At 42.7% G+C, this 111762-nt stretch overlaps 3 protein-coding genes across 8 annotated transcripts; all 3 read left to right on the forward strand.

Annotated features, from left to right (window-relative positions):
* Positions 1 to 826: 826 nt before the first annotated feature.
* On the forward strand, positions 827 to 33199 carry SH3BGR (SH3 domain binding glutamate rich protein). Of its 3 annotated transcripts, XM_062602473.1 has the most exons (7): positions 827 to 981; positions 11508 to 11693; positions 18099 to 18179; positions 24651 to 24764; positions 29264 to 29293; positions 31687 to 31807; positions 32694 to 33199. In XM_062602473.1, the coding sequence occupies exons 1-6, from the start codon at positions 937 to 939 to the stop codon at positions 31768 to 31770; spliced, it is 540 nt and encodes a 179-aa protein (XP_062458457.1). In that variant the 5' UTR covers positions 827 to 936; the 3' UTR covers positions 31771 to 31807; positions 32694 to 33199. The 3 variants fall into 3 exon arrangements, with proteins under 3 accessions (XP_062458457.1, XP_062458458.1, XP_062458460.1); XM_062602474.1 differs by lacking the exon at positions 29264 to 29293; XM_062602476.1 differs by lacking the exon at positions 18099 to 18179.
* Positions 33200 to 56388: 23189 nt separating this feature from the next.
* On the forward strand, positions 56389 to 60929 carry B3GALT5 (beta-1,3-galactosyltransferase 5). Its single transcript, XM_062602472.1, has 3 exons — positions 56389 to 59009; positions 59124 to 59313; positions 59777 to 60929. Exons 2-3 carry the CDS (start codon positions 59212 to 59214, stop codon positions 60719 to 60721), a joined length of 1047 nt encoding a protein of 348 aa, XP_062458456.1. The 5' UTR covers positions 56389 to 59009; positions 59124 to 59211; the 3' UTR covers positions 60722 to 60929.
* A 409-nt stretch (positions 60930 to 61338) lies between these two features.
* On the forward strand, positions 61339 to 107919 carry IGSF5 (immunoglobulin superfamily member 5). Of its 4 annotated transcripts, none has more exons than XM_062602579.1 (9): positions 61339 to 61747; positions 78383 to 78561; positions 86251 to 86571; positions 87805 to 88113; positions 92594 to 92725; positions 93584 to 93608; positions 96476 to 96588; positions 98586 to 98662; positions 107148 to 107919. In XM_062602579.1, the coding sequence occupies exons 2-9, from the start codon at positions 78504 to 78506 to the stop codon at positions 107214 to 107216; spliced, it is 1104 nt and encodes a 367-aa protein (XP_062458563.1). In that variant the 5' UTR covers positions 61339 to 61747; positions 78383 to 78503; the 3' UTR covers positions 107217 to 107919. The 4 variants fall into 4 exon arrangements, with proteins under 4 accessions (XP_062458563.1, XP_062458564.1, XP_062458562.1 ...); XM_062602580.1 differs by lacking the exons at positions 61339 to 61747; positions 107148 to 107919 and adding exons at positions 75062 to 75588; positions 99225 to 99439; XM_062602578.1 differs by lacking the exon at positions 61339 to 61747 and adding an exon at positions 75065 to 75603.
* Positions 107920 to 111762: the final 3843 nt, after the last annotated feature.

Raw genomic sequence — 111762 nt, forward strand, 5'->3', positions numbered from 1 at the left:
TAGAAGGCAATGTGCAGACCAAGTGCACTTGTGACCAAGTGCAAAAAGAGCATCCTGGATCACACAGTAGAATGGTATATTTTTCACCCAGGACCTCGTCTTAGCACCTTATGCCCTGGCAATTTTCACTGGTGATGCAAAAAAAGAGAAAATGCAGCAACAGGTTCTGGATACACAGAGGCAGCCAAATCACCCTCCTCAGTATTATGAAGTGTCCTCACATGTATTTATTTCAGAGAAGTCCCTGAGCCCTGCAGTGTGGATGATGATCTGAATTCTTTAAAGCTGAGAGCATTTGTAACTGAGGCTTATTTCAATATGATCTCTGCTATAATTACTTCTGCATCTATGCTCCCCTTGCTCCCCCCTTTCTCCTTCTCCTTTTAATATGTAAAATTTGCAGCTACAACTGTGAAGCCTCCTTGCTGTGGTGAGGGAGAGGGCACAAGCCATATTTCATGCAGGAGGTAGCTGTGACCATGCAACATTAAATGTTAAACCAGTTTTGTGATCGCCCCCAGCACTAAGTTGCCTGCTCCCTGTCCCTTCTCCCTTCTCACTTGTCCCTTCCCCCTCTCCCAAATATTTCTCCAGCCCTGTCTCATTGGTGCTCTACTTTGCTTTGCCTTTTTTGGACTGCCACCCTGTCAATCTAATGCAATAAGGCCAGGGGCAGGTGCAAACCTCTTGCTATGGCTCCTCTTACTAACCAATCCTCTATCGGTCCCTCATCCCAAAATACCTAAGAGCCAATAGGGTGGGAAAACCCAGGACCTGGGGGAGAGGCCAAAGCTGCTGGATTGCTGGGGGGGGGGCATCCATTTAGGGCTCAGGTTAGTTCAGGAGCTGCTGAACAAACACTTGGATTCCTCTTGGGGCTGTGGTGACTTGTGGATAGCGGACGTGCTCTGCTGATCCACTTCCCTCACTGTCAACATGGTGATCAAAGTCTTTGTAGCCACGTCTTCGGGGTCTACAGCGGTAGGTGTCTCATTTTTAACATACTCTTCTTTCTGCTGGGATCAGGTTGGTAAATTAGCCCAGAATATCCCAGGACAGCCTGGATTTGCCTGTGAGAAAATAACACTGAATTTCTTCTAGTCCACACTAGCCACCTTATTCTTGAAAGCTACTCAAGATGTAGAGAATTCCTGTTAATGCAGGATTGCTTGCATGCAAGGTTTTACTACAGTTATAACATTTCATATAAATTATCAAATAGATTTACTTCTGTTTGAAAAAGTATATGCAATATATATTCACTGAAGAAGGGAAAAGCGGGTATTTTATTTGCACAAAAGCTAAGGTAGATTGTTTGCAGTAGAAATTATTGTGTTTCTTTTTAAAAGAGACTTTAGGACACTGCTCCTCCAAAATGGGAACTCTGTCTAAGACAGAACCCGGAGGCAAAGTAAGCTGAATGAAGATATGCAGAAAAAAATTGTTCCTCCCTTTCCCTAGGTTGGTTGGTTGTTGGGGATTTCTGGTGTGTATGTATTTTGTTTTTTTTTTCCCTTGTGGGTTGTCTGTGTGTGTCTTGAAATGCTATACTGATGATTTTTAGTATTGAGATATACTGCTGTAGCTGTCAGCATAGTGTATCAACTGAAGGGAAGGGCATGTGAATAGTAGGGAGGTTGGAAGTCCGTGGGAGGTGGGAACCAGGAAAGGACTGTTTCCTTTTATATCCAGTTCCCAGATGAGCTCAGATTGCAGCTTTCCTTTGGCAGTCACTCACTCCCAGTGACATGGCTAAACAAACAGGCTGGTGCTTGCTCATAGCTGTAACTACATCTCCGTCTGACACCAGCTCCGTGTCTTTAAGAAGCTTCCAGAGTAGAACAGCTCCAAAACCCACACCCTGTTCATGGGGCCGTCACCTCTAGGAAATGAACTGGGGGTCATTCACTACAATTCAAATTGGAATTGCTGGGGAATTTTGCAGTTCTCTCATCAGCTTATCTCATCAGCCTATCGCTAAGCCTGAGGCTCTAAATTTATTACTGACATTTTAGCATTCCTCTTTTAATAAGAAACCTCAGTTGCAAGGGCAACAAATAAGAGGGGCTTGGACACTGCAGGTTTGGTAATTTGTAATGTAGCAGTTAATGCTCAAGTAGCTTTATAGACTGCCCTACACTGTGCTTTGCTCCTCTTTGGTCTTCTGTTTTTTGGTCTCCTTTGGTTGACCAAAGAAGAGTTGGTAAGGATACTCCTTTACCACTTTTCTGGGGAAAGTTGTGACCATGACTGAAATCACGCTACTGACATTCTATATGTGTGTGTTGAGGCCATCGTTGTCTTGTGTGCCTCAGGCATGAACTGTTGCCACTCTGGCCATAGGACTGGGGCTGTAGTCAACAAGGCAATTGTACAAATGCTTTGATTCAACAATGATATTGAGAGATCACTTATGCAATTAAAACTAAGCATATCATATATTTAGCACTAGCTGAACCAAGATCTTTCCCCTGCTATACACATTTCTTGTAAATTCTCCCAGCTAGTAGCTTTAACTAAGTCTTTTCCTCTTGGACTGCAGTGAAGCAGTAGCAATCTCAGAAGACAGAATGTTCAGACTACTGATACATAATTTCAATGCCAAGTAAAAACAATGTTCATCTGGAGTAGTTTTACAGATTTGCTGATTAAAATTGAAGGTATCCTTTCAATGAACCTTTAATGAGTTTGGTATATATGAAATAAAACTCATTCATGCAAGGAGCCAGCATGAACCTTAATATATCACTAAAATCCTATTAAAAACAAATTTTGTATCAGCCTTGTACAGCTTTTCCTAAGAAGAATGAATTTAATCCCTAAAGCACTTAAACTGGAAGACTAAATTGTCCTAGTAGCACTTCAATGTGGCTGATCAAATGCGTGGTGTTCATTTTGAATTTCAAACTAAGATGGGCTCAGCCTCTGCTGATTTACACTAGAGGATATTTGGTAAAGAATGAAAACCATCTCTATTCTATGTACCACACAATCACACTACTAATTGCAACTGGTTATCATGCTAATAAGTACTTTTAAAGTGAATGCAGGGAAATACACAGTAATGTCCTGGTGCTCTGGATCAGATGCTTGAATGATATAATTCACTGTGGCTCTAGAGCAGATCTGAAGTCTTTATTTTTCCCCTCACACATTCATAAATTAATTTTAAATAACTTCATCTTTATTATCTTTCTGCTTCAAACTTAGCTGGTATTGAACTATTCATTAAGGCAATAGTGCTAAAAAGTACTAAATTCTTGGCTTGAAGCAAACAGTAACAAATAAAATCTAGCTACAGAGGTGTTTAGAAATGGGTAATATCCTGCAAAGTTCTAAGGTACCATGAATCACAGGAGAAAGGGGGATTTGTGTCTTACAAAGAGGAAGTCTTCTGAAGTCTTGCTTACTGCTGCTTATGGTTAGGGCACCTCTAAAATCCTTTTATTCCCAGTGGTTTTGGTGACATTATATGAACTTCAAATCTGTAGGTCTCAGGACTGAGAACAATGCAGACTATTTAAATTATGTCCTCTACAACACAGCACAGGTTTGTCATCTGTGACTGTGAATCTAGCCATAGAGAAAGAGCTCGAATTGCAAACAGATTTCAAGTCAAATCAGAGGTAAGAGTGTGATCAATAATTAACAGGAGTAGGTTGTCCACGCAGTAGTAGAACCAGAAGTTGCAGCAATTCTGCCTACCAACATTAATGTTTGTCTTGCTCTAAGTTGTTGACTATGTACCACTTGCTTCTGCCACAAGCAGCTGGTCAATGTGAATGCTCAGGGTCGTAAGGATATAGATGATAATATTTAATTACTCGTCAGATGGAACTAATACTATCTGTAGCTCTTACACTCTACATAGGTGATATTTATTCAGAACTATTTTAAGGGACTAAGCAGCTAGGGATGGTGGAAGTCAGGCTTTGCTGAAAGGGAAAATTACATTATAGAAGAATATCTTGCTCATACCACTTTACAGGGAATCTGTGCCCAAGTAGTGTGAATTCTTGCATACCATCAGACACAAGTGAGGGCACAAACAAGCTCCTCTAATCTCATGTCTTTCGGAACAACCTTTGCCTGTCCCCTGTGTTGTTACGCCCTGGAAGACTTCTCTCTCTCAGTACTGTATGCTGGAGAGATTCTTTTGGTTGCCCAGCTACTTGGTGCCAGCCACAGCACAGTCTTGCTTTATGGTTTCATACTTAGAATGTGTCCCAAGTCTTTTGCTCTGCCTAACCCTTAATAATTGTAAATGTTAAAGCATAGTACATTTTCATCATAGTTTGTTGTTGTTCTCATAAACATCTTGCCTTTTCCTTATGCAGGCATAATTGCATGTAACTTTTTTGTTTTCCTCAGCATTCATTTTTCACACAACCTAACTTTTGCTTTCAGTCCTGGTGCCTCCATAATACCAGTCTGAGCCTCCTTTGTATTATGAGCCTCAAGCTGAAGAAATATTGTTTATCCAGGTTTAATCCTAAAAGCTATAGCTACAGTCATAAGCAAGGGAGCACAGAATCTATAGCTCAGTTTCCATTATCTCCTCAGAGGCACTATCTGTCCTGGGCACTAGCTATTCCAGGAGCCATTATCTACTACGTCCAAAGAGACAAGCTGACGCTGAAATTGCAGCTGACAGCATTTGAGTACACTGGCTTTCAGAGCATGTGATGAAACTCTTAGCACTGGCTCATGCAGATTTTATTAACTATTTATGCAAATATTATCCTGCCACTTCCTGCAATGAAGTGTCTCTCAAGCAGTCCTTTCTGCCCCCTGAACATGTTCTGTAAATAATTGTGCAGCTCAATAGCCATTAAGAAAATTACCTGTTTACAAAGTGAAAATAAGAACATAAGTAAGCACCTTTGAGATCTGTCAACTGCATGGCTTTTGAACACTTTGGATGAGTGCTTCCATTCAAAGTGATGCACTTTTGCAAGCTCACCATAAACCTCTGCTGCTGCCATAAAAATGTACAGCATTTTATGTTATTTTTTTATAATCAAGCATAGATGTATAGATACTTCCTTATTTAAGCAAATAAAAAGAGTTTAATCCTTCATAATGAAAATTCATACTTCCAGTGTAATATGCTATCATTCTACTTCAGCTTTCAGGTTTATTAGATTATAAAAATACACAGTCCAGGAATTATTTTCATTGTCTGTCTCAGACTGATTTACACTAGCTCGGTGTCACTTTAAATTCAGTTGTTCATATGTCTGACTTGTGAAGGTGCAGTTTCAAATCAAATGATGGCTCGTATGTAAAACCTTAATACATCATTCTAGCTACTGTTTATATAGGACACTATCTTGCTGCATGGAGTAGCATAACTGGGAGGAGAAGAGAGTCATGTCTGTAGTGTGATTGTGCTAGACAGTAATTTAGTTGTCTGTGACTGAAGAGCACCTTCAGAGAATTTGGACAGATCAGTGCAAACAGTGCTTGCTTCAAATGCTGCAGTACTTGTAGGGCTAAAGTTCGGCCTTGCAGCTCCTAGATGAGATAGATAAAGAATCATAGAATAGTTAAGGTTTGAAAGGACCTTAAGAACATGTAGTTCCAACCCCCCTGCCATAGGCAGGGACACCTCACACTAAACCATGTTACCCAAGACTCTGTCCAGCCCGGCCTTGAACACTGCCAGGGATGGAGCATTAACAGCTTCCTTGGGCAACCTGTTCCAGTGCCTCACCACCCTAACAGTAAAAAACTTCTTCCTTATATATAATCTAAGCTTTCCCTGTTTAACTTTGAACCCATTACCCCTTGTCTTATCCCTACAGCCCCTAATGAAGAGTCCCTCCCCAGCATCCTTGTAGGTCCCCTTCAGATACTGGAAGGCTGCTATGAGGTCTCCACGCAGCCTTCTCTTCTCCAGGCTGAACATTCCCAACCTTCTCAGCCTATCTTCATACGGGAGGTGCTCCAGTCCCCTGATCATCCTCGTGGCCCTCCTTCTGGACTTGTTCCAACAGTTCCATGGCCTTTTCTGTTGAGGACACCAGAACTGCACACAATACTCCAAATGAGGTCTCAGAAGAGCAGAGTAGAGGGGCAGGATCACCTCCATCGACCTGCTGGTCACGCTCCTTTTGATACAGCCTAGGATATGCTTGGCTTTCTGGGCTGCAAGTGCACACTGAAGCCGGCTCATGTTCATTTTCTCATTAACCAACACCCCCAAGTCCTTGTCCACAGGGCTGCTCTGAATTTCTTCCCTACGCAACCTGTAGCTGTGCCTGGGATTGCCCTGACCCAGGTGTAGGACCTTGCACTTGGCATGGTTAAACTTCATGAGGTTGGCATCAGCCCACCTCACAAGCGTGTCAAGGTCCCTCTGGATGGCATTCCTTCCCTCCAGGGTATCAACCGAACCACACAGCTTGGTGTTGTTGGCAAACCTGCTGAGGGCGCACTCAATCCCACTGTCCATGTCACTGACAAAGGTGTTGAACAGGATCAGTCCCAACACCGATCCCTGAGGGACACCACTAGTTACTGGTCTCCAGCTGGATGTTGAGTCATTGACCACAACTCTTTGTGTGCGGCCATCCAGCCAGTTCTTTATCCACCAAGTGATCCATCCATCAAATTGAAGTCTCTCCAACTTAGAGACAAGGATGTCGTGCAGAACAGTGTCGAACGCTTTGCACAAGTCCAGGTAGATGACATCAACTGCTTTGCCTCATCCATCAGTTCTGTGGCCCCATCACAGGCCACCAAATTGGTCAGGCAGGATTTCCCCTTAGTGAAGCTGGCGCTCACCAAGCACCTTGTTGTTTTTCATGTGCCTTAACATGCATTCCAGGAGAAAGAATCTGCTCCAAGATTTTGCCAGGCACAGAGGTTAAGACTGCTGTGTAATTCCCTGGGTCTTCTATATTCCCCTTCTTGAAAATGGGGGCTATGTTTCCCTTTTTCCTGTCGCCAGGAACTTCACCTCACTGCCATGACTTTTCAAATGATGGACAGTGGCTTAGCAACTTCATTTGCCAGCTCCTTCAGGACTCATGAATGGATTTCATCAGGTCTCATGGACTTGTGCATATTCAGGTTAAGATGATCTTGAACCTGATGGTCTCCTACACTGGGCCTAGGGTCTTCGTTCTCACAGTCCCTGCATCTGCTTCCCAAGACTTGGGCACTGTGGACAGAGCATTTGCCAGTGAACACTGAGGCAAAGGAGTCATTGAGAACCTCAGCCTCCTCCAAATCCAGGGTAGCCAGTTCTCCTGTTAACTCCTGGAGGGGGCTCACATTACCCCTCGTCTGTCTTTTGTTTGCTGCATACCTATAGAAGCCCTTGCTATCTTTCACATCCCTTACCAGCTTTAATTCTAAATGGGCCTTAGAATCTTTTAGCTTACTGACAGTGTCCCACAGCTCAGGCACCTGCTGCAGGAGGACCTCCACCAGGGCACACCGCGTGCAGTTTTTCCCATTGTGCACCCTTGCCTCAAGACACAAAGGAAGGCACTTTCTACACTCCAAGGTCTGCGCTGCAGCCTCCCCTCTCATTGGTTCTGTCTGGGTGTCTGGTGTGATTAAGCTCACTTACTACCAGAACTGGGCAGAGGCAGTAGCATTTTCTGCTACTGTATGTGAAAAACATGGGTGTATTGCCTAAAAGAACAGTTTGCTCTGGCAGACACAGAAGTTTCCTCACTTCAGATAGGATCCCAGCTGGGGCTGTCTTCTGCAGCCTACACCAACATCTCCAATAAACTCTGTTTTTCCCTTCCCCCCCCAACAGACCACTCAAGAAATAAGCCTGTGGGAGAGAGACAGCAGTCATTCTGCATTTCAGGGATTCGAACAAATGTGGTGGGGGGATTTGTTGCCAATCTCTAAATCTCTGCCCTCTATACAGTACTCTTATGTGATACTTAGCTGAAGGTTTGAAAACTGTTCTACACAACTGGGTCAGTTACTTGTTTTTCCTGAGCGTTGAAGGGAAAAGCTGCTCAGTCCACATGGTTTAAACCAAACTGGGATCAAAACACTTTACTGAGCTATCAAGAACATAGAATTAGGCAGCGGTCAGTGAAACGTTGCATTCAAGTAGTAATACAAGAGGTAAACCCCCAAATTAGACACATGCATGTTAATAAACACAAGAAAATATCTAAGCACCCTCTAACAAACACAGAAGAGATTTCTTAAATTCTTCTTCTTTCTAAAAGACCTCACCATAAGCAGCGCAGTAGCAAATGCCATTTGGCATACTGATAAGGAATGGTGAGGAAACCCTGTATGCTCTCTACATTTCTGCCAAGTTCATGCAGAGGGAACCAAAATCCCTTTCCTTTCACCTTTGGGATCACCACTGTCAAACGACTACATGGTATAAAAGCCCTTATTGACACATCTGAACACAGAGATTAATTTACGGGGACACCAAGCAGCAGTTCCCAGTGTGTGGCCACCGTGGGCGGGACATCCTACACAGGCACTGCCTCAGGCCAGCACCCCAAAGACCTTTCTCCAAGGGATGCTGGGCAAAAGGGCAGCAGCAGCAGGGTTGCAGTGGGCAGGGCTGTGGGGGCCCCGTCACCGCAGTGTCATAGTGCCACTACCCACCAACACAGCATCACAATGCTCTGGGACAGTATAAGGCAGTGTCCTCCCATGTCCCACTGCCAGAGTGCCTGGCTTTGCCACCAGGACAGAGCTGGCAGCCTGAAGGCACCCAAGAGGAAGTCCTTGAGGCACTGGTGGAATTACTTGGAGGGGCAGAGGGGGGAAGACTGCCCGAAGCTGCGGGAGGTTCTCTGCTGCAGTTCCAGCTCCTGGAGGGGCCAGGCTCACAGCTCATCTGATGGATGGAAATCCCGCTTCAGTCTTTGGGGAGCTCGCTGCCCTCATCTTCTGGGGAGGTAGTGGCAGTAGCCATGAGAAATAGGATCCACAGATGGCCCAGTGCCCTCCCCCAGTGCTTTGGAGCTCCAACTACCAGGCACAGGAAGGATTCTTGCCCCCAGGGCTGATCAGGCCAGCGGCATTTTGCTGTTCTTGGGAGCCCCTCAGATGGCTCCAGGCGGAGGCAGAAAAGGCAGAGCCAGTGTCCCCTTAGAGGCATAACCAGCCCGTGGACCAGGAGCCGGTCTTGCTCACATGCTCAGGGAGTAGCCGATCGCCAGTGCTGGGGTCAGGAAGGAATTTTCCCCCGGGGCAGATTGGCACCGGTCCTCGGGGGTTTTTTGCCTTCCTCTGAGCACTGAGCATGACCACTTGTCAGGTCTCCTCTGGTCCTGGTGCTCTGGGTTATCGCCTGGTGCTCATGCACCACGAAGGTGGCCCCTCGTGTCCTGCAGCTGGGGGGGCAAGGCTTTTTTTGCCCCCAGGGTGGACTAGCAAGGGTCCCCGGGGTTTTTGCCTCCTCCGCAGCCGAGCACAGCCCCTTCATGGGGCTCCTTTGGGATATTGTGTCCCAAAGGCAGCTGCTCGTGCTCCACGCAGGTGACCCTCGTGCCCCCCATCCGGGGGGAGGCAGCGTTCAGCACTCCCAGGGTGGCCCCAGCAGGGCCCCGGGAGTTGCTGCTGTCCTCTGTAGCACTGAGCACCACCCCTGCTCAGGTCTTCCCTGGCCCTTTCTGGCCAGGTTCTTGCACTCTTCTCACACCAGGCACCGCTCCTGCCCTGGCTTTCCTTTGTCAGGCTGCAAGGGATGCATCAGCCTGCTGCTGGTTATGCCATGTGCATCGTGTTAATGCTTGTGAGCATCAGCTCTCAGGGATTTAGAAAAAGAAAATATAATCTAAACTAAACTAGACTAAAATTAACTAAAGTAAGATAAAATAACTTTATTTATAAATAAATAAAATACTCTTTCCATCTGTAACCTTTCTGATTTGTGTCTTTGAACGGCGTTTTGGTGCTGAAAATCCCTTGACTTCCTAATGTCTGCTCTAAACCTCCCTGGGCACAGCTCTGAACCATACCCGCATGTCCTATCAACGGATCCCAGGGAGAAGAGATCAGCACCTCCCTCTCCATTTCCCCTCCTTGGGAAGCGCTTGGAGAGCAGCCCACAGGTAGAGAGCTCCCCACAGGACACGCCTTCCAGCCCTGTCACCAGCTTTGTTGCCCTCCTGGATGCATTCAAGGACCTTCATGTTCTTATATGGTGGGGCCTAGAACTGCACCCAGTACTCAACGTGAGCCGGCACCAGCACTGATTACAGCAGATGATCACCTCTTCCTCCTTTTTTTGTTACTAGCTCCCAGGTCCCTTGATTACCGCCCTCCTCCTTTTCAGTATGCTCTGTGGTGGACACCTGTGGCCCCTGTACAGCTCAGGCCTGGAGCAAGCAGCCCAGCTCTCTCAGCTTCCCTGACACCTTTCAGCTACCGCCAGCGCCCCGCAGCTCAGCCCCTGCCGCAGGAGGGTCTCCACCAGGGCACCGAGTGCAGCCCTGCCCATGGCGCACCCCCTCCTCACGACTCCGGTGCAGGCGCTCTCTGCACCCCGAGCTCCGCGCTGCAGCCCCCCCCTCTCATCGGCTCTGTCTGGTGCCGACGCCGCCACCGCGGGGGCAGCCAGAGCAGAGCTCCCAGAGCGGGCCCGGGTCCGGGCCCTGGCCCTGAGGCGAGCGCTCCCCATCCCTCCCGCTGCCCGCTCGCGCTGCCGACGCCAACCGCCGTTCCCGCGCCCCCTGTGAGTCCCTGCTCGCCTCAGCGGAGCTGCGGCTCCCGGGCAAGGCCTGGCGAGGGCTCGAGGCTCCCTCGGTGGCTCCCGCCGCTCGGAACTGAGGCTCCGGGACGCGGGGTTTCCCCTGGCTCCGGTGCTGAAGGCTCCTCTCTGGAGCCGCTCACCTCGGGAAATGAGTGTATACGTATACAAGATGGGAAATTCTTTAAACGTTGCTTAGGAGTAGCATCCCTTTAGGAGAGAAGTATAGTGAGTATTATCTCTTCAGAGTAAAAGGGTAGGTTATAAACTTGATGCTTAGCACAGGAGTTAAGCAGTGCTGGGTTTTCATTGAGCTTTCACTCACACTTAATTATGCCTACTGTTAAAGAACAGGTACAGAGAGAAGTATGTGGCTCACAGAAAGCAAAATGTCATACATAATGAGTAGGAAAAAGAGTGTTACATATTGAGGAGAATATGTACATTCTCAGGCCTGTACTGACTTCAGGCAGGATTACCTTAGGTATCTGTACACCACACTCACAGATCTGGGAACAGAGTAGGAGTCTTCCTGCTGAGCCTCATTTCTTAAATGGAAATAATCACTGCTTCCAGGAAGGAAAGAGAGAAGCTGGTGTGGTGGCAGAGGAGGAAGTAATAGCAAAATAGCAATGCTCTGGGTGCTGAGCAGCAGTGTGGAATATCAGCTTCAAAAAGTTTGGGGGCTACTGGAGTAGTGGATCCAACTTGACATATTTGCATTAGATCTTCTTGTAACAGCAATTTCTTTTTTTTTTTAGAAAACCAACTTTTTAAAGAAGGAATTCTGTTTTTCCTCTTTCCTGACCAGATCAAAAAGAAACAACAAGAAGTAGTGGGCTTTTTAGAAGCCAACAAGATTGATTTTCAGCAAATGGACATAGCAGGTGATGAAGACAACAGGAAATGGATGAGAGAGAATGTCCCTGGTGAAAAAAAGCCTCAAAATGGAATTCCCCTCCCTCCACAGATCTTCAATGAGGAGCGGTACTGTGGGGTAAGAAGCTGTTTGAAAATTTAAATACCTTCAGAAAGTCTTCTTTCACAAGTCGCTCTTTTCGATTAGTAGGAAGTGTCAAACAAACTCCTTAAGACAATTTGAGATTCACTTTGAAAGAATATTCAAAAGCAATTTTTAGGAACAGAAAAGCAATGAAATAAAAGATTATTCCTTTTGAAGAGAAAAATATACATGGAGGGAAAACTGACTAGAGAAACTGCTTAACAGAATGTATGGATTATCCCCTGGAGACCCAGAGCCTATGCAGGGGACAGAGCTCACTGCAAGACATGGAGCTTGCTGTCTGTGAGGAGCTCTGTATTTTTCTCATTCTCCTGCCTCGTGCTATATAGCTTACTCACAGTTGTCCTGCTATTGGCTCTCTGCCTGAACTCTCACTCCTAAGACTAAAGGCACTACTGCCTAGGTGAGGCTATGGCTTCTTCATACAGTATGTCAGGATAACCAAATGTAGGCTATGAGGACAGCTCAGCTGCTCTTCCAGTAGTAAATGCTCCATAATCTGGTTTGAGAATACCGAGCTACTCAAGACTAGTGGGATTTATAGCAAGGCTGATCTGCTATCTCTGGCTTTAGGTTAATTTTTTGCTTTTTGAACTTTAATTTTACATGGGGAGTGTTGATATATTGTTTGTTTGGCACAGACTCATCTGGGCTGCTAGGAAGTCAAGTAGATGTGTGAGATACCAGGGGCTGTGAACAGGAATCTTTCTTTTCCATTATATAAATAAATAGGAATTATAGTTGACTGGAATAGTTCTAATATGTTTGAATTATTGAAATTATATTGAGTATTCAATATCCAACTCTTTGTAACAGACATTGTAATGCTCATCAGATGCTTTTATATTTTCATATATGCTTGTAAAAGGTTACTTCTCTTGAGAGAGTTTGTTCAAAGCAGATAGATGATACTGTACCAGCATGAATATTATGATTGTGAATCAAGAGAGGTATCTGAGACAGTTTTTTTTCTCATAGTCTGGATGGAAATACACAGCCTGGAGAGTACTCTGATATGATTGCTGAAATGAATTTGCAAAGTACTCTGAAATGCAGATCACATAGTGAGCCCAGTTTTAAGTTACTCCACAAATCCAGTGTGAACTACTGCAAAGGTTGTTTTGAGAGAGAAGGGATTTACATGCCACTGAGTTTTCAGAATTAACTTCAGTGCTCTCAGAGCAAAAGTTGGTAGTATGAATAATGGAGTGCAACTGTTTCCTCCTTTTCTCATAGGAATCTTAAAAGAGAACTTGGTAGGTTAGAGTTCATGTGCATTTTAATATCCAATCTACATCAATAAAAAATATAATTTGATACATCTTACTGTGGATTTTGCGGCAGCCAATGTTGCAATAAATATTTCTGGTATGCCCTGGAGATGTATATAGTGAATTAAAGAGTAATTGCCTTACAAAGTGTTGCAGCTGGTCAGTCTTGCCAGTAAATTATAAATATACAATTTTTATTCCATATATGAAGCTAGTTCAGGAAGCCAAATAATCTACATGTTGAAATCAATTTAAGCTTAAGAAAGAGTCCTTTGCAAAGTCACCTCCATGTGGAAAGGGGTCCAGAAAGCAGTTGCAGCTATTGTTTTAAAAACTAAATCAAATTTACAGTTAGTCTAGAAGTCTTCAGAATTCCCATGTACACAGCTTTCAAAGCTCATAGCTAATGATCCCAGTGAGTACATAACATAAAGATCAATTTATAACATAGTTATTTCCAAATAAATAAATAAGGTAAGGAGATACATATCAGTACATGAGCCTCATCCATCTCCTCAGGGAAAAGTGCCTTAAGGGAGCTGCACAGAGTGTGAAGTGGGATTATGTGGGCTGATTGAGAACATGGCGAAGGGCTGGCAGATTGGTGCAAAATTCCTCAAACTGACACGATGCCTTCTGCAACATGTCTACAGTATAAAGCTGGGATTTGCATTTTGCTTCTGTTTATAACCTGTGCATGTCCAGCAGAAATCTAGAATTGTTTTATGCTGTTTAATGTTTAAATGATATATCTTAACTCTTCCCCTGTGCCTCACATCCTTTGTCCTCAGCCACTTTATTAAAAATAGGGCTGAGAATTGCAAAGGCCTGTCTGAGTCAGGGATACCAGTCCAGTATACTGAATTCATGAAAGTCACTTTAAAATACATTTCTCTTGTTAGTTACAGTCTTCAAGGCCACACTAGATGCCACATTCTGTCTTGTGGCATCTAGAAACCTTTTAATTTGTAGCCTGGGCATATGCAGCCAGTTGATGCCAAAATCTTTAGCTTAAACAGCTCTAGGCCAATGTAGTCTGTAGTTCTCCTTCCTATTGATTTTTTTTTAATTTCTTCATTCCCAGGTAGTCCTCTGTTTTCAGGTCTTGTGGGATGAAAATTCACAATAAAAAAAAAATTCACAATAAAAGATTTCCTTCCTCACTTTGAGAAAGAGGAATTAGGAGAAAGTCATGACATTCTTCAAATATTTTAAGGGCTGAAGAAAAAAGGAATTAATTATTGGTCTGGATTGTATTGACCCCACTTTGAGCAGGAGGTTGAACTAGACGGTCTCCTGAAGTCTGTTCCCACCTGAGAGTTATCCTGTGGTTCTGGGATTTTGTAAACTATGTTCTGCTCCACCCTCACAGGTGTTGAGACAAGATGTAATGAACAAAAAGTTCAGCAAAGAAAGTTTAAGTCAGACATCAGAAAAATATAAAAGGTAGTTTTTAGGGGATTGACTCGTTATCTCATTAAAGGTGGTTATCAATGGATTGCAGAAACACCTATCAGGAATAGCAGTGGTTCTTGCTTTGGAGAAAAAGTCCTTTGAGATCTTCTCCAATACCCTTTTCTGCAGTTCAGTGGAATTTTGGGGGTGGGGATAAGGAAAGGGGATAGCGGGGACACACGAGGCTTCCTTTTTGTGCTGACATATGACATATGATATATGACCGACATAATGAGCAAGTAAACACAGTCCTGTGCTAACCTGCTTTTCTGCCAGTAACATGATAGTATCTGCATCTTTTGGCCAGCCCTGAAGAGCTGCTTCACTTCCTAATTTGTACTTAAAATGGAGGTTTCTTACAGATTCATGGAAATACACTGTGAGCAGCTTTTCCTTGAGGTCAGAGAAGCTTAAGACTGTCTGATAAAATAGCTTGAATCTTATTTTTCTTTCAAATTTTTGGTACTGCCACTTGAAGAAACAGATTAGAAATGGTTTCATTTTGTATGCCTTGCTTTAGCATAAATTTCAAGTATCCATTCTGAACCATCATTGTTGGCAATTATGTTCTGATTTGATTTTTTTTCTTAAGCTGCTTTTTTCTCATGTCTAGACAGGTGTCTGCATTTGTGTCCCTTTCTAAATATATTGAGCACTCTCTTGCTGTTGTCTTTGTTTTTGCTTATCAAAAAACCCTGAAAATTAGGAAAGAAATGGAATGGTTTTCTTTGTAAGCTGTAATTTCTGCTTTTCTCTGTAAACTGCAATCTGCAGAATATAAAATACCCATGTACATACTTTTTAAAAGACTCTCTGAATTATTAGGTAAGACTTTTGCTTCATATACCTGCTAAAGTAAAATATATGAAAATCACAGGGACCTATGGAGGTCTGTGGTCCAGCCTGCTGCTTAAAGCAGGCATAGCTTTAAGCTTAGCTTATGTTGCTGGGGACTTTTCCCATCTGAGTTTCAAAAGGCTCTAAGGATGGTGTTTCCATGCCCTCTCTGTGTTCTGTGACCTGGTGCCGTACCACTTATTGGGGAAGAACTTTCCACTGATGTCTAGTTTTGCTGTTCTGCTGTCTGTCATTTCCACAGTGGTTATAAAAAAGATGGTAGTGTAGAGTGTATATGTGCATATGCACTCATATTGTAAGGAAAAACTCATGGAGTATTATTTTTCTTTTAAATACATTTCACTATATTTTTTGAAGACTAGTTCCAAAGACAAATGTCCTCTGCCTAGACCATTCATGTCTTCTCATACAGATATAGTTTTATTGCTTACCTGAAATAAATTGTTACTGCTCATTTTTCTTACTGCCTGCTTGGTAATAGTTATCTTTTGTCATTCAGTGAAATAAAATATCAAGTTCACTTCATGGCCTTTCCTCATTACAGTCTTTGTTTCCCAGCTATTGACATACCGTGCTGTAGTTTGCTTAGGCTGTTTTGTGAGTATGTGGTATGCAGGAGAACACAAGCTTCCTGTGTTTTGTATGGCCTCTCAAAAGCCCATGTCAATTTTTCGCCCTTTGAATTGCATAAAATCCCCTTGGTTTTGTTTGCTATATTGCTCCTAAGTTCTTGGGGTAGATTTGAGACACTGTCTTTCTTAAATACTTATAGCAGACCTGGGTTAGGTAAGAAGGAGAAACCCAGGGCAACATGAAAACAGCAGAGAGGTGATTTGAGAAGTGGGTGGCCCGGAGCAGCAGCAGCCAGTCTGCCTGGGCTGGGCAAAATGTGCTCTGGGGCCTGTCCCAGACTGGACAGTTCCCACCGCCTATAGCCAGGTGTGTGTGAAAGCTAATCTATCCCTTAGATAAATCAGCAAAATGGCCTGTCATTTATCCTGTCTGTTAAGCTATGTTACCTCTTCCAAACTGGACTGAAATGTCATGGCTTCCAGTCTTGCTGACATCACACTGACTTCTAAACTATCACTCCAGCCTTTCCCTAGGATTACCCATGGTCAATAATTTATTCTCTGGAAATACTAAAACAATCCAGTAAGACAACTTGGGTCCTAACCCAGCTTTACAAACAAGTCTCAAGGACAAGACAGCACCTTATTATTGACAAGCTTCTATTTTTGGAGTTATTTTGGATGAGTGAAAGAATGAGCAAGGGGTAAGGTCAAGGCAGTTGTCTAGGACCCAGTGGACATGTCCCCTGCACTACACAGAGCTGCTGTGTGATTGTGGGCCAGTAATTTATGACCAGAGTTTCTGCTGAGATCTTAAGTATATGTTGATTTTTACCTATGTAAGATCACAGAATCATAGAATGGTTTGGGTTGGAAGGGACTTCAAAGATCATTTGGTTCCAACCCCCCTGCCATGGGCAAGGACACCTTCCACTAGACAAGGTTGCTGAAAGCCCTAGACAACCTGGTCTTGAACACTTCAGAGATGGCGCATGAACAAGTTCTCTGGGCAACCTGCTCCAATCCACCTATCCACCACCTTCAGAGTGCAGAATATTTTCTTAATATCTAATCTAAATCTACCCTCTTTCTGCTTGAAGCCATTCCCCCTTGTCCTGTCACTACACATCCTTGTAAAAAGTCCTCTCCAAACTTTTTTTTGGCCCTTCAGGCACTGGAAGGCTGCTATGAGATCTTCCCAGAGCCTTCTCTTCTTGAGGCTGAACAAGCCCAACTCTCTCAGCCTGTCTCCATACCAGAGGTGCTTCAGCCCTCTGATCACCTTCATGGTCTCTAGTCTTGCTCCAATGACCACCTCCCTCTTGTGTTGGGAGCACCAGAGCTGGATGCAGTACTGCAGGTGGGGTCTCATGAGAGCAGAGTATAGGGGGAGGCCCACCTCCCTTGACCTGCTGGTCACACATGTGATGTGAGTCATGAACTTGTCAGTAACAAACTAGTGATAGCAGAGATTCCTTAATTAATAGGAAAGTTGTACAGGTGAATACTGTTAACGACCATGCAAGTTCTAGGTGGTCGGGTAGAAGATTTTTCAGTTAATATATGCAATGTATTCAGTTACATATTTCAGTTATAATATTCAAGTATATATATCTCATATATATATATGAAGAGAAAATAGAGCATTTAACGTTATTTAACTTCAGTTCACATGTGGACAAGAGATTTTGGTTGGTACATATATGTCAGAAGGACCAACCCAATCCTTTGCTTTGTCTGAAAAGTAACTGCATTTTCTAACCAGAATGACTTTATTTAAAATAAAGTTTCCTCATTATCATTATCATTGTGCTATTATGTTGACAGTTGCCTTTTATATGGCATAAAGCTGTCCAGGCTCTTGAGGGCTTGTTTTGTGTTCTTTCTCACTGCAAGTTTTATTTTAACATTTAAATGGTAATAGCTTTGCTTTGGTGTGTACAGCTGAGGCACATTAAAATGAAATGCTTGATTTTATCTGATGTGATATAATTAAAGTGTAAACCTCTAGAGAGATTTGCCCATTGTTCATTTTGCCAGCCAGTATGAAACTCCCTTTATCTGAATTTTCTTCCTGGGGCTTAGATAATGCAGGTGCATGTACAAATGCATAGTCATTCTCATCAATATAAGAAAGATTTGCCTGGGCTATTCTCTTCCTCCTGTGCTTTTTGTTTGGTTTTTGTTACCAATTCTCTGTTGTTTGTTTGTTCCTTTTTTAGGATTTTGAATCCTTTTTCTCTGCTAAAGAAGAAAATATTATTTATTCATTCCTGGGTCTTGCTCCTCCTCCAGGCACAAAGGTATGAGCTGCTGTACTTCCCGGGGGACATTTATTTAATTTTAATAAAAGATGAAGGGAGGGGGTGACTCAGCATGTCAAATAAGGGGCAGTGACAAAGCATTACATTAGATGCTTGTCCAGCAAAATGTTCTTAAGGGGGAAAAAACAAGTGGTTGATTCAGTAAATACTAGAAAATACTTCTCTGTTCCCTTCTTTCACTTCAGACTTGTTACCATGCCTCCAGCTGATGACTTTTTTTTTGGTAGATGTTGTTTACACAAAGCAGTATTTTATCATGTTTAGGTTTTAAATTATGCAGAATTTCCTAGTGCATTTTACAGGTTGAATTAATTACAAGGCACCTTCACTTGCCCCAGATTGCATCAAGCCTTGAACAAACAAGGTTTGTGTAGGCCACCAGCAGAGGGGCTGGGGTGTGGACCCAGCCCATCCTCTATGTGTACACACAGACTGGCACTATGGGATGTGCTCCCTCTGCCTTGAGGAGATAAAGTCTGTTTCTAATTAGAGTTTTGATAACTGAGAGCGTTACAGCTGTCTTATCTTGAGGTCATGTTAGATCATAATAAAACGTTGCCATCTTTAACACGGGTGGTTCAACAAAAGAAATGAATCAAGAGAGTGATGAGCCAGGGTGACAGAACTCTGCTGCATTGCTGTGACCTGGCTGAAGAACTGCCTTGGAGCATGAGATCTGCTTTCTGGTCCAACTCTGCTGCCAGCTGTGTAGCAACTCTTGAGTGAGACCCTGTTGTATATGGCTCTGTTTTTCCTCTTCTGTAAAGGTAAAGATAAAAAGGAGGCTTTACTAAGTGCTTTAAGAGCTAGAGATGAAGAGATACCCAGGGGAGAGCCACAGTTGCTATGAATGTCTTTGACACTGAGTCTCTGTGTGATGGAGAGCAAGTGATTTAAACTTTCTGCTTTAGCTGTGCCATCTCCCACCAAGGGAAATAAAAATTACTTGCCTATCTCACAGGGATCTGTGAGAATTCATTTAATTAACATCCACAAAGCCATGAAAGGCTTAAAGAACTGCAGGTATTAAGTATTATAATCATTATAAAAGATACCTGGAAACCAATGAGATAAAGAAAATTGCATTTTTCTGTCCATTTCATATATTATCTGCTCTTTCATGCATGGTTCTGTTAGATAGCATGTCTGTGAAGTAACAGAACAGAATTCATTAATTTCCAGCTGTTAGCAGAGGCTATTGCAGTTTCTGCTTGTGACAACTTTGTAAACATTGAAAATAGTATGTTCTGTACATTCTGCTAGGCAGATTAATGTTAGTGCTATTAGTAGCAAGCAAGTACTGTCTATGCCTATTAGCTGCTGCATTGGTGGAGGTAGTGATCATTTCAGCCCAGAAGTGGAAATAGCTGAGAGTGTTTTTTAAAAATCCATGTAAAGACTGGAAGTATAATTACATTGTCTCCCTGTTAGAATCTGTTTCTGAATTTGAAAGTGACATATACAAGTGTTTTAGCATTTGTTGCAGGGGTTAATTTCTCAGCATCTTCACTGCATGGACAGTCTGGCTGTGCTTTGTCATACAAATAACCTTGCTGCACTGCTTCTGCTTTCCTTTCATTAGGCTGTCAATACAACTTTAGCATGAATTACAGTGGATGGCTTGTGACATTGATTTCCAGCAGTGTGAAACTGGAATAATAAGTCGTGTGTAAGAGATGGTGATGATGACACATATGACAGGGTTTCCTACTAATTTCTTCCTAAATAACTGGGGGGGGGGGTGGTGGTGGTGGTTTGTTTGTTTTTGTTTTTTGTTTGTTTGTTTATTTTCTGGAATATGGTGATTTACAAAGCATGGAAATGCCATGAAACAGACAGTAAGCATTTACTTTCTAGGGATTTTTACCTCACTGAGACATTGCAAAGATTAATATAAAGCTGATACACATTATACACTTGCCTCAGAAGATGTCTTTTCCATCCATCTTTTGTCTCACATTGTATTAGAAGTAGAGAATCTCTTTAATTGCCATGATTCTGTTTCATAGCACAAGTCTGCTAGGATCCTGATCTAGGACTGTTTGGAGACTATTTGCTAGAGCAAGCAGAGGAACTTTTTGTTACTCCCACAACAAATTGTATCTTCCCAAAAAATGCTGTAGTTAAATCCATTGCCTCCATTGCCACATCAGCCTGCTGAGTGCAAAATACATGTTTCAGTTCTGCAGATTCTCTTTTTTGTAGGCCTGACCTCTCTGGATTAGGTGGCTACAGTTTTTCACCAGACCTATTTGTTCATCATTTACATTGAACTGTTACCGGTAGGTATTGGAGCTCTGATGATGCCAGAGCCTAATGTGCAAGCTGATCTACATTTACAGGGTGAGTCTGGTATGTCCGAAAGTCCAGAGAGCCTGTGGCTTCTAGCAAGATCACCTAGGTTTGCAATTGCTTTGTGAACTTGGTGAAGCTTATTTGCTTGAGCTGAAGGTCTGTTTTCAAATCTTGTATATACTTAAATCCTTAATCTCAGTATTATTGCTCTTAATATCCATAATCTTGACAACCTGAAATCTGTAAATACTTGAGCTTTAGTCTTTTAGTTGAAGAAGATTTCTACTAAGACTGCTTTGAATTACAAATCTACAGTATGTGCCTTTTATTTAAAGAGAAAATTACCTGTCAGCCAATCTTCATAAATGGTACTTCATTTTAAATTAAAAATTAAGTTTTCTGTTTCTATGGAGAGCTAGCATAATGATGATATTCCAAGCATCACAGTTCTCCATATAATTAACAAGAACTCTATGTCTCTGTGTGTGTGTGTGTGTGTGTGTGTGTGTGTGTGTTCTGGCTGATAACATGCTGCTTCTACAGTTTAGTTCTTTCAGCTACAACTTTTATTTGCCTTATGTTCTGAGTAGGTGTATGATTCATCTGAGAGAGTTTTACACAATAGGTTTATTTTAATTAGAATGCCATCTTCAGTCTTTTATGTATTTTATATATCTCCCAAAAATATTGAGTACATAGATTTTAAGATGACATGTTAATATATGTGCTGAAAATAAATATATAACCAATGTAGTTTTCCTTAACACTATCCTTTTCATTTTAGAAACTGCTACAAAGACTGTATCTTTAAGGAAGTTATCACTTACTTGAGAAAACAATGTATTAACAGTGTTGCACAAGAGAATGTCAATATATGCTGTGTTACTACCTATTTTATTCTTCAACTATTTTCTTAGCTTGTGGGGGAAAAGTACAAGATAAATTAAGCCAAACAAATGTCTCTGTAGATTTGTTTTTAATAACAATGATACTAACAATCAATCACAATTTTTAATAACACTGCCACCAGAATGAGAGTGCAGTGAGTCCACAGTTTTATGTGTACTTGAAATCATATCATATAGAATCATAGAATGGTTAGGGTTGGAAAGGACCTTTTGACCATTTAGTTCCAACCCCCCTGCCATGGGCAGGGACACCTCACGCTAAATCATGTCACCCAAGGCCTCGTCCAGCCTGGTCTTGAACACTGCCAGGGATGGAGCATTCACAACCTCCCTGGGCAACCCATTCCAGTGCCTCACCACCCTAACAGGAAAGAATTTCCTCCTTATATCCAATCTAAACTTCCCCTGTTTAAGTTTTAACCCGTTACCCCTTGTCCTATCCCTACAGTCCCTAATGAAGAGTCCCTCCCCAGCATCCCTATAGGCCCCCTTCAGATACTGGAAGGCTGCTATGAGGTCTCCACGCAGCCTTCTCTTCTCCAGGCTGAACAGCCCCAACTTCCTCAGCCTGTCTTCATACAGGAGGTGCTCCAGCCCCCTGATCATCCTCATGGCCCTTCTCTGGACTTGTTCCAACAGTTCCATGTCCTTTTTATGTTGAGGTCACCAAAACTGCACTCAATACTCCAGGTGAGGTCTCACAAGGGCAGAGTAGAGGGGCAGGATCACCTCCTTCGACCTGCTGGTCACGTTCCTTTTGATGCAGGCCAGGGTACAGTTGGCTTTCTGGGCTGCAAGTGCACACTGAAGCCAGCTTGTGTTCATTTTATCAACCAACACCCCCAAGTCCTTCTCTGCAGGGCTGCTCTGAATCTCTTCTCTGCCCAACCTGCAGCTGTGCCTGGGATTGCTCCAACCCAGGTGTAGGACCTTGCACTTGGCATGGTCGAGACAATACTGCCAGAAGAAGAAATAGTCTTTTCTCCTTCTTCCTTCTTCTAGCTTCTTCTGCTTACTCCCAGCTGCTCATTCCTCTCCTCAAGCGTCCCCCACGTGCTGGCAAAGACATTCATGCAGCTGTGTAACAGAGCATACAAAGTGTGTGAGAGAGAAATGTTTTTAAAGCGTTACTCTTGATCAGCCTTCTGTTCCAGTTCACCATGCAGCCCTGGAAAGGCTTTTGCTTGCCAGGAGGGCAGGGACAGCGCAGCACTGGGAAGAACTGCAGGGAGGGCAAGGCTTGCTGCTGATAGTTTTTCTGCTGTTTTTCTCTGCAGAGAAGAAGGGGAATTTAGGAGCTTATGTGCCTACTCTCTTGTCATTGCAAGCTCCTTAGATGTAAAACATATTTTCCATGATTCAGGAGCAAATTGCCAGAAAGGCACCAAATCTTACACAGTGAAGTTTCAGGAAAAGGATAAAACTACAGAATTATTTTGTCTCTTTTGACTTTGTCTTGATAACCTGCTTCCAAATGTTCCTAACCACTCTTCTATAACTTTTGACCCCATCCAGCAGAGCATCTCAGCAGGAGGGCACATCATGGGGGAAAGATCCCTAAATCAGCACTCCCCCAAGTCTGCTCTGGGGTTAAAAGCCAGATAGCTGTGCTTATGTCATGCTTCTGCAGGCTAAGTACACTGGCTGAAGAAACCATATATGGATGAGGACACTGAAGGAGGACTTGTGAAGCTTAAAGGGCAGGAGGTCATGACAGGGGCTTTTGTTTAGCTGTAGCAACAAATGAAAATGTGAAAAAGCATAAGAACCCAAACCAACTGCTAGATGAGTTGTAAGGGCTGGGTGGCAGAGATGGGAAAAGAGCTGGTTGTCTACTGAGGTATGTTGCTCTGCCCAAAGCATGTAGAATTTAGGATGACACAGGACAGGACCTTTCCTGAGCCCAGTTCTCTCTTGCTGGAGGCAACCACAGTAGATAAGACCTCTAAGAAGTGGTCAAATTCCCTTTTAACGTATTAGGTCCTTTGCCTCTGCTTCTCTGCTAGGAAGCTCTTCCAAAATTCCATACTGCTTCTGATTAGAATTTTTATTTACAGCCAGTTTGTACTCATTTTGCATCTATCTCAGCGCTCTTCCTTATCCTACCACTCCCTGATGTTTACTCTGATCTATTTTTAGAGAGCCGTCATATCGCCTCACAGCATTACTTTCAATAGATTAAAGTAATGAATCTTTTTTTGTCACCCTTCCATAAGACAGGCTCTCCACTCCCTCAGATGTTCCCAAAGCCCTCCTCTGCACCTGTTCCAGTCTGAATTTCTCTTTCTTGAGCCTGAGTAACTGGAACAGTACAGAGCAATCCAGAGGAGGTTGCGCCTTGGCCTTGTACAATGACATTAATATTTGTTTTCAGGTCCACCAGCTGTACCTCACTTCATACATGTGAGGATGACATTTATTATCTCTTTCACTACTATATCATATTCATGGCTCAGTTATTATGTGATTATTTAAATACATCCATCTTTCTCTTCTTTGATGATTATCAGCTAGCAAGCTCCCGAAGTACAGTAGAAACATCTGTTTCTAAGCTCTGTCCCAGAACTGCCTGTCCCAAAGAGTGTGACTTTGCCCTTCATGTTATTAAATTTAATCCTATTTTTCTTACTCCAGTTGAGGTCATACAGTTCTTCTTTTATCTGACGCAGCGTGTGATTCAGTGTGACCTTTCACAGTTACCTAGCTGAAAGTACCACAGGACTTAAAATAAAGAGCCTTCTAGGAGGTGCTTGTTCATGGTGCTGGAATAAATAGATTTGATAGATCGGTGTGTGAACTGAGGAGCAGTTTCCCTGATGATTTTAAATGAGAAGGTTAAGACACTATATATGAAATCCTTCATTACTTCTGTTTTTCTGTAGCTTCTTGATGTAGTTTAATTGGAATGCGTGCTGGAGAAAAGGCTCTTTTTTATCTGAATCTAGGGAATGTGCAATCAGGGTGAGCACCAGTTTCTATTAGACTTTCCACAGAAAAGTGAGAGACTCTGCTATGCTCTGAAGAGGGAGAAGTGCTTGAATTCATGATTTCCCTACACAAACACCATGTTTTTACCAAAAGATTAACATGCCAACAAACGTTCCTTTCACAGGAAAATGTCCAGAAGGGTATATTTTCATTTGTGTGCTGAAGTAAAATTAGAAAAGCACCACCCAAAACTGTAAAGTCAAGTTATAGAATTGTTGATTATGTGCCGCAAAACTAACAATGTTGTCTTTGCTGCCAGGAGACTGAAAAATCTGATGCCATGGATGGAACTGAGGCACAAACAGAAGACAAGGCAGACGAAGGGGCTCATGAAGAGGCTCAGTCTGCTCAGTCAGAATCAGAAGATCAACAGGTAATTTTCCCTTTTTCCCTTTGTGATATGAGGGTTTTACCTGTGCCAAGCACATGAAGCATAAACCCACAGGCCTTCCTATTGTGCTTCAGGATGGAAAACTGATAGCGGAGTGGTCCTGTTTTTCTTTTGGATGCATTTTCTTTGACATCATGATGATATGAATCCTAGATAAAACTCTGGGGAACTTGCTCTGAATCTTGAGTAACAGTGCTTGTCTTTATTGAAGTTTCCTTTTATACATTCTTACTGTAAGTTCTTGGGTTTTAATGCTCATTTTGAACCAGACCCTGCTTATGGAGAATAATTTAGGACTAGACATCTGGGTCCTGTCTGTGTAGAAAAAATTGCTGTTATCAATGGCCAGTGTCTGCAGGGCTCATAAATCTAGTTGTTAATGTTTGTTGTCATGTACCAGTATTGACTGCTGTTGCAGCAAACCGTATCTGACAGTGTCTTCTCCAGGCCAGGCAGAAACCTCTGGGCAATGCAGAAATTGAGACTTTTGATATCCTTTTGCTGCATCATGGTCTGATGTTACAGTCATGTGGACAGATCTCAAGCTGCAGTGCTAAAGGTTCTTGGAAGAGGCCACCTGAGTTCCTTAAATTCCCTAGGATAATATCCTGCTGTTAGCTAACATCAGTAAAGTACTTGTGGTTGAAAGTAGATGGATCCTGCAAAAAGGGACCATTTTGCTGTGTGCTATCTTCCTCAAGGGGGTGTTCATATTAGTGGCCAGGTTCTAGACCCAGTGGAGACTAAGAAGAAATGGATCCTGTGTCTGGAGATAGGGATCAGGCTCCTTCATTTCTCCTGCTGCTCTGACAGTTTGGCATTTAAGGATGGGTTTATTTTGATGTTGCAGTGTCAAGTGACTCTCATCCCAAAGAGGCAGGCCTACTGCTGGATCAAGTACTCGATGGTTTTTTTGTGGTTTGGAGATCAGACGGTCCCAGTAGAATATCTGTCACAAATGCATCATGTCTTTCACTAAAGAGGAAAACAAATGCGTTTTCATTGTTTCGTTGTTTTCCATCTAGCTGCAATGTTTTTCAGAGGAAGCACCTCTCTGTAAGCTTTTCCCCACTACCCTTTTTAGCAATGACTGTAGTCATTGTTAGGCTGGAAAAGCACCCTTTTACATAGCCTCATGCAAGTCTCAGGTGCTGGGAAGTCCCATTTAAAATTTCAAAATGGCAATGAGGAGAGACAGTTCTCAGTGGGAACTGAAATTTCACATTAAATTCTGTCCAAACACTTTTCACGTCTCAGAATTTCAGCTGGCGCATGAGTGCCATCAAATACCATTTTCCTTGGCTCTTAAGACCAGCATAAAACTGCAGTGCATCCCCTGGCTGGCTTAGGTTACCTTGCCATTCGGGCTGGCAGAGTACTCTAGTATTTTTTAAATGCAGAATGCTGGAACATGTCTGCAAATGTGTCAAGCAGCTGTGTATGAGAGGTTTTGTAATGACATAATGCAATACCAGTCCTGTACAACAAGCACCTCCCTCCATTTCTCAGAGGATGGACTGGAGCTGTAAATGGAAAATATATTCTCCTTTAGTTTTTCTGGGAGGGAAGTGGCAGAGGAGCGAGCACAAGGCAAGACAGTGTATTTGAACAGATTGTTCTGTCGTTATAAGGGTATAAAATATGATTAGTTTTACAGACCTTCCCCTTTCACCTGCACAGGGTTGAAATGGTCTTACCTAAGGAGTAAGAGTCTTCCTGAAATCGTCCAACTCTGATACCACCTTCATCTTGCCAGGTGTATATTAGCTCATAGGGGAAGTAAAAAAAGCACTGTTTCTGTCTCACTTTTATACAGGGTACTTCCCACTGCAAGCAGCAAGGTCCAATGTCTCCTGATAGGGATGCACAAAACCTATTTTTCACCCTGTTCTACCACCCACTTCCCTTGTCACCTAGGACAAATCACTTTGGTGACATGGCATCTGTCTGCCTTGCCACAGTTTATCCCAGTTATCACTTCTGTTGGGATGGCATGAATAATTCTGTAGAAATTCTGTTGTTCACAACAAACAGCAGACAGAGGATGAATAACTTTGAGGCAGGTTCAGTGAGACGAATTCCACTTTATGTTTCTGTATCCCAATTCACCTTTAAAAAAGAAAGCTTGAATAACATTTCATTACCGGGCCAGGCGTTTATGAAGTTAAATACATTTGAAGACTGTCAGATTGCCGTTGTAGTATCTCCCCTGGATGTTAGGTCCTGAAGGGTACATGTAGTATCAACCCCGTATTTTCAGTATTCCCCTTTATTCCTCTCATTCTGCAGCCCAGCACATCTTGTGTGACTGCTTTCCACATTGAATAGATGTTTTCTGTGTGCTCTCCCCACCCATGTGTTTTTTTTCTGTCTAGCTTAGTAAGAGCTGTTCTCTGTATACTGAGTTCTGAAAGAGTGACCTTTGTGTCAGTGGCCCACCTTGTTTTGCAGCTGAACAGTTGCATCTTTTGAACAGTAGTCATGTCCCTTTTGGAGTGTCAACTTACTCTTTTGACAGACCATCAAACCAAAATACAGCACCACAGTTTTACGTTCTATTTCTGAATTAATATACCAGTGGGAATCCAGTATTGGCATTTTGGCCATGTTTAGCAGTCAGTTTCATACCAGCTTAAAAATTACTTTCTCATGCGGGGTGCAACCCAGCTGGCTTTTCTCCAGTGACTCTGCAGGAGAAACGCCAGTGCTATGGAAAAATTCCAGAAGAGTCTGGGCAAGATAAAGATATCTCAGTCTTTGCCAATGAGCATATGACAGGTAACAAAATAAACTGTGACTGTCTCAGTTGTGGAGCTGCATGAAGGCTCCCAGATTACAGAAGGCTCCTTAAAGCCTCAGTAGCAAGGATGGCATCTGATGGTCAATATGGGTACTTGTGGAGGCTGCAGCCCTCCTCTAGTCCTTCAGTTGATCTTGATGGAAGATGCAGGAGTCCAGAAGCTCCATCTTTTTGTCTCAGGCTGGTGTGAGCCTGAGGAAACCAGTGAAAGACCCCAACCCTCTGAAAAACAAAACTCTTAAGTCAGCAGCTGCCTCCTGAAAGTGGTGGGTATAAGTGGCAGTGCAAAAGGTTGTTCTTCATACACCTCACGTTAGACTGCCTAGGCTTCAGCAGCTGCAGCCCCTCATTCAAACAAGCACTCAGGAAACCTCAGAGCAGATACTGAAATAGTAAGTCTCTTACACAGATGCAGTAGTAAGTAACAGAACAGCTTTCAGCCTGGTCACCAAGGAGCAGCTGTGCTAAGATTGCTTTAGATTATGAATTTTTTTTCACCTTAAACCTGTTGCATACTTTCCTTCCCTAATCACTTCATCAGGCTTATCTAATCTTTTTTTCCCATTCCTAATCCCTATCCTCTGATGGACAAGGTTGAGGAACCATTTTGTTGGGGGATAGTGTCCCTTTTTCTTGCTTTGTCTGTCTCTTTGTTTTTAATCTTTTTGAGGATAAAACTGTGACCTTCTCTGCATATGGAAAAGCAAGGGCTCTGCTGGTCACTAGATATGATGGTAATATTTTTCTTTATTTTACTGCCTGATTTTAACTTCAGATTTTAGCTTGGGGGTTAGAATATTTTTAAGTGGTGTCCCAGTTAAATCAGTTTGCAGTACAGATTAGGCTCACTTCAGGGCAGAATTATTTTAGAAACGTGTTCAAAAATCATAATGCAAGTCTGTACCCTCTCTCAGCAGTTCCCCAGGCCACATATAAACCCTGGCACAGCAGTTCACTTCCATATCTCAATGCATTCTATGCAAACTCATATCAACCACTCATGCCTTCTGCATGGTACTATTCCATCTGCCTTTTCTCTTTGGGATTTTGCGTAAGATTAGCTCTTCTCTCCAATAACCAGCTTGGTATCTAACATTAAATTCTGTTCACTGTACATTTATATAATTTTTCTCTTTTATTTCTCTTCATCACTTTTGCTTGATCTGTAGTCTAAACCCATCTTGTATTATATCTTATTCCCCCGTATTGCTGAGCCAAGGCATCTGTTCCAGCCTACAACAGTTAACAGAATTGCAAGCCAGATTCTGAGCGATGATGTGTAACATAGATAAGACTCTTCATAATTCTGATCATTTTGCAGACCACCTAATTAAAAAGAAAAAGAAAAAAAGCCACAACAAACACCAAACCTCCAAACCCCACCTGGAAAAGCAAACAAACCCCTCCATTGCTTTGCTCATCAATGAAGCAGATTTAATTGGAAGGAACTGAGAAAAAGGGAGCTGTATTTAATGATTTTATAGCCCTTTTTCAAAGTAAAAGCTTAGGATAAATGTGCATTGTGAGTTAACCTGAAAGACATTATCTCAAAATAAATCCACTGAATTCCACATAATGTTCCTAAATCCAGTGTTTAATTTCTGCTGTTTCATCTACATGACCTCTGATATTCTTTCTTTGATCTGTCTTTTAAACATGTTCTTTTGTATCTCTTATGTAGGAAAGCAAGGAAGAACATGAAACAACAGGGGTATAGTATATTTTGCCTTCATCTTTTGTTTGCATGCATTTAATTCCTTTTCAGTCTCATTGCTTCACTCAAAAGTTAGTAAATTCTTATTCATGAAACTAAAAATACTAGTGTTATATTCAGCTAGAAATTATTATTGGTCATATCATAATCTTATTGTTTGGGAACAAAGATAGGCCTCTAATAATAAAAAAATGCAAATGGAAGAGAAATTGTCTTTCACAGATTCTTTAATAAAATGTGCCAAGGATTTCCAAGACAACTATATCTTTGACAATTGCTAACTGACACCATGCTGATTGCATTTTCAGTGTTGTGAGTATGAAAGAGCCATTCTGATATTTTAGGCAGTTCTGCCTGTAAAGGAAATATTTTACTTGCCAGAATTTTGAAAGAACCAGGTGCAAATTCTTATGCCGTTTTCTCCTTTTCCTGGCATTTCAAGTTTATGCCTTGAATATTGCTTCAGTATTGGAGCCTTCATAGCAGCCTTCCAGTATCTGACTGGGGGCTATAAGGATGCTGGGGAGGGACTCTTCATTAGGGACTGTAGTGATAGCACAAGGGGTAATGGCTTAAAACTTAAGCAGGGGAAGTCTAGATTGGATATAAGGAAGAAGTTCATTACTGTAAGGGTGATGAGGCACTGGAATGGGTTGCCCAGGGAAGTTGTGAATGCTCCATCCCTGGCGGTGTTCAAGGCTAGGTTGGGCAGAGCCTTGAGTGACATGGTTTAGTGTGAGATGTCCCTGCCCATGGCGGGCAGGTTGGAACTGGATGATCTTATGGTCCTTTCCAACCCTAACTGTTCTGTGATTCTATGATTCCCAGGAAAACTAATGATTACTTTAGGCTATTTTCCACTACAGGCCAGCAATTAGTAAGAGAACACATTCACATCTTCCCACTTCCAAACTGCAATATATATATATATGTGTGTGTGTGTGTGTGTGTGTGTGTGTGTGTGTGTGAACACATACACGTGCCCGCTGTCAGTTATGCAGTGTGGACCCAGCAGCTGGAATGGAGCTCCATAGGCAAAATGTGGGGGGCTCCTGGTGAGGCTGACAAGGGCTGTTAAGGCTGCTTAGTGCACCCTGGCACCACTAGCTAATGTTTCAAGCAAGCAAAATATCCATTTTTTTTCTGCAAGAGGTAATTGACTTGAATTTTGAACTGAGGTTGTTAATATCTGAAAGATGTCGCTTGGCTGTGGGTTTGCCTGGCTCTGTTTCAAAGGCTGCTAATGAAAGACCCCTTTCCTGAGGGTCAGTGCTGAAAGAGGCAATATTCCTTTGATACAAGAATTTCTAATCCAGCTGACCTGTGTGGACATTCATATTACCTTCCTGGTTTTGCAGGGATGATCCCTTAGTGCAATGATTTTTCTCTGAAAAATGATTCAAACCAAGAATCTGGTTACAACAGGTCCATTCCCCAGCACATATTTAAGCAGGATTTTACTTCAACGTCTCAGATGTGGCTCTTGTACAAACAGTCTGTGTCTGAGAGGAAAACCAAAGGGCTGTGCTACTCATACTACCTGCAGTCCTGACTAAATACTAATTATATATTCTTTGAGTGACTGTTTGATTATGCCAGGAAGAAGCTACCATAATTTTTGTAGTCTAGGTAATGTATGAAGCTATGACATTTTGAGATAAAGCTTGTTTATACACATGGAAAGAATGCTTTTGAACAAGAATTTGCTGGAAGAGAAGGAACAGAGAAGCTTACAATGCAATTTTGAGTTCTTTTTCAGAGTAGAACTACACTTCAAAGCTTCATTTACTGGCTCTTAAAAGACAATAAGCGCAGATTGTTGTATGTCTTACATAAATGCTAGCTTTCAGATAACTGTTCATTTGATTGACTGAAGAAAAGGGCTATTGTCTTTAAATTGTGCATTTCTTCTATATAAAAGAGAGAAATAAAACCTTCTGAAACAGAGACAAGGCTGTATTATCTGATTCTGAATGATTTTTTGATTATTCAGGAGCCTAGTTCACGTGCCATGAATCTTGACTTGTTTACTTCTCCAAGAAAGTGTATTATTAAAAATACTAAACTTCTTTCATATTTGCATTTATTTCATATCCTCATTCTGATCTTGAATATTTTTTTGCAACTTAACTATGTACCATATTCTAGCCTCTCTAAGAAGGTTCTTATATTCCAGCACTTGCCTATTAACTCCAGAAAGCTAGAGCCCTGGCATGATAAGATTAAAAGCTCTATACATTACTTCTTTTTTCTATTTTTTTTTTTAAAGCTCAAATAATACTGCATTTACTAGAAACAGAAAAGTTGCAAAAGCAGAGCCCTGCATTTCAAGACTGTTTATTTTTTCTTCAATTCCTACATGATAATTACAACTGTTTTCTATAAAAAAGGAGGAAGAAGAAAAGCAGGAAGAGGGAGAAGAAAAGGAAGATGGAGAAGAAAAGGACAAAGTGGAGGAGCAAGAAGAGTCTTAGGACACTGTGACACATTCTTTCTTGAACAGGTTTTCAGGTAACCATTAAGATGTCCAGCACAGTTTCTAAATGTTCTTAAAGTAACCCAAACTTGAAAATTTTGTACATGTTGTTGTTATATGCAATGACAAGAATGGAAGGTATGTACCAAAACCAAAAGAAGCCTTACATTTGAAGCATAACAGTTAGTAAGAACTATTCCCTTTATTGTATCCATTAGTTTTCCCATTTCTGTGGCATCAATGAATCTGACTTCCCTGCACAGCTGTCTCTGTCATCCCTAATATCCACCATATTTTGCAGGCTCTTCCATTCATTCCCTATCGCTCTTACAACATTCACTTCCCTGCCAGACTTCTGATAGCTGCTTTGGGCATATTCCTTAGCATTTTCTTGTGCTGTGTCCCCTAAATATGAGCAATGCAGAGAGTAGCATGCTCTCTGAATGGGCCAGGGCTCTCCTGGCATGGGCCAACGCAGTGGTCATCCCCCTGTACTCTGCACTGGTGAGGCAGCATCTCGAATACTGTGTTCAGTTCTGGGCTCCTCACTACAAGAAGGATGTGGAGGTGCTGGAGCGGGTCCAGAAAAGGGCAACAAAGCTGGTGAAGGGTCTGGAGCCCAAGTCTCATGAGGAATGGCTGAGGGAACTGGGGTTGTTTAGTCTGGAGAAGAGAAGGCTCAGGGGGAACCTTCTTGCTCTCTACAACTTCCTGAAAGGAGGTTGTAGTGAGGTGGGGATCTGTCTCTTCTCCCGAGTAACAAGGGATAGGACAAAAGGAAATGGCCTCAAGCTGCTCTAGGGGAGGTTTAGGTTGGGTATTAGGAAAAATTTCTTCACAGAGAGGGTGCTCAGTATTCAGACATGTAAAATCACAAAAGGAGTGCTAAATTCTAATCTAGTTTTCCTTATTTTTGTTCAGGAAGCACAAGCTGGAGTAGCCCTGACAAAGAAAATAAAATTGATCTCTCGAGCAAATCATCACTACCTTTCATGCCTGTAGGCTTATGAACATATAAATGCATAACAGAACAAGATACCACTCTGTACTATGTGTTGCCTTTATATATATATTTGGTATTCCATTTGTTTGTTAGAATGGGTCTTCTTATATCTAACTGATGATATTTCAGGCGATTGTTATATATTGGAATGGTATTGTCTATGTCACGTTCTAGACTGTAAGCTCCTCAGGGCAGGAGCCATGTCTTTCTCCTTGTTTATGTACTGCCAAACACATTGCTGCCACTTAGCAGATAACTGCGCTCACACAAGTGACCTATTTAGAGAAAAAGAAATTCAGTGTTGAAAACTGCAAAGAGGCTTCCTGTGTGCAAGCTGTGTGAGTCACTTCTCCTTCAGCTGGCTTTTGAAAATGATTGAGATTTCCATTGTACAGCAGTTTAAATAAATGCATTTTCTGTCATATCTCTTCTTTGTCTTCAAAAGCATTAATTCAACCCTAGATCTATAAAGTTTTCTCAATTTCCATCGTCTCCAACATTACAGAGGATGTGCAAAGTCCTTTTCCTTGCCTTATGTTCCTGCTGATGTTTCTGCATTAAAGATGATGATCTTCATTGAAGAAAAAAGATGTGCCAGTCCCTTCTGCTGAAGCCTTTTCAGCCTTCTTGGATATATATGTATTCACTGGTACAGGAAAGTGGAGAAAACTAATACACATTGACACTGTAACTGTTGGTTAGAAGTTCACTGCGGAGGGAGTTTGGATTTCAGTTGTTTATATAAACTCTTTGTAGAGGAAGGGAGGGGATAAAAAATGCTTATTGCGAAAGTAGCCCATAGCTTCATAAACTAGACAAACTCCAAAGCAACTACAAGTTTATGTTCAACTCTGATCGGGAAGAGGTTGGCTTTTCAAGCTGAAATCTCCCACACCACGAGTGCTTGAACAGTGGCTGAACAGATAAAGTGGACAAAAAAATTGTGGAGGCTTCTGAAATGTCCTGAGTGGGTATATCTGAAGTTCCAGTTGTTGGGAGGGCATGAACGAGGAAGCAGAGCTATCTGCACTGTTCTTACACTCGTAGGTCATGCTGAGTTCAGAGCTGGCAGGTCCAGCTAGGAGAAGAACCTTGGAGTCCTCACTCACAGCTCACATGCAGACCCAGGAAAATGCTGGGCATCGTCAGGACTTTGCTGCCATGTAAAGCCTTGCTGAGGTGACATCTTGAGCACTTTGTGCAGTCCGGTCTTTGCATCTTTGCAAGACTTTGTGGCGTAAGGATAGGTACAGAGAAAACAACAGTCAGAGAGGATGAAGCAGCTGCTCCATGAGACTGAAAAGACTGATTTGGAGAGGAAGCAAAGGCATTTACAAAGGTCATAAAGGCCATGAATAGGATGAATACAGAGCTGTTGGTCAAAAAATACTGCAATAGTATAATGAAAATTAGTGTACACAATGAAATTAGTAGAGCAGATTAACAGAGGTAAAAGAGAGTACTTGTTTTATATGGTACGTTGGGAACCTCTTGAATTTGTTGTCACAGGATGTTATGGAGACTGATGATGTTAACAAGACCAAGGAGGTATGAGGCAATGTCAGGAATGGAAGGCTTGTAAGTGGATACTACGGCCTGGAATGTATCTACCAATATCCCTAAACCAATGAATTGTGGGTGCAGAAAATTTGACTGGGAACAGAAAAATTGAATAGAGAAGACTTGCTGTCCCTGAAGATCATTGCCCACTTCCACTTTTCAGCCTGAGTGCCAGGTTAGGTGAGCAGGTGATTTCCAGGGGAAAATGTTCCCCATCTCACCAGCAGCTGAACTGGGGTGCCATCATTGCTGCAGTAGTTCTGAGCAAAAGGCTGGACTTGGGAGTATGGTAACCAAAATGAAAACAGAACTGTTAATTACTCTGGAAATGTGGTAAATCCAGGGCAGTGAGTATGTGTTGTGCAATAGCTGGCATGTTTATGGTAACCTTGACTTCTTCCTGGGCTGACAGAGCTTCAAATGGCTGATGACCCACAGACTCCACTTTTCCCCCTGCTGATGTACAGAGCAAAGAGCCTGAGTGTACTCAGTACATCAGGCAGGGCCACGGGCTTTGGATTTGAGACAAAACCACCACACCTTGTGTATTCAGGTATTATTCATTAAGGCAGAAATATGGCAGCCATCTTCTCAAGAGGGTATAATCTGGAAAGCCTGCCAGGGAATGAGAGGAATGCTAAACCTCCTGTACTGGAGTGACACACTCCCCTGGTCTTCAGCTGGTGACTGGGTTATGCTCAGTGTGTAGTGAAAAAGTAAATGGGATGGTGGATGGTTGTCCTCACAACACAGCTTTTCGGTGCGTTCCTTGGGATAATCTCTTTTAGCATGTGCCGATCATCATCTCTGCCAGACCAAAAGGAGGATGTGAGTATTCAAAGGATAAACTGAAAGCTGATGGCTGCTTGGTGGTTTTAACCATAATGCTAATTCTGCTTACATAAGCTTAATACTTTCTGCAGTAATTTAATGCAACTAGGCAAAGTCTTCAGATTACAGCTGAATGAAAATCAGTAACACAGATATGTGAGCTATTGACTTAAATTTGTTTGAAAACATTCTGCATTTTTATATCATTATATTTTAGTGGGACAGAGTATCTGCAAGTTGTTAAACATGGCGTGCCTGGTACACAGTGTTTCATAGCTTCAGGAAGCTGTGGATGCAAAATCATTCTGTTGCACCCCCATTAAATACAAACCAGCATGTTGCTTTCTGTGACCCTCTGGCATGTGAAGTATTTTCCTTGGGTGATTGATGCTAGAAACTTCTACTGTACTGACACAAGCTAAAATTAGAAAAGCTTCAAAGTATGCTTGCTACAGATCCATGTATGTCATAGGATGGTGGATGTTTGCACTTTTAAAGTGATTGATTGCCAAGCTGAACAGACTGCTGACGTGTAAAAGAAGCAACTAAGTAGATAAGGCTAGGCAATGCTTTGTTGTCTAGGAAAATAAATGCTAGAGATTCATTCAGTTGCTACTAATACAGGGGTTTGAATAACAGGTCCAAGAAGGCGACTTGGGCCAAGCTGTCTCATACATGAGAGCACTTCTGAGCTAAAAAATTGTGTATAAGAGTATTTCTCCTAAGAAAGCTCTAAGAGAAATTAACTGAGAGAAGTTAAACTGTTCTGTAGTTTTGGCAGTAAAACACTAGCCTCCAGTCTGTGTTCCTGGTTAACTTTCCAGCCGCCACATCTGTTCGCCTGTCTTTCAAATAATAAAACTTGCTAATAGTCTTCAGTTAACTGCAAGAATATCAGTGTTAAAGGAGACAAGGTTATTTATCTGTGTTCTCTGACAACTTCAGAAGGCTGGAAATATGCTTGATGAAAGATCTGGGAAGCTGAAAATTCAAGACAGTAATTTCATTAGGAGGCAGATTGGAAGTTTGAGGTTTGATGTCAGATACCCTGAAGGATGCTTTCTGCTCCTCCAGTTGCAAAGTCACTGCCATGCATAAAGTGAACAGAGGAAACAACAATTCTCAGCTGAGACTCATTGTCAGTGTTTTACTGTCTCCATGTTTTGTGTGGGATGTAAGGTGCAGAGGCTGGATGACATGCTTAATACCACAAACCAAGGGCACCTAGAGTCCAGATTAGATGTGGGCTACCTGCTGTGCATTTCCCTGCTTCAGAACATACCAACCATCGGTTTGCATATGGTAACGACTTTATATCAATGAATATTTTGAATTTCTCAGGTTGGAAAAGACCCTTAAGATCCTCAAGTCCAACCATAAACCTAACACTGCCAACTCCACCACTAAACCGTGTCCCTAAGCACCATGTCTACAGAAGCAGAAAATAATGCAAGAACCTAGAAGAACTGGTTTTATTGTTTTCTTGTAATTAACTTAGCACCTGAGTGGGCAGAGAGAAACCTTGCTTGGGAGGGTGGGCCCATTGTCAGCCCACTGCATAGAATCACAGAATGGTTTGGGTTGGAAAGGTCATTAAGATCATCCGCTTCTTCCCCCCGCCCCGCAATAGGCAGGGCCACCTTCCACCATGTTGCTCAAAGCCCCATCCAACCTGGCCTTGAACACTGTCAGAGATGGGGTCTGCAGGTGCTCAGTAACAGAGGGTTACATGGAGCTCTCTTGTTGCACAGCCAGAGCAGCATGCTGAGCAATGGTGAGCCCTGCTATTGCCAGCCGTAGCCTTCAAGATCGCATTAGCCTGATAAAGTTAGCAGCCTCAGGGCTTGCCAGGCAGCACAAAGCACATGAGCTGCCTTCTTTCTTGCTGCTCAGCCTATATTCCCTTCCCCTTCCCCTTCCCTTGCCCTGCCCAACAATCTCTGCAGTGGTAGCCCTGGGTGATGCCCTAGGCACAGCAAGTCACAGGCAGCAGGGCTGTGCATGGGGTGCAGCTGGAAAGGGCTGGGATGCTGATGGGTGCTTCTCCTGGGCTCCCCAACAAGGGGTGTGTTCCAGCCCTTCCAGCCGACTCAGCAGCAGCATATCAGGTGTGAAATCCTGGCACTAACTCGATGGTTCCTTACCCAGGCTGGAGTGAAGGGAAGGAAAAGCAAGAAATGTGAGAAAGAAAATGGGGGCAAAAATCCCCTTTGGGCCAGGAAGCATCTTCTGGTGATTGCACATGAGCATTTCTCAGCAGTCAGTGATGGAGTATAGTGTGTTAGAGAAGTTTTGGCTTTCAGTGTGCACCAGTACTTTTCCATAAGGACTATAGCATTGCTGGATTTTAATGATGTAATTTACTGCGTTAATATTGGCTACATCCAGCTTAAATGGATCTGATACTGGCATCCATGTGCTCCTAATCAGATTCTGATGAAAGCTAGAAGCAATAATAGAAAATTACACTGGGTTTCTGGCCAGCCTTGGGCTGGTTTCAGCGCAGCTGCTGGTGTAGCCCATTGCAGACAATGCAGGAGACAGAGGAATGGGCTCTGGTGACAGAAATCTGGACTGGGAGACACCAGCCATGCCGACAGTGGCAGTGGGTGAGGTATTGCCTGACTGTCTCTGGAGGTGGTGAGGACACCTCCGCCTGATGGCCAGCACTGGGAGAGGAGAAGGCAGTGAGGAAGGAGACATAGTGCTGACAGGGATGTGCCCAAGGTAGTGAAGACCTCCAAGGATGGGTCCTGGGGACCATGTTTAACCAGTGGCCCCAGCACAGGATGCATGTGCTGATGAAGTTCTGCACTGGCAAAGAGCTGGGGCACATTTCCAATATGAGGGAGAATGGGATGGTGTCCCAGAAAAAAAGTGAAAGACTCAAAATGCAGAAGTGAGGTAAAATTTGGTGTATGGAGTAACAGCATTGTGTGCTTTGGGGGCAAATGAGAATTTCTGCTGCAAGCTTGGAGCCCATCCTCCTAGAAATGGCACAGGGGGAGAAAGGCATGTGTGCACAGGTTCACCTCCAAGCCACAAGGAGCTGTAATGTGAGGCACTGGTAGCAAAGAGGCATGTGATGAGTAGATGTGCTAAGGAGCTATTTTCAGAAGTGAAGGGAATACCGAGTAACATTGCAAAGCACTGCAGTGGCACCTCCTCTGGGGCAGGTACTGTGTAATGTTTGAACCCCTGGTCAAAAGGACACATTCACACTGAGATGTCATGGAAATATTCCAGTTATCAAGGCCTTGCACTGTCCAATTTACAAAAGGAAGTGACAGGATCTTGGTTGGTATAGTCCAGCAAAATTGCCAAACTTGGAATTCCCAAAAATTCCCTCAAAATTGAAAGTTGATTTGTACTGAGGAATAGAGAAAACACAAAGCTGGAGAAGGAAGTTACTCCAGAGGAAGGGGAAATAATGTCTCTTCAGCAGATGCACACTGCACATTTTATGCTATGTGCCATGAGGAGCTGCATGAAAAATAAAGCAAGGAGAGACCATGGCTGTATGAGAGCACATACTGAATGTACAGGACAGGCTGCTGAGCACACTGAGAAACAGGATGACAGCAGGAATATTTCCAGGATCTGGGAATGTCTCTCACCTGAAGAGAGGAAGTAGACAGAATGGCAGGTCCCCTTTGCACTGCTGTGAGGCTTTTCCCTGTGGTGACACAGCTGAGACTTTGCAGAACTTCACAAGGAAGTTGGGAACTTCCCTTTGAGAAACTGGCTGCTGTTAGCAACCGGGGCTTCACTGGTGGAAACCTGCTATCTAGGGGTGCCTGTAGTATATTAGAGATAGCTGAAGACAGTGAATTCAGCCAGTGCTATATATCTTCAGCATTCCTGTTCTTCACAGTACATTTTAATCTGTAGTGATCTTTGCCTGACTGTTAACTATTCCTCAGGCCAGCATCAACATCCCTCAAGTGACTAATGCTACAAACACAGGTGTTTTGGTGCACGGTGTCTTAAGGGTGTGTGTTGAAGTCTTGTCCGCTACTATTCAAACATCATGAGAGCCTGGCAGACATCTGATTCCCATCTGCGTCAGCAGGCAGGACTCAGAAATATGCTGAGATAATCCCCTGGGAGGTGACAAAGCCTCTTTGGGTTATAGACAGGCCCACCCAACAGTTACCCCTGGGCTACATCCAAGTCCCAAAAGCTGGCAGCGAGGCTTATCGACACACTGCAGGTGAAGGTCAGAGACTTCTACAGGGTGTCCTGTCAGGATGTATTATTCACTTCCAAATTAGGTGTGATGCCAATGGCTTTCTCAGCCTCTTGTGCTGAAACAGCAGCAAGTACCTCTGTGAGCGTAAAGGCATCTTCTGCTCACTAGCAAGAAGTCAACAGTAAAATAAACCAAGGTTTTTATACTTGGGTTTGTATATTTTATTCACCAAGAGGTCATGGGGCATAGTGGGGAGGAAGCTCGTTTGTCACCTGTTGAAATTAGGCACTGTTGCAGATGTAAGCATTGCAGGAAGCAGCTTTGGAAATATTGGTGCAACACGGCATGAGGACGTGACTTACCAGACAGATGGCTTCACTTATCTTTGGGTAAGCCTTTGCCAAGCAAACAGCTTTTGGAGGGTGAGGCCAGGGCCTTGTGACTGCTTGCTTGCTTTCGCATGATACTTGAAGGTGGCAGGGCAGGGTTGCTCTCTCCAAGGCTTCATCCATCAGCTGCTGACAATGAGGGTGTGGGGTTGCTAATGCCCCAAACTGAGATAACAGAAAATCACTCTCAAACTGTGTGTCACCCAGTAAACTGTCCCTAACCTCACTGAGACTAGTAAAGAGAAACGTTCAATAAGACCCTGTACTCATTGACATGAAACACCACACCCCGCTGATGTGCTGGTTTGGTTGGGATGGAAGATTGCAGGGCACTGGAGAGCAAGAGCCTGGCAGAAGAAATTACCTGTAAATGGCATACCCAGAGGAGCAGGGGGAGGCTTTTGTCTCTTGGTGACATGGCTCGCTTGCAGGTTAGAAACCACCAGCTGCCTATTGAGCGAAAATAATGACTCAGCAATTCTGTTCCACGAGTTGGATGATTGTTTTTTTGTATGAGTCATTTACCTCTAAAGGAGTTTGATTAAAAAAACCAAAAGTTCCCCAAAAGCAAAGCTTCGTGATTTCCTCAAATTTTGCCTGAAATTTTGTTTAACGGGGCAGTTTCCTCTCTTTCCTTTGTGGGCAGGAACCCGGAGACACCCTCTGCTTGAAAAAGGAGTAATAGAACTAGCTAGGTTGGAAAAGACCTTTAAGATCATCAAGTCCAACTGTTACCCCAGGACTGCCAAGTCCACCACTCAACCATGTCACAGGGCCTCGTCTGCATGGTTTTTGAACACTTCCAGGGATGGTGATTCCACCACTGCCCTGAGCAGCCTGTTCCAATGCCTGAGTGTGCTCTTGGTGAAGAAATTGTTCCTAATGTCCGATCTAAACCTTCCCTGATGCAGCTTGAGGCCATTTCCTCTTGTCTTATCAGTTGTTACTTGGGAGAAATTACTTGGGAACTTCTAACCCTAAATGTATTGTGAGGTGGGTTTTGTCTTGTGGGGTATTTTGGGCCACCTGTGCAGCCAGGATAGCAGTGGGAGCAGGGCTGGGAGTGTGAGCTACCAAATGTGGCCCCATGGCACTTCTGCAGCTCAGCAATGGAAGAGGACTGTCTGACAGGGAATTTGGGTTTCCCTGAGCCCATTGGCTGCTCTGAACCATTCGAGCTGCCCTGCTCCAAACCATGAGAGCTGCCCTGCCCCAAACCATGAGAGCTGCCCTGCCTTGCTTGGTGCCTGCCTGCCTCCCCCTTGTATGTCTTTGTGCTCCTGAATGCAAAGTTTAACCCAGCGTTGGTGAATTACTGGGTTTGTTGTTGTTTCAGCCTGGATAATAATGCTGCTGGCCTATGTTTGTCATGGTACCATTATTAGAAATAGATTATCTCTGAAGCTGTTGGTCTGGAGCCTGTTGCTGTACCCTGATTCTGTAACTCACTGGGGCTGCCCTGGGACCTTGTTCTGTCTGTCTTGAACTTGCGGCTGACTGTAATGCTATGAAAGCTTGCTGCCTATGAATTTTTTGATGGAAACCAAGGGAAATAAGAAAGCAAGATGGATGGCTGTGTTTGAATAGGTTAAGCATGGACAGTGAAACAGCTGCCTTGCAGAGTAGGGTGGAAAGTGACAGATGGTCCTAAAAAGTCACTTCGTATTAATGTGCTGTGTATTAAGTATGTTGCAGAGGATATGGGTTAGCATTCAAAATATAGCAGAACAGTGCAGTACATACCTATGTACAGCTGCTGAGTGGCCTATTTTTTAAATGTTCGGTCATTGAAAATCTCCTTAGACATCTAAGAAAGTGCGTCAGGACGCAACACACAAGTCAGTCCTGGCTGCGGAGAGACCCAGCTGCCACCAGGCAGAGCCAAGCTGCTTCTGCTGAGAGGATGGAGGACAAAGATGAGGTCTTTTTCAGCTTGGATTTTGAGCAGGGTCTGCTCCCTGTCCCAACAGCTACTTATATTTTTAGTGACTCTTAAATACACTCAGGGAGGCCCTTATCAAAGGTGAGACTGCGAGTGCCAGCCTGGCATACACGAATAAGGGAGGTCCCACCTCAGCCAATCAGACTGGGGGCACCCACTGGCTTCGGGGGATTCAGGAGGATGCAAGGTGGTCCCAGGGAAGCTGCCTCCCCCCAGTGGGAGCAAGGACCCTCAAACCCTGCTGTAGAGGCGGGGTCCTCATCCATGAGTTCCCTGTCTCACATGCGGGACAAGCCCTCAAGCAACAAAGACGAAAGGTTGGAAGCTGTCCATATAGGAGATGTCACGTGTGAATTCGATAGCCAGGAAATCCTGGTTACTGATATTCACTGTCATTCACCTGGAAAAAACCCCAACAAACCCACCCCAAAACCCAACAGGGGAAAAAACCTGTACATTTTTAAAAGTATAAATATATAAAAGGCATTGACAAATATTGGTGGGGTCAGTGGTTTTGCTCAATTTACTAAATCACTGCAAATAATACTTTTAGGTAACAGAAAGTCATGTAGTAGAGCAGGGTTGTAGGCAGGGGGATGGAGAACTGTACTGGTGAACAAGGTTTCCCTGGGAAGAAAAAAAAATAAGTAAAGTTGTTGTTTCAGACGCTGACATGGCAATGTGTTATACAGAAGTTCAAGGTCTTTGATTGGCCTTTCTTTAGTGAAAAATGTTTCACTTCCTTGAATTCATCTTGAAACTGAGTGGAAACGTTTCAAAGAGGAAGGATGTAAAAATGGTTTCACCTCTGTATTTTTGTGGAGCTTTGAGGAGAACTTTTTTTAATTTTCAACCTATTTGTAGGTAATATCACATCAGATTTCCTCTGCATCCCATTTTATGCCCACGCTGTGCCTGACAGCAGATGCGCTTGTTGTGTTCAGCTGGATTTGGAGCACTTCTGCTCAAGAAGAAAACAGTGTAGGAGCTGTTTCTGCTGGTGTTGTAGTGCTGAAAATGCTTCTTAAAAACCGCCACAGCCTGTATCAGCCACAATACACTTGTAGCAATGCGGCTCTGCTTGGTTTTCATTTCCGTTGCACTGGTGCAGTTCTGCTCCAGATGTGGTCTCACGTAGGCTGGTGAAATCAAGCCATCCATCATAACTGCAGTGAGCAGCCCAAGACCTGAGCCAAAGCTGTCTGCTGAGGTGCACTTTACCCGTCAAGGTGAGTGTATAACAACACACCGGGTGTATCAGTGAACTTTAGATTTGTCTGACAATGTTACATGACTTTGCTGGCTCTACACAGGACTCTGCAGGATGTGTGCTGGGCAGCACAGGCAATTACCCACAAGGTAAGCCCTATCTTTCCCCTCAGGCTGCCACTGAGGGCTGTGTTTGCAAGATGGACCTCCCATTGCTCCTGAGGGTGCAGCTGCCAGCCTGGATCCCACCGAGGCAGGGTGAAGCTCTGCTGCAGGCACACGCTGCCACGCAGGACACTGCATCACCATCCCTTACCCTGGTCCTCACTCGCCCTGCGGAGGTGACCCTGGGCTGAGTGCTCTCTGGAGAATTTGGGTAGGTGGCTCCAGATCTCTCCTTTGCTGATGCTCTGGGGGAAAGCGTTCTGCAAGCTTTCTGTAAATGGGCTAGAAGTGTTTTGGGAACTGTTTTTTCTCTAAGAAATGTTGGTGTTTCCTCAAAAGAGTGGGTCCAGAACCAGTGGCTGAGCCATAAACCCTGGTGCAGGATGAAAGCAAACCCTCTGTGTCTACCCCATCCGTTCCCTTCTCCCAGGTCAGGCTGTTGAGCTGGGGAGCAGAAAACCCTTCTTGAGGCGAAATGAAGGCATATGAGCAGGGCACATGCTTTACAGCTTTGCAGCCATTGTGGCCCAGGGCCTTGCACACAATTGCAAATGTTTTTCCTTTTCCTTGTTTTTTTTTTAACTTTTTCTTTTTTCCTTTTTATTTTTCTTTTTTCGTCTTCTTTTTCTTTTTTCTTTTTCTTTCTTCAAAATGGGGGACAAGGGAAAGAGACACAAACAAATGGAAAGCTTTCACATCCAGTTAATTGTGCAGTGGGCAGGGGCCAAAACCTCTGTTTTCCTTATTTCTGCCGACTGAAGCCCTGAAGCATGTGATTCGATTATCATCATTATCAAAAGGCTGTGCTCAGTGCCTGCTGTGAGAAAGGACATTTCAGGGCAGCTCAGGGAGTTGCTGGTCCCTGCAGCAGACATGGTGACCCCCAGTTGTGTCCATCCACCACCCCCCCCCCCCCGCTTCCCCATGGAGATGTGCTATAAGCTCCTTGTAGGAGAGATGCAAAATGCCACAGGCAGTGAGACGGAGGCTGTGCTGTACCTTCCTGATGGCTCCTGTGTTCCATAACCTCACTATTTATTTAAATAAGCCACCATCTTAGTTAAAGCCTCAATGGCTCGAAGCCCAACCTCCGGATGGTGTACCAGGAGGGATGTGGGAAGGTCCAGTGGCAACTGGGAGCACCAGGGTTATGCTTTTCTCTGGGGTACTCTGTTGGATGCTGGTGTCATGCTTGAAGAGGGATGTGGAAGTGATGGGAAGAGTTGATGGGACCCAGACCCTGGAAAATAACATGGCAAATAGGGATGTAATCAGCTCAGGTCACTCAGCCTAGCAAGAGGGTGACTAAGGAGTGAGCAGACTGTGGTATGTAGGTCACCTTTGTAGGCCAAACCTTTGAGTCCCAGCCAGCCATGAGACCATTGAGGATGAGGATGACCAGTGGCCAAAACCTGCAGTGCTGCTCCTACATTCAGAGGACAGGGAGGGCTGAGAGCCAGGTGGAGTCAGGGGTCACCTCGCTCTTGCAGCAGTGAGTTGTCATTGTCCTCATGGGCGAGTTTGAAGGAGCCCAGGAGAGAAATGCAGCACGGTGTTAATGGATGTTTCAGCTAACAAGTCTTCGTGGCAGCAGCAAGGAAACTACATGTGCCCACCCCCCGTCCCCACTGTGGCCAGCATCAGCCTCATCTACTGTGCCAGTGTGGAAGGCATGAGGTCCTTGTCTTCACCTGCTCACAATTTAAGATGACTTTGGGGAAATCTGGGGCAGCTCATTCAAAATTCAAGACAGCTCAATGGCAGTCTGTGCTGATGGAGTGACAAGGCAACTCCACTGGGCAGGATGCAAGCCCCAGCCAACAAAAGCATAGCAAGAACTAAGGCAAAACACTCCTACAGTTTGGATGGTTAGCACTTTGGGCAGCTTATCAGTCAAAGCAAGAGGTCTGTGTTGCTCATGGGCCCTAAGTCAAGCTGGGGTTCCTTTCTGAAAGATAGTCTGTCATTCAGCCAAACCTCACCGAGTGCAGGTGAGAGCTGTGGGGTGATGCCTGCGGGCACGTGCTGGCCAGGAGATGGACGATGGCCAGAGCTGGTCTGCCCTGCTGGCTGTGGGACCGTGGGCCCCCAGTGAAACACAGGGTGTACCCCTAGCCCAGTCATGGCTGCATTGCTTCCCACAGATGCCAGCTACGACTAGGGCCGTGGGTTCATACCAGCTCTGTCTTCCACCACGCACAGCCAGCTTCCACCCAGCCCACAGCATCAACTTTCCAAGGAAGAAGCAAACCAGGAGCCTGTTGCTATGAGCACACTTCTGCTCCCATCCTTAGGAGACTGCATTGTAAGGTGAAGCGTTGGCTTTTCTCAGCAGATGGAATGCTCCAGGCTCCAATAGTAATTAGCATTAGAAATAATAATGACTGGGATGAGAAAAGGCTGAGGATAGCCTGAAGGTTTTATACAGGATGAAATGGAAAGTCATGGTGCATACGTCTCAGGTGATTTGTTAAGGAATATATTCACACCTTCAGCAGGAGGTGGAGACACTCCTGGGCTCACTGTAGTTCTTCACAGTTTGCAAGGCCTATTCATAGCCCCAAACAAAAATAGTAGGCATACATACTACATCCATACTATACTACAACTGTATGTATACAGAAACTGTAAGAGTTTGGCTTAGCTAGCAAAAAATCGTTAGCAATGTACCTTAAAGAAAATCAGAACATTTTGAAACCTCTGAATAAAATTTTCTTCATGTATTACTAACATGGTTTCTTACCAGTGAAGGGTAGAAGCTGGTATCAGGCATGCATAAACAAAACTAATATTAAGAACACCGTATCCTTTGTGAAGACCAATTAAGGAAGCTTTTAAAGCCAGACGCGTGTATTTAAGTGGTTCCATTAACTGACTTTTATGTCCTTTTACTGATTGGCTTTATTCAGGTATGCAAAGTTAGGGTGTGAACAGCTATGGGCAGCTTAAGATTTTGCCTCCACATGAAATTCTTATGGGAAACTGCTTGTCAAAGAGGCTTTTTTCATGACCGTTTGGTCTCCAGCATTTTCATAAATGGCTTCTTGCTGGGAGGTAGTGAGCTACGACTGAGGTTCACCAACCAGGTGCAATCTGCTGTGAAGAAGAATATGAAGCAACTGAGTGAGTATAACACTTAGAGTCACGTTACCAGCATGCATGTGTTTTTCCAGTGGGAGCATTGCTTTCCGTAAACTTTCTTTAAAATGCAGTTAATACGTTTTGGTTTCAGTGTAGCAGTAGACTGGTGATGCAGCCGCTAAACCCAACCCCGCCAAGGGAGGGAACAGTCTCCTCCTTTGCTAACCCCATCCCTGGCCTTGTCCCAACCCTCTGCATGTGGCCCCACGCATGACTGTACCCTTCAGCAAACAGTGTGAATGGAAGCAGGGTATAAAGACAGGAAAATTCATACTCCTTTGCTCTTTAGGCCGTGGTGAAAAAGGTTTATCTAGATTAAAAGAAGTGCTAATAAGTTTACCTACATATGGCTTAAAACCCCACCTGCTGATTCATGTAAGAACAACAGAGAAATGGGTAGGGTAGGGTAGGGTAGGGTAGGGTAGGGTAGGGAAGGGAAGGGTAGGGTAGGGTAGGGTAGGGTAGGGAAGGGTAGGGAAGGGTAGGGTAGGGTAGGGTAGGGAAGGGTAGGGTAGGGTAGGGTAGGGTAGGGTAGGGAAGGGTAGGGTAGGGTAGGGTAGGGAAGGAAGGGAAGGGTAGGGTAGGGTAGGGTAGGGTAGGGAAGGGTAGGGTAGGGTAGGGTAGGGAAGGGTAGGGAAGGGTAGGGTAGGGTAGGGTAGGGAAGGGTAGGGTAGGGTAGGGTAGGGTAGGGAAGGGTAGGGTAGGGTAGGGTAGGGTAGGGAAGGGTAGGGTAGGGTAGGGAAGGGTAGGGTAGGGTAGGGTAGGGTAGGGTAGGGTAGGGTAGGGTAGGGTAGGGTAGGGTAGGCTGAGGAGGAAACACAGGACACAGGGTGTGTGAAGGTCAGCAGGAGAAGCCCTTCTGTGCTCTGAGGAATTAAAATCGGGCAAGATGCTGCCCTGAGAGTTCTGACAAGTACAGGAGTCAGCTGTGGGGAATAGCACACAGCACTGGCTTTCTGTTAGCTACTGATGCTAAGAGGTTTTTAAGCCTTGTTTGCACAAGTTATTGTAGAACTTCACATAGAATCATAGAACCAGCTAGGTTGGAAAAGACCTTTAAGATCATCGAGTCCAACCTTTACCCAGGACTGCCAAGATCACCACTAAACCATGTCACCGAGGGCCTCATCTACACAGTTTGTGAACACTTCCAGGGATGGTGATTCCACCACTTCCCTGGACAGCCTGTTCCAATGCCTGAGCACCCTCTTTGTGAAGAAATTTTTCCTAATATCCAACCTCAACCTCCCCTGGTGCATCTTGAGGCTGTTACCTCTTGTCCTATCAGTTGTTACTTGAGAAAAGAGGCCAGCCACCTCCCCTCTCCATCCTCCTTTCAGGCTGTTGTAGAGAGCGTAAGGTCCCCCCTGAGCCTTCTCTTCTCCAGAATAAACAACTCCACTTCCCTCAGCCTTTCCTCATAAGACTTGGGCTCTAGGTCCTTAACCAGCTTTGTTGCCCTTCTCTGGGGCATATTTTGATATAATTCAGTGATCACTATTCCCACTTTCTCCCTAGCAGGGATGCTGTTATGTAGATAAAACTTCATGCATAGCGAGGTATCTGGTGTGCCTGCTTTACTTGCACTGTCTACCAAAGATATGTTTTTGCATCATCAGAATTATAATACTGTAAATGTGAGGGTAGAAACCATTTTGCTACTATACAAGTAGGTCTTATTGATGACAGTTTTCCTCAGATTAACCTGAGTGGCTATTACTGTCTTTATAGCATAAACTGTGTTTACTGCAGGGGTGATACTGTTATTTCAACAAAAGTCCTTCCCCTGACTGAAATAAATCAGTGTAGATTCACTGCAGAAAAATCTTGAAAACTTGTATATGTAAATTGGATTTAATTTGCATTAAAATGAATAGTCTTGAAACTTCCAATGAGGTCAGGTAAAGAACCTGTTTAAACATCCTATATGCACACTAAGCATACAGCTTGAGAATCACTTACCCTCTTCAGCTGCAAGTGCTTCTCTGCCTCCCCCCAACAGCTGTCTTATCAGCACAAGCATTCAGAAAAGCCCAAGGACAGAGCTCCTATTCACATTTTTCATATTGCTACAAAAACAAAACACAGCAAACCTAAACCCAAACCCAAACCAAACAATGGCATCTTTTGATGGGTGTTTGAAGTCTGATCTCATCTCTGCCTGCCTTGTGCTTGAACAAGCTCTCATATGGAAATATTAACTGTCAGTGAGGCCACGTCCAACCAATGTTACTTGTCAGGGGAAATGACAGTACAGAGCCACCAACTCAATCAGCGTTTTGAGCTGCCAGTTTCCTGCTTGAAGGAGAAAGGAGCTATGTGGATGGGTGATGCTGAGTTTGGGGGTGATTCTGGTCCAGAAAGCAGAAATACCCCTTGGTTCAAGCTGAATATCCTGCTTTGTGAGCCCCACCTCCTCCACAGCCAGCTGAGCAGCATCCATTAATTTATCTACCCTCTTTTGATGACTAAGGGAACAGGAAGATTATAGTTTAAGTATATAATTTTCATTTGATGTGACAGGTTAAAGCTATGTGCATTTAGAGAAGGCTTAGATTATTTTAGTTCAATTACAACACTGATTTAGGCCCTGACTCACTCTTTGAGGCCTGACTTCACGTAGAAATATGTTGACTTAAATTTACTGCTAGGGAAATATAGGCATATGTTTACATTACTCTGCTTAAATGTTTTGCTGGTGTAGGGGTGGGCTTACGCTGCAAGCACAATCCTGAATCAGAGGTACCAAGAAGTAGATTTTGCTTGGTGTTTTTTTTTTTGTTGGTTAGCTGGTTGGGGTGTTTTTCAGGACAAAGGCTAGATATTCCAGAGTCTAATTTTCTTCCTCCTGTGCCCCTCCCAGACATTAGCCTGTGTAATCTCTGAGCACAGCATGTGCATTTCAGTGTGCCAAATACTCCCAGGTCTCCCTGGCTTCAATAATAGCTGGGCAGGCTAAGAGCTTGGAAGAAGCGAACTGCTAAAACCCACAGAGCAAGCTGGGAGCAGTAACCTCTCGCTGCCGTGGCTGAAGGGAGTGGAAATAGATTTCATATGATTGCCTTAGCAATCCCATTTCAGTATGCTCCTTGGCTAGGAATGCCCAGAGGGCAGTGGGATGTGCAGCAGCTTTTTGGAGCAGTTCTCTGCAGCAAATCTAGAAGTGGATCTGAACCTCACTTCTTACTTGTATTTCTCCTGCAAAATCGAACAAGCAAACAGCATTTTGTATGTCTCCTTAACTACACCTATCCATCTCTAGCCTTTGCGTGGAGGGGGAGGAGAAAGTGAGCTGCCAGCAGCCCATAGTGATTGATTCAGCTCCTGTTTTTTATGCTGCACTAGAACAACCTGTTTCAAAAAATGACAATCACAAATCAAAGCAAATACTTCTTGATAGAAATTAAAACTCCATGAATATTTAATGGGTATTTTGCTATTAAATGAGTTGCTTTATCCATAACATTGATTCAGAAGTGTTCTTTTTTGCTTGAGCTTGAAGCCCTTAGGAGAGAAATGTATTTCCCTGAAGCCATTTCCTTCAGTAATTGTTGTCATGTGAAACTGTCATTGATTGCTATCCCCAGGGGACAGCTGGCATATATACAAAGTTAAAAATGCTGCACTTCTCCACTTGCACCAAGAAGTATTGGAAGTGGCCCTTGGAGGGGATCAAACGTCTTACCTGGGCTCAAACAGACCTAGAGCAAAGTCTTGAGTGCTGTCCTGAACGCAGGGTGGTGCCCAAACAGCAAAGTGTCTGTTGAAGCAAACGGGGATACAAGGAGAGGGACAATGAAGTGATGGAGCAGAAAGAGGAGACTCAGGACTGATGGGGGGACACAGAGGTTGGTGTTTGCTCCCCTTTGCCCTTTTCACCAGGTTGTCATTCCTCATCAAGGAAAATCCTGTGACTCCCAGGGTGCCTCCATGCAGCCTTTTTAACAGAGGGAGATTTCTCTCCCACTGTGCAAATCAAGGCAGCGTCACTCGTAACTGGGAGTGCAGAACTGAACTTTCCCGGCACTGAGAAGGGGTGGCTCTGCTCTGACACGATTTCCAGCTCCGTGAGCACCACTCCTGCGCCTGGGAGGCTGTTGCCTCCCCCCCTCCCATCCAAAATACCCAAAATAAATACATTTGCAGTCAGCTCCTAACCTTCCCTTCTCTGCCGATGGAGCTGCAGCAGTACGGTTGGTCCGTTACCTACGGGAGAGAGGGAGGGAGGCAAGCAGAAGGAGGAAGAGCGGGAGGGAGGAGGGAGATAAGGAAGAGACAGGCAGGGAGTTCTGGTTACCGCTGCTGCATCACTGCCTTCCCTCGCTTCTCGCTCCGGGGACACAGACGATCATGCACCGCCTCACTCGGGATGTCTGGGCTGTGGGGGGATCAGAGGAGACTTCACAAACAGTAGCCGGTGCCCGCCAGTAGGAAAACCAGCCCACCCGGTGCAGCTCCCTCGCAACACAGCCACAGCCGCTGAGGATGCATTGCAGCGCCTGAGGTGAGGAGGTGCCCGCTTCTTTCTCTAACTCCAGCAGCAGGTATGGCTGTGGGCAGGGAGTCCGTTCGCCGAGGGACGTGCCCCTGCACCCACAGCACTGACTTTCCGAAACTGGCTGACTGCCGCGGCTGGGTTAGAGGAGTCGGATATGAAGGGGACAGCAGGTGTGGACACTGGGTCAAAGACGAGGATTAAAGTCGGGACCTCCCTATCCAGCGAAGTGACTTCCCTGAGCTGAGCAGCATGCGGCCCCGTGGCACATGGGGGTCGGCTGAGGGATCCTGACTGCAGTGCCCATCCTCTGGTAAAATGGGTGATGGGGTGCACATCATGCTAATTGTCATGAGGAGTGGACTGATTTGATAGTAAGAAGGTAGTAATAAGTAATCTTGTTTGCCGGAGGATTTAGTTTGTGTTTTAATGTGGGGAAACATTTCGGCAGCCTGTAAGCTGGGACAGGTTCAGAGATAAAGAACAGGATCGATTAGGACAAATACAGGGTTTTCCTCACTGTCCCGTGCGTTCGCTGAGACTTCGGATAAAACTCTTAAATAGAAGATCCACGAGGTGCAAGTAAGTAATTAAAAAAGCAGCTGTTGGGACTGATCCTCCAACACTGTGTATAACCAGCACTTTTAAAGCCAAGCAGTTATTTACGAAGGATTTGCCAGCATGAGGTTCCCACGGTGGGATTTCTGTTCCCCTTCTTTCTTCCTTAGCCCTGCTAATCAAGAGAGAAGTTGGACACTGTCCCCCCAGTTAGCATTGCTGCAGGGCTGGGTGGTGAGGGGAGCCTGGCTGGCTGTCGTTGGGCTTTCTCTGCCCTGGGGAGAAACTACATGATGCCCAGGAACGTTATCCTCCAAAACTACCAGACTGCTTCTTGAATAAAGATGTACATGCAAAGACTTAGTTCAGCTGTTTATTAAAGATTTAAGAGTGACATTGGAATGTCTTTATTGGTGACTTTTCCCGTTTTCAACATTTTTTTGTGCAATCTGCATAGCCATCTCTTCTCTACACCGCTCTTTTACTTATTTCTTCATGTATCTTGAGATTGCTTCTGAGGGAGACGAGCAAGAGCCTCATCCTGTCTGAAACACTGTTTTCAGGTTTATTTTTCTTTTTTTCATTAATCCAATTGAAAAATCCAATGTGTAGCTCTGTTTGTAAATGAGAACCGTAGAATCATAGAATCACAGAATGGTTAGGGTTGGAAGGGAGCTTAAAGGTCAACCAGTTCCAACCCCCTGCCATGGGCAGGGGCAGATAATTTGTTTTGGTGAACACAGACACATACATACAATTTCTAAGAATGATTTTTCCCTAGCTCAGAGAACTGGGCTTTTGGAGTCCTAGCATTGACAGCAAGAGCTTAAAGAAGAATTTTTCTCATTGCTTTGTTTGTTTATGAAGATAAGAGGGTGGCTGTGAGTCGAATTTTGTTCCTATTCAGCACAACGAACCACATGGGTTTATACAAGGTAAGGTTGCTATGATTCATCCCATTGTGGACAATTGCTTATTGTTAATGAGATCTGGAGTTTTGAATATAGCAAGGAACGTAGTAATTGTAGTCAAATTGCTGATCCACAAGGCAATTTTTGAAAAGTTAAGTATGCCCATTAGCATCAGTGATAAATGGAAAATGGGGGTATTGTAGGAATAGACGGAGCATTAGAAGATGTGAGTCTATTGGCATTGACGAGAAACCTGGAAAGGGATGCTTCTGCACAGTGGGTGAAGGGAAGGCAAAGACAGATGGAGACGACTTTTAGGCTGAATAACTGGAAAATGTGACTACCAAGACAATAAAAGGTCCTTTTGGGGAGGAGAAGGAGGGAGGGCCCCAGAGGCAGGTGTCTCTTTGCTGGTTGTCTGCTAGCTGTGATTGGAAACCTGTGGAAATGGGTTAAGTCAAAACTGTCCGAATATGCTCCTAGAAAGGACAAAAAACGTGTGCACCAGGGCCTGTCCTCTGTCCTGTTATTTGTCTGTGATGATAGTTTGAGCTTCACAACAAAGTGCCTGACAGCCCATATTGCATCCTCACTGCAACAACTTTCTCCTTCCTGGAAAAGGGGTTTGGCCTAACTAAATATCCAAGCTGACATTGTGGTGGGCTTTTTAGGGCCAGGATTCATCCAGAGAATTTCACAGGCAGCTTGGAAAAGCAAACTGGTATTTTAAGGTAGAAGTAAGTTTTCTTGGCTTGGCTAAAGTCCCTGGAAGTACATTTCTTTTTGACTCTTCAGGTGCAGTACTTCTGTGACATTATGGGAGCAGCTCCACCTCTTGCTGAACTTTCTGCTGGTTTTGAGAGCAAAACTGTATTGTGGTCTAAGGTTACTGTTTGGCTTTTCCAAGTGAATGTCATTAGCAAGTGGTCATGGTTGGGTGGGTGAAAAAAAAAAAAACCAAAATAAAAAAGGGGGAAAAAAAAGAAGTAATTAAAAAAAGGGAGAAGGTTTTGCTGTAAATAAAGTGCCTAGCAACTCAGTGTTTAAATGATAGAAACTGGTATGTGTGAAGCAGAGGAACAATGTCTTGCTTTGACTCGCTGATGGACTGATAAGAAGAGACGATTCTGATAGCAGAGGCTGATGAGAGGTAGCAGAAGGATGAAGATTTTCTCTGGTCTGACAGTAAGGACAGCAGAAAAATATTTACCCTTGCCCCATATCCTTTTCCAGTTTCCATCTTTCTTGCCTGCTAGTCTTGATGTTTGGTTTGGGCAAGGCATTGTTAATACACATTGCCGTACAAAGTGAAAAGTGGCATTTTAAAGTGCCAGGAAGGGGCATTTAGCCTCATCACCCCAATGGCTGTTCATGTGCAGTTCTTTCAGCTGGAAGCAGCACCACGGGTTCAGGAGGTTCTGTGGGATTCTGCCACAGAGTATACAAGGCAGAGTGAGCCAGGCAGTGCTCCCGGGGACGAGGCAGGATAAGGCAGTCCCTGTGCAACTCTTCATTTTGCGTAGTTCACCATCACTGTTTCTGGTAGTCCTGCATGGGACTTAGTGGGCTCTGCTGTTCCTGACAAGGTCTGGTAGGTGCTGGGCATTGTCCTGCTTCAGGAGTGGGGGAACAGCAGAAAGCTTCTGGGTTCCAAGCTTGCCACTGCTTGTCTGAAATCCTTGCATTTAGGAAAAAATAATTGCTTCCTGCTGTACTTGACAATTTCTTGTTATCTATGCATCTTTAGTCTCTCTTCGTGTCCTGCTGAGCTTTTGAGAAAGCAATCTAGAGGCTTTATTCTGAGGAAATCAAAAGTTAGCAGGTATTACTAGTACTTATACTAGGGCGCATGTTACTTTCGATTATTGGGCAAGGAACATGGGAATATCGCTGCCAACTTTAACTGTGCAGTATTTGAGGTTATAACTCCTGTTTGCCCACTTAAATGGTGCCTCTGTTTTTGGGTCTGCCATGTGGCAGCTGCTTTGTCTCTGTTTACAGAGCAGGATGGTCAAAAGCACTTCGGTCACTTGTGGTTCAGGTTGTTCCCTGGCTGATGTGTGCAACCCCAATGCAAAGCCAAGGCCGATCGTCCACTGGACTCAGTAGCATGACTGTAGCTTTGCCCCAGAAAAATTAAGACGACTTTATTTCTTTAAATTGATATCTTGAATCTGTTTCTCAGAGGGACTCTAGACCTACTTACCTCTCTCTGCCTCAGGCCAGATTGCTTTTCCCAATCTATACGGCATATAGTCTTGATCTCTTGGTGCATTTTAGATAATTACACTCATTAACAGGCTTAAAGGAGGTGTCAGATTAATTTTGATGGAATAAATAGGCTTCATCACAGGAGGTACCATGGCCCTGTCACTGTGCAACAAGAAGGAGTTACACAAGGGTCAGTGGTGTGAGCAGAGACCCTGGAGCCAATCTGTTTACTGTGGCAGGATGTGGGGGGAAGTTCATGCCTGTAGTGGAAATAGGAACTTGCAAAGTAGAGGGCTGCAGTGTGACTGATTTGAATCACAGACCTCAACTCCCTTCTTGTTCTGTTCATGTGTTCATTTCAGGCATATGAAAGAGGAGCACTGGGCTGCTGGCACCTGTAGCCCACATTGCTTGGGTCGCAGGACTTCATGCAAACCCCATTTGGATCTGCAGAGCCATGAAACACCGCTCCAGCTAGTTTAAACAAACTGCTCTCTAGGACACAAAGAAGGTAACTTTTTGGCAATGCCCTACCCGAAATATTTCCCAGTTGGAATAACAGGAGATGGAAAACGTTTTGAGATAATTACGAACTGTAGTTTCTGACTCAGGTCAGAGAGAAAAATCAAGCATAACATCATGCAAAATGATTCTCTATAAACCCAGATGAAAAACCCCTGAATGCTGTTTTGATGCAAAACCTCTGAATGCTGTTCAAAATGACCTCTAGAAAAGAGATTGGTTGCTAGTTAAGTCTCCATTTCTTTCTGGACCACCTCCTGTATACTTATTGTTCCCTCAATATTGATGTCTCCAGGACTGTTCCATGGAGATATATGCACGCAGGCTGTAAATCTTGAATCACAGACTGTATTGTTTGTCAGATGGAGGCAAATGAGGAAAGATATAGTGACAAGTAATTTAGAAACCACAGGCCTTTTCACACCTAACCTATGCCTGTATCTCTGTTGTAAAGAAAGTTACTTTAGGCTGGATAGTGATGGTTTTGCTAAATGCAGTCCTATCCATGTTGCCCTGTTGAAACTTAAAAGATGCCATTGTTTTCCATACGTTCTTCATGTATAGCAGTTCTCCCAAGCAGTGGGGGAGACAGATTATTTGCTTCACCCAGGACTCTGAACCTGCTGTTTGCAAGTAGGATGAGAGATAGGAAAGGTGCTCAGCATCCCAAGGGTAAAGAGCCAATAATTTAATTCCCTGATACGGCAACTAAATTAGTTGCTGTATCCAACATGCCCATGTTAATGTAAAATATTTTTGATTTTCACAGTTTTCCCTATTCACCTGAAATCAAGAATTAAATTGATGATTTTAAAAGAAAAACGAACTAAGTGAGAGGAAGCTGGTTGTCTCTTTGTCACCTTTTTCTTTGTGTTCTTTCAGTAAATGCCAGCTCTGTAATATATTGCTCAGGTTGGGTCCTTAGGACACCAAGGCTGTACCTGTGCAACAGACCTGCACCAGTCACACCACAGGCTCCTGCTGGCCACAGGTACATCTGAGGCAACTCTTCACTTCTTGAGCTCCAAGGCGGAGACATTAAAGGCAGGCCCATTAGGAGAGACACCTGTGTTCACCCATGCATTTTCTGGGTTTGCCTGGAGAGGGGAGCTTGGGGAGCTGGTGCTCTTCATCAGAGACTGCAGTGACAGGACAGGGGGCAATGGATTTAAACTTAAACAGGGGAAGTTTAGATTGGATATAAGGAAGAAGTTCTTAATTGTGAGGGTAGTGAGGCACTGGAATGGGCTGCCCAAGAAAGTTGTGAATGCTCCATCTCTGGCAGTGTTCAAGGCCAGGTTGGACAGAGCCTTGGGTGACATGGTCTAGTGTGAGGTGTCCCTGCCCATGGCAGGGGGGTTGGAGCTAGATGATCTTTAAGGCCCTTTCCAACCCAAGCCATTTTATGGTTCTATGATTCTATATTGAGGAAAACTATTCCAAGAGTGAAATAGGGAAGAAATAGTATTGCAACAGCAGATGGGGCACAGTCTTTATGGACAGGGAGTAAGAGACTTCTCCGTTGCACGTGGTCCAGGGCTTGCATGGCTCTGCAGGACTGGGGGTCATGGTGAGAAGCTGCAGCTGGGAGAGTCCCCTGAGTGAGGTGCAGCAGTTGATGTTTTAATTCAGGCATGTTTTAATTACTGTTTTCTTATTCGGATGGCTCCCTCCTACATGTGGCTGCGGAGGCAGAGAGAGCTGAGACCAAACTGGGGAGGCCCAAGGTGCTATGGTGTGATCTGAGTCCTCACAAGCCCTCTCTCCCAATCCCCTTTGCAAATACCTCTGTGGGTAATTGCAAATGTTTCATCTGAGATTAAAAAGAACACCATTCCTACCAGTTCCAGGTAAACCCAAATTTGCCTCTGGTGATTAAACTGATGACAGAAACTAGTATTTTCCAGCTTTTGAACGGCCAGAACCACATGCGACTCCACTCTGGGAAGTGTGCATTTCTTCCCAAGGCCACTGCCTACCCATTGATGGTAGGCAGGGACCTGCTGTGAAATGATGCATGTACATATGTGTGATTTGCAAAATCTAGAAAATGTGTTTTACAATTTACATAAATTTACAAACATTTGCATTGTGTGTGCATGATTATATACCTATATAAGGTTTGATGCTGCATACATGGACTGAAAAAGGAAGACAGTCTGGCTCTGGATAGGCAGTATGGTAAATACATGCTTGAACATACACTGGGAGGCTGCTCTCCCAGCTGTCCAGAACAGGAATCTTTTAAATTTTTCTTAGCTCTGTTACCAGTGCCCAAACCTGGAAACAAGTAAGAAGTAAATATGGTCAAGTCTCATTAGTATGATTCTACTGAAATCCGGTAAAATTAGTATGTTATGGTTCTTGCTCTTAAGTATTTCTGAAAAAGTTTTCATGGGTTTTAACAGAAAATTGCTCTCATTTACTTTCTTAGTTCAATATTTGAAGGACTTTTGCTTGTACGTATGTCCTGGTTTAACCCCAGCTGGCAGCTAAGCCTCACACAGCCTCTCACTCGCCCCCCACTGAGAGAACAGAGAGAATCTGGAGGGTAGAAGTGAGAATGCTTGTGGGTTGAGATAAAGACAGTTTAATAGGTAAAGCAAAAGCTGCACATGCAGGCAAAGCAAAACAAGGAATTCATTCACCATGTTCCATGGCCAGGCAGGTGTTCAGCCATTTCCAGGAAAACAGGGCTCCATTACACATAACAGTTACTTGGGAAGGCAAACTCTTAACATCCCTCCATTCATTCTTCCCCCTGCTTCACAGGCTTAGCATGACCCCGTATGGCATGGGCTATCCCTCCTTGGGTTAGTTGGGGTAAGCTGTCGGAACTGTATCCCCTCCCAACTCCTTGTGCACCCTCAGCCCTTGCTGGTGGAGTGAAGAAGAAAAGGTCTTTGTGTAAGCAACTGCTCAGCAATAGCTAAAACATCCCTGAATTATCACTACTGTTCCCAGCACAAACCCAAAACGCATCCCGGCACCAGCTACTGTGAAAAGCATTAATTCTACCCCATGCAAAACCAGCACCCCATAATACTGGAATTCATGTGACAGAGAAAAGCCAGACCCTCAAACAGTCTTGTGAGAGCTGGCAACAGGAGTGAACCTCTTCTGCAGCTCTGTTGTTGACTCCAGAACATCATCCGTTCCTGAAAACACTATTTTCAGGGTATTCATGTGCTTCCTTCCAGGCCACTGAAGATGAACAGATGCACAGCAGATTTTGTATAATCTTTTTTTTTTGTGTGCGTGTGTATATATATATATGTATGCATATGTATATTATCACGCAACTTTACTTATGTATTTAATTAAAGCAATTTTAAAGTTAACCACAAGACTACTATGAGGTATACATTCAATAAAAAATAGATCTGCGGAATACTGTATTTAAAGAGAAGGTTAATTTAAATGTGAACTTTAGAAATATTTTCAAAATTCACTAATCACTGCAAAAATGCATTTAATTGGGAGGAATTTCAGTAAGTCAGGACTCCAATTCTGTTTGCTTCATGCCTTTGAGAACACCAGCTGAAGTTGGACTATTCTTATGGGTGAAATGACCTGAATTTGGTTCCAGGAACCTGCAATGCAGGTTAGGCCTGCAACTCAAAAGCTTTTCATTGCTTGGAAAGGGGAATTCGAGCAAAAAGAGGGCTCTAACATGGTTTTAGGGAGTCTAGGCAGAACATTACAGTCAGAAGGCATAGATTTTCCATCAAATCTACAGATCTGAGGATTGTAAAGTTGGTTTTCTCTATTTTTAGATAGGAAGCCACTTCCAGTTCTTCCTAAAGAAGGGGAGGAGCAGGGATGAATGCTTATTCCCCTGGTAAAATTCCCCCACCCTAGTGCTCTAAAATAGTAGTTGGTGGACCTGTGGGTTAATGGAATGGGTAGCTGAAGCATTATATTTTTCTCACCAGGTTAATTTATGGAGATGTGTATGATTTTTTGTCTCTTTTTGAATTTGCTTTGATAATTTTTCTCTCTCTCAAAATTTATTTGTAACCAGATACACAGCACTTTAATCTGTTACAAGGATGAATGAATGCACATCATTGTTAGTGTTTGAATCTCTTTCATGCAGAAAGGAGAGGTGAGTACGGACAACCCCTTTTCAACTCAGCACCACCACATGTGTCACCTAAACTCTGCAAAAGGTGAAATATCTAAATAATCTGACCCACTGCTGTGTTTTTTTCCTGAGCAGCTGACCTAACTTCAAATATGTGACTCACGGCCCCTCCAGCAAAAAGGTCAGGAGCAGTTTCTGGGTCAGTGCAAGAGCCCCACAGGACATGAAGAAGGTGAAGATGGGAGGAACCTGGCTGAGTCTGCCAGTTGGACAGCACTTGCTTGCTCTGGGACACAAGCACTTTTCAAACACATGGAGAAACATGGTATTTAAAAAAACCTCCAACTATTGCTGTTATTCTCTCCAGTCTGGCATGGGCATGTATCTGCTGCTTCTCCACCCTCTGGCTTGCGAGAGCCCTGGTGGATCTAAGTCATGGTTTGTAAGATACTGAAAACGGGAAGGAGGTCTGAAGTCTCAGCCAGGCTTATCTGGTGTCAGTGGCCATGTTTTTGTGGATTTCTGAGGATATGCTGGCTTGGGGGGCAGATTCAAGTAAGCAAGAGTGTGAATTTGATCTCTGGCAGAACATCTTGTGGGAATGATACCAAGAGAAATGCATGTGGGTGAATGCCCTGAAATAGGTAAGATTTAAATTAGATACGACCTGGCTTCGAATTCCTATGCAGACAGTTTGGTTCTTTGAAAAGAACTAGGTATTACTTTTTCTTTCTTTCTTTCTTTCTTTTTTTTTTTTTTTTTAATATGCTTTTCCTTGTTTCTTTCAGATGTATTTCAGAAAAGTCAGGCTGATTGTTTGCCTCATAGGGCTCAGCTGTGCTGGCCTCTGGGGGTTTTACGATTTTACTGAATTTTGTATATTCTGTGAAAACAGCCAAGATTACATATTCCCCATAGAGACTTTCAGGAGAATCGAAGGAAACTTCTCACAGCTCCCAGATGCAGATTGCCAGAAGAACCCACCTTTCCTCGTCCTGCTTGTGACATCCTCATACCAGCACATTGATGCCAGGATGGCCATCCGGCAAACCTGGGGGAAGGAGAGAACAGTCGCTGGCAAGCGCCTGGTGACATATTTCCTCCTGGGAAGCACTGTGAATCTAAGGCAGCAGGCTGATATCACTGCTGAAAGCCAAAAGTACAAAGACATTATTCAAAAGAATTTTACAGACACGTATTACAATTTGACTTTGAAGACCATGATGGGAATTGAATGGATTCACAGATTTTGTAACCAGTCCAGCTTTGTGATGAAAACCGACACAGATGTGTTTGTCAATGTTTTTTACCTCACTGAGCTGCTTCTAAGGAAAAAGAGAACCACTAGATTCTTCACAGGCTTTTTAAAACTGCATGAGCTCCCCATACGGAGAAGAAGGAGTAAGTGGTATGTGAGTAAAGAGGAGTATCCGAGAAAGACCTACCCGCCGTTTTGTTCCGGGACTGGCTATGTTTTATCCACTGATGTTGCTAGTCAGATCTATAATATTTCAGAGAGCATTTCATTCATTAAACTGGAGGATGTATTCATAGGACTGTGCCTTGCCAAACTAAAAATTCACCTGGAGGAGCTTCATTCAGAGCAGACTTTTTTCCCAGAGAGGATTACGTTCTCTGTTTCTCGCTTTAAGAAAATAGTGATGTGCCATGAAGTAGAACCATCTGAGCAGTTGAGCTACTGGAATCGCTTAGTGACAGAAACCCATGGATGAGTGCTCTAGCACCTTCCCTGCTCAAACTAAGAAACTGAAATGCTCCACTTTAACAGGGCTTCTCTGAAGTCCAGCAAAACTCACAATTAACTCTAGATCCATCATGTTACAGACTTTTTTAATGGTTATTTTAATCTCCATTTCTGCCCAACAACATTCAAAACTCTCATCTCCCATTCACACTCACCTCTTTGCATCCCTTCTCTACAGAAGTACTGTTATTTTATTACTACTGTTATTTTATTATTACTGTTATTTTCTGAAAGATGCAGGCCTGCAAACCTGCCCTCCAAATGTTGCTGTTACAGGGCTGGGGACAATTCTGCAGCACCAAACTGAAAGTCAAAGTACTTCTGTTCAGAGAAGAAAATCTGCATCTTCCTCCTGGCCCCCTTGATAGATTCCTGCATTTGCACTGTGCAGGCATTTAAGAAAAGGTGTTTGTAGCTGTCAGGACGTTCCCCTCCTGGCATAGGGAACTGCAGCCCTGCCTTTGCAGCCAGCTCCGAGTGGGCAGGACTGCGTAGTGGCACAGATCCATTCTTCACTCTACACTTTTTTTTTGCACAAATGGAACAATTTGCCCCACAGGACAGCCTTAGGTACACATACCAGTCAATGTGTACGGCATCTGCATCTGTTTCCCTAGACATACCTCCTGCTGAAAATTATATGTTGTAGAGCTGGATCCATGCTCAGTGGAGAGTGTCCTGGTCTTTCTATTAAAATAGACACTGGAGACATCTTTTACATTTGTGTCTCACTCTGATTGCTTGAAAGCTACTCTAAATGGTTTGCCAAGGCTAAACTGGAGTCGCAGTGAGCTAAGCAGTGCATCTGATTTAGACATTTTTCCCCAGGAGGAACTGAATGTGCAAGGGAGAAGATAGGAGAATTTTTCTCTTTTAAACAAGACCTCTAATGGAAAAATGTGCCTGAGTAGTCATTCAGGCTGGGAGCCTTATTGCTTATTGCATTACCAAGCAAAGACTTATGAAATCACCAGGATGTTTGGAGATTTCAGAGGTAAGGAATTGAGTCTTAACAGTAGATGCTGTGAAAAATACATTTGAGCTTTGGGGAGGGAAAAGGAGTTCATCAAATCATGCCTGATGCAATACTCCTGTTTGATTTACTTTTATGCAAAGAAAAAGTCAGTTTTACCAGCAAAGAGTTATCAAATGTCTACACTATGTGTGAAATGTCTTTTTCCAGGGAGCAGTAAACGTGGAGCTGCTCCCTAGGGAAAGGTGAGCTGGGAGCTGAGGTGATCTGACAGCTGTCAGGGCTCAGCCCCACAGGTCAGGGCAGACCCACAGATGGTGGCCAGGTCCAACCAAGTGTCCTGATCTTAAGGCAGTATCATGATGATGAGGTAGGTCTGAGGTCAAGCTTGTGATGACTGGGCCCTGGTCATGAGAGGTGGGGGTCCAGGTCAGTCCCAGTGTGGGGAATCAGGGCCAGATGCTGCCCTGGGATGGCAGAGCAGCAGGGCTTTGGGAATGCAGACATATACTGAATGTGGTAAAAAACATGGAGGAAAGACAGGGAAAGATATTTTATTACTTTGGGGTTCTTTATTTTTATTGTTTCTTTTCTTTTTATTAAGTTTGTGAGGACTGTTGAAGTGTCTCTTTTTACTTGCCTGTGTCTGAAGAGCAGGATAAGTATTTTCAGCAGGAATATGCCACATCCGGAAAAGTGTTTAATAATGGTAATAATATATTAATACTTTCTTCTGATGTGGAGTAAGCTCAGCTCATGCACTTATTTTTGACAACTGATGATGAAAGAAAGACTATTTATTTGCTTTGTTGAAGAATAATCTTCTTTAACTTTCCTGTTCAGAAAATAGCTGCATATATGGTGTTTGTAGGGATATGGCTATCCAGGTGCTCAGGCGGGTGTTTACCTTTCCCCAATGCACAGCTTTGCCAGAGGGTGAGCAGCCCAGCTTTTGGGTTTAACAGCATCTCTCCACCTCCCACCCCAACTTTGCAGATGTATCTGCCCTTGGCTCAGAGCCCTGCTGTAGCACGTCTACTTTTGCTGCTGCCTTTAGTGGGTGCAGTGGGTCAGACTGATACAGCCTAGCAACAGTACTTTAATCACAATTCTTTCCATGTAACCTGCAGAAATGTCTTTTTGCCATTCATTGCTATTGTACCCAAGGTGCAAGCTGGCTATTGGTTTGATTTATGGAAAAATGTTGAGCATAAATGTATGCTTCCTGGCTTCTCCTAGCTCCCTCTCTCATAGGGTAGAGGGTCTGTGAGATGGGACAGCGTAATGCAGCCTAATGTTCATCCTGGACTCTTCTTGTTCTCAGAGAAATAATCCTGCAATCCTTTGTGGGTCTCACTTCCACCTCTGTGCCTGCTGCCAGCCTTATCCCAGCTGGCAGGACCAGTCCAACCGTGCAGTCCCAGGAAACCTGTATCTCAGCAGGATAACTATTAAATTACATACAGATGTATTGGCTTGTTCATCTCCTCTGCGTGTTGAGATACAAGAAGTATGGTGGTACCTGGCTTCTGGATCAGTGCAGCTGCTGGTCTTCTGTCAGGATGACTTGATGGCCAAAGGGTGAAGTCTCCCATTAGGAGACAGTATATTGGGTTGTTTCCCTGAACGTTGGCTGCTAGTGAGTGGCATTAAAACATGTCTTGCCTGAGCAGTTTGTGGTTTTGAATTATCATAAAAAAAAAGTTACCCTTCATGGTCAGTTTTGCTATACTTCTTGATTGTGGCTTTTATTTTAGTTCAGGAGTGTTCCTAATTACTTGAATATAGCTACCAAGTAGGAAGATGGTGATATACTCTGTTAATCACATTTGCTACTGCTACTCTGGGGGCTAAATTTGTAGCCACCCTGCCATTGGGAATAAGGTCCTCAGGCATGTTTTCATAAAACATACCGTTCTGGATATTGTTTCCAGGGAGTCTGTTTGCAATTTCAAGTGACCCGTGCATGACGCCTCTCTTTATTACTGTGTTTGAAATATTTTGTCCCAGCTGAATGTAGGTTGTTAGGCACCTAATGGCCTGCCTACCTGAAGCATTTGGCTTGTTGCTGCTAAATCTCTGATGAGGAGCAAATGAGTACAGGTTGAAATGTTACCAATTCAGATAGCCCATTCCTCTCCTTTTTGCAAAGTAGCTTCCCAAGCTAATGCTTTAAGTTGCTGCACAGTATTTTCCTCAACATATGATTTTCTTTGTGTTTGCATAAATTAGAAGATGATTTCATAATTCTCTCAATTCAGTAGGCTGTTTTGAATAAGAATATAGTAAATGAATAATTCATTCTTTAAAATATAAGGATATCCTGCTGGAAAAGGTCATTTAAGAAAAGTGGATGATTGCATGTGAGGCAAATTCATTCATTTAAAGAAAACAACTGCGCTAAACATATGTATCAGCTGAATGAAATTAGGTTTTGCAGCTTAAGCCTCAGATCATGGCTTTTAACACAATCAAAACAGTATTAGTGGTCTTTTGCAAAAAAAAAAGAAAAAAGAAATTATATTTTCCTATGAAAAAACATTACAGAAAAGATTGTAAATACAACTAGAACTGTAAACACAATACTGCTGTATATGTATACTTATTGTTAAAATTTTGTATTAGCTAACTAAAGAATTTCAGCAATTTGGGGGCAATTCATGTGTAAAAGTGGTGCACGATCCTAACATTTTTATGCTTTCTGGGTCAGATGATCATTAAACCAGTTTTTGTGAATAGATTTGAACAGTTACTCTGAAAAGTTACTCCCTTGCTTCTCATTTAGTAGGAAAGAGTGTGAAAAGCAGAAGAGCTGCTAGTGTCTTAGAGTTGGTTAGAGTTGTGCATTTCAGCATACTCAGTTTTTTTCAACACGAGATCAGTTTTGAGTACAGAAAAATGAATACATTTTCCACAACTCTTAACTCCTCAATGTATTATTTTTTAGGTTAGGATTTAAAAAAATGTCCCTGAAGGATCTGGTCACACAGCTTATCTGATTTAATAGTACTGAGAAGGTGTAACTCTTCTCGCCACTTTTGGGAATACAGAGTACATTTTTGTAATGAAACATTTGCCTTACGTAAAAGCTGAATGGAACAAAAGGGCTAACTGTCTGTTACAGGGATGCTGCTCTTCTTGGATTTGTGAGGATTACTATATAATGTTAATATAAAATGTGTGACAGTATTTGCATTATTTGCATAGAACATGAGACTGTTGAGATAACTATTCAGTGCATGATGTTTTAGTAAAGTGTTTTGTTACCATAGTTTTGTATGTTCACTTCTTGTTGGTTGAGAAGGTATTAAAATCTTGGGATGTAGTCAAGTTAGGAGGCTTGCTATTTTTCCAGTTAAAATTAGTAGAATCATAGAATCATAAGATCATTGAGTCCAAGCATTAACCCAGTACTGCCAAGTCCACCGCTAGACCATGTCCCTAAGCACCACATCCTTTAAATACCTCCAGAGATGGTGACCCTTCCACTAAGCTGGGCAGCCTGTTCCAATGCTTGACAACCCTTTCAATGAATAATTTTTTCCTAATATCCAAACTAGACCTCCCCTTGCACAACTTGAGGCCATTTTCTCTCATCCTCTCACTTGTTACTTGGAAGAAGAGACTGACACCCACCTCACTAAAACTTCCTTTCAGGCAGTTGTAGAGAACGGTAAGGTCCCCCCGAGCCTCCTTTTCTCCAGACTAAACAAGCCCAGTTCCTTCAGTTACTCCTCAGAAGATGTGTGCTCTAGACCCTTCACCAGCTTTGTTGTACTTCTTTGGACACGCTCCACCACCTCCACATCTTTCTTAGAGTGAGGGTCCCAGAACTGAACACAGTATTCAAGGTGCGGTCTCACCAGTGCTGAGTACAGGAAGCAATCATTTCCTTGCCTCTTCTGGCCAGACTGTTTCTGATACAAGCCAGGATGCTATGGGCATTCTTGGCCACCTGGGCATGCTGCTGGCTCATATTCAACCAGCTGTCAACCAACACTCTCAGGTCCTTTTCCCTCAGCCAGCTTTCAAGCCACACTTCCCCAAGCCTGTAGTGTTACATGGGGCTATTGTGACCTAAGAGCAGGACCCAGAAATAAACCTTGTTGAATCTGAATCTGTTAGATTTTCTTCCCTTTTCTAAAATGCCTTAGTTTGTGCATCCAAAAATGACTAGTTGGTTTCTCTTCCTAAGGCAAACACATAATTCCCATAAATCAAGAATGAGATTGTTTTCCCAAGTATTAAGCATGCAATCCTGCCACATTTGACACTTGCCATTAACAATCTGCATGTGGTAGACCTTCAAGTCAAAGGCATCTTAAAACAAAACCTTATAAAAAGCTGTGTTTTGAATTCAGAACATTTTTTTTTTCCAAATGACAAGAGTGTCAAGGGAAAGATTGTTAAAACCATAGCAAGGGACTTGATAGATGACAACTTTAACCACAGCTGATACCTTTCAGAAGACCAAGCTGCAACCTGAAATGGTTTTGTCTGTGTCACCACAGGCAGCACCATTTGACTGTGGTTAAATGACCTTGGGATCTGGAAGCACAGCGCTGTTCCCCTGCCACTTAAAAGGGAAATGTCAAATAACTCAAGGCCGTCGGATTGTTTGCCAAATGCAAGCAGTTATGTATTAAAAACTGTAACTAGGAAAGGTCCTCCTTACTACATTTATCTTTGTTTTACTCTTTTCCCTCCCTTATCTTTCTGATGTATTGTTTGATTGCAGCTGGAGTTAAATTCATTAGCTTATTCCTGAAAAAACAGACTTGAATTTGCACATGTTCTGGCTGAGCAGATATAGAGATTTTTTTCAAAGCCTTGTAACACAGTGGTTTAAGGCTATCCTTCCAAAAAGTTTGCTCAAGTATGTTTTCACTAAAAAACGTAATCAGATAATTTCAGTTGAGAAATAACCTTGTCCTTGCCTTATATTTCACAAATTCAAAAATGCATAACTGGGGGGGGGGGGTATAAAAAAATCATGGAATCATAGAATGGTTTGGGTTGGAAGAGACCTTACGATCACCTAGTTCCAACCCCCCCTGACATGGGCAGGAACACCTCACACTAGAAGACTCAAAGCCCTGTCCAGCCTGGCCTTGAGCATTGCCAGGGATGCAGCATTCACAACTTCTCTGGGTAATCTGTTCCAGCACCTCACCACCCTCACAGTAAAGAATTTCTTCCTTATAACTAACCTAATCTCCCATGCTTAAGTTAGAAATCTAAGTTCCTTCTCAGAATCTCTCCAACTGAACCATGTACACAACATCCCTTGCATCCAGCTACTGACCTAACCTGACCTCATTTTATTTATGAATTTGGGTGCAGGGATAGAGGCCTGTGTAATCCTGTGTTTCCTGGTCTTCTATTTCCAAAAGCACTTAGAAATCACAGCTGCCCTTACACTTACAAACTGTCAGTATACAGCTGTGGGTGCAGAATGTCATAAATTAGTTATGTGGTGTGATTTACACCTCCATCTTGTAGATCTTCCAAGCAACTCTACTCCCTTCATGTTTAATTTAATTGTTATTGCTGGAACAGCAGTTGTAAGTAAATGTTTGACTCCAGTACATAAAGGGACCTGCAGCTTTTACATGCGCTTCTGCTAGTAAAGGTTCAGTGAGGTAATTAAAAAGACAAGTGAGTTGAGCTGTAAGGCAGGAGTGGGAGTGAGCCATGGTGCATATGAGTAATGCAGCTTGCTCCTGACAGGGGTGAGGAGGCAGCAGGGTAGTAGCACTTGTTGCTGGTGGGGAGATACCAGCACTGAGGGCGAGGGTGTGCAATGCACCTCAGTACTTTCCCACTGCTGCAGGCCATTTTAATGATCCCATCCCGTTATGCTGAGGCCAAACCCTGCATGCCTTGCAGGTGTAACTCAAGTGGCAGGAGGCTTGCTGCTATGACCAAGTGCTAATGTCTTCTCCAGTTTTGATGAGGAAAGTGCTGCATAGGGTAGGGGAGAAGAGCAGACTGGAAACTTTACCCTATAAACATATTGGTCTTTACTATATCTTGAGGTCTTTCAGTACTCACAAGCTGCCTAAGCTTTTAGGGAATCTCATTTTCAATACAAGTGTTGCAAAGGAGATAAATAGCCAAATATAAAGTTCACTGTTCCTCTATAAGAGGAAACCAAAATACAGCACTGATCAAGAGCACTTCCATTACTCTGCCACATAAACAGAAATTGAATATCTGAAACCATCTCTGCCAGGGACTTGTGTTCTCTTACTGTAAAAGTGCAGCTTTCAGTCCCAGACTCTGTATCACAGATACAGTGCATAGGAGACATTTATTTCTAAGAAAAAACCCTGCCATTTATATTTAGTGATCTTAACTGAATGCCCAAAGGGAGCAGCAAGGTGTCAGTCATAGGATGTATTTCATGAAAATGCAAAAAAGGTACAGGTCTTCCAACATAATTCCTCCTTTTACAGTGATAATGTGCTCCCTCATTGTTGCAGTGTCACTTTGGATCATGCCTGCAGGTCACCTAGGGAATATTCATTAATATTCTATTTTTAGAGGTGTGAGTATTAATGTTTCTCTTAACTGGCAACCTTGCAAAATCATCAGGAAAGAAAGAAAAGGGGTATAATTTCATAGTCTCATGGTAGTTTTCCTGGCTTTATCAGGGAAGTCCTGTGGGTAGTTGGAGCCCTGGGTATAATGCTTGTGTATGCCTGCCACTGACAAGGGTTGTGCGCTGTTCATCTGACATGTGACTTCCCATGCACTGGCTGATAGGTGTTGAGCACATGAGTTTTGAAGGAGCTATGATAGATTTGTACTTTGCCTGAACTCCTTGAAGAATCTGGCTCTGCATATAAAGCTCAGGAGGGGGTCTAAAATCATGACCTTAAGCAGTAATGAAAACTGTAATAGTGATTAAAATGAGTGTAGAGAGCGATGTTTATATTTTCTTGGCACACTATCATATATTGAAAAGTTCCTTAGGATAAACTGAATGATAACCAGAGCAATTAAGCTTTTTGGACTAGAGACAAAATCATTTCTAAAGCTAAAGTAATTGTTGCCAGGGGAACTGATGTATTAGAGAGCACTAAAAATTTCCTTCTCAGATTAACACTCCTCCTAACAGCATCAAAGCTTCATCTTCTTTCATTCAGTGATAAACTTCTTACTTAGCCTGGACTCCATGATGAACGTTTTCATCTCTGTTCCCTGAGTTACGGCATTTTCATTTTACGAGCTACAGCTCATCACCAGTTTCAGTGCTGGAGAGAACGAACACACCTGGCAAACAGAAAACATGGAATGCAGTTCAGAAAGAGTGCTGGCAGGAAAATACTTGAGAGCTACATTCCAGTTGTGCAGATTTATTAAGGCCAAATAAAAACTGCAGGGATATTCATGTAAATAAAGTATTTAATCCTGTGGCCTCCTGTGTATGAAAGTTTGAAAGAATATATCCAAAGCTTTCCTTATAGAAGTCCCACAGCAATTTTTCACAGTATTATTATGGCTTTATAACAATTAGCAGGAAAAAACCTAAATAAAATATCAGATTTATTATACTGGTTTTATGAGGTTTTTTTAGGATTTACCCAGACCTAGATCCATGGTAGCATCACTCTATGAATCTGTAGGTCAAGGCAAAGACCTGATTTCCTAAGAAAGAGGTAAACCAGGATTTCTCAGATCAAGGGGAAGCACCTTCTCTTGGTGGGATTGGTCTCATCTAACTTTTACTGCCTAAACTAGCATACCTGGTCTGACCCAGTCTTTCAGACTACTGAGTAGCCCAAATGAGGTAGACGTCACCAAAGGGTGATATATCTTGCTTGCCTTAGACTCCTGTATCAGAATAAATGAAGCATCATTTGGTAGGACTTTTATAACTTTAATGATTACAGAAAAAAAATCCTTGATGAATAGCTTAAGATAGATTCCTGAGCTTTAACTGGCTAGCAGTAGATGAAGAGGGCATCCTGTGCATAATTACTGGCATTCATAAGGATTGTAGCTCCTCTGGAAGGGCCCCCACAGTCCGACTTTTTATCACATCAACTATTCAATGGGGATGTCACAAGAAACAGTCAGTGTCTTTCAGATAGTCAATATATCTCTCCAGTAATTCTTGTTTGTACAACAATATTTTGTAAACTAAGGTTTCATTGAAAATGGAGACAAATGTTACAACTTTGTGCAATAGAGGGATGGGACGTTTGAAGTGTCCTAATTTTTCACATAAATATATATGCAGTAGACAGCAAGGATCCAGCTTGTACTGAGCTGCTGAGGCACTTGATGTTGAAAGCACAAAAGGGTTTCCAGAGCTCTCATACACCATAAGGCAGAAACAATGTGGGGGAAAAGTGTACCTTAACATTCGTATAGGTACTGCATAGAGGAAGTGGCATGGCCCCATTATTTCTGGAGCTTTTCCTCTAAGGTTCTAAGTAAGGAAAAAATGGCTATCAAAGCTTAAAACTGTGCTGAGTCTTCAATATATTAATAGATTAATTAAAAGACTTTTAAAAATTAAAACTTGTGAGAGGAGGAGCCTGTGTGTCTCAGACTTTTATAGCTAATGCTAATAACATCTGTTTTGAATGATAAGCATGCATTTCAGAGCACCAAATAATTTGGCAATGAGGAAAAGATTAAGGGAATAGAAAGAAGGAACAAAAAAGAGGCAGATTTGGAAAAGTTATACCTTAACATCTCTTTGGTGTCATTGATTACGACAAAGAAACATCCTGTAGTCATCAAGATAGAGATAATTCAATCACTAGGTCAGCTTGCCTCCTGCCTTAGACTTTTCTAGATATTTCAATTCTTCTCTTTTTTGCTAGAGAAAAGAACATTTATTTTTTAATTGGGAGACATTTTTCAAAATCTTTGTAGTGTTCAATCCCCTTTTCAAGCCAGTCTTCATGAAGAAATGAAAAATTTTATTCCTGTTTCTAGCACTGACCTTAAATTGGCTTCAACGTAAGTGCCTCTTCCCTGTTATTTTAACACTCATATTATCTTACCATATTGCCTTGACCCAGCTAAACAAGCTAACGTACAGAATGGAGGTGTATGGACTGGTGATTTCCCCCTGCTGTGTCCTTGCCAATTAGGAGTAATTTACAAATGAAAGTGTCTAAATGCTCTTCATTTTCCATCATGACAATTTGTCCAATTCTCCTGTGAGGGAAAAAAATATAGTCTTACAGCCACAATGACAATGACAGAAGGCTTCACTAAGCAACTCTCAGAAAGTCCATTTCATTTGGAGCTTCTTGCGTGGGTTTGCACAGCAAGCTGTATAGACATATGTTTCAGAGTAATACACCCTAGGACAAAAAATTATGAGGGCTGCTCCAGCAGTTTACACAATCTGCACACCATACATAGGACATTATATAGTGTGCAAAACAAGTTTGGACAGGTTAAGAAAAAAAAAGGGGGGGGGAAGCAAAAATCCTCCTACTCACAGGCAGAAGAAAAAGGAAGAACTGAAAAGAAATGTCTAGGAAAACTGGAGTGGGAGGTAGGAATCTGCCTGCATAGCAGGCAGATGGTTCACAAAACAATTTTCCATTTGCATTAGACTGGCAAACTTAGGACCTATCTTTTGAACAGTAATGAGCATGGGCAGCCTTGTACATGCACATTGTTCTGAGCGTTTGGGGCTTCAAATACTTTACCATGCTGCATAACATCTTATCCCACACACATCTTAAACGATGACAAAGGTTGTATTCATCACGATATCATGGTTCATTAAGAAAGTCAAAGTAAGGAAGGAACTAACAAGGGCAGTAATAAATAATTAATAAAATATTAAATATGTCAATTGCCTAAGCAGCTCCAGGGAGAACAAAGGACATTTGAATCCAGTCACTGTGCACCAGATTCACCCAGGTGGATTTCAGATGATGAAACCAAGCCAGTGAGTGTGTGGGTGCAGGTGACAGATGCTTTCCTGACGAATCACACTGGGGTCTAATCCAGAGCAGGACTTAAACATGGTGGATGAGCTAGGCCATGATGCATCCAGTTTCCACTTGGGCTTCAACCTGTCCTCTCTGTGCTGAGGGGATGGGAATGAAATGCCTGTGATGGGTGTGGCTGATCTATAGACCATGACAGGCTGCAATGTGATAAAGTGACAGCTGATCACAAGCTGTGGTTAGCTTGTTTTATACAACAGTAGCACAGATGTAGCAACATGACATCCATCATGTCCACCAAGAGGACCGGGCAAACAGAAATATCATGAAATCCAGCATGAGGCATCACAAAGTTCTGCACATCAGGTGCAAGAACCTCGAGGTACAAGCTGAAGTGGTACCACTGAAGTGACGGGCTAGAAATCTTGATAAGGAGACCTGTCTGAAATGAACACCAGGGTGAATACAAGCCAACAATGCCTTCTCATTGCAAATATGGCAAATCACGTACTAGGGAACATTCAGTGAAGCATTATTGGAAAGTTCAGAGATACTATTATTCTCTACTATACACATCTGGAAATCTGTGTGTGTTTTTGTGCCCCTCAGTTCAAGCAGGACATAGAGAAGCCAGAGAGGGTCTGCTGGCAGGACATCAAATGGACAATGGTCTAAAGCACAGTGCTGGTGAAGAGATGCTGAGGGATCGGGGCATTACTCTTGCAAAGAAAAGGTTAAAGGGTGATTTAATAGCACTTGAATCTATCTGAAGAGCAATTAAAAAAATGACAGAGCCAATGTCTTCTCAGTACAGCCAAATGGTGGTTTTGAAAAAGTTTTAAAAGCAGCTATTATCCTTTCCAAAGCATTTTCGTGAAGAGTTATCTTTATTAATTCAAGCTGAAAATCCAGTCAATCCATTTTAACCTTCTGCACTTTTCCTAATTGGGAACTCCAGAGGAAATCTGCTTATTAGATGTTATTCCTTTTCTCCTTTATTTGGACAAAGCTATACAGAGTATTTCAAGTATATGACATCCTTGTCTCTAAATTGGAGCGACATCAATTTGATGGATGGACCACCCAGTGGACAAAGAACTGGCTGGATGGCCGCACACAAAGAGTTGTGGTCAATGGCTCAATATCTGGCTGGAGCCCAGTAACGAGTGGCATCCCTCAGGGATCGGTGTTGAGACCGGTCTTGTTTAACATCTTCGTTGCTGACATGGACAGTGGGATTGAGTGAGCCCTCAGCAAGTTTGCCAATGACACCAAGCTGTGTGGTTCTGTTGATACCCTGGAGGGAAGGAATGCCATCCAGAGGGACCTTGACACGCTTGTGAGGTGGGCTGGTGCCAACCTTATGAAGTTTCACCATGCCAAGTGCAAGGTCCTACACCTGGGTTGGAGCAATCCCAGGCACAGCTACAGGTTGGGCAGAGAAGAGATTCAGAGCAGCCCTGCGGAGAAGGACTTGGGGGTGTTGGTTGATGAGAAAATTAACATGGGCCGGCAGTGTGCGCTCGCAGCCCAGAAAGCCAACTGTATCCTGGGCTGCATCAAAAGGAGCGTGACCAGCAGGTCGAAGGAGGTGATCCTGCCCCTCTACTCTGCCCTTGTGAGACCTCACTTGGAGTATTGTGTGCAGTTCTGGTGTCCTCAACATAAAAAGGACATGGAACTGTTGGAACAAGTCCAGAGAAGGGCCAGGAGGATGATCAGGGGACTGGAGCACCTCCTGTATGAAGACAGGCTGAGGAAGTTGGGGCTGTTCAGCCTGGAGAAGAGAAGGCTGTGTGGAGACCTCATAGCAGCCTTCCAGTATCTGAAGGGGGCCTACAAGGATGCTGGAGAGAGACTCCTCATTAGGGACTGTGGTGACAGGACAAGGGGTAACAGGTTAAAACTTAAACAGGGGAAGTTTAGATTGGATATAAGGAGGAAATTCTTTCCTGTGAGGGTGGTGAGGCACTGGAATGGGTTGCCCAGGGAGGCTGTGAATGCTCCATCCCGGGCAGTGTTCAAGACCAGGTTGGACAAGGCCTTGGGTGATATGATTTAGCGTAAGGTGTCCCTGCCCATGGCAGGGGGTTTGGAACTAGATGATCTTAAGGTCCTTTCCAACCCTAACTATTCTATGATTCTATACTGCTATGAAAGTAGGGGTGTTGGTGGAACAAAAGTATCAGATTTTACACTTAAAAAAAAAAAAAGTATTTATAAAATGAAGGAAGCAAAAAGAAATAATTATAACTGGCCAAAAAAACTTCTGCAAGTTTCATAGTTTTTTCTTTTTAACAAGTAGGGGCGATATTTTTTTCTACTAATGCAAAGATTTTGAAATTTAATTTTGGAAGTTGATTGAAATTTCCTGATGTTTTATTTTCCTTTGCTGAACTGAACCTTTCAAGTCACTGTGGCATTAATTTCTACTTGCTAGAACTGTCAGTATGCTTAGTATGAAATATAGTTCAGGAAAGTTGTATGTCCTTTCTTTACAATTTAAGCTTCCCAGCAGATGGACTAATCATAAAAATCTCCCAATGTGTCACATCAGTTCAATGCACTGACCAACAATAGCATAATGTGAAGGATGCAGTTCAGCTCTCAGAGGAAGGTGAAGGCTGCAGCCATTGAAGAAGTATCTCTCATAAGGCAGCATGGCAGATTTGGTGAACAAACATAGCTGTCAAAGTGGCAGGAAAAGGTGTGATTTAAATGAGCAAGCAAACAAAAAGTATTACAGAATTAAATGAAGTATTTTAACGAAAATTTTCTTGATGTAACAGAAAAAATTCCTCAAAATATAAACTGAAAGGAGGCAAGGAATATGAAAATACAAAACAAAAAAAAAAATCAGTTGGAGAGAGTGTTTTCCATTAAAAGAAAAGCAATTCATTTTTCTCACAGGCTGCAACTCTATAGAGTTGCATTTCACAACAGCAAGGGCACATTTTCTCAAAGCCTTGAGGGCACCAGGGGCCCTGGCTGCATCTTGGCATCTCCTTCGGGCTTCTCCATGTGCCCATGATGCAGGGCCTTATATGAGCTCCCTGAGGCTATCAGTTCCTGCCCCAGCAATGCCACAGCCTGCTTCACCCCTGCCCCACCCCTGTGCCTTGGCACCACTTCATGGCCTTGTCACCAGCCCTGTTCTCGACCCATCTCCTTCAGCTCCTGACTGCACCCCTGGGTGGTTCCTGACTCTGTCTCAGTCCCTCGCCCTGTTGGGGGCTGTCAGTGGACCCTGCCACCCCTGGCAATGGGTGACAGCCCCACTGGTGAGGCCATGGCTGTCACAGGGCCCACCAGGGGGCATCTCTGCTCTCTGCCACGTTGCCTGCAGCGCTGTGACAGTGGGTTGAGCTTGGCACCAGGCACCAACAAGCTCACCCGTGCAGTTATCAACTGGGATAAAATAACCCCACGCCTCCCATTGTGCCCAGTGTCACATCCTGGCAAGGTGGCGTGGCCATCTTCTGCCAAGACATGAAGCGGCAGCGCCCATCCAGCTTTTAGGGTTGGGACAACATGAAGTTTGCTCCTCTGTGCGTGTCACCGGCTGCGCCTGCCTTCCTCCTGCAGGACTGGTTAAATATTAACACCGTGCCAGGCGTATTTGGGCGGGAAGAAGGGAGAGGCAATCCTTCCTTCACGGCGCCATGGGGACAATGTCAGGGCAGGCGTGTGCCCTGTGGCCCCGTAGCTGAGAGGCGGCAGAGGCCGGTGCTCCCACCCTGTGGAGCCTTGGGCAGCTGCACGCCGCCTCAGGGAGGGCTTCCCTGGGGCCAGGAGGCGAGGGCTGGCCCCGGTCTGCTCCCTTGGAATAGCACCAGCCTCCTCCTGCGTCCCCAGGGAGGACGGTGAGAGCGGGCCGTCGTCAAAGGGAAAGCTGTGGGAGACACCCTCTCGGCGCTCAGGGAAGTGATCCAGGTAACCCTGATGCAGGTAAACCCTCTAGAGCTTTTATTTGCTTCCCAGCACAAGGAGCTGTCAGCTGAGAGATAATTTAAACCTCTCCTCTGCTTCTGCCTCAGCAGGGAAGCCTGCCCTGAGCTGGTAACAGTAGAGTGAGCTAAGGTATTTTGTGACCCTCATCTCTTGCTGTGCTCCCCAGCCTTCAGGGCAGGTGTCCCCCACATCGCTTTGTGTCACGCAAAGCATTCGAGCCCCAGTCTGTGCTGGGCTGGATCCAGCTGCTGCTCCTTTAGGGTGATATTATCAGTATTATCCCCTTGCCTCTGACATGGATGCAGGAGGGAGTAGGCTAAAAGCCGTGCCTGGCAGTGCTGGTAATGCGTCACCACAGGCACCTGCGGAGAAGGTGAAAAGCAGCTCAGGCCAAGGTATTTATTTCATCACTGTCCAAAATATCCTATTTCATTTGTGGAATGGGTAGTATTTCTGGGCCCTTTAAAAGTCCATTTTGAAACAAAGTAAAACAAGGTGTTGTAAATCCTTTCCCTCTCATTTTACTTCACCACAGGCTGTTTACTGATTTTGGCATGAATTTGGGTATAAGATCCTAGCAAGTTCCCTTCTCCATAAAGGGACACATGTGCCCTTCTCCATAAAACTTCACTCACTTCAGCTTGTGTTGGTGCAGCCAGATTAGTAAGCGGAGGTATGAAGGCTGCTGCCCTGCTTGATGGAGCTCTCTCCAGGCCTGTAGACACTGCCTGGGAACACAGATTCCTGGAAAAATACATGGGCTTGCCTTTTGGATTTGTTTTCTGGTGCTTTAGCTGTCTCATTTCATATGACAGATAATACTAACTCTTAAAGAATCTACTGACTGATTTGTGTATGTGCTGAGAGCTATCACAGTGATAGAGCAACGAGAAATCTCTCTGACCTGTGCATGGTGACCCTCCTGTCCTGGCTGCCTGCTGGGGACTCCTATGCACATGAAACATGGAAGTGAGAACAAATCAAAACCTTTCACAATGCACAGGGCAAACCCAAACCAGCCTACAAACTACCCCCCTCCCCACACTCAAGTGAAGAAATCAGCCCACGGGATCAGCTTAAAGTGTTAGTAAGTTGACAGGGCTGTCCCTTAAGCTCGCAAGGTAAACTGAAAGCTTGCAAAACAGGAAACCATAGAGGAAGCTGCCAGCCAAGCCAGTCAGGTGGCAACTGCTGCACTAAACACAGCAAGACCCCCTGCTTAAAGCACTGAGCAGTGAACAGAGCTCCTGTATAGCTTGATGCTGCCACTGAACATGTTTGGAAAACCATCAAAAATGGGTTTTGTTGGTTGCAGTGGGCAGCAGGCAGGGAAGGTCTGGCAGCGGGGAATTCCTTCCACATGGGCACCCTGTGAGAGGCCTGCCATACACTCGTGTGCCATCCCACCAGCACTGCCTTCACAGAAGCCCTGCTGGGAAATAATGCAGGGTTTTCACACAAAACTGTGCAATTAACTCCTTGCTTAAGGGCAGCAAAACCGCTGGGCCAGAGCTTTTGTGTTTTGTGCCTTACTGTGGTTTTGGTTTTAGCAAAAGGGCGTTTAAAAAAGTATGCTTGTTACAGGAAACTCAGGGTATCTCTATGGTGGCACTCATATTTATGCATTGTACAGCACTGCCACAGAGAAAACCTCTGAAATCAAAAAAACACTTTCCTGGCAAGAAATTTGGGCTGGCCACAAAATCACATCTTCTGGCCTGTGTCCCTTTCATAAAGACAATCTTCAACTTCCCAGCCGAGAAGTTTGTAAACCAAGCAGCGCGGTCAGACTCTCTCCCACATGTTTTGAGGGAGAGGAGAACAGTATCACACAAGTGAATTACAAACACTGAAAAAGCAGAAAATGCAGAAGCAAGGTGATGGTTCCCACCCAGGCTCTGTATCTTATCTCTGACCACAGTGAAGGTCTGGTAGTATTTTGGTTTGGGGGGTAAGAGGCACTCTCACATGTTCAGAGAAATAATTATGGAGATCTTTTTTGCACTACCAGCCTTTCTGAGTACTCAGTCTGGGGAGCTGGAAGGAGATTTGGTGTTTCTCATCTTTGCCCCAAGGCAGGAGGGATGGAGAGACCAGGATGGCAGGAGCTGTTTCTCTCAGCTGAATGGCCCCTTGCATGATGAAAGCATGAAGGGACTGCCACAGCAATGATGGTACCAGGATCTCCCTGGAAATGTATGAATAGCAATCCTAGTTTTGGAGTAAAGCACACAGAAAAACCCCAAAGAAAACTTTCTGGGTGTATCGGTGCATTGGGGTATATTCTCTTTTCCTTCCCTGAAGGCTACCTAGCACAGGTGGCATCAGTTTCCCGTGGAGTGGGAATAGCCCTTTTGAACAGAGTTCTGTGCCCTCTGACCCCAGGGGAGCGGCTGGCACCCTACACAGTTGCCCTGCATGACAGTAAGTGACGGAGCACAGGATTCATGAGTCTGCCAGAATGCCACCGGCGGCACAGATGGTGCACCCACAATGCACACAAAATTGCGGGCAGCTTAGACAATTATTTTTGCCAGCTGCTCGTGATTAACTTTAATGATGCAGATGGAGCTCCCATGGCACAGTCAATCCTGAAGCAATAGTATTGTAATAGTGAGGAGGGACTAAGGGCATGAGAGATGCAAGATCTGTAGGAGGAGGTTTCTCTGCTGAAGGAAGCTCCTCTACTTCTTTTTAAACGGTTGTTTTGAGAAAAAACACTGCTTTTCTTCCAAACCCTCTCTCATTTAATCTTCTCTACTTGTTGGTAATACAGGTCACATAAAGTCACATTTTATCACAGGACACAAAAGCAGCAGCTCATTACCAAGCTGCTTCTCAAGTACTCGGTGACTGCTGGTGGCTTTCTGCCTTAAGCACCAGAAGAGAATGCTCCAATGGAAAGGTTCCAGAAATTCATCTTACTTCCTCTCATCTTAACTGCCTCACTACCAGGTAGGACACATTCATAACCCAAGAAATGAGCCACCATGGACAAAATGTATGAACTAATTTTAAAAGGGTGTAAACAGGAGTTACTGATGATATCAGATTGAGTAGTTGGCCCCAGAGGGGGATTATTTTGACTGCTTGAAATGATTAATTTATGCTTCAAGCATGAATGATGTGATGTCTTAGAATGAGCTTCATTGTGCAGGAATGAGGAGCGTATGGGGTGGTGAGGAGATGGGGAAGCTGTCCTCTCTCACTTTCAGTGGGCTGGGATGTTCCACTTATTTCTCCTTCTCCTTGCATTCATCTTCCACCTGTCTGTTTAGGACTGCTTTTGAGGGGCATCTGTAGAGAAGTCCTGATTTTGCTTCCAGAAATATGTGCAAGTTATAATTTTGCTGGTTTGCCTCCAGTTTACATTTTATATGATTGAATTTCAAAATGAATTTAGATAAAAGGTATCTTTGTGGTAGAGCTCTAAAGAAACTGTGAATATAAAGTGACGGGTAACGGAGACAAGGCTGATTTTTCTTTTTAATTATTGTCTAGCTGGGGTTTTAACAGGCTCTGAAAGGAGTGATCTGCAATGGGATGAGAGGGAAGGTATTGTCATAGCTTAATAATTGATGAAAGGAAACACAGTGCAGGAATAAACGTTGACTCTTCTGAGCAGAGTGGTGTTCCCAGAGGAGTTGCACAGGGATGTGTGGTATTCAATAAGATCTTAAACAACCTAGTGAAGGGGAGTGAACTGTGAGGTAGCAGGCTTTGCAGGTGGTACAGAATTACTTAGGGGCAGCCAAATCCAAAAAGAGACTAGGAACATTTTCCAGAAAATGTCATGATGCCAAGTGAATAAGTAATAAGGAGCAGCAAACACTGAATGCAAAGCATCACTTAAGTGAAGATATCTAGTGGGGGGAAAAGGTAGATACCTTGGAAAGACAGTATATTTCTAAAAAAGCAAGAAAATTTCACCATGTAGTTTTGTCAGTAAGGGAAATACAATAAAACCTGGTGTTATATAAATTCACAGAAATCTTATCTTTTTCAAAGGCTAACAAAACTGGATGTCTTGTTAGCCTTTAAAAGATATAAGTTTTAGACAGATGTTTTGTTAGCCATTCCATTTCAGAAAGGGCATATTAGGTCTGGGAAATGTATGGAATGGGACAGAGGTAATCAAAGGTATGAGGAGGCCTTCATTAGGATGTCATATTATTCTGCTTATGAAAAAGAAGAAATAGTTAAAATTTAATAAGATAATTAATTACATGTAAGTGAAATGTGAAATGGTTATTCACAGTTTCTCATGACAAAAAGAAACAATGGCAACCAGTAAAATTACCAGAAAGAAGATTTAAGGCAAACCAAAAATGTAGTTTTCCTCACAGTGTGTAAATAGTAAAGCTTGTAGTCACTGGATACGGGGTCTACCAAACTTTAAATAGGCTGGAAAAATACAGAAACAAATATCATGGGGGGTATGTAGGTGCAGATGCAATCATTGGCTCAGGAAGTCCCTAGATCTTGCACACTGAGAAGTCATAACAAGGAAGCTGCAGTTTTTATTTGTTCTGTTTCTTGCACTGTCTTCCTAAGCATCCAGAGCAGAGTACTACAAGTTTTAGAGGACTTCTGTTAGCCTTCACTAATGCTTTTAGTCAGGCGCACATGCCATGGATGTTTTATTGCCCCACCTGAAAGACATATTGGGGTGGCAGGCATTGCCCACAGTACAGCCATGGGAGCCCACCCCGAAGCAGCGAGGAAAAACATATTGCGAAGAGACAAGTGCTGCTCTTCAGAGAAGTATTGCTGGTCTTAGGATGCCAGGATTCAGAAGGCTGGGCAGTGTGGCTAGGCTGCCGAGATGACAGCATGGCATAACTGGTTTGAGCATCCTCTTGGGTGGCATTGCATGCCATTTGGCAGCAAAAGCATTGCTGACCACGAGCCTGACATGCAGTGCAGGGTCCCAGCCTGCTGCCAGCATATTGGTGGTGGTGCTGTGGTGCTCTCAGTCTGGGGACTCTCACCACTGGAGACAAGAGACAGTTAGAAGGAGAAGAGTAGTCCAGCAGCAGAGCCAAGAGGCAGCTGTCAGTAAGAGAAGGGATGGGAAGACACACTTGGAGAGGTTTGTGTGCAGCGGGTGGAAATACATGTTGCTGAGTACCAGCAGACCAGTATTACTTGGCAGAAACATCCTATAAGCATTTAAAAAGTTTTGTTAAGCTAGTAAACAAGCTAGTCCTTCTCTGCAAGCTTTGACAAGCTCTGAACTATTTTGATTTTCAAAAAGCTCAGCTGCAGGGCTGTTGTTTTTTGAAATAAACTTGGGATGTGCTGAAGTTTAGGCTTCAGGTGTGCTGAAGAAAAATCTTGCCACATCCAAAACAATTTATTGCAGAGCTGTTGCTGCAGCAGTGGGCCAGCAATGAGGCAAGGAAGGAGGAAGTCAAGGTGGGTGAGCAAGAGACTAAAGAAAGAATGAAAAGGAAAAGGCATTTAAAACAGACTGGAAAGAAAAAACTGTAGAAATTCAAACAGAAATAGAGTAGGAAGGGAGGAAGAAAGAGTCTAGATGCAAAAACTGAAGGATAAAAGGCAGCATTTATGGAAGAGCAGTATAGCTGTAGAGGGAAAATTATTTTGAAATATCATAATGTGGCTGGGAAAAAAAAGGAGTCATTGTGGCAAAAGGATAAGCCCATCTTGTCCTTTACAGTGCTGCATCTAGATAGGTCACATAGAAAAGAGAAAAGACAGATTCAGCAGAGGAGAGGAAGGAAGGAAATGAAGGTAGCCACATCTCAGTGTCCATGTTGCTGAAACCTTCAGCATGAGGAAGTGGTCCTTTAGAGTTGTTTGAAGCATGGAATTAAAAATATTGGTGGTGAAGGGCAAGGGCAGTTTTTTGGCAAGTGAAGTTCCCTCAGTGCAGGCATCATCCAGTGAACGAGATGCATTTTTTTTTGTCAAAACCCACAGTGAATTTGTGTGACAGAGTTCATAAGGAGTTGGTGTATACTCTGCATGCTGTTGGGAAGGACTGGGCAACTGGGTTACCATAAAAACTTACCAGTTTAAGCAAACTTTCACCAATGGTGACTGCTTCATAAACATTTAGTGATGCGCCTCAAAGAAGGTGTCCTAACTCAGCTTTCTTCTTCAAAAAGCAGGGGGAATGCAGTGTCACAAAGACAGCCTAACATTTCCCTATTTTATAGATGATACTTGCTTGGGTGGGATTTCTGGGGAAGGAGAGCAGATGCTAAACCAGCTGCTAAGAGCTGAACATGTAATTCCTGAAAAGTACAATGACAGTCTAGCCTGAGGCCTTCATTTGTCTAAAAGCAACCATCTGCAAAATATTTTTTAAGCAATAGGTTAGATGAAACTAGCTGTAAAATTTTCTCTTTAGTGCAAATAGCAAGGTCCATCAAAAGGACTTACAGTGCTGGCTCAAGGCGCTGGTAACTGTGTTTAGATCCCATTTCTGTCATGAATGTTCTCTTTGACCTTACACAAGTTACTGTATCAGTGTTTGTACATGGGTTAGACAATGGAGCACACTGTTGGTTCAGGACTACACGTGCTATTGCAGGCTAAAAAAGCAAAAGCAAAAAGATAAAGAGGCAAAGTTAAAATCATGAGAAATATTTTGGCAGCAGGTGGAGAAGGCTCATGAAGTTCTTTTTTGCTTGTGCTGGGGCTTTATGGAGACCTAAATAGAGGCAAGGTTGAGCTATGTCTTGCTTCTCAGTCCTTCTGCCACCTATACGATACCCCCATGGGGCTTATGGACCTGTTCCCTAGCTCACAGAAGTTGGTGAAAGACCATCTATTGCTCCAGCAGAGGCGGTTGGTGGAAGAAGTTGTAAATCCTACTATACCTATGGACAGATAAAAAAACAGAGTTATAGAATCATAGAATAGTTTGGGTTGGAAGGGACCTTCAAAGGTCATCTAGTCCACCCCCCCTGCAATAAGCAGGGACATCTTCCAATTAAATCAGGTATTATATTAGATAAATGAAGGAATGACTCATACCTACCTGCCTATCTGCTTACCTTCAGACTGTCTTGACTGTCTGAACAAAACAAAAGCAATATTAGCCATGTAATTTTAGAACTGATGATCACTGATTATTCATGTTTAGGGATAAATTTCAAGACCATAATGGAACCCACAGACGAGCTCATAGCAAATAATTACTTAACAGCTAGCAGTGTACTGAAAGTCACATCATTTATTCAGAGCCATGGCAAACCATGGCTCCTTAAAAAGTAAAGTATTTGCACAGGGATGGAAATAAGTCACAAATGCACTGAGATCAGCTTGCATTAAGAGAAGCAGTGTGAATAAGTATTGTAGCTCCTGTTTCATGAGCAGCTAAATGCATTTTGGTATTAACTCTGAGAAAGTTTGTTTATGCTATGTGTATCATCATGGTAGCTGTTTATGTCCACTTCAATCAGTCAGGAAGACTTCAAACAAAGTGTTAAAAAAAAAAAAAAAATCAGCACATAAATATGTTGTAGACACCAGAGATGCACAGGAAGTAGTATTGTAAAGGCTGGCTACAATATGAGCCAGGAAAAGATAGTTAATTCAATGACACATTTGGGTTTAGGACAGTATCTCAACCCTGGTAATGTAAGTTATGATAGAAATCATGACAACTGGACGTTGAGTATCAGAAAGAGGGCCATATCATGTGACAAATGGTCTCACTGGAATGCACTTCATCAGTGCACGCTCATTAGAAAGCCGTAGTCCTGTAAATGATGCCATCCACAGATGTGTGGCCAATCCCTAACATTAAGAAGGAGACAAATAGAAAAGAGAGGAAATGGCTTTCAGTCATTTTATAAGCTGTTTGTAAAGCAACGTATTAAGGTATGCGCATAGATTTGATTGATGTTTCATGTGTTAAAGCATTTCAGTTCACCTCTACAAGTCTGAAGGGAGCTTTGAATAAATGCCACTGGAAAAAAAGGAGACATTTAAGTTGAACAGAAATATGTTTTGTTGTATCTTATCTGGCTTTAATAACTATCAGGGGAAGTGAAGTTTGCTTTTCATTTAATGTTTATTGCTCACACAGAGATATACTTTGGAGAATAAGGTGCATGGCAGAGGTAGCATAACCCAGGAAGGTGGAAAATTTTTGTAAAGGTTTTTGTAAACACAACAGAACTCAGAGTCAATCACACGAAGAACCAGGGAAAGCTAGGTTTGTATAATCCTGCAAAACAGAATAAAAAGGCTTTTGTCTGTAAATACATGCAGCAGGTGGGAGGAAAGAGGGGAGCTATTTATATTAAAGAACAATTCTTGGCACAAACCTGGTCAGATGTACAGTGCCTAGGATTAAATGTGATCTGGGAATTAGAAAATTATGTTGACATTGCAGCAATGAGATTACAGACCCTATGTCCTGAGTGCATTCACCGAGGCTCTTGTTGCAATGTTGTTACTGAGTTCCATTTATACAACTATTAAGCATCTCTTTTGTGTGAAAAATTACAACATATTCTCCTTTACTCATGTCAGCTACTGACCGAATGAAAAATGAAATTTTCAATAATTCATAATGAATCCATCAATGAATAAAGCACCTAAGATGTACAAACCCCGAGTTGAATGAAACCTTTAAAATTCACTTATTGTCCTGAATATTCTTAGCAAAGGAGTAATGGTCATTACAGACTTTCTTTCTCCTGGAAAATAGTTGAACACTTATTCTTAGGCCAAATTTGCAATCATGGGGTTTTAATTAAACTGCTATGGACAGTAGTATCTAATTGCTGTAATTATGCAGCTAAAGGCTGAATCTTTAGATGTGGCGCTGGCAGTCCTGGTGCTTCCTCAGCATGTGTTTTACAGTAAGTGATGAAAATCTCACCGGTGAGGTAAATCTCACTGGCAGGACTGCTTGATTTGAAGGGAGCTTGTGAAAACTCTGTTTCTGGAGATACACAGAATTTGACAGGACAAGGTCCTGTGTCAGTGTCCTAACTGTGAGGTCTCTGCTTGAAGCAGAGGATTGGGCTAGAGATTTCCTGAGGTCCCTTGCCACCGAAACCTTTCAATGTCCCCAGCAAAGAGAAGCTCTGTCACAGAGACGTTCAGGTAAGCACTAGGACAAAAGGGAGCAGACCTGAGCTTAGAGGCAGGTGAAGAGACAATAGTATCTGGGAGATGAGTTAAAACTGCCCCGTGGGATGCATGAGGAGCACAGGCAGTCCCCTGAGATAAACCTCAGTGACAGAAAGGTCTGCAATGGCAGCACTCTCCTTCCTCCTTCGCTCCACCTGCAGCCAACAGGGCTGGTGGTGGCAGTGACTTAGTAAAGGGACTGGGTATGAGAGCATACCATTTTGGGCTCCCGATACAGGAAAGACCCTGGTGAGCTGCACTTTCAAGTCCTGTTCCCTAAGACACCAATCAAATAATCTGGAGCATTCTTAGAGTGCTCAGGTTTGTCCATCATGAAGACTAGGGTATACAATGTTCTCTCTCTGACCTCTGAAGTTTGCCTGCCTTCAAAATGGCACAATTTACCCTGGCTAATTGAGGGACTGACGTCACAGCTGCTGCTTTGAAAAAGAGGGTCTCAGCCTTGCTCTTCCTTTACTTTTGGCTTGGTAGAAGTGGGTGCTTCTGCCTTCCCACTCACGGGAGATCTGCCATCTGCCTGCCAACAGCGGCACCACCATTCCCCTGAGAATAATGGGAGGCCCTGTATCTGTTGAGGAGGAAATGAAAACAAAATGCCTCCATTAGAAGGGAGCTTTAAGTTCTGAGAAATGGTAGCGAAAATTCGTACTACCTTTTAAGGAAGAAAACCCATGAATTGCAGCAGTTCTAGTTAACAGCCTGAAAATGAGGGTAAGTATGTATGTGGTGCATGCATGAGAAATAAGGAAGAGGCCAATGAATAGGGGAAAGAGCATAGAAGGATATATGCTGGGGCTGCAAAAAATCAGCAGCAATCTGAGGTATGGATAAGGGACTAGTTACTCCATTTATTTTTACTGAATATTAGACTTTATTGAAGTCTAGAGAAGTCATGTATTTTCCTATTTAAAAGTGGAACTTTTTGTTTCAGCAAAATGATGTCAGGTTTTTAGTGAATCACTGAAGAGAGGTGATATTGGAGTTGGAAGAGGAGAGACAAAAAAACAAATGCATCTTTAAAGAAAACCATTTAATCTAAGCTGGAGCTGAAAGATCCATCTCAACTGGTTAAGATCTTTTAAACTATATAAAGATGAAGTTAGGTTTGTAATGACTGGATTGGGGGTCCATTATGACAACATAGCATTTGACGACTGCTTATTGCTGCGGCATTAATATTACTCAGTTGCAATTTCAATTCACTGTGCATGTCTTTAACTACGTATTGACAGGCATTATAGAAAATGAAATAAAAATCTTCCTGAAAGCACCAGGTACTGACAACTGTCAGAGGTGAAGTGCCAGCTCAGCTGAATCAACAGCCTTTCCTGATAGAAACATGACTAAGTGCTTAATACCCCAGTGCTCCTTGTGAATAATATTATTTGAATCAGGATGCCTGGCTTTTTGACTTTAAATTACTGAGAGTAAAAATTAAGTCAAAGGCCTGTGGTTGTGGTGTTGTATATGTATTTACAGACTATGTCTTTTTCTTCATATCAGGTCTTGGTTTTTGTTACTCTATTATACGTGGCCCTAGTAATGCAACAGTCCTTGCTGGTTTGGAAGCCCGGTTTAATTGCACAGTATCAGAAGGATGGGTAATTCTCATTTGGCTGTCCAACGGAAACCCCGTCCTCACTGTCATCAATTCTCAAGGAGCTGTTGAAACATCAGACCGCTTCACCTCTCAAAATTATACCAGTAACAATGGGTTTACCTCGGAGCTGATCATCCACAAAACCCAGCTGAGTGACTCTGGAAAAATTGAATGCAGCATCCAGCAAACTAGTGAGAATGGCTTTGCATTTCTTTCTGTTCAAGGTGCGTATAGCCACCAATAGAAAGCTATTTTATGGCAGAGGGTTTGGAACTAGGTGTTCTTAATGTCCTTTCCAACCCTAACTATTCTATGATTCCATGATTATACTGCACTTAAAGGAATCCTCTGATGAATTACTTGAATTACCCCTGTGAAGGAGTACATGCTCTCATTACCATCCATTACCTCCTGTCCTCCTTGTCTTGATTTTACTCCCAAAGCTGGTTTCAGACTCACATTCAGAGTGCCATTAACACAGATTATAACTGCCCTTATTTTTTCCTGTTGCATCTCTTTCTTACCTTTTTATTGGATTGCATTAAAGTCTCTGACGGCAGTCAGTCAAAAATTATCTTTTTGTCTAGAAACAGTATCAAGGCCAGGCTGGATAGAGCCTTGAATGACATGGTCTAGTGTGAGGTGTCTCTGCTTTTGGCAGAGTTGTTGGAACTAGCTGATCTTAAGGTCCTTTCCAACCCTAACCATTCTATAATTCTATGGTATGTATTACCCCATGCATATCTTTGTGCATGAACCATCTGCTGTCTTTAGGGCAGATCTGCCTTCTGCTTTCTGACGCAGGATTCAGTGTATCCAGCTTACCCGAGTTTGATTTAACAGTGTTTAGAAGTACAGCCCTTGAGACACAAAGTAATATTTTTCATATGATTGCTGCTGCAAGCTACCATTTCCAAGGAATAAAAATTTCCTATGTATCAAGCTCCTGCATACGAGACCCTTTGTCCTCTGAAGCATCACTAGTGACACAGCGCAGCCAGTAAAGCAAGCTCTAACCCCCAGACACTGTCCATTTGTCAAAGAAGTACTTCATGCAATGGCAGCATCTCATCATCTACTCATAAACCTTCCCTGATAAAAACTGAGCATACTTAAAACTTAGAGAGAAACACTGTTATTTCATTATGTTGTCCTTCAGCTTTTTATCTTTAGCCATCAGGATGGCTAAAAAGTATAATTTCCTGCCTTTTATTGGAAAGGTACTGAAAACTGAGCCTTGTGCTTTAGACACACTGGACAATGCGTCCGTGAAGTTGCAATTTTATCTGCATGTCTATATCATGCATATGGTATATCTGTGTTAATAATGTTTGGTTTTGACTTCATATCTGAAGGCATAGCTATTTCTGGGTAGCAAGATAAGATTTAAAGCTATCAGCAGGAAAGCAATGCAACTAAATATTCTGAAGGAACAAAACATCTTTTCCCTTCTGCAGTTAATGGATCTTTATTCATCAAAAATAGCACCTTAACAGTAAAAGAGAACAAAACAGTTGAAATTGTTTGTGAAGCCATAGGATGGGCTCCAGCTCCAGACATTACCTGGATGACAAATGACTCCTTCATTGATAAGTCGAGGTATGCTACCCAGCAAAGTCAAGGATCTAATGGCCTCCACAATGCCCTGAGCACCCTAACTTTGACTCCGACGGACACTGAGATTTTGACTTGTTTAGCTGACATAGAAGCACTCCCTAACCCTCAGAATGCATCTGTAACTCTTATTTTTGTCAATTCTACTTTAGGTAAGTGAACGTTTGTTGTATTTTGTCTATACAGTAGTGCCTGTACTGTACTGCCTATCCTATATTCAGAACTGCGCTTTTTGTTTTGTTTTGCTTTGTTTTATTTTGAACCCTTTTATTTGCAAATTAAATACTATGAGATGTGCAAAAGTAATAGAATTAAAACCCAGTAGTCACAACCTGATACATAGGTAGGGTTAAATTCACATCTGTGAGAGAATGATACAAGTCTAATGAACCACAGAGTCCAATTTTGGACTGAGCAAGACAAACAAAACAGTACATCTGCCACTGACTGGAGTCACTGCTAAGAAAACCAACCTTTGCTCCTTGACCAAGTAAACACCTAATGAATTTAGATCTTAAATATTCTTGATTAGGCCATGTCTGCTATATATTAACATAATTTGTTAGACCTCATTTACATAAAGCCAGACCCTCAGGCGAAATTCTTTTTCATGATATTCAATACCAGTTTTACCACTGACTTTGAAAAAAAAAACCCTGGATTTTACTCCCAGTGTCTGCACACAACCCAGAACAGATTTTGTACTAGCACTTCAGGTGCAAATAGAAAGTTCTCCGTATGAGCAATGACTGGATGTGATGGAGCTGTTGTAGTATGGTGATACTGTTCTCAGGGCTGCACTGAGCATAGCACCTAATTGCAGATGGTAGCATTTATATGTAAGAACTTCTATGCCGTATAGCTATCCCCAAGCTACTATAGGAAAGTCTTTGTATGTGGTGTGTTTACCCCTTAAAGAACAAGAATCAGAACAAGCTGGATTTTTGAGCCTTATCCCAAAGTCTGCTTAGATCAAAAAGCCATTGGGCCTGCTTTCCTTTTCCTGGCATAGTGTCTTTCACATCTTAGAGGAAGGTAAAAAATTTCCTGCAGTAACATTTGTGGAATTCTTTGGATGGTGCACTTGGTTACTTCTAATTGCCTTTTTATTTAAGAAAATTCAAGGATGCTATAATCCAAGCTTGTATGTTGGGCAAATATCTCAAGAACAGTTAACAAGACCTTTGATAACCCTAAATATTTTCACTAAGGTTGTCAGCATTTTCTGTAATGCTGCTGATCTTTGAACTCACTGACACCCTATGAAAATAAAATTCTTTAATCTAAAACATTCACAGTGCTTGGAGGTTCATCAGGAAAAGGGTGATTTTATCTTATCTGTGCAGCCAGTGTGTAACAAGGCAAGTGGGACTATCACTACAAATCTACCTCACAATCTAACAGAATCCTATGAAAAATGTTTTTCTTTGCCAAACCGTAACACAAGAAGAGCAAGTCTTTGTGGGTTAGCAGTGTTTAATGCAGACGAGGAAGACAATACCAAACCATCCTTATGAGCTTTTCTCTGTTGTGCCTAGCCAAATGTCTCAACTGTCAGGTGGAGGAATCTCAAGGCAAACTAAAATTGAAGCACTAATTACATGGCAGAGAGCTGAGGCTACTGGATACAGGCACACTGTCTCCTATGGTGTTGTAGTCCACACTTTTATTAGCCTTATCCTGTGGAACAGGAAATGCATAGATTATAGGGATTTTTTTTTTGCAATGGGTCTGTGAATCTCCAGCTTTCTTCTGTTCAGAGTGGGTACTCCAATCCATGTTTCTTTTTATGATGTGGTGGGCATCGTGAACGTCTATAATCATGCTGACATCTTCTCTTGATGAACTGATTCTTCTCCTGTAATGGGTAAACATGGCACATACAAAGACATTCTTATAGTGGATTGATGAGGGGTTTGATATAGAAGTTTTGACATATAAACAGGTGAGGAGGTTGAGTAACTGTGTCTTTTATTTTAAGTATGAGTCATTATTAACAAGCCTTTTTCAGAAGTACTTGCTTTGCAACACAATTGAAAAGGTCTTTTCACCATTCTTAACATGACTTTTTTGTAGTCACACTGATCCCAATTACTGACTAAGCAAAATAGAACTATCCTGAGGAAATTAATAAATTCGTCTGCCTACTCACTGCGAAATACTGAGGTATCCACCCTCAGTTTCCATAGCTACTCACTGTAAATCAGAGGACGAGAAAAACAGATGTCATGAAGCACAATTAGTGTATAATTAGGGATTGTATACGACCCTCTTTAATTTCTCTTTGGAAAAATCATTGTGCAGCAGCAGACACTCAAAATTTGTCAGGATATGAGAATATGAAGTCATGGCGTTTATGACAGAGGAAGCTATATAATGTGTATATTACACTTGAAATCGCAGAGCTTGTCTGACTTTTCATATACACACTCAGCCTTAGTTAGCTGTTGTCAGGAGAGAATATGAATAGCTTCAAACATCTAAGGAGTCCTTCCCAAAACTACTGTAATATCAATTTCAGCCTTCACTTAAAAGCTTGAGGATTCAAATTGCTCCATGGTCCTCACAAGAAATACCCATCCATTCACACACCATTGCAACCAAAAGTCAGCCCTCCTGAGCCAGCCATCTCTTGGTCAATGAATGTCCTACCTTCCTGCACCTCTAGACCAGTCTTAACCTCAGACCTTTTGACCGTTCCGTGCAAGATCATGCATTTTTATGTCAGTCACTCCTCCTCCAAAAGTCACCATACTCACAGTGGTGTTCAGCTGACCGCCAAATTTGGTAACTTCTATGGAATTGCCCCGGCAGATGCCTTCACAGATCTGTTATTGGGAAATGGGGTCCATGGCAGAGTCCCTTAGGAGGACCCAAGCTCTTTGGCTTCACTGTTGACTTCATGTGAACTTTGACCCATAGGAGATAGGGAATATGCCATGAACCTGATCTTCCTTTGCTTTTTAAGGTAGCCAGAAAGCTCCAAAATGTACAAGAAATAATGTGCAGCCTTTTCTGGTTTCTCATTTCTCTTTGGTCACCAGGATGTGCCAGTGAAAATCCTCTTTTCTGAAGATACTTAGCCTGAGTAAATTTTTGGGCAGCTTTGGGAGGGTCCAGAGGTCTGGTAGCAGCAGAGGATGGGCCCTATAGAATGAGGAAGTGGCTTTGTCCACACTAAGAACCTCATGTAATTTGGTATGGATTTTCTAATGGGGATGAAAAGGGTTTAATGCCCTCATTCTTTATTGCCCCTCTCTTGCAACCCTACTTGTGTGTTGAGCTGGCAGCTCCTGTATTGATGCCTGTTGGTCCCAGGTCCAGTTCCTTTCTGGATCCTCTAAAACTGGGGAAAAACTACAGCGCTGAAGTGCTGAGAGTGTTTGTGTTGTATGCTATCCTTGCTTCAGCTCAGTAGATCTTCTTGTGACATGTAACCTGAACCTGTCAGGGGGCAAAATACCTTGGGGTGGCAGCCAGCCTGGAGGTATGGGCCAGTACAGATGTGTTTAGCTCTTCCCTTCACACTAAGATTAAGCTTTCCCCAATAGCAAAGTAGCTGTCTTTCATATTTAAGGTAGCTTGAAATCCCAGTGGCATGCTTTATGGAACAAATTATGATAAAATATACATATTTGTTTCAGTATTTCTAGATAAAAATATTATGAATGAGTTTATCATCGTCATCACAATTGATAGCAGCCTACAGAATTAACTACTTTGCAAGGGAAATTTTGCAAGGGAATAGACCCAACACTGTGTAGTCATTCATCACCTAGATTGCTGCAGTACTTTTTCCAGAGGCTGTCAGCTAAATATGGCTATGCAGTCATTAACTGGGACCTTTAATGAGGAAATAACAAACATATACCCAGTGTGAGAGAATGGGCTTTGTCAAGTTTGGATGTGTCTCACACCTGTAATTTGGATTAGAAACTTGTTTCTAAACAACTGTCAAAATTATTTTGGGGCTGCTTTTCAAAAGGTAGCCAAATTTGGTTGCTTCTGAAATACTTGGTTGAAACAGAAGGGCAGGATGATGTGACAATCCCAAGACGGAATTCTTCAGGAAATTGTATCTACAGGCTAGGGATCTCCATCTGTACTAGTTACCTATGACTATTGCTGTGGTACGTCAGGAGAAACAGACACTTCAGAGCTGTTCATCTTACTGAAAGGGGCATATACACAGTTGACCAAATTAATTGTAACCCAAAGTACCCATTTTCTTTCCACTGCCAAGAGTAGCTAGGCAAGACACTTAGTATCTGCAGTATAGACATCTAAATGGAACCTTAACCCCTCTGCCCAACCCCAAATGTCTCCAAAGGATGCTGGGAGATCCAGCATATCTACAAAACAAAGTCTAGTTTGGAAGATTGCAATCCTGTGTTTTTCAGAAAAAAAGTAGCAGTGAGAAAAGCTGCAGTTGCAATAAAGATTTTGCATTTAGAAACATTTTAAATTCTTGGGCACCATCCATAAACGGCACAGAGGCCGTCATTTGGAGAACATAGGCTCCTTGTTAAATAATCAACAAGCAGTTAATAGCTGATCACAGAAAAGATAAATATGATGAAAAGGCTATTTTGAGGCTGTGAGAGTGTAATGTTTCTCCATTTAATTTAACAGAAAATTATTACAGTGAAGACAACAGAAGCACATGGGTTATTGTACTTGCAATTGTGCTTTCATTTCTTGGTATTGTTCTTCTGATCATTATTATCGTGGTTGTTGTACGCTGCTGCTGCATAAAGAAGAAAGGTAAGTGGTCTGTACATTATATACATCTTCACAGTTGGTCTATACATTAAAAAGTACCTTCAATGATATCTAGATCTCCTACTTGTGTCAGCTCTGGTGCTGTACAAAGACCTGTAAGCAGAAGTGTGAACAGACAGATCCTACTCTTAACCACAACCTGGTTAAGGTGCTCCTTACTTTCATAGAATCATCATAGAATTGTAGAATGGTTTGGGTTGGAAGGGACGTTAAAGCTCATCCAGTTCCAACCCCCTACCTTGGGCAGGGACGCCTTTCACTAGATCAGGTTGCTCAAAGCCCCATCCAACCTGGCCTTGAACGTTTCCAGGGACTGGGCAGCCACAACTTCTCTGGGCGAACTGCTCCAGTGCCTCACCACCCTCACAATGAAGAATTTCTTCCTAATAACCAATCTAAATATACCCTCTTTCAGTCTAAAGCTTTCTTATAGGCCCCCCTTTAGATAGGGGGCCTACAAGGTTAGGCTGCTAAAAGGTCTGGAGCCTTCTCTTCTCAAGGCTGAACAAGACCAACTCTCCAAAGCTCCAAAGTAATCAGTTTCAGCCATTCATATTAACTAGAAGTGGGATGTGTTTTTCAGGAGTACTTTAACTTTCAATGACATTTAGTTCCTCTGCTGAGGTTCTTTGTTGATGCAGACCTTCAGTGCTGTGTGCCTAATTTCCGATTTCTGCATAAGCTGTTCTACAGGGACGTTGCACAATTTTGTAAAGAGGGGAGAGATGCTGCTGTGGTAGCTGGAACACCATGCATGCTCTAAGAGGAGCTCTGCAGTAGGTCACAATTTAGTTTCCTGAATTTTAAACACTTTCTTTCTTTTTTTTTTTCTTTTCTTAGATTCTGCATATCAAAATGAAATCAGGTAAGCTGGATGATGCAGGAGAATTTTTCCTTTAACTGAACTCTTTCAGGCTGCCACAGGACGGTGAGAGGGATGTACCAGTTAACATGCCCCACTGTCCAGCACTCCCTGGACGCTCGGGTGCTGTCCTGCTGAATGACCTTGCCTATTCCTGTATGCACAGAAGGTGAAAGAGTGGGGGACAAACATGCAGGGAAAAGGACTGCCTTTAAGAGAGAATATCGAGGGCCACAGCTCGCAGCAGGTTGCAAGCTCTGGGTGAAAAGAATCAAAATCCTGGAAACAAACGCTACCTCTCCGATTCAGCAAGCGCAGAAATTACAAACCAAACACACTCCTACCGGTACTGACGGATAGAGCCAATTCTTGAAGATCGGCTATGTCCCCAGGTGCCCAGGGGAGGGCAGGGCGTGAGCTCTGCCTGCTCCTTGCTGCTGCCTGCAGCGAGCCGGGCGATTACCGGCGCCGCCACAGGAGGTCACTGCGGGCCCGGCAGCTCTGCTGGGCGGCCGCGGCGAAGAGGGGGGGAATCCCCGAGCTTCCAGTCAGAAGCGTTGCTGCAAGCTCATTGGGGTAGACTGGCAGGCAAATTAGACCTTCCCCTGCTCTTTTTGTTAGCGTTAGACTGATAAACATTAAACAAAGCTGCCCCGATGATGAGAGTCAACGCTTAATCAAACGTTTATGAAACACGCTGCTGGTACATTATTGCGTTGAGTTGGGAAACCTTAGAAATCATGTGCTGATGGTTATCAGCATTAAGGTCCTATTTATTGGCGCCAGTGTGGCTGTGACAGCAACGTCAGTGGGGTTATTTGAAATTATTTTTTCTAAGCTTCTAGGGACAATTGCAAATTCATATTCTGCTTATGCTTGTGGGGCTTTAACTCCCCGTCTCTTAATGAATTTACAAAACCTTACACCATGTTGCCTTGTACTGCAGGAATACCTAGCTTCATTAACAGCCTTTTGCAGGGAAATTTTGTGAAGGTCTGTTGACAGATTTCCATTTATAGAGCACTTTATTGATACAAAACAAAGTAAGGAGATTAGGGAAACACTATTTTCTCCTGATGAAATCATGCTAATTATGCCATGCCATGCTAGTAAACTTCCACATGATTTCTTAGTAATACTAGACTGACCATTTTACTAGGTGCAGTTATATGAATAGGGCAGGTCTAAACCATCAGGGAATGGTAGGCCAGAAACAGGTACAACTTGCATAAGAGTTTTGCTATGAATAAAGTCCTACAAAGCCTTTATGCTGGGATTCTGACTTGGTTCTGCCAAAAGCAGATGTGTTAACACTGCTAATGCAAAAACCAATTGAATATGCAGGGAAGTATCTGCCCCACAGTGGGGACTAGTGTGACTGGGTCTTTGTCCTTCCCAGAACCCTACCTCACTGATGTGTGCCTGCACAGTGCTTTCTTTCAGAAAACCTGAAAAGTTCCTCTTTTTCCCATTAATTTTAACCATGAGTTATTTCACTGACTTCATAAATGTTGCTTACACTTTGAAAGTTAAGCAAATGCTTAACCAAATACAAAAGCACTGGGGTGAGTCCAGGCTCTATGGCTCAGCTCTTAGAATACTTAGAAACTCAGTATTGACAGTTCTGCAAGGTTTTACCATGTGTAAATAATGACACTGAAACTACAGCAATTATTTACAATAACTTACAGATTTTGTAGGTTAGGTGTTGGTGGTTATTTTTCTTCTTGGGGAGAACTTACCTGCAGTAGAATGATGATTCTGTTTTGGAAGCTGTGTAGTAGTAATGAAGAAGTGGTGAGACTAAAGAACATTGTTTTACTTCCAACATTTATTTTTGACTTGGCTTGCTATGTTTCTGTAACTCCTACACTTTTTTTTGTAGCTGTTTTCGATTTGGTTACTACACTGACTTTGTTGAGATCTAAGGATCAGATAAAATAGACAGTACAGTATCATGTAGCATGTGGAGATGATATTCCTAAACAACTGTTCTTGTCTTCTAGCAACCATGAGAGGTTTCTTAGTGGTATCTAACATATTTATCTCCTAAAAAAGCCACTGATGAACCTGGCTCATCAGATCCATATGTGCATCAGTAATGCTTATCTGAAAATCTGTGGGCCTGCAAATTCCTACTAAACATAAGAAAGCAAATGCAGCAGTTTCCACAAATATTGCTAACCAAGAATATTTTCCGCTTCCCCTACAAATCCCTGGGTTGTCAGAATCATGTGTCATTTTATGCTTGCCACACCAGAAACTGAAGCAGAGATGGACCTGGGACTATCCTGAAGAGAAGTCTGTGGTCAGAACAGATGAATAGTACATCTCTTCTAGCATAAAAGTTTTGAGTAAAAAGGCACTTTTTTTTCCTCACTGTGCAGCTATGAAGGTGAAAATTAACTTTGGAGTGTACAGATGAATCACTTGGGAGCTAACTGTGGTGATGTGAGATAACATGCTTTGTTTTGGCAATTGAGGGGGACTCAAATCACCAAAATGATGAGCTGTCACAGGTGACCTAGCTGGTATGCCATTATTGAGCCACTGAATATGCTGTAATTTAGAATGAGAAATCAGAATTAATTTTCTACAGAACCTGTGATTTGGAACAGAGTCTTCAGTCTTTGAAGATTGCTCACTTTATTTTCCTGTTTTCTGATAATGATGGAACTTTCTAAATGGAATTTCACAATAAGGCAATACTTATATGGGACAAGATTTTACTAGCTAATTACTTGGAAGGCCCAGATATACTTTGCACCTATTTTTCCTGAAGTAAAGCATATACTTTTTTCTCTGTAACCTACTACCCAGGAGTTCTCGTATCATAATGAAGTTCTAATCACAGGCCTTTTTGTTTCTAGAAAAGTTTCATCTGAGAAGAACAAACATGGTGATTTGCAAAACAGGCAAAGGCATGGTAGTGAAAATCAGGGATATATTCCAGAAGAACTGTGGAACACAGAACAAAGCCCAGGTGAATATAAGCTGGTGAATCACATATTGTCAAGCTGCTTCTCAGTATAGGCATTTTGGACAACATTTCAAGCAATTACAAGATTCCATAATACTTTGTGAAGGACTTGTGCTTAGTCTGAACGTTTCAGATTTTCTAGAGTATGGTCCTTCAAAATTATTGAGAAAATATGAAAGTTCATTGCAGTTGAGTTTAGTTTTAGTTCTGGGTTTGTTTTTTAAATGTCTTTATTCTTCAAAATATCTCCTGGGGCCAGAGGTAGGAGTACTGGATTCCCATACGGTAGTTAAGTTTAGGCAGTATTTTATAGTTGGTCTGTAAAAACAAAAATCCACGACCGCAAACAAAAAAAGAATACAAACAAAAAAAACACCCTCACCCCCATTCCCCCCAAAAAAAGAAGGAAATGAAAAAAGGCAGTTAGTGAACTCTGATTTTACTGATAAATGACTAAGGCATTATAAATTCTAGTCCTTAAGTACAAAGAGTCTTCAAAAGCGAATGTAAATCTCCACTAAATTGTTACCCACCACTTGCCTTTATAACCATGCTATTATCAAAACGTTTAATCAAACACTTAATGACATAAAATTATTGTGCAGAGTCTATAATCCAGGCATACATCCTTTTCTCTCTGGCAAATAAATTGTGAAGAATTAAGTACAGTGGAGAGATTTCAGGAGCATGTAGTATTGTAAAATGTAACAGTTATAAAAAATATTAAAGGAAAACTAAATAGACCTGGACAAACCGATTCCACTGGGTCCTAGATGGGCTCCTTTCATAGTCATTAGTGTGCTGGGTGGACCTTGGCTGGCCACCAAGTGCTCAACAAGTTGCTTTATCAGTCCCCCTTCCCAGCAGGACAGGGGAATAAAACAGGATAGAAAAGTCAATATAAGGACAGGAAAACAACTTGCCAATTGCTGTCACAGGCAAAGCAGACTCCAGGAAGGTTAATTCAATTTATTGCCAATTAATAATAAGGTAGGACAGTGGGAAAGAAAAACAAACCTAAAAACACCTCCCCCACTCCCACTTCTTCCAAGGCTCAACTTCCCTCCTACCTCATTTACTTTGTCCCCACAAGTAGCACAGGAGGACATGGACTGGGGGCTGTGGTCAATCCAAAACACCCCATCTCTGCCACTTGTTCCTCCTCACACTCCTTCCATGCTCCAGCATGAGCTCTTCCCACAGATTGAAGTCCTTCACAGACTTGTCCAGTGTGGATCCTTACCCCGCAGGCTGCAGTTCTTCAAGAACTTTTCTAGTATGGGTCCTTTCCGTGATACAGTCCTTCAGGAATGGAGTGCTTGGGCATGGGTTCCCCATAGGGTCATAGTTCCAGACAGAAAATGTGTTCCTGCTTGTCTTCACAGACCACAGCTCCTGGCAGGAGTCTGCTCCAGTGTGGTCTCTCCACATGCTTTAGCTTCGCCCAGGGCAGGTCCCCCTGCTCTGGCATGGGGTCCTCCACAGACTGCAGGTGGTTATCTGCTCCATCATGGACCTCTGTGGTCTGCAGCGTGAGAGCCTGCCTCATCGTGGTCTTCTCCACGGGCTGCAGGAGAATCTTTGCTTTGGTACCTGGAACATGTCCTCTTCACTGACTTAGATGTCTGCAGGGTTATTTCTCTAACATTTTGTCACTCTTCTTTCACACCTCCTGTTGCCCAGTGTTTTTTTTTACCTGTTCTTAAACACAGAGGTGCCACCAGTGTTGATGATGGGTTCATCTTTGACCAGCAGCAGGACCATCTTGGAGCCAGCTGGAACTTGCTCTGTCAGACATGGGAGCAGCTTCTGATGTCTCCTCACAGAAGTCTCCCCTGCAAGCTCTCCACCACTAAAAAAACTTACTATGTTAGTCCAACAAGTTAGTTAGAGTTTGGCTCACAATATTTAATTATATTTAGCTGTATTTGTGAATGGCTTGTGTTTTGTGCCATGGTGGACACCGAATGATAATAATCTTGTATATATCCTTGTTACAGGAATTGCCTCTCTTCCTGCAGTATCTTCAAAGTTCACTGTCCCTGCTGCAGATTTACACATCAGTTCTTCACGAAAGGTAATTATAATGCTGATCTCTTGAACTTTTTTCTTTTTCAAACTGTGTATTATACTATATCCAAACAGATTTTGGGTGAAGGTAGACATTTATAAGTCAGTTGAAGATGCAATTGGATGAGTGGAATGTCTGTTCAGCATTCCTGAATGTTCAGTTTGTAAGTGAGGGTATTCGCCTCAGATTTAGATTGAATTTTGGGAAAGATGGGAGGTGAGGGAGAAACAGCCTTGACATTCAGAGTAACTCTGGCTTGGTTTTTGAGAATTCACATCTTGTGTATACTGTACATTAAACCATTATAATGTAGAGGTTTGCTTTGCTCTGAGAAGGTAATAATTCTAGACAGCTTTTATATAAGTGCCTTTGCCAAAGTCTACAGTGTTTTTGTTGTTCTCCCCAGTTGCCAGACTGGAGGAGATGTGGGTATAAGATGGACACACTGTTGAAGTTGAGGTTTGAGGTTCCTTTGCAAACAAAATCCAGTGCAGATACAGTAAATAAATATGGATTTTCTCTGGATCATTTCTTGATTGCATTTTCCGATTACACTTCCACATTGCAGAAGTTGATTCACTCAGGAGCTTTACACTGGCTTTAGAAACCTTTGGTATCTCAGAAGTAAATGATGGAAAGGAGAAAGTGCAGCTAATACTTAGTCCACCCTAGAGTTTTGTTCCCTTTCCACATGGCTAACAGGTAAAGAAGTAGAGCTCAGTGCTTATTCCTCTGCTTGTTCTCTTCTCAGCTACCTCTGTTCTGGAAGATGGTGCTGGGCTCACTTAGCTTCTAATTAAGAAGCTATTCTAATATAGATCTTAATTTATGCCCTATATTTGTAAAATGCTTGTAGCACCTTCATGGTGGTTTTTGCCAATTTTTCTTGGAAAGTGGCAATGATGTGGTACTGAGTTCACTCCTCAACACAGTGATAACTCATTTGTATTTGAAGAGCTGTTTCAACATGTACAATGCAGAAATCTGTCTTGGGATGACATGGCATATAAATCGTAGCAGAGCATGTCTAGTTCTTTTGGCACACAATGAAATTTAGGAAGTACTCAGTCAATGATTAAAACAATGATCAAAATAATAACAGTAACAATAATAGCAATGTTACTGATGTATTTGTGGCTGGTGGTTATTATAGTTGACACTAATTACCTGTCAAAAAAACACTATTAAAGCAAAGCTGAAAAGCATGTACAGAACAGGTTCAGTGTGGATCTGTAATGCTGAGCAATAGTTTGAGACAGTGCTTGATGTGCTTATGAACAGGATTATAAGGCACTGGCTATGTTTACATGTGCAAGGCATATGGCACATTATGGTCTGCTCTGAGAAACAAAAGAGCTTTTGCTGAGGACCCTGTATCCACCATATACGCGTTTCAGGGGGACGCAATAACTTCAGTTAGCCTTGCCTGTTTCCCAGTGACTGGCTTCTCATTGGTGGTTGATGTGCTGTGAATTAAGCTATCTGGTGTCATCTCAAAGGTAGCCAAATCGAGTGCTCTCAGACAGCTTCACAGTGAGAACTGTAGTGTTGTGAGTCAGGACCAACAGGAGACTGTGTTCACAAGCATTGAGTTAATGCTCCTGATTCAAGCTGAAATGTGAATGTAGGTGCAGCACTCTATGTTAAATACTAGTTTAGATGGCCTAGGAGGTCTCGCAACCCAGTGACTAGGGAACACAGAAACAGGCACGAAGCATAAAGTTGAGCTGTTTCTGTTAAACCAGTTGTCCCTGGTAGTGTTCAAGGTCAGGCTGGATGGGGCTTTGAGCACCCTGGTCTAGTGGAAGGTGCCCCTGCCTGTGGCAGGGGGGCTGGAACTAGATGATTTTTAAGATCCCTTCCAAATAAAACCATGCTATGAGTCTATGATAATACTTGGTATAAGTAAGTCTGTTGTGGTGGCTTCTAGCTGCAACACTAACTGCATACGCATTTTTGAAAAGAGATAATCTAGAGGTGAACATTATTTATAACTGTTTTCCATATGTTGGAGGAAGATTTAGCAATGTACAAATGGCTTGTGAAGGCAACCCATTTCTCAGTTTGAATAGGACTTTGCAGTATATTGTGATGGCCCTATCTTGTGTATGCAGAAGCTGATAAAATTTGACAAATTGCATTAAATCGTGAATTTGCAGTCCATAACTTATATTTATAGCAGTACATACAAACATAGTAAAACATTTCCCAGAAAAACTTTCATAATCTTCCTTGTTAATAATAATAAAGGTTTTCTGACAAAAAGTGTTACTGGATTCATTCTAATAAAGTTTAATCACCACTTTTGCCAATGTACTGCATACTAAACATTATGGTGCCCTTTTTTTATAAATATTTCTTGTCAAGTAGGAGAAATCAAATGGCAAGCCATTTAACTGTTTGCTGATTAATGCTGAATCAAACAATTTCTTCAGAAACCACCTGCCTTCCTGCCACTGCATTTTCTAAATACAAAGAGCTGTGTTTCTCAGGTGACTTTTCTTGTGTGGAGACTGGAAATGTTCCCAAAGGTATTCCATTATTTACTTTTCTGGACTGTTTAATGAGAAATAGGGGGTAGAAAACAGGAGAAGTTAGAGAGAAGAGAATTTTATTTTTTCCATAGTGAAGGAGGTCATAAAGGGGTAGACTCCAGCAAATTGCCTCTCTCTCCCTGGATAATCACAAAAAATTAGCAAATGTCCTTGCAGTGCTTCTATGGAAGTCGAGAAGAAGGAGTGGAGAATCCAAATCCTCCCTCAGGAGCATGGGGGAAGAAACAAGAAACCCATCTACTTATGGAAAGAGTCACAGAGACTGGAGACCTAAAGCCTTGGCTCTCCACCTGCAAAGTGAAAAAATCTAATATTTCTGTGGTTGGCTTCCCTGTCACCTTATAGGATCAGGATTAACCACAACAGCAAGGCCAGAAAATAAGTTTATGTGGGCAAAGTCTGAATGGACAGTTCTAAAATTAGAAGCAGCTCATAGAATTGGAGATGAGATGAAAAGCAGGGCTATCACAGTGAATCAAGTTAGTATTTTGACTGAACAGAGGTGATCATACCTGCTGCACAGCCCATTTCTCCCACCCCCAAGAGAAAACTGGGTGGAAAATTTCAGCACAGGGCAGAGGCATTAAGCATTCTTCCTGAGTCTCTGAAGGCATCAGCTTCAAATTTTATCCTTTCTGTTCTGTATGTAAAAAGTTATATTTTCAAATGATTTCAGAGATTAGCGGAGACTTGGTGTCGCAGTGTTTGTTTCCTGTACCTGGACACAACCAGGTACAGAGCTGAAAAACCTGGTGGGTGTCACTGTAAAAGGTGACAATAGAAAATTGCTTAGGTCAGCTACTGGAGTTCAAACTCTTTGAATCAGAAACTAATATAAAATGTTCATGGAAGATAAATGTTGCCCAGCACTTGCACTGATCAATTCACAATGTGAACAAAAGATTTGGCAAATAATCTTAGGGAAAAGTAATAGCTGAGCGAAGAAGAAGGGAGAAAAAAAGAGGCATGTGACACATTTAAAAAATGATGACTATCGAACTGAATTATTGAGCTGAGGAAAAAATTACCAGCCACTAGAAGAGGAGGCCAGGAGCATCAGTCAGGGGTGCTGGAAGGTCTTCATTCTGATTGCATTAGCCAAGAAAAGGTCAAATGGAAAGTAGAATTACAGGCTTCTGTTTAATTGCATATTTTGTTACTGTCAGTGATGGGAGGAGCAATCCTTGCTGCTACTCCCAGGGTTGAGCTGCAGGCCAAGCGGGTATTAGGGACCAAGGTCTCATCCAAGAGCCCATTTTTCATGCCCTGACCCAGTGCGCAGAGCTACTTCCACAACCCAAGCGCAATGGTGGGGATCCCTTGTCTTGTCTCTAGCAGGTTTTGGGGCAGTCCCACAGACAGTTTAGCCTGAACAAGGGCCATAGGGTCAGTTCTGCCAGGTCCTGAGTGACATCTCTGAGGAACAGCATTTTTTTCAAGTCCCACTGGTACAAAAAGAGCTGTAAGGACTGGACAGACTTCTGTACAAGCTTCATAATTATTCCATTTAATATGCCATAAGTGTCTCTGTGGTAGATTAGAAAACCATTTCCTAAAAGGGACTGAGTGCTCCCTTATAGTGGGCCACATTCATCCCTGGTGAAATTCACCTGACTTCAGCAGAGCTACAGGAGGCTTGCACTTGCCACCACAGCTGCACTCCTCCTCTCCAGTCCAGAGTGAGTCACGGCTCTGTTAATGGGGAAGGATCTATTTTTCTTCTTAAATACTACAAATGACACTCTATAAACTGGAAATATTATTTAGTGGTGGTTGTGGTTTTATACTGGGCAGGAAATAAATGATGAATTGCAGCTCCATTTATTGCACTGAATATAACTGCTCTGACTCTGAGGATTGTTTGAAAAGAAAAATTAAGCAATCAAAATCGAATTAAAAGGTCAATAAATAGAAATATAAACCAATGATGGCAAATAATTTTGCCTCTACTGGTGAAATGTACTATACAGTATGTCATGTTATGGTATTCATTGGTCAGCATATCTTGATTAAGAGAGTAATAAATATTGATGATATAGAAAAGAAAGGTGCAGTTTATAGTGTAATTTTCCCAAATGTCTGAAAGAAGGGGAGGAGTGACGCTATGTGGGTGGGATTAACCCATGAAGAACTGAGAAGGAATTTCCAGGCTGTATGTGTATTGATGGACAGGGAAATGTGCTGCGTGTATGAAAAGTTGCCGGGATGGAACTGGTTTGCTATTTGAAGTGATAGTGTATCTGAATTATTTTGAGGGTATCCAGGACTTTTGGGTGGGTGTTTTCCTGTAAATGAAGTGAATTTGGAATGAGAATTAAAAGCTGAGAGCAGGGGGAAATATAACCTTCAGAAACAGGAAGCTGTACCTCCCTGATTTTTGTTCTAACAGGCAAATGTGTGATGCATGCAGACATTTTTGGAAGTACTTCTACCACATCAATTTCAGCAATTTGTTTTAATGTAGTTGGGCTTGGAGGTTTGTTTTTTTTTTTTGGCTGGCTAATAGCAGGCAAATCCTTCAGTTTATCACACATTTCCACAGCGTCAGCGTCTGAGGAGCTGCCATCTGTCAAATTAATGTAAAGATCAGAACCCTGTTTCATAATGCCAGATGTGTGTTCATCATTCATATCACTGATATCATATGGGTTGCAGAAATGACTACAACATACTTGTAATAGCAGAAGTCCTTCTTTCATTGACTGAAGACTGAAGTGTATTCAAAACATCACTGAAGGGTTCAACTCCGAAATCAGCTGATACACACACTCATTTTACATTCTGATTCATCCATATATTGCTAGCTGTCTGTTTGTCTGGCTGAGCAGCTGGAAGAGGTGGAAAGATTTGGGCAGCTGTTTAACCAACCAAACCAACAAACTGTGCAAAGCTTTTCCCATTATAATAGTCCTTTTTATAGTAATCCCTATGAAAAGTGATGGTAAGTCAACAGGCAGGCTTTGAAACCTGTGACTTCCAAATAGCTGTGGTTAACTAGATGCCAGGCTGACAGTACAAAGAGACTTAAAGCCATGTAAAAGAAATGCTGATGGTACTGCATCCTTACTGGTAGAAGGGACCACCTTAGGAACTCGCTCCTGTAATGCTGGGCTGTGCAGCTAACCACTAGAGCTGTCATTTTTTCTGTTCAATATGTAGGATGTAATGATTAATGAAACCATTTTTTCTCAGACTGGGACTGACAAGACTAATAGAGCACTGAATATGAAGAAGAAACAATTTTGAAATCAAAACCAAGCAAAGGCTCTAGCAGTTGTGGCATATCAGGTTCTAAATGCGAAATGGTTCTTGTGGTCTTACTCCTCTGCATTTTGTATTTATAATGTGTTGTATGAGAACTTCTACAGCACCGGAAAATGAGTTTTAGGTCACTGAGCAGCAGCCAGCAGCCTCCATTTCAGTGAAGTTATATCCAATGAACTTAAACCTCAGTAAGGCTATGCTATTTCAAAGAAAGCTCCACTGAAAATGGGCCAGTACACAGCATGAGTTGACTGAAATTCATGAAATTATTCATTAATTGATATCAGAGCACAGTGAGAATAAAATATAAGTAACCTATAGTTTTTGCTCTAGAGCAAATAACAGCAGGGCAAAGGCAAACCATCGTGGGCACAGTCCCTAGCCCAGGAGCAAACCTGCTGTTTGGTTTCTGCTTCTGTGGTGAGGAGAAATGACAAGGCAAGGCAGGGGCTGGGTGGCTTACACTTGCAGATGAGATTTTTCAAGCAAAAGAGGCATGCTTGGGTTACATTTTCCCCAGTGCTCTCAGGGCAGCCTAGATTCAGCTGGTGCAAGTCCTCTGACTCCCTCCTGTTCAAAATCACATGCAAACCGAAAGTTTCTGCTCTACTGCCTACTAATGGCCCTAGCCTCTGCCTCTTTTGGTATTACTTGAACCTCCTGATTAATATCTTTGTTCTTTAGCAAATCTGGATGCAATACAGTATTTTCACGCAAAAAGTTCTGGGAAATATTTCCACCCCAGTATTTTGCTAAACATGAGATTCAAATAATGAACTATTTCAGGAAGTTTCAGAAACAGAGTTCAGTGAGGTGCTTTTGGACCCCCTCTGAAACTTTCTGGCTACTCAGTATGCTGGCTAGTTCAGTATACTATATGCTGAAAGGACAGTCCACAGTATCTGAAAGCACTTGTTTTCCACATACATAATGCTTGCCTTCAGCATTGTTCAGATTGTTTTTTCCTTCCATTCTACTTGTAAGTTGGGTATTTTTGGGGGGAGCAGGAGTAGAGAGCTTCTCAAAACTTTGTCCTAGTGAGAAAGCCTGGTATAACAGACCTGTAATTGAAAGATCATGAAATTCCAAATAAATGTTCTGCCATAATGGAACAAATCTTATCACATATTAATCTCCAGGGTAACTCAGAGCAGAGGAAACTTCTGATGTGTACTGGAAATAAATGAAAGATGTCTCTGTTGAGCATCAATAAGGTCTTTGGGCTGAACTGCAAGAAATTAAGTGCAGCAGAGAGATCCTGGAAAAGGTCTCTTGAGCACAAACAGGCAATCTTGTTACTTCCCAGAGCCTATCTTCTCTGCAGAAATAAACAGTAAAGAAGGGTAAATTTAGAAAACAGCAGTATGTTCTAGCAATAAAAAGAGGTGGGGGAGGGGGAGAGTTGTATTTAAAACAGAAGGCAGCCGTCTTATGGAATGTTTCCAGCATAGTTATATTTATCCCATGCTTTTCCTTGAGGTGCTGGAACTCATTAACTACCAGAGACATGTTGTGCACATTTGTTATCTAACATTTTCCTCTATGGCTCATTCAATAATGTATATGTACCAAATACATTATTTAAGATGTTTAATGCTGGAAGAAGACCAAGGCAATACAGACTGTACATGATTAATGCTCCAGAAACAAAACACAAGAAGACTGGTCAATAGTTAGGAACCCGATTGGGCTTGATGAAAAATTCTACTGGGAGGATCTGAAATTTCCGTTCACTTCCAAGGCCTTGAGACCAAGTGGGGAAGTTGCAAGGAACAGTAGCCAGCAGATGATAAGATCTACTTGGAGGTAGATAAAACCAACACTGGAGCTGGCCACAGCAAACCCTTTGGTTGTCATGGTTCATTTAGGAAGCTATGCGAAGAGACTTCTTTAGAACTTTGGAAGAAATTTCCATCCCTTAGGGCTACTTTGTAATTATCTATGTGAAATCCCACTACTACATTTAAATATCCAAAATGTACGTTTCTTGGATGCATTTGAGAATGAATTTTTCTTTGTCTTTTCCCTTGCAATGATATTTCATAAAAGCACATAAGCAATTAGGACTGGAAATCCACTGCAGTGGTTGCAAATGAGGATAGTGATTTCAAAACTGCTAAGCATTTGCCCTGCACTGATCCCACTGGGGTCAACTTGAAAACAAGCTGCTGTTGGTGGAAGTGGAATCATGCCAATCATGGAAACTTTAAAAAAAGCTTGCCTTGAAAAAACACTGGGATACTGACAGAGGTCTTTCAGATACATGAAATACTGGTGTGCTTATTGTTGCAATTTCTAATGTATTTGGAAAGCCATGTCAAATGTTAAGTTTTTGTTACAGCTTAATGGGTAGTTTCTTTAAGAGAACCAGAGGAGAAATGTCCATCATGTTTTGCTTAAAAGAATGCAGACTGCAAAGTCCACGAAAAGTTTTCAGCAAAAGACCAGTTAATGAATTCCCAGAACTGCCAGCTGTGTGTTGCATGTGAAGCTTTTGTTCTGCTGTTCATTCTTTCCTTTGTATTTAGATTTTGAGTGAGCTGATGCTGATAGATTGCATTTTGGTGTAATATTTTGGGGTGAGGGTTTGGCAGGTGATCTCTTGAGGACCTTTGTGGGACTGCTTTTCTAGGATTTCTTCAACTTCCATAACTGCTTTTACTCTCCCATAGGTGGGATCTCAAAGACGTGCTGATTATCTGATCAGCCCAAAGAAAATTAGAAACATGACACTTGTTTAGGATGTACCTCTCCAGGGAACTTCTCCATCACTTTTATTTTGCACATTTGGATGGCTTCCTGCAACAAAGAAAGGTTAAGACTACTTCTCTCAGTTTAAGCTATAAGTTATTTTTCTATTTTTTCCTCATATAATGAATTAAAATTGCAACCTTTATAATGTAGCATGATATCTCAGCAAAATAATGGACATAAATGACAGCTTTAACTTCAGGCAATGATGGGACTGTACAAGAACAAGAATCTGTGCTTTGGATCCCAAGGAAATCAGCAAAACTCCTATCAGACAGAAATGTTTGATTATCCACAGCAAGATCAAGGACTGGAACTGCAAGACATTTCTTAGTTCAGAAGAACTGGTTAATAATAACACTGATTACTACAATATGTACTGCTTTTTTAATGTACTTTATGTACAGCTGGTCATCGTGAGCTTATAGATCAACAATATTTTTCAATTTCAGTTCTGTAATAAAATCAAGGGAAGTTTCATGAGAGCTGCTTCAAAATTTCTAACAAAAATATCTTTGGATCAGAAATTAAATTGTTTCATTTCAATATGTTATTTTGTTAAAGGCATTTGTCTTAAATCAAATGTTCTATTTTTAAATAAAAACCAATTACTTATGTATCCAAAAAAATCTGTTTTGATTGAAATGCAATATCTTAAGCTGAAAAATGTGGATTTGAAAATCCTGACTTTTAGTACTTGTTCCTTGAATGTTTTATGTCTCTGTTCTACTTGTGGGCTGAGCTTGGCAGCCAAGTGGCTTGGGTCATAGCAAATGGTGACTGCTGGACCAAATTGTTTCATCAGGGACAGAGCTGATAATGACCATGGGAAATACACTTTAGCTAGGCAACCTTCTCAGTAGAGCAGATCTAGCACATGGACCCTGTATGTTCCTTCCCAATCTAAAAATGTTTTGTTTGAAATTTTGTATATAATCATAAAAAAGTTCAGGCTTATGGGGTTTTTTACAAAAAGGCAAACTTCTTCCAGAAAAACAAGTTCTTTTCAGTGTGCTCAGCTTTCTACCCACTCAAAGCATTCTGAATTATTCAGTGTTCTGCATGTTAATCTTTTGTATGAACCAGTGCAGGTGCTCTTTGAGTGCTGGAAGAAGCTAGTACATAGAATTATTTTCAGTGATAATCTGTGCAGGAAAAAGGAAAAAACTGAAACCTAATCTCAGGAAGAAGAGGTTGTTTTGCATGTTTAGCATTTGGCATCTCATTAAACTGTAACAGATTTTGCACTGCTAGTTGTGTTTTCAGTCAGTCTGTCAGAGCAAGCGCTGAGACCCATTCACGGTCTCCCGTTTGCAATTGTACACAAAGCTGTTACAGATTCTGACTATCTACACTCTTTCTGTCCTTTTTGGTTAAGGAGGAGCTTTGAAATGCATTCCTATTGAATGCCATTATACCATCAGCACTATATGTAAGTAACTGTATGTTACACAGAGAAAATATAAGCAATTCACATTGTGAATTATCTGTGGATTTTTTTCTCTGAGCTAAGAGGCAGACTCTTGTGTCAGCAATATGGTGCCTTCCATGCTGGGGAGTCCCTGCTGAGATTTCCACGCTGTGCTACCTGGTGCTTGAGGCTCCTCAGAGGACACTGGAAGTGCTTCCCAAATCACCTTTCAGGCTGTGGCTGGGCAAAAACCACCTTCTGGTGCTGCTGGTGAATGAATGAGCTGACATGAAGCCCCCTCTCTGGTAACTCTCTGGGAACATCTTCCCTGCCAACAGCTCCAAGCTGTCAGTCGGATATCAGGGGCGTGCAGCCGGGTCACCCTCCAGCTGTTCATCTCACCTGAGCTGGAAGGTGCTCCAGCATGCCATGCTTACCCAGGAGCCACTTGCCAGCAGATGGTTGCCAGTGGACAACAATAGGAATGTGCAATGACTGCACATCCCACTGCTTGGAGCAAAGGCTTTTTGCACAGATAGGTACCACAACCATGGAAACGCACACATTTACCAGAGTCTGGAGCTATTTTTCTTCCTGCCAGCTACAAGAATGCATCCCACGCAGCTATGGTATACTCTTAACAGCATTAGCATGAGGTTAAAATTCCTATGGTGTCCTTGAAATTTATACTTGTGGGCATTTGTATGCTTCTTGATTTGTTTTCTTCAGACATGTTATACAGCCTGTGTATCATCGCCAGTACTAGCTGTTACTTATGTTTGCAAATAGTGTTTCACAAATAACAGTGCATAAAATACAGAGACAACTTTTAGCACACGGGGAATATAAAATATGCAGGTACTTTCAGGAGGCACAGTAGACTAAGAATATTGAATTTCAGGCACTTTATGGAGACATTAATCTTTTGTACACATGCATATTGATTTATAGTTATGACTTTAGTAATCTAGAAGTATCTAGTTTTTTACTGCTCACAGACTGTGCACAGTTGGATAGTACAAAACCCTTCCACGCTTCCTTACAAAATGTTCTGATTTGGATTCCGTACATGTGTACGTGGAAATAAATGCATTAGAGGTAAGCAGTATTTCATTCTACAGTAAGGTTTCCTAAAGTTGTCTCACCAGTTTAATATTTCATAGAACATTCAGACTACCTTTAGTAGAAAGCCACTTAAAAATAACACTGTCTTCATGTGGAGGTTTCTTTTTTACAATAAAAAAGCACCTCAGGTTTGTGTGGGCTGAGCAGAATCAACAGATGAACTCTCACCAAAGAGTACTCACAATATTGACTAAACATTTGGTTTCTTACAGATCTGATTGAGCAGAGCTGCTATTTTCAATATTTATTTGGTAGAATATATAATATGTGGTGCTGCTAACCTGCAATACACCATTCTTGAGTATTTGAATCTCCCAGTGACAGAGATCTGAACTGTTTGATTACTGGCCTCACTATCTCTTTCCTCAAAAAGATCGTGTGTGAGGCAGGAAGGACACAGCTTCCTACAAGCTTCTCCACCAGAAGCTCCCAGAAAACCAGAGGATGGACCCCTCAAAGCATTGCAGATAACTCATTACCCTTCCCTCTCCACCCAAATAATCTTACCCATCTAAATTGGGGCCCACCCCTAGCTCTCCCTTCCTGAATTTCTCTAAACTCCACAGCCGCATTCCCAGAAGTACAGTAAAATTAATCTGGTGTCCTCATAGTAACTGGGTAAGTAAAATTAAGCAATATCAATCAGTATAGACAGGAATGGTCCCAAGTGATCAAGCTATAATAAAAACAAACACCCCTAGCTACCAAAAGAACACTGCTCCAAACCTCCTTCTAAAGATGAGGTTGCAAATTGAAATTCAGAAAGCCACTTGCTATGGAGGAGCACGCTCTCGGTAAATGTGACTTTTATGATTAGACTCTCCTCCTACTCACCATGATCAACTGTTGTTCTCCAGCCTATAAACTACCTGTCTCTTCTTCCCTCTGGGTGACAAGCAGCTTCATTTAACTTTAACTTTCAAGTCTCTCACTTTCCTCCCTCTTTACCATCTTTTCTTCTCCACATCTACCAAATATCTTTTCTTTAAACAAAGGCCTAATTGATACATACATAATTAAGATCTGATCATTTGTTCTCAGCTTGTATTTAGCTCTGAAAATTGCTGCTTCTATTTCAGACCTGAATAAGGGCTTGCATACCTGAAGGTTTACGTAATTTCCAGCAATACCAGCTGATCCAATAAAACACACTGCCTCTACCTGCAGACTTTCTCTGGCCTATGTACACCCACTGATGGCTGTGTATTTCCATCACCCCATCCACTGGAACTTCAGGAGCACTATGTAAACCTCAACTGACCTTCCTGAACTGTTGTTGGGAGAAATGGAAGAAAGAAAGAGAAACCAAGTCAGATCCATACTAATGTGCCTGCATCAAACCTCCTCAGCCAGTAGAAGAGTTAGCCATGCTGTTGTGAAGGTGGCATTTGAGAGGAGCACTCTGTGTTGCTGCAGTCTGTTGTGCGGAATGAGGTTCCTGCCTTTTTCCCTGGGGAATTCAGTTTTCCCTTACCCATTCCTCACCCTGCTCTCTGTTCTTTAGGAGATGCAAGTTGATAAGAACGCCTTTACATTATCCTAGAAATCATGGATTATTTATGCTAGATAAGCACGGATAGTTATTTAAATGAATATGGATATTTGCTGGCACAGAGGAATGTTGCAATAGTCTATTTCTTTTCAGCTTAGAGAATTAATATCTTGGATCTTCAAGTGTCATTCACATTAGCTCTCATAGCAGAACTCACGTCACACAGATGTTATTTATATTGTTTATTTTCTACTGTGGTATGATCACTCCCTCAAATGAAGCTTATACTAAGTGCTTTTTTAAAAAATCATGTTCCAGTAAAACATTCTGTTTGTTTTTGTTATGTAGAAAGAATGCCAAAATCCAGGGAAAACAATACTGAGATGTTTGTATTAGAGAAGCCAACCAGATCCATCTCAGCTCTGCCTGCAGGCCATTAGCTTCCCATCACAAAAAGCCCAGGGACTGCTCTGACCTTGGATCAGCTCATCTGTACTATTGATCCCCG

This window comes from Pezoporus occidentalis, unplaced genomic scaffold, assembly GCF_034315485.1.
Source record: "Pezoporus occidentalis ecotype Australia unplaced genomic scaffold, CSIRO_AGI_Poc_V1 ctg77, whole genome shotgun sequence".
Lineage (NCBI taxonomy): Eukaryota > Metazoa > Chordata > Aves > Psittaciformes > Psittacidae > Pezoporus > Pezoporus occidentalis.

Bases quoted from the DNA above. Each gene is read 5' to 3' on its own strand.
- IGSF5 (XM_062602579.1), top strand. From the start codon at position 78,504: ATGGAAAGGTTCCAGAAATTCATCTTACTTCCTCTCATCTTAACTGCC. The intron at 92,726-93,583 runs GTAAGTGGTCTG...TTCTTTTCTTAG, and splicing joins CTGCTGCATAAAGAAGAAAG to ATTCTGCATATCAAAATGAA. The intron at 96,589-98,585 runs GTGAATATAAGC...TCCTTGTTACAG, and splicing joins GAACACAGAACAAAGCCCAG to GAATTGCCTCTCTTCCTGCA.
- B3GALT5 (XM_062602472.1), top strand. From the start codon at position 59,212: ATGAAGAAGGTGAAGATGGGAGGAACCTGGCTGAGTCTGCCAGTTGGA. The intron at 59,314-59,776 runs GTATTTAAAAAA...TGTTTCTTTCAG, and splicing joins CAAACACATGGAGAAACATG to ATGTATTTCAGAAAAGTCAG.
- SH3BGR (XM_062602473.1), top strand. From the start codon at position 937: ATGGTGATCAAAGTCTTTGTAGCCACGTCTTCGGGGTCTACAGCG. The intron at 11,694-18,098 runs GTAAGAAGCTGT...TTCCTTTTTTAG, and splicing joins ATGAGGAGCGGTACTGTGGG to GATTTTGAATCCTTTTTCTC. The intron at 29,294-31,686 runs GTATAGTATATT...TCTATAAAAAAG, and splicing joins AAGAACATGAAACAACAGGG to GAGGAAGAAGAAAAGCAGGA.